General features: G+C 40.6%; 4 protein-coding genes and 1 non-coding gene across 7 annotated transcripts; 4 read left to right on the top strand and 1 right to left on the bottom strand.

Annotated features, from left to right (window-relative positions):
* Window positions 1–3,367: 3,367 nt before the first annotated feature.
* Window positions 3,368–23,133, top strand: si:ch211-89o9.6 (zinc finger and BTB domain-containing protein 49). The gene is made up of 9 exons (XM_047342789.1): window positions 3,368–3,882; window positions 4,575–4,678; window positions 4,795–4,909; window positions 9,226–9,353; window positions 13,758–13,851; window positions 14,779–14,894; window positions 19,701–20,100; window positions 21,502–22,150; window positions 22,879–23,133. Exons 1-9 carry the CDS (start codon window positions 3,588–3,590, stop codon window positions 22,919–22,921), a joined length of 1,944 nt encoding a protein of 647 aa, XP_047198745.1. The 5' UTR covers window positions 3,368–3,587; the 3' UTR covers window positions 22,922–23,133.
* An 11,747-nt stretch (window positions 23,134–34,880) lies between these two features.
* patl1 (PAT1 homolog 1, processing body mRNA decay factor) lies at window positions 34,881–62,474 on the top strand. 2 transcript variants are annotated; one of them, XM_035172362.2, is made up of 20 exons: window positions 34,881–34,995; window positions 41,028–41,133; window positions 42,559–42,786; window positions 42,924–43,184; window positions 44,211–44,299; window positions 50,098–50,178; window positions 51,007–51,207; window positions 51,560–51,661; window positions 52,163–52,249; window positions 53,013–53,233; window positions 54,245–54,389; window positions 56,719–56,836; window positions 56,940–57,037; window positions 57,501–57,560; window positions 57,660–57,805; window positions 57,923–58,082; window positions 59,285–59,410; window positions 61,573–61,664; window positions 61,754–61,903; window positions 62,078–62,474. In XM_035172362.2, the coding sequence occupies exons 1-20, from the start codon at window positions 34,981–34,983 to the stop codon at window positions 62,097–62,099; spliced, it is 2,508 nt and encodes an 835-aa protein (XP_035028253.1). In that variant the 5' UTR covers window positions 34,881–34,980; the 3' UTR covers window positions 62,100–62,474. The 2 variants fall into 2 exon arrangements, with proteins under 2 accessions (XP_035028253.1, XP_035028271.1); XM_035172380.2 differs by lacking the exon at window positions 51,560–51,661.
* Window positions 62,475–64,551: 2,077 nt separating this feature from the next.
* Window positions 64,552–64,642, top strand: trnar-ucu. Its single transcript is given in 2 exon segments — window positions 64,552–64,588; window positions 64,607–64,642. It is a non-coding gene; the product is annotated as a tRNA-Arg (tRNA).
* A 1,968-nt stretch (window positions 64,643–66,610) lies between these two features.
* Window positions 66,611–71,075, top strand: LOC118119966 (fibrinogen-like protein 1). Its single transcript, XM_035174490.2, has 7 exons — window positions 66,611–66,856; window positions 67,728–67,896; window positions 68,866–69,025; window positions 69,132–69,229; window positions 69,305–69,393; window positions 70,358–70,563; window positions 70,656–71,075. Exons 1-7 carry the CDS (start codon window positions 66,800–66,802, stop codon window positions 70,879–70,881), a joined length of 1,005 nt encoding a protein of 334 aa, XP_035030381.1. The 5' UTR covers window positions 66,611–66,799; the 3' UTR covers window positions 70,882–71,075.
* Window positions 71,065–140,975, bottom strand: LOC118119959 (microtubule-associated tumor suppressor 1 homolog). Of its 2 annotated transcripts, none has more exons than XM_035174467.2 (18): window positions 140,708–140,975; window positions 130,372–131,857; window positions 129,839–130,282; window positions 124,548–124,776; window positions 110,913–111,134; window positions 107,942–108,163; window positions 102,906–103,073; window positions 97,655–97,773; window positions 96,996–97,316; window positions 87,286–87,352; window positions 85,587–85,710; window positions 85,367–85,457; window positions 84,230–84,335; window positions 78,767–78,840; window positions 78,066–78,164; window positions 76,358–76,474; window positions 74,797–74,894; window positions 71,065–72,447 (listed from the first exon to the last, which is right to left on the bottom strand). In XM_035174467.2, exons 2-18 carry the CDS (start codon window positions 131,524–131,526, stop codon window positions 72,234–72,236), a joined length of 3,870 nt encoding a protein of 1,289 aa, XP_035030358.1. In that variant the 5' UTR covers window positions 131,527–131,857; window positions 140,708–140,975; the 3' UTR covers window positions 71,065–72,233. The 2 variants fall into 2 exon arrangements, with proteins under 2 accessions (XP_035030358.1, XP_035030369.1); XM_035174478.2 differs by having other exon boundaries at window positions 129,839–130,279.
* Between the last annotated feature and the right edge of the window lie 910 nt (window positions 140,976–141,885).

Raw genomic sequence — 141,885 nt, 5'->3', positions numbered from 1 at the left:
TACACAGTTTGTTCCTCATAATGTATTCGTCCCATATAGTCCACTACTCATATTGCTACAGTATCGTGAATGAGTGGCCTTCTCAGAGCCACCTGCTGTTGAATGGTAAAATTCTTTGTTAAATCAACCTTGTAATTCAGACCTGCACTTTCTCATGTATGATTGTGTCCTGATTATATGTTGTGTTCTGATGATTGCGTCCGTCACACTCACTGTCAGTATACAGTATGTATGTACATGGAGGGGTACATGTAATGATACCCCTCTGCTGCTTTGTTTCCCCAACTGGGCAGTGCGATTAGAATATTTCATTTTTTAGATACAAAGCCCAGTTGAAGTTGACTTTCAATTGTTTAAACATGTTCACAGGTTGAAGCCTAAGCTGTAACTGTTTTTTTCATGTTAATTCTTGTTCTCAATGAAATATCAAGGAAGTACGTACTGTAAAATGATGCAAGGTAAAACATATATATCGAAGGGTTGTGTTTTTGTGTGTTGGTGTTTGGATGTCATTGGCACTAGCTGTAGGGAACACAGCTACAACAAATGTTTTGTCATTTATTATTCGTTCATGACCTGTTCCAGTGTTTAAAAATGTATGGGTATCATTAAACATGTAAATGGTTTGCGATGAATCTGCCTGTGCTGTCGTCATTATGTATGTGCTGCTATCTTTCAGTAATCTGGACTACTCATGGAATCTGTTTTGTTTTCAGATGTTCAGATTAAAACATGCTGGCAGGAGGGGGAGTTATTTGTCTTTCAAATGACAAAGTAACTGACGTCCAGTATGTATGCGTCTGTTTTGCCCAAGTGGTGTTTGAAAGTGATACACTAAATCAACCACAAATGTACAGGTTTTATGTAACAGCAGATGTCCTCCGCTTGTTATGCTACATTTAAAAAATGATACTAAATAAATTCTGTGCAAATAATTTACATAAGTGTCAACGCAAAGTGTGTCTGCTGTTATTTCAGACTTCATTTACACAGTTTGTAACAGCCGAGCAGATGAGTACCTTAGTCATCTTTCTCTTACACCACATACAAGAACAAAACAAGGCAAATTTTCTCTTACCACAAATACAATTATAATGACAATAAAATCTGTAGGGCAATATGATGTGAATATGCTGGATAGGTCCCTCACAATCTTGTTGAAATTAAATTGTTTTGTTTCAATCACTCCACTGCGGCTCAAAAGGAAAGACCTTGGAAAAAGAAAGTAGGAGTTTTGGAAGGCATCTACTTTGATGTGTCTTAACCCAGGTGCCATACAACTAGAAGACACAGATTAAAGGGATACTTCACCCAAAAATTTTAATTCACTCATTATCTTCTCACAACTATGTCGATGGAGGGGTGGGTGAAGAGTTCACAAAACACTTGGAGTTTCAGGGGTAAACAGCGTTGCAGCCAAATCCAATACAGTTGAAGTAAATTGTGACCAATTCTTTAAACGTGTAAAAACACCAGATAAAAACATAAAATGCCTCCATACTGCTCCTGTGGTGTCATCCAAATGTCTGAAAGCTCCGACATTCAAATTCAAATTGAAACAAGGTCATTTACACTGTGTCTTTAGCCTAAATGTCCGTTGTGATCCACATGCGAACGCGGCTCCGGAGGAGGATAACAGCGAACATTTAAAGTCAAAGTCAAAGTGAACTTTATTTTCATCCAGATCATACAACAAGAGATGCACAGCAGAACGAAATTGTGTTTCTCCCAGCTCCATGTTCAAATATGAAGGCAAGTAACAGTAATGTAAACTTGACACTGGTAATATTAAAAAGGTGCTTGAGTGGTGAACATTGAATTATTGCACAAAAAATAGCAGCATTTTAGAAGATATGAGTTTATGGGAGCTGAATATATATGTTAGCCTGAAATTCAGGCAAGTTCTGAATTTCTGACATTTCCATTCCAGTATACACACACCTTGAGTTACACTTTTTACCATGAAACTGAGCCTTAATTTATTTTCCAAAATACTTGAAACATTTTTTTTGAGGTTTTGAGATTTTGTATTCAGATGTTGATACATTTTCATAGTTAAATGAGGCTGTCAACCTGCTGACGAAGAATAAAGAAACTTTTTCAAACAATAAAACCTAGTCTAGTGTATCACTATCGTCATTCATAATTTGCGCTCCAGTAGGTGGACTGATATGATGATAAGCCATTTCAGCACTTAATCAAATCACACTCCTATTTGTAATTACAGTTCACATTACTTCTAGTCCAGAATGTTTTCTCACTTGCTAGAGTAGTAATTAAAGTTATCCACAATAATAATCTCACTTTGTACTAGTCAGCATTACATTCCAAATTTTTTAGAAATCCTTAAAAACTCAGAATGGTCATTCCTTTCATTTCTGATGTCTCCAAGTCTTACCGTGCAAATAAGACTGGTGCTCGAGAAAACTTAAGCTACACTGCTCTCAGAGGCTGCTATGGTTTCACACGCTGTTATTAAGCAACCAAAACCACTTGTCCAATTAGAAATACGCCTCACTGACTAAACTAAACCAACTAAATTCCCCAAAAAGTAAGAACAAAGATAAATGGATTTCCTTTGTAAATCTCTCTAAGTTGCTGTACTCTTGGATTTAATGCAAACCTTGTCCTGTCTGTGTGCATCCCCTCCTTGAACTATAAAAAATGAAAATTTCACAATCCAAGAGCTTAATAAAATAAAACTTTTCAGGGTGGATCAAGACCTAGGTTTACCTATTAAAAGTAAAAATGTATGAGTATTAAAAAACAGAGATTCTGTTGCCAAACCATCTCTACTTTGAAACAGCTGGGCATCTTTCAGAGGTACTCAGCAGGTATTTGACCTGTCCTGTGCTTCCTGCATTTGAAAAAAAATGTTTTTTTCATCTCTGTGCACTGCAGACACACTTGAATAGATAGGTGTATCGTAACAAATATGTGCTGTGACAGTGTTGTTGTGAGCATCTCCATTGACAATAATGAATTTGTGCATGCAAAAGACATTCCACCTGACCCTATGTTAAACTGTTTAGATAAAAAAACAAAAACATAATGGGCACCATTTAGACCATTACAGGTAACACAAGATGACATGAATACCTGCAAAGCATGATTACCTGATTTAAGGGCTAAGCCATTTCTTTATTCCTTTATTTCAGATCTTCTAACTTTATATGGTAAATTTTATATCCATAAATAATCTGTGAAAAAACACAGTTAAGCATGAGAAAATTAAACATTAAAAGCACAGACAAATTTAGGTACAAAAAAAACATGTATTTACACATTTTCTTATGGTTCTGATCTTGTTATATATTCAGTGAATGAAAGAAGCTGGAAATAAATCCTTCTCCGGCACTTTAACCTTTATTGAACCGGATATGACGCCATATGTTTTGGGGCGGGGCTTGTCGGCAGAGGAGAAGCCACCACAGCTTAGCGATCGTTACCTGCAAACATTTAGCACGTTAGTTTTCCATCACTGCTGTTATGGTTTAACCAAACATACAACTTTTCCTATCCCCACCAGAGGAGTTAAACTGTATTTCACCGACTGAGCAGCCAGCGAGCCACTGACCGCGGGAACAATGTCCAGCCGTCTGGCCTTCCAGACCCAGCTGGCCTCCATCATGGAAGTCCTGGCTAACGCTGCCGTGGCGGAGATCTGTAAGCTGGTTGACGATGATTATGCCGTGGTTAGTTTGCAGATGTCCCAATGTCATAGAGAGAACAAATCCCTGAAGAGGAAACTGCACCTACTTGAACTGAAGATGGCGAGAGGGAACGCCGAGCGGAGGCTCCGAGAAAGCTCCACGAACAGTAACCGACCGAGGGTGCAGATAAACAGCGGCGACAGGCGCCGGGAGTCCTCACCGTCCACCGGTGAGATAAGAGATACTGTTCAATACACCATTTTAGTCATTTTGATATGAAATAGTAGGTCAACACAGGTGTTACTAATGGCATTAATTAAGGTACTGCTCTATTTAGTGGGTTAGGCTTGTATTTAACTACTGTTTCATGTCAAAATGGCTGCCGTGAAAAGGGTCTATTCGATTCATTCAGTTTTAATTGTATAGCACCAGACCACAGCATACATTATCTTAAGTACAGCAATGTCTAAATCTGTAGCTGTTTTTCCAATCAAACACACTTCAAGCTGGTGTGAGTATGCCCATATGTCTTTACCCTTGTTTGTTTAGTGGTTGAAAAGTTTAAAAAAGCAAACACTGAAGATGTTTACGTTTAAAGATGGTGTGTGACCAGTTTGACCACAGTGCGTTTGAAGATGACACTGTATTGCGTTACATTTCATTTAGCTGACGCTTTTATCCAAAGCGACCCACATTCAACTATGAGCGTACAAACCCAGAACAACAAGGATCAAGAAAGTACAATTTTCTTCAAGAAAGTATCCACTATTCCCACTGTACGTGAGAGAGAGATAAAGGGAAATTGGACAGAGGAGGCCACCTCGCAATTCTCTATGCAGGGTTTTATGCTTCCACTGTCATGTCACTGACAATTTCCACTGTCATTATTTCTAAACACACATTTGTCTGGTCTTTGGTTAGGTGGAGTGTTTGAGCGGCAGATGGATATCACTCTGTGGTCTGACAGAACTGCTACACGCAACACAGTCAGCCAGGCAAACCATTCTGACAACATCCAAAGTATGGTAAGCACACCACGTGATTGTCCTGGGACGCTATTCTGACGTGTGCATATATTGTAGCTGCAGGAATATGAAACGGGCTCTTGCTGACAGACTGGTAAACCTTCTCTGTTGTGCAGTCTCCAGATGTGGAGCTGGTGGAGCCAGATGTGATGCTGGTAAAGGAGGAGAAGGTGGAAGCAAACATGTCTTGCATTGAAGAAACAGAGGACGTGCCACTTATAGGAGATGATGGTGAGTACAGACAGAATACTGATGTAGCGTGGGTTTTCTAAATTGTCGAAAAACAGAGTTGGGCACCATACAGGACTTCTGTCAATTAACTAAAATATATAACAGTTGGAGAGCTAACCCGGATAGCTTGTTATCCTAGCTACAAAAAGGGATTCAGTTCATCAATTGGTATTCAATTAAAAGTCAAATAACAATCGAATCAAAGAAGTATGAGTAATAAACAAACATCAAATACTTATATTCACCAAAATATCAATTTATCAATAGAAATTAAATTCACTTTCAGAGTCCAAATGTGAAAATTAATGTCCATTAATTAAACAAATGATAGAAGGACTCCAGATAATAAGTGATCTCTGAGTAGTCTCTGAGTTTAGGTGATAATGTGTGTGTGTGGGGAGTTTGTTCAGGGGGAATGGTTTATATATTGTATTCAGTTCCGTTGTATTCAGTTGGGTTGTGTGTGTGAGTGGAAAATGAAGGTAATGTGTGTGTAGGGGTGTGCGATATGTATCATCTACGATAATATCTTAATTGTTGTTTTAACGATGTGCAAGCTCACGTTATCGAGATAATGATGATCCATCCACCACGAATTCACGCTCTGCATGTCAACTATATTTGGCTGATCAGATGGAGCCCTGCTGCAGATGATAAATGAAAGACATTCAGATCATTGACAGATTTTTCCGTCAGTGAGCAGTTGATTATATAAAAGAATTATGAAGCTTATTTATGATCCCAGAACCTGAGGGAAGTTCTCTCACTCACTCACTCACTCTCACTCTCTCAAATTCTGACCCTACCATCTGAATGTCGCAGCTGAAATCGAGACTCATCAGACCAGGCAACGTTTTTCCAATCTTCTATTGTCCAATTTTTGTGAGCCTGTGCGAATTGCAGCCTCAGTTTCCTGTTCTTAGCTGACAGGAGTGGCACCCGGTGTGGTCTTCTGCTGCTGAAGCCCATCTGCTTCAAGGTTCGACGTGTTGTGCGTTCAGAGATGGCTGTTACGAGTAGGGGTGCAACGATTAATCGACGTAGTCGACAAAAATCGATGACAAAAATAGTCGCAGACGAATTTAATAGTCGATGATTCGTTGGTTACGTCATAGCGCGTGTTTTTCGTGCCGTGCAGCTGAACTAAACGTTGTTTTACCGGAGGTGCTGATGGAAGTAGCTGAGGAGTGAGCCATCTCGCTCCCTTCCTGTCTCTGAAAGTCGCGAATGTGCAATAGCGACAAAACATAGACCAATGGCGACGTCCGTTGCAACGGCATCGCGTACCAGAAAGTCCAAAGTATTGGAGAATTTCACCTTTAACATAGCCCGAAAAAAATACCTGCAATATTTGTAAGGCGGACCTGCTCAATGGGAGCACGTCCGTTATGCACGAGCATTTGAAGAGGAAGCACGTTTGACATCGTAACGTAGACGATGCAGACTCGTTATCTAGCTTGCTATATAAACGGAGTTGTCTTGGCAACTCCCTCAATACCTGTGTGCAGGATTGTAGAATCCATTACAAAAATATGGTTTGAATATAGATTTTTTTTTAACGAGTTTAAAAGCGTAATGTTATCCTATTGCCTGACAAAAGTATTTTTTAATCACAATTATGCAGTCCGAAGAAGACTGTTTGTTGATGTTTTTATTGCTGCTACTTTCCATGTACCTTTGTTTACATTAGCACTTTGCCTGTCCTTGGTTTTAAATGGACAAACACTTGATTTTTCTTTGTTTTTGTATCAATAGTAGCCTAATATGCAGCAAAGTTTATTAAAAGACATTTTTGAATTTAGGATCGATCTTTATAGTCTTTGTTTTCAGTCGTCACATGCCGCAATAACCTAAAGCTAAATTTAAAAGCTGATGGCTCAATAAGAGCAATTGAGAATTTGTGATTCATAATCCGATTAGTCAATTAATCGTTTCAATAATCTATAGATTAATCGACTATCAGAATAGTCGTTAGTTGCAGCTCTAGTTACGAGTGGTTATTTGAGTTACTGTTGCCTTTCTATCATCTCGAACCACTCTGCCCATTCTCCTCTGACCTCTGACATCAACAAGGCATTTTCGTCCACACAACTGCCGCTCACTGGATATTTTCTCTTTTTTGGACCATTCTCTGTAAACCCTAGAGATGGTTGTGTGAAAATCCCAGTAGATCAGCAGTTTTTGAAATACTCAGACCATCTGGCACCAACAACCATGCCACATTCAAAGTCACTTAAATCCCCTTTCTTCCCCATTCTGATGCTCTGTTTGAACTTCAGCAAGTCGTCTTCACCATGTCTAGATGCCTAAATGCATTGAGTTGCTGCCTTGTGATTGGCTGATTAGCTATTTGTGTTAACAGGCAATTGAACAGGTGTGCCTAATAATAAAGTGGCCAGTGAGTGTATACTCACAAACAAACAGTGTGATCGGGCACATGTTTAAACTCAGTCTGGGTAAAAACAACTGACAACAGTCGGTAAATTACTGACAGAGCCGCTAAAGACTGTAAAAAAATCCAGGAGAGTTCAGCATTGCGACAGACTTAACTTTTGTACTTTAACCCGGACAGAGAAGATCACGGCCCAATCCAAGCCACTTCATCAGGCTCAAGGGATCAGCTCATTTGCCCCTTGTCCAGGAAAATTGTGAGAAACCATCTGGTTTGAAACTTTCACTATTTAGTTAAATTTGTCACTTTTCTTCCTCTTTTAACACATATGTCCAAAAACTAGTTTATCTTTGCAATTATTTCATTCCTTCAGTTTCTCTCACTCCTCAGTTCTCTTCCATGCTGATTTTGTTTGATTTTCATTCTGTCTATTCAATTTTCTCCTTACTGTTACACTGTAACATGTTCATATGAGACTATTTAGACCTGATAGATAATTCATTGGTATTTAAATGCTCATTTTAAAATCAATCCATACTCGAAATGAAAATTATATTTTCTGCTTTTTAATATTACTATTGCATCTTTCACTCTTAAGTTTTCTTTGCTCTTCAATGGAGTGTCTTCCCATCTTTATTTAAGCTCATGGTCTATTCAATTCCACAGCACAATTTTTTCATTTCTTGTTTTAATTGTTTTAAAACCCCCCCAACCCTGGCCTCTCTCAAACAATTCTTGAAATCTGTCTGCACTCAGATATACTGTTGCTGGTCATTATGGAAAAAGGACAAATATTCTCTCTGCTGCTCTTGTATTGGTCTGATAGACTCTCAAAACCTGCGAGGGATGTGGGAAGTGAGCACTGAACTCTGGTGCTGTTGACCAGTGGCATCCCTTAACAGCTCAAATCAGCTGAAACAACAGTTCGCAAAATGTCACTGTGTCTGCAGTACTTAAGTGACTGGTAGTTATGGTAGGCTTTTGCTAATAAACCTGTTTGTTGGCTACAACCTTAATAATCCAAGTATAAGTGGATTAGTTGGTATGTTTTCATGCAAACTATTTTCATGTCCCTCTTCAGTGTAAAAAAAAAGACTTGGTGATAGTCATCGGGTTAAGTTGTGTGGCAAACAACCATCTTAATCATTGCCTACACTGTGTATTAATTTGGACAATCAAATTAGCACAAACTGTGGTTTGACCGTGGCCAAATGATAAATGAAGCAGAAAAACTGTAGTGTAGCTTTTAGGGGTGTAACGGTACATGTATCAAAACAGGAAAATGTCAGTACTGGCCTTTTGGTTCAGTACGCACGTGTACACATGAGGGTTCTCCACAGCGGAGACATTGTTGGTGCCAGCAGGGCCACCCTCTCTGCAAACAATGTGGACTGTGCTGCTTAGACACTGGTAAATGCCTTTATTTATTTATTTATTTATTTATTTATTTATATATATATATATATATATATATATATAAATTTAATAATGTACACTGTTGAACGGTATGAACAATCGCTCTGTAAAGGCAGATCGTAGTCATTTTATCGTTCATGATCTAATATCACCATATCACACACCCCTAAACGTCAGAAAAAGTAACAGCAGTTAAGTAAATCACTCAAACTTTCATATAAGCATCACATGTGAACAGTAATAAAGAAAATTCTGTTTCATTTTATGAAATGTTATTAAATTATTTACAGAGCTCTTTAAGAAAAGTTTATGGTGACGAGTGAAGTTGAAAGTTAACTACCTAGTTTGTCTGCAGTGAAGATTAATAGTCAATGTTCTTCATACAATGAAAAACTAATTTGCTAAATCAGTTAATCTTACAGTGGTTCTACTGACCAAAATGAGACCATCAAGAGACAGTGTATAAAACTTTTTTCTCTATCCTTTGCCCCATCTTGTCTCTTTGAAGGAGTGCTGAAATGTGTCCATCGTGGAGTTTCTGGAGAGAGACTGAGGCTTGAAGAGCAGGATACCCAGATCCAAATCAGCAGGACCAGGCCTACAGGCAGCAACTGCAACAGCAGCAGAGGAGTGGAGGTCAGTGACTCCTCTCCTCTTCTTAACTGTGAACTCAGTAACTCTGTTGAGGATAAAGACTCCCTGCAAGAAACCATAAACCCACAGCAGTATATCGATGACAGCAGGGACTCACAGTTTGACCTGTTGCGTGACAATAAAAGTGCTAACTCGTTGGTTCAGGAGTTTTTCGATGAGCCCTCAGGGGTTGGGGTGGAAGGACAAAGGCTATCTTGTTCATACTCGATGGCGGCGGCTGATTTCCCATCGACCTCGTCAAGTGTGGATGGTGGTGCTCGTTACGGCACCGGTTTCCTGCTGTCCCTGCCCTTCAGCGACAGCAGCTCAGTACATCATCGAACCAGCACCAAGGAAAGACTGTTCGTTTGCAGTTACTGTGGCAAAGCTTTTAACCGGCCAAAGAAGGTAGAGATCCACCAGCGTATCCACACGGGGGAGAAGCCTTTCAGCTGCTCAACATGTGGGAAGATGTTCTCCGAGGCTGGGAACCTGAGGAAACATCAGCGAGTCCACACTGGGGAGAAACCGTACAGCTGTGGGATGTGTGGCAGAGGATTTGCCTGGATTAGAAACCTAAAAACACACCAGCAAAAGAGCCATCCTGAAATTTGTACTGAAGAAGAGACCCGGTAACGAATCTGAACTGTCCTCTGAGACAGAAAAACGCTCTGCTCAACAGATTGAATATAAACACTTTAAAGTTTCACATTGTAGTTAACTTTATAATTCTTTAAATGTGTCTTTATTTAGAGAATTTGATGAATTAGAATTATAAAGTCTGTTGCTAGTCTTCAACTGAATCCGCTAGGGATGCAACCTCTGGACAGAAACTTTGAACTTATGTTTAGTTTATGGTGACTTAGCAGTCCCTCTCCTCAGTGTCCTGGTCCAGTGAAGGTTTCAAATTGAAAGTTAGCGATACATTTTTACTTGTGTATATGGGCGTATACTGTCTTGTTTCATTCACCTTTTACTATATAAATGCTTTGGTGGTACACAGCTGGAGCCATGAGGATCTTCTCTGCTGGAGTTTATACTGTACTTGTACTGGATCCCAACCAACACAGAGTTTGTCTGTCTCGCAGCACTTTCTGATTTCCTCACTGTATCTGTGGCTCTCAGCTGCAATCTTATTGGCTCCCACTGAAAAGTAAATTATTAGAAATGGTTCACATATAGCAGGAGACAGTTAGCTTGGATCTGTACATTGATTTGTTGACCGCAAGAAATATATTGTTTCACCACACATAGATGATATGATGATGTTCATAGAATGAAAGTGGGAATAAAATTGTCTTAATTGTCTCTGCTTTGGAAAACGGTCCTTGTTTATTGAATGACCGCACAACAAATGAACGGTTAAAGGTGGGGAAATTTATCAATTCTAAAATGCATTGTGATGTAGACAGTTCTCCATTGCATTGACAAAAATGTTAAATTAAAAGTTTTATGCTACGTTCATTTTGTAGCTCCGGTCGCCTTTTGCGTGCTGGAGTATTGAGCGCCGGAGTGTCCTCCCTCCCTACTCCCCCTCTGGTCTACACTCACTTTGCACTTAAACAATAAACACCAACACTAATCAGAAGTGATTAGGCCCTGCACTGTACTTGAAGTTTACTTTGTGTTTGTTTGATTTGCTGTATGAGGTACACATTGAATAAAAGTCCAAGATTTTGTGCGCACGTAGTTCAGCTTCACCACGCGAAGCCAGGACATCTGGGTTTAAGTGACCAGAGCGATTGGGATTCATCTTCCGACACATCAATTAATAACTAAATACACTGCTCAAAAACATTAAGGGAACACTTAAATCACATCAGATCCTGATGAATGAATTGTTCAAGTTGAAAATCTTTACTGATGTACATTCTGTAATTTGTTAAGAACAAAATGATGTAACAATCAGTGGAAACCAAAATCATTTACCCATTGAGAGCTATATACAAAATCATACTGAAAATCAAAGAAAAAAACTGAAATCTCAGGGTGATCCAACTTGGGTGATTTCTATCACAGCAACTCATAATGTTACTCAGTAATGTGTATGGCCCCCACGTGCCTGTATGCACACTCGACAACGTCTGGGCATGCTCCTGATGAGTTGGCGGATGGTGTCCTGGGGAATCTCCTCCCAGACCTGGATCAGGGCATCAGTGAGCTCCTGAACAGTCTGTGGTGGTACTTGGAGGCGTCGGATGGACCGATAAATAATTTCCCATAGATGCTCAATTAATTTAGGTGAGGGGAACGAGAGGGCCAGTCAATGGTATCAATGCCTTCTTCATCAAGGAACTGCCTACACACTCAGGCCGCATGTGGCCAGGCACCGCCAAACCGGTCATGCTGGATGATGTTACAGTAAGCATAACGTTCACCACAGCTTCTCCAGACTCTTTCACGCCTGTCACGTGCTCAGTCTGAACCGGCTCTCATCTGTGAAGAGAACGTGGTGCCAATGGCGGACCTTCCAATTCTGGTGTTCTCTGGCAAATGCCAATCAAGCTGGACGGTGCTTGGCTGGGAGCACAGGTCCCACTAGAGGTCGTCGGGCACTCATGCCACCCTCATGGAGTCTGTTTCTGACAATTTGGTCAGAAACATGCACACCTGTAGCCTGCTGGAGGTCACTTTGTAGGGCTCTGGCAGTGCTCCTCCTGTCCGTCATCGCACAGAGGAGCAGATACTGGTCCTGCTGCTGGGTTGATGGCCTTCTACGGCCCTGTCCAGCTGTAACTTCCGGTCTTCTGGTATCTCCTCCATGCTCTTGAGACTGTGCTGGGAGACACAGCAAACCTTCTTTCAACGGAACGTATGGATGTGCCTTCCTGGAGGAGCTGGACTACCTGTGCCCCCTTATTGGGCAGCAGATAATGCCTCATGCTACCAGTAGTGACAAGGACACTAGCCGAACACAAAACTAGAGAAGAATCAGTCAGGAAGGATAAAGAGACAGCAGCTGTCTGTGGCCAGCACATGCAAAACCATTCCCTTTTTGGGGGTTGCCTTGATTTTGCTTCTCGATTGCACATTTTGTCAATTTCATTAGGATTTTGAGTTGTCCATCCGTACGCGATACCAGGTACAAACATTAACTTGGACTCAAGGGTTGTACGTTCACTTGAGCTTTGATTTCATTTCAGTAGCCATGGGTACAAGGTCATGGTGGCCTCAAGAAGTATGTATTTCTTTCTTGTACATGATATCTCAAGATCAGCTTCAAATTTGGTACAAGTGTTAATTTGGACTCATGTGAAATCCAAGTGAAAGTCAAGACGGCCTGTCACTACATCTGGCACAATTCACTTGGACTCACTGATTTCGGAGGCCAAAGGTCAAGGTCACAGTGGCCTGAAAAATAATGTTTTTGGCCTCTTAAATGTGATATCTAAAGACCAGTGGTGTATTAAGTACTTGAAAGCCGTACTTGAGTAAAAGTACAGATATCTTACCTGAAAGTGACTCCGGTAAAAGTAAAAGTCACCCGTAAGAAAATGACTTGAGTCAAAGTCTTAAAGTAGCTCATACTAAGTGTACTTAAGTATCAAAAGTATCTGGTGTTGAAATGTACCTAAGTATCAAAAGTAAAAGTACAAGTACCAAAATCAAGTGCTTTTTATAGTAGGCCTACACAGAAACAAAACAACCGAAAATTGTTCTCTTCAGGCTTTATTTCAAGTGACTGAATTAAATTATTATTTATAAAATAATATAGAACTCATACATGATGAACAAGAGACATTGGAAGTGATGAAACTAAGAATGTAGTAGTCAAAATTGTTACTGGAAAACTATCAAATTGAAGCTGAATTACTCTTTTCTGATTAGATAACATTTTCTCACCCACCTGAAAATGTTTTTTTCTGTTTACTAAAGAGCTGGCGAGACGGGGAAACCCCTGTTACTGAACAAACACTCTATGGCAATGTTTACTGTCAAAATCTAGAGCTTTAACCTGTTAACAAAGTACTTTAACCACTTTTTTAAAAAAAGTTTGGGTTTTATTGTTACCTTGCCATGACAACCATGCCATATAACAGGTCTTAAAGTCACACTTGTAGCACATGAACTGACAATGCACAAAATTACAAAACCCAACAGCGTTTTTTTTCTTTTCGTTTATATTTACAGTGATTGATAAAGTCTGATTTAGAGACCCGTTTCACCGTGCAACTACACAAGCCAAACCTCTACCAAAGTTTACAATTTTCTTTTGAAATAAGCAGATCTAAAAAAAATTATAACAAAAATATACATATACTGTATAATTTTACAAATTTTTAACCCCAGATGCTGAGGTTGGCTGCCACTCAGGCGTTTAGTCTCATGGACATTGTGTGTCATGTGCAGTCATGTTGTGTGTTGTGTTGTTTTTAACATCACATGGTCTCTCTTTGTCGTGTGCAGAAGGATGATGAGCCAGATGTGGTGCTGGTTAAGGTAGAGGAAGTGGAGCCACTGTCGGAATCTCAGAACCGAACAGACCTCAGCATACAGGAGGGTGAGTGGACTCATGCATTGTGAAATTCAACTGACATTACCCTATTGGATCTTAATACATGAAATACATGCGCCTGCCAAATCCTCTTTTGACTGCTATGGCTATGGCAGTTTATCTATTTCAAAACAAAATGCACACTTCCTGTACGTTGGCAAAGGAGATCAATCATTGAAAGATCAACTTGAACAAAACATGTTCATCATTTATCATAATCATATGTAAATGCCCCTTCTCATGTCATGGCAGCAGATTAAAAACAACATCAAGTCACTATCAGTTTGTATTGGTCAGCCATTGATTTACACACACTGTAGCAGCATGGAGAATAAACCACATAGTACAGCAGATCATTTGAAAATGTCAGGTTGCGCAAAATGGCAAATGAGAACCCAAAAGCACGACACTTGAGCAGTTTTAGGAGTAGCAAGAGTTCAGGTTTAATGGACGAGCAGGGGTCAAAACCAGGCAGACAGTCAGAGATAGCAAACAAATCCAATAGGGAGCAGGCAAAAGGGAATCCAGGGTCCAAGAAGGCAGGTCAGAGCGGAGATCAGGCAGAGCAGTGAAACAAGAGATAACGCTGGAAAGCTAGGAAAAACACACTAGACAATCTGGCACAGAACAGAGGAAATGGGCCGGTATATATACTGGGTGACTGATGACTGATGGAAAGCAGGTGAGTCTGGGGGTGGGGCAGGTCAGGTAATGGGATCCGTGGGAAGAGGTGATGCAGAGCAGGGGGGAGTGGCTGAGTTCTGAAATGACATGAGAATTAGTATATGGAAAACAAGATAGCAGAAAAGAAAAATACTATGAGCTGACTGAAGTTGTGACAGAAAAGCCTGAAGAAGCTACATTTAATCGTGTGTAGTTGATTGATTGAGTGTGACAAAGAAAGTCACTCAGTATCCTTCTCTGTTTATCCAGGGTTGGTAGAGTCGAGCACAGATGACTACAGAGGAGGGCTGCCATTTGATGACACCACGCAAGCTTCCACCAATCAGCTTTTAGACCTGCAGGAGTCTGGGGGGGGCTTCTCAGAGGTCAGCTATGGCCGTTCTTCACTGTGGACGAATGGGGGTAGTAAATATTTTCATGACAACAGCCTCCCAGGGCCATCCTCACACTGCTCCCCCCTGCCATACCTGCAAGGCACACTCATTAGCGCAGAGGCTGGCAGCTCTGGGAGGGGATTGGCTGTTGAGAATTCATCAGGAATGTTATTGGCTGTTGAAAGCTCCAGAAGCTTCCACGCCTCCTTTGAGCCTCAGGGTCCTGTTATAGATCTGTCAGAGGAGTCTAGCCCTATTCAGGCTCTAGGTCACACACAGGGGGCGCAGCTGTCTGTTCAGGCGTCCCAACCATGCCCAGGCCCAGGTCCAAGTAAGGGTCAGGGCAGTTACTGCAGCACTAATATGCATCAGAAAATCCCCAGGAAGAGGGGATGCATATGTAGGTTCTGTGGGAAAGGGTTCAGCTCACAGGCAAACTTACACTCTCACCTGAGGACTCACACTGGAGAGAGGCCATATGGCTGCACAATCTGTGGCAAAAAATTCTCCCAGTTCTGGAACCTGAAGATCCACAGGAACATCCACACGGGGGAGAGACCGTACCAGTGCCCTCTCTGCCCAGAGAGGTTCTCTGACCCCAGCAACCTGAAAAAGCACCAGAAAAGACACCAGCCAAAGACATAGACCTGCAGTCAGCAGCATCTGACATCTAGAACTAAGCATTCATAAATACTAATGAAGTTTATTGATAATATAATAATAATTATAACAAGACCACATGTAGCTCACTGGAGCCAAAATATTCACAGGAAATTAACCTTAAAGCATCACCTGTTCACTTCCAAACAACATGAATGTCTCGATATTTCTCTAAATTGCTTTTCATATAAAATGTTTCAAACAATATCCAACATAAATGAGTAATGGTTGTTCCGCCTTGTAGACTTGTAGTACATTGGCCCACATAATAAATAGTATAATGTCCATTTCCACTGCATGAATTAATTAGTTCAACAGCAGAATCGCGTCATCATCACCACTCTGCTGAGGACACTTTCTCCAAAGGACAGAAATGTATAAGTCTTTGGGGTCTGTGTCCATAAGCAGCTGTTTCTGTGCTGTAACTGTCCATGTCCTCCATACAGGTAAAATGTCTGTATTTACATAGCACTTTTCCAGTCTTGATGGCTCCATTGGCCTCATTCACCAACTGATCTTAAAGGGCCCATATTGTGTCAAATACATTTTCTAGGCTTTTACTATCCGTAATTACTTGAAGGGGGTCAGTAGGGACCCTCAAAGTATGAAAACCGTCAGTCCATGGACTTTTGCACTCAGCCCATTCTAAGAAATATGTCTTTGAAACGGCTCGTTTCAAACTTCGGAGGTAGGATGACGTCAGCTACTCCTCTCTCTTCTGTGTCCCAGCCGGTACCAGTCCAGCCTCCGAATCCACCACCCCCACTCCCCACCACCACCCCTCTTCCCCTCCACACGGAACGCGACACCAAGCAGACATGTTGCTCAGCCAGCAGCTTGTTAGCTACCACAGGCTAACCACAACAAACAACACTGAATAAACACTGCAGTGTGGAGGGATGCAAGGAAGAGAATGTGCCTGTGCACATTCCTCCTAAGAACGATACTATTCAAGACTAGCGGTTACGCTTTATTTTATCTGACGCACTAGATCATTTCAGGAAGAGAGTCTGTCTGTGTGTGCTCGGCTCATTTCACCACACTGGGGTTAGGGTTAACCCTAACCCACACTGCTCACCGCATGCTCTACATGCAGCAGTAGACGTTACTAACTCCGTACTGTAACTCGGGACTGAAACTCTGTACTGAAACACTGGTCGCGTGTCACTCAAAGTGCAGTCAGCCAATCAGAGGAGGGGCTCATAAATAATTAAAGAGGCAGGCAAAAACAGCCTGTTCTGTCTGGTGCGCCAGAGAGAGGCAGAAGAGGGGGCATGTAAATACACATTTTTTTACTTTAAACCACTGATATATCATCTTAGGGGTACCAATACCTCAAATAAATCCCAGAAAGGTGTAAAATATGGACCCTTTCTTAAAACCCACTTTCAGCAGTATCAGTGCATTTTCTTTATTGATGACATCACTGCTGTCCCATAAAATCGCTCTTCACCTCCACCTCACTAACAAACACCGCAATGTCAGTGTCAGAGAGTTTCGCTTCTTCTTTTCATCGCTTAATGCCGTGACTCACCGTGAAACCCATTGGTCAGCAGGATAATTTTATATTCATGAGGTGCTTTGCATTCACCATTTATTGTTGAATGTGGGCATGTAGAGGGCAGAATATGAGGCTGATCCACGTACGAACATTTCAAGGTGGACTGTGATTTATAAAGGGAACATTGCGTTCAGCTGTGCGTGTGCACGGTTTTATACATCAGATATTTGGTTTTTTGCGTACGCCATTTTCCGATTTTGTGCACACGTACACTTGAATCCTGAATCCTATCCACTGTTTTATAAAAACAGGCCATAGTGAAATAACTGATCCCTTTTCTAAAACACTCTTTTTGAGTGCTGTTAAGTTCCTGTCAATACAAATAAAACAACCTGAAAAAAACAAACATTTAAATTACAAACAGACACACTGACCCTGATCTAACCCCATAAAGAAACATACACACACAAACTTTGCTCGCTGACGGTGCTGACATTGTGTAAGTTTTCAGTACATATTGACATTTTTCACTTTTTTAAGAATGTTTGCAAACGAAAATTTTTTCAAACCAAATAATCGATCAGAAGAGAAAATTATAGTGAAAATAGTCATTAACTGCTGTTGGATACAAAACATTTGAAAAGAGCTGAACCATAACCACCTAACAGTAACATCTTACTTTTACATTAATAAATAAGTGATGATAAACTGATTATATAATATTTAACAGTATAACAGTCACAGGGCTCATTAAATGCTTTTATTACTTTTGTTTTCTTGATAATACAGATGTACTTTTACTTAAGATTTTCAAGTACTTTGAGGTGTAACAGAGTAACTAACAGTGTGGTATTAGTACTTTTACTAAACTGAAGGATGTAATTATTTCTCTATCACTGATGCTACCACGTAAACAAACATACATTTTTTGAAAACACATCAATGCTTTAAATGTGACAAATCTGTGCAGGAAGTGTTGGCTTTCACGCAAAGTATCTTAACATTGAAGAAAATTGTCAGAGTTGATTTGCAGTCAGTGTTTGTGTTGTGGTGAGTGTGTGTGATTCTTCCTGGACAGATGATTCACATTAAAAGCCTGCCAGGAACAGTAGCATTATTATGCCCTTTGTGCAACAAGTACTCTTTTCATGTGAAACATCTGTGCAAAACATGTTTGGAAACAATTAGTGAATAAGAGTGTTTGGGTCTGTTTGTGTTAAAAAGAGAAAGTGAGAGCTGCAGAGTGTGAGGATGGATTACTCATTCATTGCACCTGATCAAATATGCTAATAAAACATGGGAAGATAGAAATAATAGTCCATCTCTGATATGAGCCTGTTTCAGATACTGAATCTTTGCATTGCAGCCCGAGATGCAGACGTATCAATCACACAGATACAAAACAAGAAAAACTCAGCCACTGAGATTATGAGATATTTTAGACATTCCAGGCCAGAATTCAACAACTGTTTAGAGAATCATTCACTTGGTAATCTTGTCTGCATTTTATTACAATATATTTAAGTTGTTGTCTTCCAGTGGAAATGCATTCAATTGCTCATACTAATACAGGGTCTGTGAAATCTGTCTCTTTGTTTTATCTACAAGAAACTCTCTTCTGGAGGAGTGTGTTTTTTAAAGTATTACTGTAGCACAAATGTATACAGCTTTTTCTATTGTGTCACGATTTTGTAAATTCCTCCTCAGTGTCCTCAGTTTGTAATGTAAATAATTAAAACTTTATAAAAAAACATCAACATGAATTTGTCTTTTTATTATACATTACAAAATTGTGACACAATATTTTTGTTAGATTTTAAACTCGCACAGTAAATCATTGTAATTCGTAATGAACATTCCTTTGTTTGCAAGTAGAATCAGATCTCAGTGAATTTGTGATGCACATTGGTCCCTTGGGGTCTCCATTGGTATTTTGTATCGTGCCAGCCCCCAGTGTGAACCTACTGCCAGTGCTGTAATGTGTTTTACAGTTCAATCCTGTCATCAGCAGCAGTTCACAAGTTAAGGCAGACCCACACTGGCAGAGGGGTATCATAATCCTCTTCAGGGCTCATGGTTATCAGGAGTCCCCTCTCACAGTCAGCGGAGTTAGAGCACAGAAAAGGGACACTTCAACATTTTGAATAAAATGCATGAGCCCCCTTTTTTCTTGACTCAAGGAAGTCATTGCTGCAGGAAAACTAATTCCAGTACATTACTCTATGTAAAAGAAGTTTGTCAAGATTTCATTAACTTCTGTGTATGGATTGAACAAACAAGATTCATGGTCATTAAAAAATCTGCAGACCTAAGCTGATAGGTGAAGGGCTCAGTTGGCACAGTGCTACATGAATGCTGACTGTTGATCCTCTCTCACATGGACGACCCTGCTTTTGCGCTCCCTTGCATGAATTTACAGAGTAGTGTGACTATTTCTTGACATTAGCCAGTAGTTACACTACTCCAAGTTCTCCACTTAACTCAACTTATGGAGGTCATATTAATCTTCACATCTAAAACTAAGAGAAACAAAGAGGCATATTTTCCAACCTGTGTTTTGTTGTTCATTGAGTCCCATCACCCTGGTGAGATGTAAGTCTGAATGAACCTCTCTCCTCCTCCCTTCCCCTGCCCAGTCTGCAGAGCCTCAGTCGACCCCCATGATATCAGAAGATTCCAGCAGTAAAGTGGCAGTCAAACGCCGGGTACCAGACACCAAGACGTCAGCCAACCCCAACGCACAACCACCAGCAGCGCAGAGATCCAGTAACAGCACCACACTCAGCTCCGAATACTCTCTGTTTGAGCTCGAGACCTTCTTCACCCGCTGGGCTCCTGATAATGACTCGGTGTCCACCCCCGGTGGCCCCTCATGTTCTTTCAGCGTTGATGACTCAGCAGAGTTCGACACAGATGGAGTAACTATTGTAGAGGCTGAGCCATCAGTCTCCTCAGCAGTGAGGATTAGTGGAGGGCAGAGTTTGTCCTCTGCAGCTGGATGCTCCACAGTTCACATCCAGCCCCCCGTGTCACAAGGTAACTAGCCATCTTCTTTCCTATCAGACACTGGCAACTGCAGCAACTACACATGTATATACAGGAAGTCAGGATTCTGAAGAGCAGCAGAGACATTCCTGATACCTTTTGTTTAGATAAACACATCCACAATGAGGTGGCTGCATTAGGAAATGTATCTGTTCCTCTCTGTTTTGGCTCATGACATTTCTACATCCAAGATGGATCTTTTAGAAAATATTCTCCAGGGTATAAATGTCAAGCAAGCTTTTCAAACAGGGTTAGACCACAGGTCACTTAACCGGTCTCAGTAGATGCACAAAACAGAATGTATAAATATGTGTTATGAATATTTTTAAAATGTTAAAATGCAGCATGTGAAGAAGTGTATGCAGCAGTGTCCCATCACATAATGACATGGAGGTAAGGTGAGCTCTCTATCCTTAAAGTTGGCCTAGAATGAAAGAAAGAAAGTGTGTGCATGTTGGAACAGATGGCAATGAGAAGATCAAAAAACAGGTTCAGTTTGAAGGCTTGGTTTATACCCGTGTGTAGGATGGACACAGAGACAATGCTGTGGCCTACGTGAGTTTAAAATGTATACTTCTGTCTTGAATAGACACTTGAGGTACGGTTTATGTTGGGCATAGCTTGCACTGTAGACTAACATGCACCTCGCTAGAAAGTGGAAAGTTTAGTTTTTATGTCTCAGTGGCTGGACAAGCTCACATGTCTCAACCTCCCTCTGCTTCAGTCAGTTCGGTGGGAACAGACATCACAGCTTCTGATGTCTTTTTTTCTGCTTTGCAGTGATTAGTTAGATTTAGATGTTCAATATTCATTAGCATGTCAATTACCATTGTTTTAGTTACACGGACAGTGACTTAGATGGCAGACAACATGCAGAATACACCATACTGTTCCCTTTCGAGGCAGGATGTTACACGTTTGCAAAGTTAGTCAAACTGTGGTACGATGTATAATTCATCTTGTTTTTAAGATAACTTTCTCTTTGCATCTTTTTTTATTGAGGTTTTTATTGATTCAGTTGATAGGTCTGCAACATTAGCTATGTGTGTGTGTATGTGTGTGTGCTGTGAACAGATGGTAACAGAGATTATGCTTCACTCAGCATGGCAGAGGAAAAGAATAATGCGTAACAAGGCACACATATACATCTTGATGAGCGGTATATCGCAAGTTTGGGGTGGACTGTACTTCATGTGTGGATTCTCCTCCGATGTGAAAGAATGATCGGGGCAGAATCTGCTGAGAGGCCAGTAAAAGTTGTATTACCTTTAATAAGCTACATGGTGCTCATGTTGTAGATACTGATTTGTTGTAGTGATGTGAATGTCTCGGGGAGGATGGAGTAATGACAGAGGGCTGAATCCATGTTTTTTCTGCGGCCTGCTCTGTCAGCAGGGACTTCTGTGTCTGTACCTCAGAGGATCCAGGTTCCATCTTCCCAGCATCCATGGAGCAGATCACCAGCCATGATTAAAAGTGCACAGTCAGTGAAACAGCAGCAACACAACAATCCCTCTGCACAGAGCACACTGTCCTCCAGCACAGCTGCTGCCCCTAACAGTAACAGTGGTGATAAAACAAGTGTCTCTGGTATCACCTCAACCTGCAGGACAATGAGCTCCACTGTGGCTCCACAGTCAGCTTTAGCTCTCAGGGGATCCCCAGCACTGTTGGCAAGCATTGATTTAGCAATTGCTGCACAGCAACGAGCCAGCCTCCTGAGTCACCACAGTAAAAGCCAGCCTGCCAGTATCGCCTCCGGCGAGCACCGCAGGAAAGGCTATGTATGCCAAGCCTGTGGTAAGTCCTTCTCCGGCTTGTCCAACCTGGAGGCCCACGAGAGAGTCCATACGGGGGAAAAACCTTTCCGCTGCGACACCTGCGGGAAACACTTCTCAGAGGCAGGGAACCTGAAAAAGCACCAGAGAGTTCACACCGGGGAGAAACCCTTTAGCTGCGAGCAGTGTGGGAAGGGTTTTGCCTGGATCTGCAATCTGCGGACGCACCAGCAGTCTGCCACAGGCTGCGGATCACAGCTGAGGTGAGCATAAGGGCTGATCTCACACACTCTGCTGATTTTAGTAGTATTTCACTCACACACACACACTAACACACACCTTGTACATCTATCTTAGTGAGGACACTCATTGGCATAATCCATTCCCCTAAACCAATTCTTCACACCCCTTTGAAAGTGCAATGCACAATGTTTTCAATCTCTAAGGTCTCAGCTCAAAATGGTCCTCACAGAGATATCTGTACAGGTACACACCCACACACACCCACACAGATACCTGGCCTTTCTTCAGTGTGAAACAGTGGCACAGCAGCAATATGTGAAAACATCTAATGTTTTGTGTCTTGACCAAAGTAGGTTATGTTGTTTTTAGAGTCATGTTGGTTATGTTGTTTTGGAGTTGTGAGTTGTTCCAGGCACTCACTGCTTTTTTAATGCAGCTTGATTTGAAAGTCAGCACGTGGAAGAAAATGGACTGCAGACTGTGGTTGTTTTTGAAATTGACGCAAGTGTATCATTGATTCTTTTGATAAATTGGCCAAAGTGTTGCCCGGTCTTCCTCCAACCTGTTCTTGGGTTGTTCTCAGAAACACAATTCACACGTAAGTAAAACCACAGTTAATTGCAGGACATTAATGCAGAGGTGTGTGATAACATTACATTACAATACATGTCATTTAGCTGACACTTTTATCCAAAGCGACTTCTGATTAGTGCATTTAACATCTATGTGGGGCAATTCATGGGATCAGGACACTTGCCCAAGGACACGTCGGCATGGATCCGAGTCGCTGACCTACTGGTTGGAGGATGACTGCTCTATCCTGTCAGCCACAGCTGCCCCAGCTGCCCATGATAACAACCATGTTCAGCCTGTTTGACAAAGGATTGAATGGAAAGAACAAATGTTCTGCATGTGTGTTTTACACTGTATGAAGACTTTTAACGGTGCCAGCTCAAGCCAAAATCTTGTAATTGTTAATATTGAAATAAAATTGAAAATAACAGTCCAGATTTCACCGTAATACATTTTGTTTCTCAAGTGCAACAACCAGTCCTTGTGCATACATAAGAATAATGATTTAAAAAGTTCTGAGAGTTGGAGGCAGGACAGATGCATGAGACCAAGAAATGATCTGAGCAGTCAAGATGAATTGTGTAGCTGTTTGGCAGGCAGAACCTCACCTGTTCAGTTTTAAATCAATCAAATTTTATTTCTATAGCCCATATTCACAAATCACAATCTGTCTCATAGGGTGTAACAAGGTGTGACATCCTCTGCCGTTTACCCTAAACAAGTATAGGAAAAACTACCCAAAAAATCCTATCAATAGCGGGGGACAAAGGTTTGACCTGGAGGTCAAATATCATCCTGTTAGACTTCTTTCATCAAAAATGAATATGGACATCGTCTCAGAGCTAAGAAACAAGTATGATTATGCTCAGGATTACAACAGCATATCTCATTCTGCTCCTATAAATCTGTTTACTTGCATTTTTTTTGCGCGCTATCAAATCTATTGTCAGTGTAATTTCATAAACACAAACATAATTTTTAGACATTACAATAAACAACTTGGACCAGCCACAACGATTCAGCTCAGAAAATGTGTGCCCTTCCAATTCAAAACTAAATAAATATGTGTGATGCATCTCCACTTCCTCCCAATGTAAAAAGATTAAGCCAAAATGTCTCAGAAGCGGGCACTGCCATCTTGTGCTGGTGACATCATTTAGTGACAAGAGTCTGCTCAGTAGTAATCTTAGAGTGGAGTCTAATTTGTATAAAGACAAATTCCATATAGGGAATGTACAAATGTAAAAAAACACAGAAGCTGAAATTAACATCTACAAGCAAACTTCACATATATATCTTCCATAAAAGGATACATTGGAGAGATATATTAAACACAATAATAATTATCTTTTGTCATCTAAACAAGGCCCATTAACTGGCAGGATTTACCATTCCAAATATACAGTACTGAAGATGTGGTAGCAGGGCCCAGTAGGACTGCAGGGGTGTACTTTACTGCCCTCTATTGCTTTTGTTGTTAATTTAATTTCAAGGAATTATTTAAGTTGTTTCACATTCAATGCAGAATAGTTACTGCACATAATACATATAAACAGATGTCTGACCATTATTGATGCAAACCTAATTGAACCCTTTCCTTTTTGTTCTCGAATGTTTTTTATAAGGTTGGGCACAACTTTAACTCTTAAAATGGGTTTCAGATACTTAAATCCATCCCTGATTGTAACAGACTGGAAACAGGCAATCAGACAGTGACATACTGATGCCTTCAAGGTCGTACTATTAAATGATATATGTCATGCAAGTTAGTGACCAAATGACTACTGATGCAAATTTAAAGTTATTCTTTGATTTGCCTTACCGTGTCAGAGCTTGATGAGATAATAAAGAAAACATGCAAAATTTCTGCTATTTGACTGTAAAAATATAAAACAATCAAAGGCAAGTATATCTGTACAGGGGAGTCACCTGTCGTTTTTTCTGAGATGACTGACCTCATGCCAAATGAGAATCAAATCCAAATTGATCTATCTGAATCAAAACTGAATGAGCAGAAATTAAGGGAAGTGAACTGAGCTGTAGTGAAAATTGGATTTTGTATATTTATAATGTCATAATGCACTATACTAGTGTCTGTTCTTAATCTGTTTACCAGTGGTTGGCTGGTTTCTGGAGCGACTTTGGGTTGTGCCCGGCAATAGCCACCACCTCGTTACACCCTAACGTTGGGGTAATCGGCAGTTCGGCCGGGAGCCTGTGTCCATCGGTAAAGACAAAAGAAAAGTCTATGGTGTGGTAGCTGAGTCTATGGTGTGGTAGCTGAGTCTATGGTGTGGTAGCTGAGTCTATGGTGTGGTAGCTGAGTCTATGGTGTGGTAGCTGAACCCCACAGCCCCCAAAGGAGTCTTTGTTTTCCGGGGCGGCTTCGGGCTGCATTCAACACTTGATAACTAGAGCATATAAAGAATAATGCTCCGATATCCACAAATATCAGTGATAAATGTTCCTGATAAATGCTGATGAATTAATGTTTGAAAATTTCAAAAGAATACATGATGATTAAATGAGCAATGTTTTTTAAACATACCTACAAGATTAATGCGCTAAATAGGAAGTAAAGTTTTAATTTGTATGTGCTGACATTCCTGTTTTTTGAGGAATTTACTACTGATAGCTGAAGTAATCACTGTTTCTCTGAAACAGAGTTAGTCTCTTGACCAAATGAAGAAAATCCATCAAGGATTTCAGATACATTAGATAATGTGTGATATGCTTGAGGGAATTAAAGGAATGTGCTATGAAGTGTAACATTTTGTATTTAGATCCTTTAAATTAGTAAAAGTACATAATCATCAACAAAATATAAGTCTAAGTGTAAGTATATTCATTGTGTGAAATCTTTATCTTAGCAGCATAAGCGCTAAAATAAGTAGAATGAAAATAAAATAATGAAAATGGAAATACTGTAGAGCAACTGTACTCAACTACTTTACCACTCAGATAGTTAAGTTAAGTTTATTGTATCATAACACTATACTGCAAAAAAGATAGATGACCTTGGAGTTCAGATCCAAAGGAGAGCAGGGAGAGACAGACAGTATCTAAACTCTCCTCTTCTGTTTGGGACATACGATGAAAATAGAGGACAATAATCTCTACTGTTCAAAATCAGCAATATAGAGTAATAATCACTACTGTTCAAAATCAGCAAATTGTAAAACACATTACGACATGAAATTTAAAATGAATAAGTCCAATTTATTTAAAGTAACGCAGTGAACGAGCACTCGCTGGAGGTTGCTGTGCCTCATGTTCTGTTGTATGAAAGGTTTAAAGCCATTAACTAAGAAGTTACTCTAATTGTGTTGTGTATGAAACTGATCAAACGTAAAGAAGGGGACCACTTCCAGTGGGCGGTGCAAAAGCGAACACCCTCGTCATAGATTTTTTCTCACAAATGCAGAACAATGGTGACCGTATGGATTAAAAAAAATAATCATCAGATGTTGACATAATGTCAGAGATGAGAGGATAAATTATTGAGATGGAACAAAAAGAGAGAAAGAAGGCAATTTGCTTGCCACAAACTGTATTTATTAAAGAACAATAAAAGTTAGTGTAAGATTTGAATCTTAGAGAAAATATTTATATTACTTCACTGTTGTATCGAGCTTATGGGTGATTTGGTAAACTGAATTTGAGAGGTGGAATATTCAGACTTTAAGTCTGTCGATTGAACAATTTGAAACATAATGCAGATAACTTTGTAGAAGAAATAAATTAATAATCATTATCAAATCAATCTCACAATTTGTATGACGCAATCACTTAAGTTATCGACAACTAATCATTTAAAATAAAACAATTTATATTTTTATAAATATTTTTATAAATATTTTTAAACTTGTAGTTTCACTGTGCTGTCTACAAATAAGATACTAGTTCTGCATTTATCTTACATAACTTTCAGGAAATTGAGTATCAACACTATTTAAATTGGAAATTACCAATTCGACCTTATCTCTCTTTACACTCAATTAAAATCGTTGATTTCACTTTTAAAGTTTTGTTTACTGTTTTATCCATCACCCTAATACAAACAGTACCAGCTTGAGTGGCATTGATGTTTGCAATGAGACCTGTCTTACAGTGTTACTGCACAGGAGCATTCAATTCTACAGATAAATACAATACAATAAACTAATACAAAAAACTTGTTGAAATATGAACACATTTTGTATGTCCACATTTTGTATGGTGCACCTTGACAATTCAACAGTCAAAGTGATTTGTACAGAGTGATTTGTACAGAGTAATTTGTACAGAGTAATTGACACACATCCACATGTTGCTGAGGTTGTGACATCTGTCAAAATACATTAAAGAGATGTTGACTATATGCCAGCCAAAGAGAGGAGCTGTATGCATTCACACCCAACCAATAACAAGTCTTTTAGCTAAATCTCTACATAGTTCATCTTAATGTTGAATTTTCTTGCCTCACAAAGTGAAAGTTAAAGCTAATTCTAAGCTACCTGCAATTGGATAGTATCCCTTGCCTCCCAGAGCGATAACAGACCTGATTCGATCTCTGCTGGACTGAGGTGTGTTGGTAGAAACCACCAGTCCTTTCAATACTCCCGTCCTACAAATCCAAAACTAAACCGAACTGATGAGTGGAGATTTGTTCAGGATTTGTAAGCTATTAATGATATCCATTGTTAAGATACCAATTTCATTTTTGCTTCATTGCTGCCAGATTCAAATTATTATACAGTTGTCGATTTGAGCACAGATTTCTCTTTATTCCACTAGGCCCAGACAGGCCGTACTTGTACTTGTTCAGGGAAGGTCTGGCGGTGTATGCAGCAGAGGTAAAACGTGAACTGATGACTATCGCCTGCCTGGTGGCAGCACACTCCTGCCGTATGCTGATGACCTGTTGAAAGTCTCCCTGTCAAAGGACACTCGTCGCTCTTACTCGATTTTGCTGTTTCAAAGACTTCCTGAATGTGGTCACAGAGCATCCCTGGCTAAGCTACAGATCTGCTCGCCAGAGGTTACATATTTGGGAAACGTGCTGAGAGATGGACAGCACCTTTTGTTGCCTGAGAGAGTATAAGTCTTGAACAATGTGCCTCCACCTAAGACAAAAAAAGGCATATGCTCTCTTTCTTGGGAATGGCGACCTATTCTAGACACTGAATCTACTATTGTCCATTGTGCTGTGCCAACCACAGCACAATGGACAGAGGAGATGGACAAGGTTTTTAATAACCTCAAAAGGGCTCTCTCCAGTGCCCCCTGCCTTGGATTCCCTGACTACAGGCAGCCATTTTGCCTGTATGTTTGTGAGAAGAACAGTAATGCCACAAAACAAAGCCCTCACCTAAAATTAAAGTGCTCACCACATCTGAACCCAGATACTATTCTTCCTATGATGGATGAAAATGATGAGCATGACTGCTTGTTGCAGACACCAATACTAAATTCCGATTTGATTCTGTATGGACAGGTCAGTAAGCCGACCGTCTGACAAATGAATAAATAGAAAATATTGCTGCACTGTAATAACTGATTAAGAAGTGTTGGAAGCATGAGCGTTACCTTCTGGTACCTCTGCTCAAGCTGCGGTATTATACGCCCTTACAAGAACTTGCATTCTGACAAAGAACAGAGTTGCAACCATTTACACTGATTCTAGATATGCTTTTGGTGTTGATTTAAGTAAATTCTAAAGATAAGAGGTTGTCCAGTCTGTCAGTGTTCCCGTTGCCCACTGTCACTCACGGCCCATCACAGGTGGAAAAAGGGGGGATCAATGAGATCACAACGGTTTGCACCAGGCATCACATAAGTTTCGCACACTTTAATGCATTATTTTTCAGCAAACTTGGAGAAAATACCGCACAGTGAAACACGATCATTTGTTACCTTCGTCAGCTCCCTTTATAAATATGGAAATAGATTTTGCAAATATGCGAAGCTATTAGAGCTACAAATACTTGCTAGTACTGGTAAATCAGGTTGAAGCTTTCCAAACTTGAGACAAGAAGAGATATATGTCGTTAAGTGCCCTTAAGAGGATGCCGTTAGCTATAGATAGTTCAGGTCAGGATGAGAGAATGAAATCCACAATAAAAGAAACGCTGATCAAAACAATGATGACTACTAGTTTTAAGTGGCCACATACATTGCCTATTGTGCTTTATTCCATTCAAATCACACCTAGTGCAAGCCCACCTTTGACACCCCATAAAAAACTCTGCTTTGGACTGATGTGTATATGTGAGAGTATGTTAATAAAACTAACTAACTAAATAACTAAACCAGACCTTCTTTCATTTACAGGTATCAAGCAGACTTCTAAAACCTTCAAATTAACCTATTCATGCCTTTCATCTAGGACATTATGTACTAATCAAATCTGGAAAAGTGTCTCTATCTCATATAGGTGAAAAGGTCCGTTTCAGGTGCTGTTAACAACCAGAACAGCCCTTAGGGTCTAAGGTAAAGCAGAATGGATCCATGTTTCAAGATACATGCTAGACCTTCCCCCATGAAGAGGTAATCGTATAGAGCAGGGGTCTTCAACGTTTTTCAGGCCAAGGACCCCCAAACTGATGGAGAGATGGAGCAGGGACCCCCTACTATATACACTACCGTTCAAAGGTTTGGGGTCACTTAGAAATTTCCTTATTTTTCAAAGAAAAGCACTGTTTCTTTCAATGAAGATAACATTAAATTAATCAGAAATACACTCTATACATTGTTAATGTGGTAAATGACTATTCTAGGTGGAAACGTCTGGTTTTTAATGAAATATCTACATAGGTGTATAGAGGCCCATTTCCAGCAACTATCACTCCAGTGTTCTAATGGTACATTGTGTTTGCTAATCGCCTTAGAAGACTAATGGATGATTAGAAAACCCTTGAAAACCCTTGTGCAATTATGTTAGCACAGCTGAAAACTGTTTTGCTGGTGAGAGAAGCTATAAAACTGGCCTTCCTTTGAGCTAGTTGAGTATCTGGAGCATCACATTTGTGGGTTCGATTATACTCTCAAAATGGCCAGACAAAGAGAACTTTCATGTGAAACTCGCCAGTCTATTCTTGTTCTTAGAAATGAAGGCTATTCCAATGCGAGAAATTGCGAAGAAACTGAAAATTTCCTACAACGGTGTGTACTACTCCCTTCAGAGAACAGCACAAACGGGCTCTAACCAGAGTAGAAAGAGAAGTGGGAGGCCCCGGTGCACAACTCAGCAAGAAGACAAGTATATTAGAGTCTCTAGTTATCTGAGACTGGCCAATAAAAAGAAAAGATTGATATGGGCAAAAGAACACAGACATTGGACAGAGGAAGATTGGAAAAATGTGTTATGGACAGATGAATCAAAGTTTGAGGTGTTTGGATCACACAGAAGAACATTTGTGAGACGCAGAACAGGTGAAAAGATGCTGGAAGAGTGCCCGACGCCATCTGTCAAGCATGGTGGAGGTAATGTGATGGTCTGGGGCTGCTTTGGTGCTGGTAAAGTGGGAGATTTGTACAAGGTAAAGGATTTTAAATAAGGAAGGCTATCACTCCATTTTGCAACGCCATGCCATACCCTGTGGACAGCGCTTGATTGGAGCCAATTTCCTCCTACAACAGGACAATGACCCAAAGCACACCTCCAAATTATGCAAGAACTATTTGGGGAAGAAGCAGGCAGCTGGTATGCTGTGTGTAATGGAGTGGCCAGCGCAGTCACCAGATCTCAACCCCATTGAGCTGTTGTGGGAGCAGCTTGACCGTATGGTACGCAAGAAGTGCCCATCAAGCCAATCCAACTTGTGGGAGGTGCTTCAGGAAGCGGGGGGTGAAATTTCTACAGATTACCTCAACAAATTAACAGCTAGAATGCCAAAGGTCTGCAATGCTGTAATTGCTGCAAATGGAGCATTCTTTGAAGAAAGCAAAGTTTGAAGAACAAAATTAATATTTCAAATAAAAATCATTATTTCTAACCTTGTCAATGTCTTGACTATATTTTCTATTCATTTTGCAACTCATTTGATAAATAAAAGTGTGAGTTTTCATGGAAAACACGAAATTGTCTGGGTGACCCAGTGATTTAAAAGTTATGATTTAATGTATCACAGTGGTTTGTGGGACAATATATCGTCCAGCAGGGTTTGTTATAGAGAAAGGCCTACCATAATAATTTTCATGATGCACCAAGTTAGAAGTTCCCTTGCATAGTTACACATATAAAAACCAAAATTGGTATTGTACAATGATATATCCTTAACTAAATAGATATTGAATCAAATCAAATTGAGACCTTGTGAATCAGAATTGATGAATAATAAACAAATAGATAAATATACATTTTTATTTTGACTACCTTTGCATCTAATTTTGAATATTGGTTTAAGAGGTTGCTTCTTATATAAACAATCTGGTGGACATTACAAAATATCTAAGTCAGTGCTAGCAACAATACTGCAGACTTTGATTTTAAACACTAAGTCAGACTAAAACATTTTCAAAATAGGACATTTGACCTTTCTAATGCATTTTATCTCTTAAACAGGTAGATAAGATTATAAAATATGTGGTTGAATAAGGTATTTGTCTTTAAGTACAAATGTGTAATTCAGCTAGCCTGTAGTGGCTACACTGTAAATGTGAGACCCTGAAGTCTATCAGGATCATATTTTCATAGAAATGTTGTATCATGATTGAAAAAAAAATAGTTGTAGTTGATAATTAGTGAAAGTTGGAATGATATTCCTGCTAGGATGGAATCCATATCACAATGCATCGTATGTTCTAGTAACCTCTCCATGGTGGTGACCCCAGATGCTGATGGGTAGGAGACTCTACAATTTGTTAATCATGATGAAGGTTAATGTGATTAAGTTTTTGATTTTGATTGAAGCTGTTAAGTCTTGTATGTTTAGACACTGTCTCCTCTACTTGAGGCGCAGTGCAGTGCGAGAGCATGGCCAAGGTCAGAGGCTTCACTCCGTAGACAACATAGATATGAGAAAAGGGTCCCAACTCTGAATTAGAGGGAAGATTTGGTGCTATACAATTGAATAATAATGGTTTGAATGTAATTTTGGTTTTGAAATAACTTGTGTTTGTTGAAATGTTGATGTATGTTGATTTATATTGTGTGTTTCAATATACGTAGTAGTTCTCTTTATGTATCACTGGTCCTTAATATATAAGGAAGACTTATCAATGATGATCATTTTGGAGCTGAGAAGAAGTATATATAACGTAAAGCAGCCCTGGCGGTTTAAAAATCCACTGACTTGCTCCGACAAAAGAAGAAGACAGAAAAAATCCTGGTGTGGTGATTAACATTGAGATTTATCTAATCGGATTGTTTTGCCTGAAGAATTGTTCTATTACATTCAAGAAATATGTCCCATTTGTACATTATCTGATTGTTATATTATCATGTATTCTTTGAATAACATCTTGAAAATAAGCAGAAGGACTAATTGGTTGAGAGATGTTTGCCTGCCACAGCCCCCTTTTATAGGGGGGTTCAAATTAATGCTTGATGTGTGAGACTGTAATGGAAAATTTTACCATTATACCACACTATATATTAGCTCTGCTTATGCATACTATTTATGTTTGTGTAACTGCCATGATAACATCAGGGCCACAAATCTGAGACTGTGCTCTTCTCCCCCCACCAAGAGCTCGAAGAGGCCTTCAGCCTGTGTCTGTTTCTTATCTCCTTGGATTTTACTATTCACTCAGTTCACACACATAGTTCACATACATACACACACACATAGTTCACACACACACACACCCACACACGTAGTTCAACTCTTCACACACACACATCTCTTCACTGCATCTGCATAAAAAGCACACGCCAGCAATTGTTTCTTTGTCATTCCCTCTGCAGAATGCTCTTCGCATGCTGTATGAAGTATACTTAAAAGACTATTATTCTGAAATCTCTTTATTTCAGAAGTCTCACCAGGTCAAATTTCCATCACAAGACCTTCATGTTGAATTTACACTGTGTTTTATCCATTGCCCATATTCACAAATCACAATTTGCCTCATAGGGCTTTAACAGGGTGTGACATCCTCTGCCCTTAACCCTCAACAAGAGTAAGGAAAAACTACTAAAAACCTTTTAACATGGTAAAAAGAAGGTAGAAACCTCAGAGAGAGCCACATGTGAGGGATCCCTCTCCCAGGACGGACTGAAGTGTAATAGATGTCAAGTGTAAAGGAGAACATCAGAAAGATAAGAGTATTTGCAGCATTGATTAGAAGAAACAATTTGTAGCATAATGGAAGGTAAATGAATTGATGGATTATTGTCAGTAATGGTCGAGTATCTGAGTAGACATATTGTATATCAAGATGTCTTGTTGTAATCATATTCCACGGTCAGCAGCCACCATGATCAGGATCCACCATCACGATCGAATGCCACCATGGTAATTTCTGCTCATCCAGTTTTGATTCAGGTAGATCAATAGCTATTAGAAGGTCAGTGACTTTTGCCAAGGCTGTCTCCGTGCTGTGATTGGCTCTAAACCCCGACTGAAAGTCTTTATATACATTACTTTCCTGGAGAAACTCACACAGCTGATTGGCTGCAACTTTTTCAAGGATTTTAGACAGGAAGGGGAGGTTGGATATCGGTCTGTAGTTGGCTGAAACCTCCGGGTCCAGGGTGGATTTTTTTAGAAGGGGTTTGATTACAGCTAATTTAAAGGACTGTGGTACATATCCTGATGATAATGACAGATTGTGTTCAGTAACGTACCATTTATTAAGGGCAGAATTTCTTTAAGCAACTTTGGTAATGGGATCTAAGATACAAGTTGTGGGTTTAGATGATGAGATTATTTTGGTCAGCTGATCAAGGGTGATCAGAGAGAAGCTGTCTAAATAAATAACAGGATTCTCAGCTGTTTCTGAGAGTTCTATTCTTGATGGTGTATTAGTGTCAACTGAGGGCAGGAGATGGTAGATTTGATTTCTAATAGTTAGAATTTTATCATTAAAGAAGGTCATAAAGATATTGCTATTCAGGGCTCCCACTCTGGGTTCTCTCTTTTCTTTCTCTCTGTCTGTCTCTTTCTCTCTCTCGCTTTCTCTCTCCCAGACAACAACAATTATTATTATTATTATTATTATTATTATTATTATTATTATTATTATTATTATTATTATATGAACTGTTGCTGCTGTCATTTATATCTTTAACATTATCATTTAAATCTTTACATCCATAATTATTACTCTTATTGTGTTCATTATAACAACTAGTTTGTCTGAGCTGAAACATGATGGTTCTGCCTTTTCCTTTTCTCTCTCTCCCCCTCTCCTCCCCCTCCCCACTATCTATCTCTCTTATCTCCCCTCTTTTCGACCCATCTCTCCTCTCCTCCCCATTTTTCTCTGGTCCCCCCAACCGGTCGCCCACCTCTAGTCTGGTTCTGCCAGAGGTTTCTTCCAGTTAATAAGGGTGTTTTTTTCTCTCCACAATCGCCAAATTTCTGCTCATTGTGGGAACTGTTAGGTTTCTCTATCATTTTTAAGGTCTTGAGCTTCTATATAAAGTGACTTGAGATAATGTATATTATGATTTGGCGTTATACAAATAAAATTGAATTGAAAACACCCCCAAAGCTCATAAAGAAGCATTTGACTGCAGTGCCGTGTGCACACACAGAAATCACGGAACTGAAAACTAAATTGGGGCACAGTAAAACAAACACAGTGCAGCTACATTAGGTGCCTTTGGCTCGGGCTGGGTTCCAAAACTGAATTCCTGCCAGGTTTAGAATTGGGTTGTATCGGAGACGCTTGCATCTCCTGGGTCATCTCTAATCTCAGAATCAGAAATAAACTTGCGTTTCATAATTATCAGGATTCAATTGGACGGAACATTAGAACTAAACGCCATAGCTGTAAAACCATGGAACTATGTTTGTGAAACCTAAAGATGAGTCACTATTTTTGTGAAAGTGTTCACCTATTCAAAATGTCAATGTGTTTAAAATCTCTGAGACACTTCATTACTGTCATTACAAGATAAAAGTGATCAAATATTATGGTCATTAATATCTAGTTAGTACTGTTGTCTCTTTCAACTCTTCACCGAGGAAGCGCGAAATTAAAACTAAATAGCGACACCGCCCCGGTCTGTGCCCAGATGCGTGCCCGTTCACGTCGCTCCATGACGCACGCTCAAGTGGACGTCTCGGCTACGTCACTTGCGCGCCGCCTGGCTTCTGATGCACTTCTTTTCCCGAAAGCCTAAAGATAGATGTTTCGATTTCAGGTGAGCATCGTGTCCCAAAAAACTCACGTTCCCTTTTGTGAGTCTCGGTTGTAATGGTTCACTGAGAGCAGGCGGTCATTCTAAACCGCTGCATGTGTTTTTACAAGGTGTGTGTTGTCTATTGTTTATGCGCCTGCCATATTCAATCCGGTTGGTGGCGGCCTGAGAAGCAGCTAGACTGCCTGGCTGGTGACTTGAGCCGCAGGGAAAGGGAGCAGTTTCTCAACATTGGTGACAAGATATTGGCTTCTTGTTTCATAAATAATTATCCGGTGTTAGATAGTAGTCATAAGCTCAGCGTAGACCGTATCATATTAGTTTTTAGGGCAGCAATTTTCAAACGACGTGGGTCCTACGTGATGTAACGTCAGCATTAGCATTTTCGGCTAACGGCTTTGCCTGCTCCCTTCAGGGTATCCAAGGGTCGTGGCTAGGAGGTCCTGGATTGTATTTACTTAGAATATTTAAAATTATACCGTCATAGTGGAGCTACTAACGTGTACACACAATGTTTTATAATGTTAATACCTCGTGTTTGTTGTGCATCTGCATTGTCTGAGTGAGAAAACACGCTCGCTAACTGCAGATATGACACAACATGAATATTACGTTACTTTGCTGTTCTGTTGAAGTATGTCCAGAGGCTCTAAAGTAAACCTATAATTTACTCGTGACAAACATGAGTGTTTAAGGTAAACAGGATTCTAAACTCGGTCTAAACTCTTGGCATACTTAAGCGCTTTAGCTACATCATGCTACAGGGAAAGTTTTCATCCATCCGAGTTAGATATTAATGGAATCTAAGTAATAAATTCAATCATATATAGTGTTTTCATCGGCTCAACCCCACCCGTTGGTTATATGGTGTAATGTGACAGCGTGAAGCCCAATTCAAGCTACGCCGTAGGCACGCATGGGGCCGAGCATTCATAGTTGCGCGTAGGTGAATGTGAGCCGCGCTGCAATTACACCGCCGAAACGCTAGTGGCACTAGAGCTTTTATGCTGGTGTTGAGTGTCTTCCGTTTTCTGGTCCACTTATTTACAAATTCTCTGGCCTCTCTGTTTACTTCAAAACAATGGAGAGATTTTCTAAGCTTATCATGTTGTAGTTGAAACTGATGGAGGTTAAAGCACAATCATTTGTTCTTAAAAAACTGCAGCGGAGAAAATAAAAACGTCTGTGTTCGTTCCTTCACCTCAATTCAACTCTGCAATTCTACCAAGCGGACCAATCCCAGCTCTTGCGGTATGCGTCGCCACGCCTTCTTCAGACAATGATTCATTGAGAGAAAACCCCGCCAATGATCTGAATATCTTACATTTTCTATCTAGGGCAGCAGGGCTCCATCCGATTGTCCAAATATGTTGACATGCAGAGCGGGAATGCATGGCACATGGAGCACCATTTATCGCAGTTTTTTTAAAATCTTTTGCGATACATATAACGCGCATGTTCATATCGCGAGGAGGATACATTTTCAATATATTGTGTAGCCCTATATAACATCATCAAAATTAAAAGAATCAGGTCTTAAGACTAGTAATTATTTAATTTAGCTAATGAAATGGATTACATAGGTGCCAACTGGGGCGGACTAGGAAAATAATTCAGGCTGAGGAATTTGACTCCTTTTCACGCAAAGCACCAGTAACGCATTGTCCTCTGCCATCTTTGCAGTGATGTCATCTTTGTATATTTCCAAGGGCTTTTACTTTGAAATTCTACAACATATTGTCCTGATATTGTCTTGGTGACAATCTGAGGTGGTGTTTTGCAACTGTTTTGTTGCTTGAATTTAAAGGGATAGTTCACCTAAAGATGAAAATTCACTCATTATGTACTCACCACTATGCCGATGGCGGGGTGGGTGAAGTTTTTGAATCCCCTAAACACTTTTGGAGTTTCTGGGGTTAACAGCATTGCAGCCAAATCCAATACAATTGAAGTAAATGGCGACCCCTTCTTCAAACGTAAAAAGTGTCCGTAAGCCCCAAAATTCAAATTCGACTTGAAACAGCGTAATTTACACCATGTTTTGCAGCCTCGTAGGAAGATGTCAGCGGAAATTTTGGAGAACAACACATTGTAAATGACCTCGTTCGAGTCGTATATGAATGTCGGGGCTTGCGGACACCTGGATGACACCACATGAGTAGTATGGAGGCATTTTATATTTTTTCTGTTTTATTCAGTCTGAAGAAGAGGACACCATTGACTTCAATTGTATATTCTGCTGCCACGCTGTTTACCCCTGAAACTCCAGAATTGTTTTGTGGACTGAAACACTTCACCCACCCCTCCATCGGCATTATAATGGTGAGTAGATGGAGTGAATGTAAATCTTTCAGTGAACTATCCCTTTAAGTCATGGGAATGTGATAAATAATGAATTTGTTTTCTTGTTTGTTTATATCCATTGTTGTTATTACTAGTACTACTGTTAAAAACCTAGGGCCCTATCCTCATGCGAAGCACAGTTAAATGTCCAATGTGCAGGGAGCCTGACTGTGCATTTGGTAGTATATATCTAGGTGACAAACCAGACATTGTTTTAAACTTGAGACAGACAGACAGACAGACCCCTAAACTATCTATCTCCCTTTCCAAATAAATATTTCATTTCTGAGGATAAACTTACTTAAAGGGGAGGATAACTATGTCTTTATTGATGTTATTAATCTAGTCAGCTAATTGAGCTTTATTACCAAATTTATTTAATAATTTTCACCAGTCAAAATGTTACCAGTTATAGTACTCAAAGAATTGTATTTCTTTTACAAAAAACTTTGAATTTATAACTGTAGTTAACAAACCATTAGAATATTAGTGTTTCTTGAGAATAATTTACAAATGTGTCATTTACACTGGTTGTGTTTATACTCCTGTCCGTTTGTTGGTTGGTTTGTATGTTTTTTTTTTTTAATGTGCTAATTTTTATTGCAAAAAATTAACTCGACAGATTACCACAAAACCGGGTGGAAGGATGTGGTATGGGTCAAGGAAGAACTCTTAAGATTTTGGTGCAAATCTTAAACAGGGGCAGATCCAGATTTTTTTTTAAACCTTCATATTCAGGTAACTGATATCTATGGGTGTGTGAAATTTGGTGCAGCTTGATGGAATTTAAGAAGACTGGTGGGCCTTGGTGGAGGTATGCCCTCTACTGAATGCCATTCTAGTTTACTTATGTTTTTAGATGTAGCCACACTTGAGTACTACCATCAATTGTATCTTATACACTGTCCATTTATATGATGCTTGTGTAACGCAAAAGTAAATCAAAATGTCCCAACTCTTCAACATTGGAAATGTGTCTGCAGCAATATAGGGCTGCAGCTATTGATTAATTTAGTAATCAAGTATTCTATCGATTAATTGAGTAATCTCATAAGAAATACTTTTGCAGGTGTCTGAGTGTGTGTGTAATTGAGTTGAGTCAACATCTTGATGCCCCCCCCCCCTCTTGTTAGACACTGACAGACAGCTGACTGTAATTTCAGTTTTTACTAAAACATATAAAAATATGTTTATTACTTATTTGCAGGGATTTCCCCAGAAGCATTACTTCCCTCTCCACCGATCAACACTTACTAGCGGCGGAGCTAGAGCCACCAGACGTTCTTACTTCTTGTTAAAGCCCTATGAGACAAATTGTGATTTGTGAATATGGGCTATACAAATATAATTTGATTGATTGATTGACTTTCTGGTACCTATGTTCTGCATTTGGGCTGCACGAAAACATGCAATATGCGGTAACGTTGTTTAATATTGCGATGGCGATATGATATGCGTTAAATATACAAACAGTCCCTGGCTAAGGACGCAGATACCACAGACGACTCCACAGCCTGGAGAAGGCGCACAGCCCGGCCACAGCACCACCAAGTCCTGGGCAGACACCAGGGAGCCATGCACAGCTCCACTAAGCCCACTTACAGTGTTAATTTGGGGTCTTTTCATACATGTTTGGACTGTGAAAAGCTATTTTTTTTACAGTTATTATTGGCTCAGTCAGCCATTTACTGCTCCTCTGTGCTCTATCATTCACTCTGTGCGCTGCGCCAACCACGTCAGACCAATCAACTGCTCATAGTGATGAATTTATCTCGGGACAAACATGATCACTAGACGTTTTCACAGTAAAATGTATTCAGAAGAGGCGGAGCGAGATTTGACCGAGACTTGCTCAGTCAAATCTCTGTTTTCAACTTCTGTTTTCTCTTTATTCTCTTCTTCCGAAAATGATTCATTGACGAAAAACCTGTCAATGATCTGAATGTCTTAAATTTATTATCCAGGGCAGCAGGGCTTCATCTTATTGGCCAAATATATTGACATTAGAGGTGTGGAAATTTCATGATTCTTAGATGCACCGCGATGCGGACTTGGAGGACCATGCATCGATGCAGTGACTGAACATAATCGTTTCATGTTTTCCGCTTCGTTCATTGTTTTAGCGATGTCCTGCCGCTGCACAATTATAACCAGCACTGCTTCAGGATCAGGACAGACGCTCATTAAAGCTCCGGTCATCCTGTGTCTGAGTCTCTGTCAGAGTCTGTTTCCTCCTCACTCCCCCTCTGACCTGCGCTCACTTTACACTTAATAACAATAAACACCATCACTGATCTTAGGTTATTAGGACACATACAGGACTGACGTTTACTTTGTGTTTGTTTGAGTTGCTCTAGAGCAGTGGTCGCCAACCCATCGATCGCGATCTACCGGTCGATCTCGCAGTCTTCACTGTCGATCCCGAACTCTCTGGACTCACTGGCTGCGGTGGTGCCGCAGATCAGCTGTGTGTTGGTTGTCTGTTGTTCACACGGCAGCGTGTCCGCTACTGGCGGCGGAGCTGCTGGTTTATCTACTGCATTGCCTTAAAAACAAGTCGGTTTATGTACTAAACTAAACACCAGGACACTACGGTATGAAGACGCGCATCTTCCAGTCTGTCGATAAAAATCAAAGCCCTGTTAGAACAAATTAATGGATTCAGAAAGTGAAACGCTAGAGGGCTTTTACTTTGAAAGGGGTTCGGGAAGTGTTGTAAATACGTTTGTGTCATATACAGATAAACATTGTGTTTCACTGAAGAATAACAGATAAAATGATCTTTCACTTGAGTTTTAATCCTTATCTGTTTTTTGAAAATGTTAAAACCACTTTCTGTATGCGTTTCAAAATAAAAGCACTCCAGTGTTTCTATTGACAGAATCCATTCTTTTGTTTAAAAAGGTTTTTTTATTGTGAAATATTTGCAGGAGTGGAAGATTCACGGCTTCATACTGTATAGTACTTGTATTTATTTGAGTACAAGGGACTACTTTCATACAAGGAAAAGGTCATATTTATGGCCATATTCAAGGCAAAGCCTATGTAAAAACATTGTGCTGCAGTAGTCTGCAGAATATATTGTTGAACTGAAGCTAAATATTGTGCACTGAACAGATGCTGTAAATATGAATTGATATTAATGTGTATATTGTGCATTGAATACATAAAGTTGCACAACCGCCTTTCTTTGTGTATATTTTTGCTCGTACATTCAGCTTTTAACAGAAATTGCAAAAACTAATAAACATGACTCTGTGGGTCAAGTGGGTTTTTTGGAAGATAGCAGGGTGGTAGATCTCAGCATACGTTTGGAATTAAAAAGTGATCTTGCGCTCGAAAAGGTTGGTGACCACTGCTCTAGAGTTTGAGACACATGTAACGTAACATGACGCGCACGCGCAACAGAGTTCATGTTTGCATTGTATTAACTGATGAAAAAGCAGCCACGTGCAGTAATATAGAAAATTGTGGATGTGAAGATGCACACCTTTAATTGACATACAGAGTGTGAGTGTGTGGCGTAAGGAACACCAAATACAGAGTTTTTGCCTTTTTTTGCGATACGTCTATCGCGCACGTTGATATTGCGCTGACTGGATTTTCGATATATCGTGCAGCCCTATTCTGCATCCCTACCACCTTTATCTGACCCCGTTTCTTCTTCCCCATCTTCCCTGCTGTCTTTGCAGTCCCTGGATGAAGACTGTACGCTGGAGGAGGAAGATGTGGGGTTGGCAGCAGAGGAAGATGAAATCGACCAGTTCAATGACGACACCTTCGGAGCTGGGGCCATCGGTAAGTCTCACATAATTAAATTGGAAATGTGTTTACATTAAGTTACTGTTCTTAAAATTCAAGTGAGGATTCCTTGTGCCTCAAAGACCTTAATTTGTGTCTGCTCTTCCATTTTTGAATTGACCTTTTGTTGATAAAAGAAAAAAATGTTTGTTTATTCTGTTAACACAAAAAGGTTTAAGAAAAACAGAGGCATTATGTTTTCCGGTCATCCGTCTGTCTGTCCAATTCTTCTAAGCACAATATCTCATGAATGCCTTGAGGGAATTTCTTCACATTTGTTACAAATATTCACTTGGATTCAAGGATGAACTGATTAGACGGGAGGAGGGGATGGGGCGCGCTCTCCGTTTGACTTAACACTGTTTACGGAGTGCACAGCGCGAATAATGGTGACAAAGAGGAATGATAAATTACTAACAGAGCCGCTAAAAGCTATCGCATATCTGCCTAATATCATGCAGCCCTACTGTTTACCCCTGAAACTTCCATAGTGTGTTGTGGACTCAAACACTTCAACCACCCCTCCATCGGCATAGTGTCACGGTGATATCTAAAGATCAGCTTGAGGGAATATCTTAAAATTTGGCACAAACATACACTTGAAATTGGATTTAATTTTAATAGCCAAAGGTTAAGGTCACTGTGGCCTCACAAATTATGTTTACGTTTTTTCATGAACATGATATCTGATCATCAGCTCAAGGGAATGTCTTCAAATTTTGTACATGGACTCAAAGATGAACTCAAAGGTCAAGTTCACAGTGACCTCACGTCCCTGTGAATGTGATATATTAGGACTGCCCATAGGGAATTTCATAAAATCATCTAACAATTCACTTAGACTCACTGATTAACTAATTTGATTTCGGTGGTTAAAGGTCAAAGTCGCGTTGACATCAAAAACATGTTTTTGGACTCTTTGGAAATCTCTTCATCTCTTGATCAGTTGTCACTTGGACTGAAAGATAGTGATTATGTTTCAGTGGTAGAAGGTCAAAGATTCATATAAGGTCACAGTGACCTTATATGAATCTGGAAAAAAAGTCTGTAGAAGTATGCACACGGAAACTGCACTGTTTGGCGGAGGCTTACAACCGCAGTGGGGTTGTAAGCCTCTAGTTTTTTCCATGCTTTAATTTCAGATTACACTGAGACATCATAGTATTTAAATTTCAGTTACAACAGATGAAATTAAGGTGTTTGAAAAGTTTAGAGAAGTTGTTTTCAGCTTTGTTCGGTGACTGTCGTTAACTACAAGATCACACTCATTTGTGAATTTGCCTTTGAGACACAATTTATGAACAAAAAGGCTAATCTGCCTTTAAATAGCACAAGTTTGTATATAAATAATATAAATATAATATAATATAAATAAAAGTCTCTGTCAACCAATCACACTTTCTGCGTCTTCTCCTTTTACAGATGATGACTGGCAGGAGGAACACAAACGCCTCTCAAACCTTGATGACCGGGATGGGCAAGGAGCCGGTGCAGGAGGAGGAGGAAGAGGGATGGAGAGAGAATCAGATTTAGGAGGAACAGATGACTCATCCTCTTCCCATCTCTCTACCTATGCAGGCCATCATCCCCTTCCATCTTCTCTTCCATCACTCAACTTCTCCTCGTCTTCCTCTGGACTGCCTCCACCAGGTCAGTCATGTGATTAAAGGAGATTAACCATCAGTGCTAAATTGATTGGATCACGACAGAATTGCTGGCCAAATAATGTGTTTTTTGCTCTGACATGGAGCACAATAATTCAGACTTTGGAAAATCTATAATTTCAGATGTAGAGGATCGAGGAGGGGAAGGTGACTTGGCTGAGTCCCTGGCCAGACTCATCCTGGAGGCAGACCCAGCCATCGCTGGGGTCGGAGCCACTGAGAGGCCCTGTCCATCCCTGAGCTCCACAGCATCCACCCTTACCACTTTCCACAGGTTGGATCAACCCAGAGTCCTTCCGCAGCACTCCATCCCAAATCCCACCCACTCACATCAGCCTCCACAACACCCTCAGCACCAGCTGCCTCCTGGGCCCTCCACCTCAGGTGAGAATGAATGCAGTACTTTACTTAAAATTGCCTTTGTGCTGTCAAAAGTTACTGCAGGACACATTATGTTTTGTCTGTTTATCACGTTCTCAACCCAGTATCACAAGAACACCTTGTGGGATTTTTTGCAAATTTGGCATAAATATTCACTTGGATTTAAAGATGAACTGATTCAGTCTGTAAAGATTCTCAGTAATCCAGGTCATGGTATATCCAAGTGCTAAGCACTTGGATATTAACTGATTCAGTGTTATTGGTCAAAGGTCACTGTTACCTCACAGAATAAGCCTTTAGTCATATCCCAAGAATTAGGCCCAATCCCCTTTCACCCCTTCTCTCTACCCCTTGTTTTCAAGGGGTATCTTGCCCTTTGAAACGGAGTCACAAGGGGTAGTGGTTGAAATATTCCGCTACGAATGTGGACAGCACTTCAAGAAGCCGTTACATCTTCAGTAGTCGTTGCGAAAACCCGACACGTCATCAGTAGTCGCCGATGTAAACAGACGCAACAAAAGTCATTATAATAACATTGTTGAGATCTTAAATAAACCAATGCTATTGTTTGCAGTTACTAAAGATATTACAATTGTTATCATAATTTTTAAATTATTAATTTTTAAGGGGGAAAATACTACATTTGTGGGTCTCTCTCCCAACTTGCTGGTGAATCGCAAGGCATTCTGGGAAATTCTCATAGCCCTCTGTTTGAAGTGTGGGTCTGAAAAATCTCAGTTTCGAGGGCTGTACTGCCCTAACACTTGGCCCTCCACCTCTGTCCCAGCAAGTTTTGGGACAGCCTACCCCTACACGTGAACGTGCAAATCCCCCATCTAAAACCACACACATAGGTAATCCAATAATTCACTGCATTTTGTTCAGTCTAAATTGTGCAGTGGTGTTATTGTTTATCCCGGATTATATCTTCTGTTTTGTCTACATATGGTTCTTGGTATTACATTGCTATGGAGTGCTTTTGGCTTTACCAAAATCTTCTGCATTCTAATGAACCCTGTACTACTCCAGGCATCCCCCTTGGTCCTCCTTCAACATCAATGCTCAGCTACCAACAGCAGCAGCACATGCTGCGCAGAGGGTCTGCTCCAATCGCCCAGGTAAGCTTTCGTAGGCCCTCTTCAGACCTGGTATTAACATCCATCCTGAGAGATCTGATCACAAGTGAACAGCACTATTCACTAGGGTTGCAAAATTCCGGGAATATTCAAAGTTGGAAACTTTCCATGGGAATTAACAGGAATATACGGGAATTAACGGGAATAAACTGGAAATTTTGTGGTTAATTTATACTAACTGTATTTACCTTGTCATATACAGACATACATATAAACATTTTGTTTTGTCATAAGCTGATTTGAGCCCTGAGGAAACTTTGGGCACTTGACTATATGCTTCTGCATCTTTGTGGCATTCTTAACATAGGTCTTTGCACAGTATTTGCAAATGTACACAGCCTTTCCTTCTATATTGGCTGGGATGAAATGTCTCCACACATGAGATAGTGCACGTGGCATTGTTCTGTAGAATAAGATGAGAAAAAAGCTTGTAAAAAACACTAATGCAATGCCAGAGATATAAATAGTTAGCTAAACAATTGGAAGCGTCTTTAAAAATATTTTGCAATTGATGGATAAATGAATAGAAATAGGCTAGATGAACAGATGAACAATCCTCAATCAGCATGCTAATATATTTTCCCCAGTAATATCATCAAAACTTACCTGACTAGTCCTTGGGCTAATGCAACAGTGTGGCCTCAATAGCTGTAGTGTGCAGGATGCTGGGAATTATCTGTGCATGTGATGGAAGAATGCACTGCACATGTGATGGAGAAATGCACAGTGCAGGGTTGAAATACAATGTGCAGCGTGTGCTGCATTCCATACATCTTTAAAATAGAGTTTTGAATGGTGTTTTTATTGCTCAGCGTTTAATTTGCGATTAAAAAAATTTTTTTTTAATTCCCAAGCTTAACTTCCCATGGAAAGTTTCCGGAAATTTACTGGAAATTTTCCTCCCCTTTGCAACCCTACTATTCACACATACAAATTTGTCCTGAATGTCTCTCCTGTGACCACTTGTGATCGCATCTCACTTCCCTTCTTTATATGCAAATAATCATGTATGTTATTTGTGTTTGTGAAAACCAAATGGGGTTTTTACCCAGTTGGAGAGGCTTCAAATATGGCCAATGACGGTGCATTTGTGTGTGACAGTGTGGGTGTGTCGACATGAGCGAGAGAGAAAGAGTGAGTGGAATCAGAAAGGGGCTGAATCATATCACTCATAATGTGTTGGTCAGTGTTGATATTGTTGCGGCGGCCACAAACAAATCCGTGTTTGAACTGGCCACAATGCATTTGCATTTTAACAGCAAAAAGAATGTGGCCACTTGCTTTCTCGAACACCTTCAAATGTGGTCTGAGTGATCAGATCACAGGATGCATTGAAGACACAAATGGGTGCGTTCAGACTTGTACTTAGAGCTGACCGGTTGTGTTTCGATCACTCGGGACATGTCAATACCAGGTCTGAACAGGGTTAACCGACTGTCATTAGCTGCTTTCAGACATGCAATGAACTCTGGAGGAGGTGTATGTGTGAACTAGTGTTGCACGGTATACAGATACTAGAGAGGTATCACGCTACCCAGCCGTTAAAAAACGTTACCATACCTTATTTATTAGTATCGGTACTTTATGAATGACGCCCAGAGCACAGCGGCAGGGGAACAGCTGCGCCGCGAATGGCTGCATAAATATCGGTACTATACAGTCAGTGTTGTGCAAGTTCACTACTCTCATGAACTTGTTCAAAGTTCAGTTCATACAAGTAAACATGAATAGTTCACGTTCATAGTTCACCATTTAAATTCTGAACTAGTTCATAGTTCATTTCATAGTTTTAAGGTGGAAAGTGAGAATGAAAGACTTAACTTGTTTTTTAAAGAAAATTTTATCCATTACTACCCCTTGCCTTAAACTGTACTTCATATGTATCAATTCCTAAAAGAAATGTTTTTTTTAATTTTTTTTAATTATTGCTAATTTTGCCCGTTTTATTTATTCATACCCTGCAAACAAAAGGCACAACAAATCATAGTGCTATGCCTTGCTATGAAACCAATTATTAGGCTAGACCTTAAATTCTATCATTTAAATTTATAAAATAAATGTGTGGACAGAGGACAAAAAGTCTTTTGGGGGGTTTGTTTTATTTGTCTGTTGCACCTACCTTTACAAAATGGCTTCAGTTAAATTATGTAGGCTATGTAATATTGTAAAAAAAAACATGAAATGAAAATGAAATGAAATGAAACATGAAAATCAAGATGGCCATTTTTATCAAACAGCTCAAGAGAGGTAGGTTGTTAACTTTTCAGACAAAGTCCTGAAATACTACTTGGACAGCTTAACAAGTACTGATGACATGCATTTGAACATCAAAAATTCCTTTTTAACTCTTTATACTGTAAACTGCACCCCTGTAGAACTCAGGTGCCCCTCTGTTATGGAACTGACACTCAAAACTCTGCGTAAACAAACATGTAAACAATGTTCTTATCAAAGAATCACACAAGCTTGCTTAGTCCACAGACTAGACTACTGCTTTTTGTTAGCAAAGTTGGCATCTCCCAAACTGTTTCTGCTGGGGCTAAAGATCTGGCCACCAATGCTGAATAGCCTCTCTACTGGAGCGCTCGAAGGGAGTGCTGTGTTGTATTTGACAAACAGCTTTGTCACTTTTGGTAAGACTATGTACTCCGTGAAGTCATCATTGGTCTGTGCATCCAGGTAGATGTCCACCTCAGACTTTTTGACACTTGATGGGCGGTTAAATTTGAAAAAGGATGACCTTTTGCTCTCAGAGCCACCAGATGACTGGGCTTGATTAGAGTCATTAGCTATGTCAACAGATTGAAATTCTTGCTTCAACATCATGCGATATTGCAAGCGCTTAATCTCATCCTCCACCCAGTCCATCTTGAATGCTGGCAGTAGTATAGCTGCCAGTATGTTTTCTCTCTTTTCGAGCATGCCGTCCACTCTTGTAGAGAGTGACTGTATCATGTTCTGGATGAGGGGACAACATGCAATTAAACCTTGCGTAGCCGTAGGCTCGAAACTCTCATCCAATAGGCCATTCAAATCATTCTTCAGCTGGACAATAGTGGGAGCCAGGAACCCAAGGAATGTGTTTTTCTCCCCCTGAAGGATGTTCAGGGCAGAGGCTGGGGGCTCATCACATTCACAAACTTGTGTATGAAGTCGATTTCTTCTGGAGTAAAGCGTAGGCCAAACTCATCACAGACAGTGTGCAGGAGGAGTCTGTCATATTCAGGATCCGTAGACAGACTGGCCTGGGGAATCATAGTTGCTATTTTAGACAGTCGCTGCATGGAGAGGAACATAGAGTTCCAACGTGTATCATTTGGTGTTACAAAGCCAATCCCAAGCTTTTCCTCAACAAAATCGGAGGCTTTTGGACTTCTTTTCACTCTGTTCCATAGAGCAGATGCCTTTGAAAAGACGGGCCTCGCTCGCGTTTCAGTTGCTTCATCAGCTGCATCAGTAATGGCAACACTCTCTCCAAAACAGTTGAATGCTTTAACAAAATTTGAAGCGTTGTCCGTCACAGTGCACACAATTTAGTTTTGAATTTTAAACTCCTTATACACATCTGCCAACACTTTTGCCAGCACATCATATGTGTGTGCTCCTCTGACACGGCGGCATGCAAGGACTGCTGACCTTCTCTGTGATATATCATTTTTGTCCAGCCAATGAATGGTAATGCCCATAAATCCTTTGTTGACAGCTGACCAACAATCTGCTGTTGTGCAAACATGGTCAATATCAGCAAGTTCAGCTTTAAGGTTACTGATAACCTCACTGAATTCTTTATTTAACAGTCCCTGAACCTGCCTTCTTGAAGGCACACGTCTGCCTGGTTGCAAACCATTCACTAGTCTGATGAAGGAGGGCTTTTCCACTTTACAAAGTTTGTCTACCTGTTGCTGGGAAATCATACCCTTGAAGGCTGCAGACAATGTGGTTTGGGTCATTTGGCAGGGGGTCTTGGTCTTTTTTTGACTTTCAATTACTTGGAGATAACTTTTTAGGCTAGCTGGATGCTTCAGCTCCACATGCCGTTTTAAATTAGATGCGGATGAGGCTGACGTCCGGACTTGCTTTTTCAGCGCAGGAGGACACAATTTGCACAGAAAGGTGAGATTTTTACTGTCGGAATCTTTATCAGTGTGTAAAAATCCCGCAAATAATAATAAGGTGCATCGGATGTAGTCGCTGAGTCGGCGTCTCTGCTTTCACTTGCCATTTTTATATGAGACCGAGAGCTGTTGTCTTGGAATACGTTGCTTGTTTGGACTACATGTGTGTGCGATGAATCATGGGTAACGTAGTGCGAAGTCGAGTTAGTTGGTTTAGGTAAGGCTACATCGCGGAAATTTTACGGGCACTGAGCAACGACATGGTGCAAGCATTCGATTTAGACAGCATCTCTCCTCAGGAGAAGGAAAACATTCCGTAACGTTTTAGCTAGACCTCAGATAATATGAACGTGTTCACCGTTCAAATTCATTATTTGTCATTAAGTTGCGTTCAGTTCATCGTTCTCATAAAAATGAACGTGTTCAATGAACGCCGCGGTTCTGCTGTGAAAAAAAAAACGGAGCCGGTGGGCTCCGGGTGTGAATTTTTAAATATGAGCTGTGTATTTCCTGTGTGTGCAATGCTTTGCTTTCACTCCATGCAGGCGAATCTGCAGTGCCTCCCTGTAGCCCAATGCTATAAAATGAAGGCTATTGTCACAAACCCACCTACATGCATCAATACAAACAAACAAGAAAACACTTGACATGTGTAAATAATTAACATACAGTAAATTACATTGTAAGTCTGGCATTTCAGCTAAAACCCAGGATTAGCCTACACACTACTGGTAGCCTCACAAACTAATTAGGCCCTCTGCCAAGCTGCGAAAGCAACCCAGGATTTTTTCAAGGCAAAGAAGTGGAATATTCTACAATGGCCGAGTCAATCACCTGATCTCAATTCGATCGAGCTTGCATTCCACTTGCTTAAACAACTTAAGGCAGAAAGACCTGCAAACAAACAACAACTGAAGACAGCTGCAGTCAAGGCCTGGCAAAGCATCACAAAGGAGGAAACCCAGCGTCTGGTGATGTCCATGGCTTCAAGACTTCAGGCAGTCATCGCCTGCAAAGGATTCTCAATAAAGTATTAAGAATGAACATTTTATTTAGGATTATATTCATTTGTCCAATTACTTTAGTTCCCTTGAAAGGAGGGGATTATGTATGAAAATTGTTGCGATTCCTAAACCCTTCCTCCAATCTTGATGTAAATACCCTCAACTTAAAGCTGAAAGTCTGCACTTCAATAGAATCTCGATTATTTAATTTCAAATCCATTGTGGTAGAATACAGGGCCAAAAATATGAAAATTGTGTCGCTGTCCAAATATTTCCGGACCTAACTGTAATCTCTTGATAAATAATTTAACACTGTCTGTCACTCACTTGTGTTAACACTGTTCTCTCACTGGTCCCACTGCATGAATTGACATATCGTTTATACAAAGTGTTTTGGTATGTTTTTTTTTCAAATCAGATGTTTGCAGTGTTTTCTACAATGTCGAACTCCACTTTGTATTACTACTTTTTTGAAAAACAAGTTTATATTAAGATTAAAATCATTTCGTGGACTTGACATCATACTATCAGATATATTGTATTTAATATAACTGTTGTGCCAAATAAAAAAACATCACTGCATTAACAATGATTTAAACTTAATTTGTGTAAAATCCTTTTGTTTGACTTGAATTTGGCTTGAATTCTTTCTCACCCTCAGATGAACTCTCACAGTATCTGGGAGAACAATATGGGGTTCGGGCCGGTCAGTGTCACCCCAGGACTTGTCACGCACATGGAGGTGAGGGTCACTCACTCCTCTATTTCTTCTTCATCACTGTCTTGTTGAATGTCTTTTCATCAGCTTGTGTTTCAAGGCTTGACATGTGAATTTTCTATATTGTATTTTTCCTTGAGAAAACATGTTAGAGGAGACATTATAGAAATACATACTAGAAAAAGTTAGGTTTTTAATTGTCTGCCTCAAGCTTTTTTTTTTTGTTCCTCGTCAAGCTTTTTTAGGCCCTGATCCTCATCTCAGTCCTGTTAATTAGATTCTTGTGACGCCTTGTATTAGATCAGCAAGGCTTAAATATGCATTTAACTTTAGAGGACAAATCCCAGGACCAGCTTCCAAGAACAATCATCTCTGTCGTGATTTCTTGTTCAGGTTGGGGAATTTATGTTTTGTTTTTTTAATCTGAGGAGAATCCTTCAGGTCCTGGAGAGAAAGCTACAGTGTCTTCCTGCATGATGGCTAACTCAAGATCAGCTTGCTAATCATTGGGAAGTGAAAGGACTTTAAGGCGATTAAATATGTTTTTCATTACACTGCTGTTTGCTGCAGTGTTTTGAACAGCAAATAAAAGCCTTATGAAATTGTTGATACATTTCTAGCATACGGTTATTTTAAGGTTAATTGCCATTTGATTTTTGCATTCAAGACTTGTTTTGCTTTTTATTTTTGATTTGATTTACAACCCAAATTCAAATGAGAAACAATAGTACAACAGTTTTTCTCTTGCATTGTGTTTAAAATATGATGTGCACTACTGTATTTACAGTATGAATATCTCATCCCATTTTATATTTTTCTCATGTTAAATTTACCACCTTCTTCCTCTTGCAGGATAGTCCACTAATGTCTATCATCAAAGAGGTGGGCCTTCCTAAATTACCTCCTCGGGGTAGGAATGATGAAGGACTGGATTTGTCAGAGAGGGTACCACCACCTCGGTCTTCTTCCCCTGTGATTGGTTCCCCTCCGGTGAGGGCCGTGCCTATTGGGACCCCGCCCAAACAGCCAATGAGCCACAGTCTAAATCATCAGGTATGAAGACAACTGTTACCCTAATACTGGAATTTTTCTCTGTCACCCCTTCCTTTTCATTAAGGACAAAAAACACAAAATCTCATGTCCTTTTGCAAAGTATGAAATATAGTATCGAGTTGGTGTAGTCCCTTAGCCCCATCATAATTTGTCTCAGTCTCATTATTTAGTCAACCCCAATGTATTAGTATTATATACTTTCATGGAGTTGTCATGTTAATCATCTTTATATACAGTCAATGGTTGTAGTAGTAACTTGGCTGCAGTATTGTTTTACACTATGTTAGCACTATCTAAGTTAACCTCGTCCTCTTAACTATACATGTGTGCACATCTCTATCTGTATGTGTAGGCGCATCATCCCACAGCAGTTCATGTGAGAGCCCCGGTCCAGCACAGATACCCTCCTCCTTTTCCTGAGCGTCTGTCACCCAACACCCTCCTCAACTTAGCTGTAAGTTTTCCCTTTATCCTCTGTCCATCCTTTCCTCAGTTATTCAGCTCTGTGTGTACATGAAATCCTATAATGTGCTCAAAGTTTCCTTGAAGTTTTAATGGCACAACACGAGTCAATTTGTAATGATAAACTGTGCTTATTGCATCACAGAGCTTTTCATAGTGTTCATGTTGTGTTTTTCTTATATATTATCGGCTGCTGTTTTACAGAGAGATATAAGCAGAACTTCCTGGCGCCTCTGCTGGTAGTCATGGGCATTGCTCTCTACACATATCCCTCTGTAAAATGAAAAATCGTTTATTTTTTATTTTTACACTTTGTTTTTTTTGCTTTTTATTTAAGAAGAATTTTGTGTAATGTAAAAAACTAATTTCCCAAGATTTCACCCTTTTTCTTTTCTAAATAAAGAGAAAAAATGAGGGTAACAAACTTTCCATCTTATTTATTCCAAGTTATCATGAGCTATATGTAAAGTTTATATCTACTGATTATGCCCAGAACTCTCCGCTGTGTCGCAGTCCCTTCCCTCCTGGAGTTGTTCCAGTTCTGTCTCAGATTCAACGGGCCAAGCTGCTCAACTCTCAAGTAAGTATCACACACACACTCACACGGGCTTTCCAGACTGGTGATGTGCTACTGACTCACTACTTAGATTTACATGACAACTCTGGAAACAGAATAGCAGAGAGCTTGTAATGATTCTTCCTGAGAAATGTGATGAAATGCAGAAGTAATGGAATACTGAAGACTGAAATAATTGTGCAAGAGAAAAACTAATAAATGACATTCTACGAAAGCACCACAAGAAGGAAGGTGGACTTTATTTTTCTAAAATACACATGGAATGACTGCTCTTACATTTTTAGAGAACTGAAAGAGTAGACAAAAGGAAAAACCCATTCACCTCAAATTCAAAATGAAAAATCGAAACAAATCCAGCCCAAATGGTGTCTTATTAGCTGTTTACTGGCTAGGGTTTGTACAAACTCACTAAATTATGTAAAGCTGATAACCCCACATGAAAGGCAGAACTTGGCAGATTAAGAAACTGCTTCTCAATCAGGAAAGACACAAATTTGCTGTAGACAAGTCAATTTAAGAGATGTCTAGGGTCTATGAATAGCAGCCATTCTTGACATTGAAGGTGGTAAAGAGCGTAGTTGTGAATGTCATAGACTGCGGCCTCAACTTAATACCCAGGTAAGGCTAGCTGAAGGTCGTCCCCTTCTTGAACTTGTACTGTAAGCTTTATAACTGACACAGGATCCCCAGTAGTTAATTAGTTCATCTCTGAATCACAAGTCCCCCTCTCACACTCTTCATCGTCTTGGTATGTGTCTCTCTCCAGGTGGCTGGTTTTGCCCATGGCGGGCCACCTCCTCCTTTGTTACCAGGTGGTGGAGTTTTCAGGCCATTCTTCGGGGGCCCTCCTCCTCCACATGGTCACCGAATGGGCCCACTGCCCCCTCATGGTCCCCCTAACCACACGCCACCCATCCGCCACAACACCACCCACCTCCACCCTCAGCACAGACGCATGCTCACCCAGCGCATGCAGAGCCGAGGAGGGTAAGTGTGTTTGTGTACCTAGAGCTGCAGTGTCACACAGCACTGTGGTCCTGTATCACCATCAAAAAGCAAATGTGATTCTCAACACGCCCCTGAGCAGGTGAAACATGTAACACTCAACTTGAAAACTTGCCAGTCACCTTTAAGTACAATAGGGCGCACAGCCTGGCCACAGCACCACCAAGTCTGGGTCAGGCACCCAGGGAGCCATGCACAGCTCCACTAAGTCCACTTACCATGTGAAAAGTTTTTTTTTTACAGTTTTTAGCAGCTCTGTCAGTAATTTACTGCTCCCCTCTGTGTCTCTATCATTCCTGCTGCGCACTGTGCGAACCGCATCAAGCCAAACCAAGCGCACTCCATCTCCTCCAGCTCTATACATCGTCTAAAAGAATGAGAGTGCTCTGAAGAAAGATTTCACTCATTTAGAAAAATATGGATCATTATTTGATGATCACTGTTGATATTTAGGCATCATTTAAACGTGTGTGTGTGTGCGTGTGTGTGTGTGTGTGTGTGTGTGTGTGTGTGTGTGTGTGTGTGTGTGTGTGTGTGTGTGTGTGTGTGTGTGTGTGTGTGTGTGTGTGTGTGTGTGTGTGCGTGCGTGCGTGCGTCAGGTTCTGAGACTATCATAAATAAGCTACGCAATTCCTTTATATAATCAAACGCTCGCAGTGATGAATTTGACTCCGGACAAATGTGAACTAAACTCCACAGAAGCATTTTGTCTTGAGGAGGTGGCACAAGATTTGCAATTCTCTTCTTCCGACAATGATACATTGACGGAAAAACCTGCCAATGATCAGAATATCTTTAATATATTATCACTGGCAGTAGGGCTTCATCTGATTGGCCAAATGTATTGACATGCAGAGCGTGAATGCATGGCACATGGAGCACCATTTATTGTAGTTCAAGCAGTCTTTTGCGATATGTATATATCGCGCATGTTATTGCGATGATAATACATTTTCGATATATTGTGCAGCCCTAATCTCTGCCTCCTTGCAGGGATCGTGGCAGGACTGGAGGGGACCGGCACAGCAGGGACCCCTACAGTAATCTGATGACTCAGAAGGAGAAAGAATGGGTAACAAAGATTCAGATGATGCAGCTGCAGAGTACTGACCCTTACCTTGATGACTACTACTATCAGGTTAGTTACTCACTTAGGTGCCCTTTTAATGGTTTTAATGATTTGTATATAACCTCAGTTGAGTTAAGTGCAAATAATATTAAGGGCTTCAACTAACCGTTATCACCCCCAAAGAGGTTATGTTTTCTGTTCGAGTTTGTTTGTCTGTTAGTTAGCAGGATTACACAAACTTTACTGGACATATTACCACAAAGTTTAGTGGAAAGATTTGGTATGGGTCAGAAAAGAACCCAATATTATTTGTTGCAGATTCAGGAATATTCTTTCACGTCAACATTTTCTTTGTGTGTTCCCCCTGCATTATGTGCAACTTTTTTTTTGATCAGATCAATAATAGGAAAGGGAAAAAAGGCTCAAATCCGTGTATCATTCGTTCTTTTCATATTCAATTCGAAAACCAAAATTGGAAAATTAACAAGCAAGTGATTATTTTGTTATTCATTTATGAATCTGAAACAAAAAAAAAAAACAATGGTTTGTTTTCCGTAGTTTGGATTTTTTGCTCTGATCAAAAATAGGGAATGAAAAAACGGGTCACGGGCCGACCTTGATTTTAATATTTAATTTTTATGATTTGTTTGACCTGGAAGTCAGTGTCTTCTTGTGCTGCACGAGATAAACTAACAACAAGTGATTGAATCACTCTCTAATTGGTCTCGACACCATGGCTGGAACCATACGCTAATTTAATTAAAGACTTGTTTGAAACTGGCAAGATGCATGCAGAGATTTCCACCACGCTGCAGCAGATGGGTATCCAGCGATGCTCTGAAATGAGTGTTAAAAGATTCTGGGCCTGATCTACTAAGATCCTAAATAAAGAGTGCTAAAATGTGTGTGCATTATAACAGATTGCACGATTGGTTGGTAGGCGTTTTGCAGGTGATCTACTTAAAATAATTGCGCAAATGATAAGTGCAAACATGGTATTTATGTATTTAAAGTGTGTTTTGCGTGCGTTACTGGTTTCCGCCATGGAGCATTACGGAGAGCAGAGTGATCGCAAGCGCAAAGCGAATTTAATACCATGGATTTGGAGGTGTTAGTGGAAGAGGCAAACAAACATGTTGTTTAGATACAGCAAAGAAATATCAATACAACTCAAAGAAACGCAATATGGGAGAGTATCTGCGAGAAAGTTAATGCTGTCGGTAAAACAAAAAGAACAACCAATGAAATTAAGAGAAGATGGCAGGACATAAGAAGAAGAACAAAAGAAAAAATAGCTCATAATAGAACCTTGGCAAATAAAACAGGTGGGGGGCAGGTGGAAGAGATGCCTCTGACCAATACTGAGCAGCAGGTGCAGTTCACTCTGTATGGCACAAGCGCTCAGGTGCGACATTCAGGCCATTGTAGCGCACACGGAGTGCACACCAAGCAGCTGGTTAGCACTGTATCTGGTGTGATGATGGCCATCAGTGCCCTGGCAAGAGAGGGATTATTTTTGCTTCTGTCAATCCAAACATGCTAACACGAGAAAAAAAATGTCTCTCCGTCGTCTTCCATGCTGTCTCCCCCTTACCACAATAACTTCAGCCATCTGTGCGTAACGCTGCGCCGATGAGCACCTACATGTATCATACAAATAAAATATCAAAATCAAGTTTGGGCCGTGACTCGTTTTTTAGTTTCCTGTTTTTGATCTGAGCAAAAAATCGAAACTACGAAAAACAAACCATTATTTGGTTTTGGTACCCGATTCCTAAATGAATAACGAAATAATGACTTGTTTTTTAAATTTCCGATTTTGGTTTTCTAATTGAATATGAATAGAATGAATGATACACATTTACACAGATTTGACCCGTTGACTTATTTTCTTTGATGAACTTATAAATGGAAAAACCGTAACACTAGTTGGTGGTTGTGGTTAATTCTGTGATGTTTCATGGATTCATGGATCTTGATCAAAAAAGTCAGGCCTGTTTTTCCCTGAGCCTTATGGGACATTTTCAGATTGCTTGTTTTTTCAGACCAACCATATGCATGGGTGTTATTTTACATAAGTGCCTGTATGGATGGTGTGATCATTTCTCCCACTTCAGTTTGGCCTTACTCATTTATGATGTTTTTACTGATACTGCTCTGTTGTTGATCTGAAATTAACCTTCTCAGAATTCTCAGATTTGAGGATTTGTTGAAAAAGACATCACCTGTTTGACATTTTAATGAACTAGATGGTAGTTTAATTAAACGATTACTGTTATAAATCCATTATAAATGAGTTTTAACAATAATGTAAACAATCATACCTTGCGCAGAGTCCTGTACTCAGTTTTAACATTGGAAGAGAATGTTGAGTGTGTTTGTGTGTGTGTGACATTAGAATTACTATGAAAAGATGGAGAAACGTCAGGAAAGAGAGAGAGACAGCAGCAAGAAGGAATACACCACCAAACTCATCACACCACAGGTTGCCAAGGTTGAACACACCTACAGACCAGGTAAATGACAACAGAGCACACCAGAATATCTTCTCTCCATATAACATCACCCACATGGACACTTGAGACCTGTATTGAATCTTGCCTGGTATTGTGTCAAAAGTTCAGTTTGCAGGATCTTTGGGTAAACTGACTGTCTCTAGTGTCAACAACCCCCGCAAGATGATTGATGCTGTGGTGACCACTCGCACAGACGACGAGGTCAGTTTGCATATGAACCGGTTTTCTTTTATTTTGAAGTAATTTAGTCAGTGTTCTACAGTGTTTCCTGTGGAGGTTTGGGGCAGGGGCATTTGCTGTACATGTAAACAAATATATATGCACATTGATTCAGTTAAGGATAACTGCAGCAACTAAGGATATGTCATTGTACAATCCCAATTTCGCTTGGATATTATGGGTGGGAATATGTAGGCTTTCAATTCGATTTCCATACAGAGGGCTACGATTCGATTTTTTTTTTTTATCACTGACTACTTGAGGTGTACATCTTTACTTGGCTCATGATTTGTGCTTTAAAAAAGTATTGTAAACGGCTGTAATTTACAAAATTAAGTTTAATAAGGTGTTCCCCCTTGGCAGCATTGAGGTAGTACTGTGGCCCTAATTTAAAAACTTAAAAGTTCTGCTGCTCACTCCTGACTTCCTGTCTGTCTGCCTTTAGGAGAAAAGAGAGAAGCAGGTTTGGAATAAGAGGCGACAGATCCTGTACACTGTGGAGAAGGTATGAGAATGGCTGTGCATGTGGAGACAGATACAACCCTGGATCCTAAATACACCTCTGTGACCCATTTCTGTCCTTCCATCCAACCCTGTCCTCCAGATGTACAGTTTGCTGCTGGAGGTTCAAGACTTTGAGAAACGTTTTGTCCAGGCCCCAGAGGAGGACAGGGAGGCTCTGCTGGAGCAGCATAAAACCAACACAGTGCAGCTGTGCAACTCTCTGCGAGAGAAGGAGTGGGATGATAGGTAGGATGGAGGGATAGATTAAACATAAGTATGAGAACACCTGACTACAAGAGCTGCACATAGAAGTTCTTATATGTGAATCTACACACTAACTCTTTTTCTATTCCTCTTGATAAGAGTAAGTGATGAGCAATGTGTGATGATCATGTCAGTGAGGAAGGGCAAGCGGCTCATATCCAGGCTCCTCCCCTTCCTGCCCTCACCCCAGGCCACCGCCATTGTCATGGCGATTGCACGCAACCTTCCTGCCCTGGCCAAGAAGGACAAGCAGGACCAGGTAATGATTTCAAGATGTTCATCAAGAGATGCTCCTCAAAAACAACAACATTCCTTAAATATGATTGGTTATGGTGGAAAAGTGTCTCTGCTATACCCTAAATGTTCATGTTTCATCTCACAACAGTGTATACATTTTAATGACTCTGTGCCAGTGACAGCCAGCCCGTACCCATAGACCCTGACGGAATTTCTTAATATTTGGTACTTGCACTAAAAGTTGAAATGATTAGATCTTGGTGGTCAAAGGTCAGTCACTTCCTGTTTTTGTGAATGAATGAATTTCATTGCATTTGGCACAAACACTCATTTGGACTCTTGGATGAACTGTTTAAAATATGAAGGTCAGCGAAGTCAACGATTTGAATGTACAACGATGCATCAATGCATTTCAATTGATCACATCCTCAATTTTCTATATTACTGCAAGGGGCTTGCTTTTTTATCAATTAATACAATCAGTAATATGATGTCCCTTTTTATTTAGAAAGTGCTTTAAAAATATTATTGACTGTTACTGCTATTAAGTGTGCTGTAATTTACTAAATGAATAAATTAAAAAAATCAGGCTCCAACAGTAAGTCTATGACTGTGGTCTGATTTGACATTCAATCAGTTTAGACTTGTGTGCCCCCCCCCATCATAATCTGCGGGAAGAACTTCTCTTCTGTCCCCAGCCTGTATGTTTGTGTGTGTCTGCTCGTCCCTGTTGCTATTCACACAAACTGATAATCATGTGTATTAAGTTATTAATCAAGGATGTTGGATCATGAATCTGTATCGTTCCGGTCACTTTAACACTGATGTCCTGGCTGTGCGTGTCATGTTATAAACTCTAGAGCGAATCAAATAAACGTCAAGTACTGTACGTGTCCTAGTAACTTCTGATTAGTGTTGGTTTTTATTGTTAGTGTAAAGTGAGCGCAGGTCAGCGGGGGAGTGAGGAAGAAGCAGACTCCGATACAGTACAGGATGACTGGACCTTTTAATGTGCGTCTGTCTTGATCCTGAAGCAGCTGTGGTTATAATTATTCAGCAACGGGACGCTAAAACAATGTACGTAGCAGAAAACATGAATCGATTATGTTCTCTCGCTGCATTGATGCACAGTTGTCCATGTCCGCATCGCGATGCATCTAAAAATCCAGAAATGCTCAGAACACATTGTTAACCTCTTCCACTCTCGGTGTGTGTCCGTTCCAGGTGCTTTGCTGGTTAGTGGAGCCCCTTTCTGCTGTGATCCAATCACTCTCCAGCTCCGCCATCACAGACCTGCTCCAGGAGCTTCAAGGCAGCGAGGGCCAACTGGCCACAGTACTGCACAACAAGGTACACACACAGCAACTCAATAACTTGAGAGCAAAGAAGAAAGAACAATGACCCTCTGGTCAGACTGATAAATAAACCTCTTTCCACATGTTGTCCAGTGATAAAGCCTAACTATTGGTTTAAATGTTGCAATGCAACCCCTGCAGCCAACCTCCACAGGGCAAACCCTTGCCCTCCAGTCATGTTATTTTGCCTCAGACGCCATGTCTGTATAGGCTTCATCAACATTACCCAGGGTACTGTCAATTGTACGAAGTAGACGACATGCAATTTGTGGGGGGGGGCTATAAGCTAAATATTTCCCAGTCTCGGGGTTGCTCCAGCTGACCAATCCTGGTCAGCGGAGGAGACCCTCTCTGTCCCTGTTCCTCTTCTCGGACAAATGTTGTCGGTGGAACTACACTCGGTGTTTTGGATGGCAAGGCATTGGTAGCAGTTGTCTTTGTTTCAATTGTTGCTGGCAGGCATCTGAGTACTTAGTTGTGTCTCCACGTTTACCTACCTTGGGAGAGACCTACTTTACAACCAGTGAGGATGGGTCTGAGGGTAGCTGGAGTTGAGCATAGTAGGATGGATCTTCATTTAGCCACCACTGTAGGTTTTTGGGTGAGGGAAGGACGTCATAGGTTGCTTTAAGCAGGAAGCCGATCCTCCTTGCTTCCATTTCCCACAGACTGAGCCTGGGTCGGCAGAAATGTTGCCTGTCTGAATCTTTTTAATTATTTTCTTCGCTGTATTAGTCAGTGAAACTCTGCTTGAATAATGCCCCCCTTGATTAGATTGTCAGTCATTGTCTGAAATGCAGCATTAATACTTTTTTGCAGGCTAAGGGCGCTGAAAAAACAAACTACATTTCCCATAATGCATTTTGCGTTTATCAGAGAATCGCAATGAATTTCACATGTCACATGTCTTGAAAACTATGACACATAAAACGTGCCCAAATCTCATCCGGCTCCAAAGTACGCTGCCTGCAAATGTCCCACACTGGCTTAGGGGTATATACACACATGTCATATCCGGTCTAAATGGAGATGGAATTTGTCCACCAACACTGCCTGCGTTGTTAAAGATGCCATGAAAGTGATGACAGAACTTTTCATCAGTATAATTTGACAATTTATTAATCATAAAAAAGACTGAATACTTGGAAACAACAGTGATCATGTGTCATGTTGACTGCCTCACGAGTCACATGACAGCTGTCCCTCAGAAGACAGAATAAGAAGGGAAAAAAAGATTTGCAAGGGCAATCGTGTTTATTGTTTATTTTGTTTTTCTGAGAAAAAAAGAGGAACAGAAATCACATTTTTTTGGTGTTGCTAGAAATCCAGCTGAAAATGTTTTATAACAAAAAACTGACATGCACTGAGGGCTTCACATTAAAAAGAGAGATATAATGTAAAAATCGACTCGCTGCAATAATTTCAGTAAAATTTTAACAGCATTACAAATTGGATACCGCCCAACCTCGCACTGCAAACCAATGAGACCTGATTACAGTCCATTCTCAAGACTACAGAATGACTCAACACCTGTTTTGCGTGAGAAATAAAGACACACTTGAGGCATTTTGTTGTCTTGTTCACTTGATTTTGAGGTAGCTAGTAACTAATGTTTTGTGTGGTCAGAGCCATGGAGAGAGTGTTGCAACCAGAGTTAAGTGTAATGTTAACTAGGCACAGTTAAGAATGACTTTATTTGTGAGCTGGGGTTGTACTGGGAGGGAGAGGAAATCTTAAGTATTAAGAGATGAACAGCCAGTCAACGCTTCCTGCGTGAGACTCTAAGGTATGAAGCTTTGCATCTTCTGGTCCTGTAATAACAATAAGAACCTTGTTAGAACAAATAAATGGAGTCAGTCAACAGAAATGCAAGATTGTTTTTACTTGTGTTGCAACACTTTTGTTGTGACAGATAAACATTAAAACTGTGGTGAATCATAATTTTCCCTGTGAACTGTACATGTAGAAATAGGTGAGATCTTGAATTTCTAGTAGAGCAGCTGAACCACACTGCTCACGCAGGCAGTGTGGACACACACACACACACACACACACACACACACACACACACACACACACACACACACACACACACACACACACACACACACAAACAGACATCCATTACACACACCTCTCGCTCTTGTTTCTGTCTAGTTTGGTGTGACACTTCTGTATCTGATCCTGAGTGAGGGAGAGAAGATGCAAAGTTCAGACCCCAACTGTCAACTCATGGATGACAATCGATGGTAAGTAATTAGTGCTATGACATCAGTGTTAATTAAAAATGTCCCTATTCTCTCTCTTACACACACACTGAACCTCTCTCTCTGTCCAGGACTGAGTTGGTATTTGCTGTGACAAGGGAGCTGCTCAGTGTTCCCTCCTCGTCCCTCTCTCCTCCCCTCGTTACTCCTGCCAACCTGCTCTCCCTCTTCTCCCGCTATGTCGATCGGCAGAGGCTGGAGCTGTTACAGAACAAGTTACAGTGAGTTACATCAACACACAAGCATACAAGGGGACATACAAAGGTTAAGAAGCTGGTTGTACTGAATAATTCATTGTTTTAGCTTTGAAAGGATTCTGAATCTTATATGGTATTAATGTTACTTGGGTGATGTCATGAATAGTAAACTAATAGTGTGTTCTTTGCCTTTCACAGGATCTCTTCATTGTCCAGGTAGAAGTTACTGCAGACATCAACACGAGATCTTCCCCTCCCGATGCAGACCTTTCTTTTTGTGTGTAAGAGGGAATGGTGTGAGTGAGTTATGAGGTGAATCCATTGTGGGTAATTTTAATCCAGCAGAATCTCGTGTGTGTGTGTGTGTGTGTGTGTGTGTGTGTGTGTGTGTGTGTGTGTGTGTGTGTGTGTGTGTGTGTGTGTGTGTGTGTGTGTGTGTGTGTGTGTGTGTGTGTGTGTGTGTGTGTGTGTGTGTGTGTGTGTGTGATGAGATGGCTGAAAGACGATTAAAAATTAAATCTGCATTTTAAAATATCTTGTTTGAATTATGCCTGTGATGAACCTTCAAATTAAAAATATTTCTATTATATAAGAATGTGGACTCCGGTCTTTCCTATACATCATAATTTTTAATGTCTTGGTCTAGTGTACTAGGGCTGGGCGATATGACTTCAAATCAATATCCTGATTATTTCAAACTGTAACCTTACAATTAATGAATGATTTTTTTTACAACACCCCAATAGTACGCGTCATTCGGCGCATTACTCAGTGTCGGTCTCTCCTGAGTGACTCTCCTCCTCTCCTCACTCACACGTAGAACTGATCTTTATAATAACCTGCTGAATTAATCATTTTGTTCCTGGATAAACTAAGCCGGGGCGTCGCTTCTTTTGCAACAATGAAGTGAAAATACTGCGTTGCATCACAATCTGCGGAAAGAACTTCTCTCCTGTCTGCAGAAGTGTGTGGGACAGGAGGGACACACTCCTGCACGTGTGTGTCTCCTCTTCCCTGTTGCGCTTCACACAAACTGATGAACACATTTATTTAATTATTCATCGATGTCGGATCATGAATCCGTATCATTCCGGCCACTTTAACCCTGATGTCCTGGCTGTGTTCGTGACGTTACCCCTCGTGTTGTATGCGAACCGTGCAAGCAAAATGTTGGCCTTTTTTCCAATGTGTTTGAATACTTGTCTCCTAAACTTTAGTTTAGTTATTTTATACTTTGTATCTTACAAATATTGAATTAATAGTGTAAATAGTGAATATCCGCCAATCCTCTTGTCTGTGAACACCAGATCTTCAAAGCGTAAACTGCACATACGTGACGTGATGGATGAGGTCCTGTTGTTTTCACGTTGCCATCATCAACCATTGCTACAGCCTGACCTTTCAGCTCTGTCAGACTGGTTGTTATAATTAGAATAATAACTGACAATTATACATGTAGAGATGTTTTAAATGATAGCAGCACCAGTTAATATAATAATAACGATGATGATAAATAATTGTCATCTGGCTCCTGCAGCTCTGGAGTCAGATACCTGCACAATATGAGAGAGAGAGACACAGACTATGGGAGGCGAAAAACAAAGTTAGTGACTAGTTTGACCTTTATGAAAATGAAAACATTCAAAGTACAACACAAAGATAAATAATGAAACAAAACCAACATACAGTAAAAGGAGAAGGGAGGGGACTTCTTTCAGTGCTGTAAAAAGTGCCACACCTAGATATTAATATTATGCCCCTTCCAAAACACTGGCTTTTTGAAGAGAGCCAAAGGAAAGCCTCTGTAAATAATTGTCACATATTGTTGTTCAAATCCTGCAGTCTAAAAACATACAAAAATGTTTAAAGAGAGGGGGATGGAAAGCTTATCCAAACTGTTTAGCTAACCCTAATACATGTATACATACAACATATAATAATAAAGTGCCCTTTCATGTGATATTGGTTTATGTCATTTGTAAATCCACCAATGAACATGCATAGCTATAAACAAACATTGAATGAAAATAAATGTTTGCAACTCGAGCATTTCCTTATCTACACTCAAACCAATAAACTACTTGAAACGGAATTAATACAAGCTTATGAAGTTCATGTGTCCTGCAACGCCCTGCAACTAAGAGAAGGAAACTGAACATGTAGTATTCATATTAATATCATCTAGGCTGAAAATTAATTTCAGAACTCTATAGAGTTCACACTGGTGGCATAACAGTGGCATAACAGTGAACAGCTTTAAGCAGCACTCTATGTCTCCACTCAGATTTCCATGGCTGTGTGCCCAAACGAAGGCTTTTGTTTGAGATACAGTTCAGTGGACTGGTCTAAGGCATAAAAGGCCGGCCAGTGGAGCTGTCCCTGGGTCCTTGGGTCTGGTCTGACGGCAGGGTACCACCGTCGCATAATTCTCGGCCAGGATAACACACTCGCAGAGTTTACTTGAAGAACGTAACGTACGTTATTTATTTATCTTTTCATACCCGATTGCGTCAACCTATTTGACCAGATTTGCCTATTAAGTCAATGCGCCCTATGCTTGGCTGGGACATTAAATCCGCATGGTTTTATTTTGTCAAAATTCTTGTCAAACTTGGTAGCATCACAAGCGTCAGAGAAAGTTTATATTGTATAATGATAACTCTGATGCCAATGGCTCCGTGGCGCAATGGATAGCGCATTGGACTTCTAGTCGAACATTGAGATGTCATTCAAAGGTTGTGGGTTCGAGTCCCACCGGAGTCGCATTTCTTTTTTGGATTTTCATTCGGACACAAAGTTAATATAAATGCAGCGCCAAGCACTCCAATTATTAATGTGGTGTGGCCATCTGATCAGTAGTGCTAACTAATATTAGTTCCACCTAGCTCAGACACTTTTATCTGTTTATTTTGTATCCAATGTTTATGTACTTCAATTAATCAATCAATCAAATTGTATTTGTATAGCCCATATTCACAAATCACAATTTGTCTCATAGGGCTTTAACAAGGTGTGACATCCTCTGCCCTTAAGAGTGAGGAAATTCTAGGAGAATCTATGATGACCCTCTGGTCTTTTTGAGTATTCACTTGGTTCATCACAAGAGCAGCAACAACAAAAGAAACTATGCCACAATGTGCACATTTTCGAGTATATATTTAGAATAAAAGACTGCACATGGAGAGGAAAATAGTGAAGTAAGAATTTTCAAAAATTGCACTATTGCACAATTTGTTTATTTTTGCACATGACAATAAATCATTTGAATTCTTTTGGTGGTATAAAAATAAATAGCACTTCGAAATACACAAAAATCTTCACACAAAACTGAAAAGGGCTGTTCTAAAAAAAAAAACCTGAATACATTAATGATCTTATACATTATTATTATTATTATTATTACTATTATACTTACCAAACACACACACACAATAACTGATGGTGACTTCAGTGCACCTACAACCCTCCTTTCACATTTGAGGGAGGGCTGTCTGTATCATGTATTGATAAAGATCTATCAGCGTAGAACAAACTAGTAGAATGAATAGTACATTAAAGGGGACATAGCATGCAAATTCCACTTTGTTAGTGCTTCTACAGGTTAATGTGGGTATCTGGCATGTCTACCAACCCAAAAACTTTGGGAAAAAAACACTCGCGCGTTTTGTTATAGTTCCTCTAAGTCAGAAACGTCATGCTTGAGCGACTCGATTGGGCTTCCTGGGTTTTGTGTCGTAACAAGGCACTGGAAGTCTCCCTACATGGTCTTGGCAGGGTAAAAAGGGTGCTGTTTTAAATGATCCTTGTGGTATTTTGACCAAAGTATGTTACAGACATTTCATTAAGACCCCAAGGAACCATATCAACTTGTGGTAAAATGGGCATGCTATGTCCCCTTTAACAAGACACAATGTTTGTTTTTGTCTTTTGGCTAATTAGCTGTAAACTCGAGGCCCTGGTAGGTTAGTCCTTTGTTCATCACCACTCACCTCCACACAAGACAAGAAAAACCACCACAGCTGGGACAGGAGATGGCAGGTGGGAGGTGGGAGGTGGGAGGTGCTGCTTGTCTGATGTGACTGTGATGACTGTGTGCTCACCACTGTGCAGGAGACCTGGAGCGAGGGCAGGGAGGGATATTTCCATTTTTTAGACAATCAATATATTTGTTTGACAGGGAAGCTGTGTGCAAAGAGGAGTTATTATATTAATTTATTTAAAAAGCACCCCTGAAAAAGGGCACTTTCACAGGCTCAAGCACCCTTTGATGTCAATGTGTGCACGTGTTAGTTCTGGTAACATATAAACGTGAAAGATCCTGCTTAGAGCCAGTATTTGGTTTTGTCCATTCTGCATGGTATAAATATGTAGATGCAACATGGTGGACTCTGTGGCAAAAGACCCACCGGTGAAGTAGATATAAAGGTCTCATTGTAAGGTAACAAAAATACAAGGATATTAGTTTCAGATGATTATGAACTAATTACATATTCTTCATTACAAATTCTACCCACTGGACCTTTAAACTATTTATTTATGTATTGATATCAGCGTATGTTTATTTATGTATTTATAAAAACAGTAATGAATAAGTCATGTTGATGAACAAATATGTCATTGGTATCAGAGTTGTCGTTTCTGAGGATTCAGACAGTTTGAAGGTTCAAAATGAAGCAATATGAAATGATGTCTATTAACTCCAACCACTAGATGGAGGCTACTTCACAAAAAGTCAGACTATGTGCAGTCTAATAATCTCCAGCTATACAGAGTCATGGTGAGAACGAGCAGTGAAGTGATATTGCAACATCCAACAGCCAAACAGGACATATAAGAGAGGAGGGGTGTCAGTGAGACGATACAGAAACAGTGACACAAGAGTGTGGCAGTTTGATTCAGTTACTGATTGGATCGTTGATTATGGGAACTCCGAGGACATCAGTGGCCTTTCTTCTTCAGCTGGCTGCATGCATGGCCGTAAGAAAATCAAAATTCTCAGTATATCATCATACATTCTGTGATTTCTAAGCATTTCTAAGAATAGTTTTTGTTAATTGTGAAGATTTTGAGATATTTGTCTGGAAGAGAGGTGACTGGAATTTATTTTGTGGTGGTCACATCACTTGAGTGAGTAATCCACAGATTTCAGAGACTATTTTTTGGTAGAGAGTAGTTATGCTCTTTATTTTTCAACATTAAGACAGCTTAAGACAAGCCATACATGGGAGGACCATGTGGTGTGCATTGGGTCCACTGTAGCTTTTTGGATTCAGGGTGATGGCTCTGTCGCTATAATCACTGCTCTTAATAGTTCAGCTGCTTGAGCTGAGTGTTACCTGGCTGCCTCCTGTCCTAACAATGCATACATGATGAAAACATGTTCAGTAGCTCTAATCTGGTGCAGATTTGGGTATGCTACCAAATTGAATATTGACATGTCTCTAGAACAGTGGAAGAATAGATTACTTGAGGATGTGATATAAACCTTTAAAAAAAACGTCATCTTTGCTATGCCTTCATTTCAATTTACGTTCACCTGCAAAACATTGTTTTGTTTTTTTATATTGATTGTAGATTCTCTTCTATTTGAAAAGCAATCCTTCAAATAAAAATATGAGTATCATTTAATCACCCCCTTTTCCTGACTCGCTGAGAGTGTATATGATAATATAAAGCTGTATTTACAGTAATGCACATCCACAATATGCCAAGCAAGTAAAACATGTAGTATTTATTCTTAAAATAAGGGGTGAAGGATTTATCCAGTTGTAACTTGTTTGTAGTTTCTCGACTGGTTCTAACTCTAAGTTTAAATTCGCACTCGACTTGTCTTTCTGTCTCTATCCAGGCCCCTGTGCCGTGTGAGGACAAGGTGGCCAGTTTGGAAGTGGAGATCCAGGGTCTGGTGAACGTCATCAATGACCAGCACCGCTACATCCAGGAGCTTCACAACAGCCAGGCCCAGCAGCTGGAGAACATACCCAACTTACACCTGGGTCCCGAGAACCAGTACAGAGGTAGGGTTAGATTTCTATGAGAGATACATACGTTTGTGTCTGCGCATCATTAGCTACTTTCAGACATGCACTGAATTTCGGATAATCTCTGGACCTTCTCCAGAGGGGCTGCACTTTGCTCAGGAGGTAGAGTGGTTCATCCATTAGCCAGAAGATCGGCAGTTCCATCCCCATCTCCCCCATTCCGTGTACTGAAGTGTCCTTGGGCAAGATACTAAACCCCCAAATTGCCCCTGTAGGTTTGATCTGTGAAAGTGCTGCACATTGATGCACTGTACTTATGTGTGAGTAAGTGAATGGTAAAACTGTACTATAAAGCGCTTTGAGTGGTCATCAAGACTAGAAAAGCGCTATACAAATACAGAAGAAATACAGACGAAAAAACTCAAATGTTCGAGTGAGAGCTTCTGGACTTTCTCAGCCCCTGGTAAAAGGGACAGATGCAAATATGAAAAAATACACATGAATGCCCCTTTTCCACTGGGCAAAAACCTCACTAAGACCCACAAACAAATTATTTGCAGCACTGCAGTTCATCTCAACTCTAAAGAGCTTTTTAGCCTTTTCCCCCAATTTAGCTCATTGTTTTATTTTAACAGCTCTTATTAACCAGCCAGTTGGTGAACACAGTGGAGCATTTTGCATTATTTAGCAACACAGGTATTTTCCACTGCAGTTGGTGGATACCAAAAGGGAGAGAATATGACTTATGTAGGGAATCCACACGAAAGCTTATCTTGCTCTGTGCCTACTGTATGTTAATAAGCTGCTGTAAGTTAGCTGAAAAACTTTAAAAGGAAATAACTCATGTGTCCAAGAAAAACTGAATGAAAAAAAACGATATTTGCAAATCATAATGGAGCAAACATTTATCAAGCAGCAAATCAGTAGTTTGTGGTAATGACCCTGCAGTTTTTACCTGTGTTGAATATTTCACCTTGTAAAGATTACGTTTGTGTGTATGCAAAGACTGTTCTGAGGTGTTTGCAGACGGTAACGTGGCCAGTGGGCTCTATGTGATCCTCCCTGACGGCTCTCCAACTGCTCTGAGTGTTTACTGTGACATGAGCAATGGAGGAGGATGGACCGTCTTTCAGAGGAGGAGAGATGGCAAAGAGAGCTTTGACAGGTGTGTTTGTGTGTCAGCTTTACAAATATAGGAATTCATATGTTGTACGTGTCAAGAAATCTGACATTGCAAATGAATGTGTGATCCATGTGTCCACTGTGTGCAGAGAATGGGTGGAGTATAAGCACGGATTTGGAGACCTCTACTCCCCCGATGGAGAATTCTGGCTGGGAAATGAACCTCTACACTATCTCACCTCCCAAGGTGTGTACACATTAGTGTTTGGACGATATATCAAGCCTAATCCGATGGTTACCCATGAAACTCTGTGTCTTCTAGGAAACTACGACCTACACATTGACATGGAGGACTTTGAGGGAAATCAACGCTTTGCAGAGTACAAGAACTTCAAAGTGGAAAATGAAAAGGTAACACTGAGAAAGGAAATGGCTTTCCTTATGTGTTATGGGTGAGGGTTTTCACTGCAAAATAAACCTGATAAGATGCAAGGTTTTAAAGCAAGCTTTCATTTTCAACAAGCTTTCTCACTCTCTTAAGTAGAATTTAACTTTTTTAGTAAATTCTGCATAATGGATTAATTCTGTACAATTAATCGTATCCTGTCCTTTTGTAATCCACTGCACGCTTCTCCTGTCCTGTACAGCCTGTAACAGCTGTGTCTTTAACCTTGTCATCTCTTCTTTTCCCATAACAGCACATGTGTTATTTAGACTAGTGTCTTTGTATTTTATGTCCTTTGCTATGGAGACAGCAGCAATGATGTCTGGCTCTAGGTCTGCCAGCTGTGTTCCATCTCTTTTATTCTCCACTCAGCCTTTTCGGTATCTCCTTATTTATTTATACGTCTACATTTCACTGCTCCTTCATTTTCCTCTCAACACTTATCCTATTATCGCTATCATGCTCAGTCCCCATCTCTTCTTTTCTCTTCATCAATCTCACCCCCCTTGTTTGTATATTTTTATGTCATTTATAATCACACTATCAATCCATCAATCAATTAAATTGTATTTGTATAGCCCATATTCACAAATCACAATTTGTCTCATAGGGCTTTAACAAGGTGTGACATCCTCTGCCCTTAACCCTCAACAAGAATTAGGAAAAACTACAAAAAATAACTTTTAACAGGGGAAAAAAACTTAGAAACCTCAGAGAGAGCCACATGTGAGGGATCCCTCTCTCAGGGCGGACAGAGGTGCAATAGATGCCACATGCTACATATTACTCTACTCAAAACAATCCTTATAATGCTTTCTATGAAGAAATGAAAAATTTGACTTTCACTCCAGATAAAAGTGTCAGTGTAAATACACTCGTACCGAAGATTATTTCAGAGCATTTAGGTTTTTCTCCTCTTTCCACTCAAAGGACCAGTACCAGATACATTTGGGAGAGTACACTGGGAATGCAGGGGACGCGCTGGTTGATGTTCACACTCCCCCCTCTGCTGGGCAGAAATGGACAGGACCAAGTGGGGTCAAATTCAGTACCTTTGATCAGATGAACAACAGCGATCAGGAAAACAGCGACGCCCAGTGTATCAGACACAGCAAGTCAGGCTGGTGGTTTAGCAGGTAATGGACACACTCTTCAGTTTTACTCACACTTTGTCAGTTCTCAAATTAACATGTATTCCACTTGTGTTTCTCTTTTTTTATCATTACAGGTGTGATTCAGGGAATCTGAACGGCCATTACTACAAAGGGCCATACCAAGCCATGGCTGAGGACGGGGTGGTGTGGTATACATGGCACGGTTGGTGGTACTCCATCAAATCTGTAGTGATGATGGTGCGAGCCGCTGACCTGAAGCATCCACTGCCAGTCATCGCTCCATTACTTGGGCAACTTGACAGCATAGGCAGTGATGATGATGCTGCTCGTGGCCAATAGGCTGAAAACAAGTGAGGAAGCAGCATGGGTCCACTCACTTGAGCTGAGAAACTCTCTTGTTTTTTTTATCTTTTCACGTTTGTTACAGGTGACAAACTGGGTGAAGACAGTGACATGTTCACTTATGACTGCTGTTTGACTTTTACCAGTGTATTAATGTTATCATTTGAAATAAAACGTTGATTTTTAACTCATATTGTATTTATTCTGTGTACAAAGTACAATATAACATATTCCACTGAGGCATTTTGGTAACAAACAAACAACAAAACAAAGGGACATTTCTTTTTAAATTGTTGTTAAACAGAAGCCAGTGTCAGTCAGCTAAGGAATGTCTGGGAGTTTTCACTGTGGAAATGATCCCTGGAGGGGGTTTTATGGTGAGAGAGATACTAACTGATCAGTCAGTAGTTAGGCTTTGCCTTGTTTCTATTTTGGGCACATGGTTGTTTTAGGTGTTTGATCTGCTTTATCCCTTTGTCAGAGAGAGGTTCAAGGGAAAGAGTAAATGGGGGGTTGATACCCTTCTTATTAAACAAACTGCATATTTGGCTCTGAGACTGTATGTGTGTCTGAACTGGCCTGCTCAGACTTAACATCCAAGGGTGAATACATTCCACATAGTAGCTTAAGTTAGAGGTTGTGAAAAGCTTACATGGAGAGACATTCATTCAAAGGTTCAATGAGGTCCCTTCCTCCGGTTTGCCCACAGAAGGACAAGTACCAGGACAAGTTCATCCACTTCGTCTAGAGGTCCAGAGCTGTCAGTGATTGAGCTACACTCTTTGGCGGAGGGAAAAACTCTTTAAATGTGGGGAAAATGACTAAAGTGTCCATCCAAATCCACCAAGAAGTACCTGTTAATTTCTGATTGGCCAAACCCAGACAACTTTGAGACCTTTTCCACAAAACTACATACATACATACGATTTTTTCCCCCAACCATCTCTCAAACAGAAGGAGTATAAAAGAACAGGATGAGCTGTACAACACTGGAAAGACAACAAAAAGGTACGGATAGTCGTAACGAGAGTGAGGCGCTATTTACAGACCCTGAGGTTTGCCTGATATCTATCTATCTTTTTTCAGAAAGATTTGTTGATGAACCAGGCGTTTGGTCGAGACTGATAGAGAGCAAGGCCAGTCCCCTGCTCAGACTCAAGTGCATCAGTTCCACTGCAGTCTTCTTGCTTACAAAATAAGCATCTTTGAATGTAATTCATTTAAAATGTACAACTTAACTAGGTGATTAATATCCAACAACACTGTTGAGTTTCTCTTCCATCCTTCCAAGGCTTAAAAAGGTGATAGGGGGCCAAACAAGAGAAGGGGGGTCGCTGTTTGCTATGGGGCTATCTAGGCGATAATGGTGTAGTCGTGGGGAAGGAGGCAGAGTTCCTCGGTGAGTTGGAGGAAGAGGTGGGTGAGACGCGGCGGGGACTTGCCAGCAGGTCGCCATTGTGCAACTTCCACAGCAGCTCCTCTTTCTCCATGGACAGACGCTTGTTGACCTTGGACTCTTTCTGCAACGTCTGCTGGAGTACGGCCTGTTCATTGGACAGCTGCCTGCAGGGGGAGACAGAGAGCTGTGACGCTGCAGGGAGACACAGTGATAGAAACAGAGCTGAGGGGATCTGGAGAACCAGGATGTAATAACTGTGTCATACTGGTCAGTTCTCCACAATCGAAGGGTCAACGAGGTCAGCTAACAAAATAAACTCATATCACATATCCACGTTTTCACAGGTCAGATGACACACTAATCGCTAAACAGTATATTTAATTCACGAGCAAGCACTAGATAGTATAGAAGCTTTTATGCAGACTCATGTGATTCTTTTCACCGGTGTATTATGGTTTATTTATATATATCCATATTTATATTTACATAGAGCTTTTCTAGTCTTGATGACCAAGATTCAAGACTTTATTTATCATGTGCAAAACAATTACATACAGCAGTCGCGGGCAATGAAATGCTTGGGCCACAGGCTCCCTTCTAGCCTTGCTCAAAGTATTTAAAAAACCACACAAGCAAAAAAATGTATATTAAAAAATAGAATATAAAAAATAAAATAAAATATACACTCACCGGCCACTTTATTAGGTACACCTTGCTAGTACCGGGTTGGACCCCCTTTTGCCCTCAGAACTGCCTTAATTATTCGTAGCATAGATTCAACAAGGCGTGGCGTTTAAACAATGCTCAATTTGTACTAAGGGGCCCGAAGTGTGCCAAGAAAATATCCCCCACACCATTACACCACCCCCACCAGCCTGAACCGTTGATACAAGGCAGAATGAATACAAGGCAGGATGGATCCATGCTTTCATGTTGTTTACGCCAAATTCTGACCCTACCATCTGAATGTCGCAGCTGAAAATCGAGACTCATCAGACCAGGCAACGTTTTTCCAATCTTCTATTGTCCAATTTTTGTGAGCCTGTGCGAATTGCAGCCTCAGTTTCCTGTTCTTAGCTGACAGGAGTGGCACCCGGTGTGGTCTTCTGCTGCTGAAGCCCATCTGCTTCAAGGTTCGACGTGTTGTGCATTCAGAGATGGTATTCTGCATACCTTGGTTGTTACGAGTGGTTATTTGAGTTACTGTTGCCTTTCTATAATCTCGAACCACTCTGCCCATTCTCCTCTGACCTCTGACATCAACAAGGCATTTTCGTCCACACAGCTGCCGCTCACTGGATATTTTCTCTTTTTCATTCTCTGTAAACCCTAGAGATGGTTGTGCGTGAAAATCCCAGTAGATCAGCAGTTTTTGAAATACTCAGACCATCTGGCACCAACAACCATGTTCCACGTTCAAAGTCACTTAAATCCCCTTTCTTCCCCATTCTGATGCTCGGTTTGAACTTCAGCAAGTCGTCTTCACCATGTCTAGATGCCTAAATGCATTGAGTTGCTGCCTTGTGATTGGCTGATTAGCTATTTGTTTTAACAAGCAATTGAACAGGTGTGCCTAATAAAGTGGTCGGTGAGTGTATATTATGAACTAAAATAAAGTATATTACTACTGAGTAGACTGAATCAATGTAAGTAATACTGATTGGATGTGCAAATATTGCAAGGTGCGAGGTTTAGAAGAATGACAGCCCTGATGCTGCGGTATTGTTGGCCAGATGGCGGCAGGCACAACAGTTTATGGCTGGGGTGATAAGTGTCTTTAATGATCCTGTTGGCCTTCTTCCTACACCGTCTTCCTGTAGAGGTCCTGGTAATGCGCTGGGCAGACTTCCCCACCCTCTGTAGAGCCTTACAGTTCAGGGCAGTGCAGCTGCCGTACCAGGCGGTGATGCAGCCAGTCAGGATACTCTCTATGGTGCACCTGTAGAAGTTGCAGAGAATCCCGGAATCCATGTTGAGCCTGCGGAGGGAGAAGAGCCGTTGTCTGGCCTTCTTTGTGATGTTAAAACCAGAACCTGCTAACTCTCTCCACCGTAGTCCCGTTGATGGTGAGGCAGGACAGTTATTCTCCCTGTCTCTTCCTTTGTCCACGATCAGCTTCTTCGTTTTACTGACGTTGAGATGAAGGTTGTTATCCTGGATGTCAGGGTTTTGACCTCCTCTCTGTACATACAGTGATCTATGGGCAATTCAGGGTTCATTGACCATCTGGTTAGAGGACGGTCGCTCTACTCCTTCAGCCACAGCCTAGTTATTGTTAGTGTTGAATCCTCGGGCCTAAAAGTGAAGACACCTCCCTCCTTACTTCAAAGTCAGTGAGCTGAAACTCCACAAACATTACAGAGAGGTCGTTACCACTGAAATGTGTCTCAAAAGAAAATACACTGACTCCAGATGGTCACAGAGTGTAAAGCCTGAGAGGTTTGATTAAGACAGATAGAGTCACTGGACAACTAACTGGAGTGGCAAAACACACACACAGCAAGGGCACATACTTGGAGAGAGCAGCATGTTTGTCATTTCTGGCCTTGTAGTCCTCGTTCTCTTGCTGAACCTTCTTCAGGCACTCCTCCAGTTTCACATTAGTCTCCAGCTGCAACACACACGTAATCTGATGTGATGGGGGTTCCTATGTGTTTCATATGTAAATAGAAACAGTACTCAAGTAAAAGTATTGTTACTTTATAATTATAATTTCAAGTAGAAGTAAAAGTACTCATAAGTACTTGAGTAAGAGTAAAAAAGGATCTCATAAAAAACTACTCAAGTAAAATGTATTGCGTTTTAACAGGATATTAAGAGGTAATAACATAGTTAAGTGCACATTGATTGTAATGAATAAAGTGACACATTGAAAACTAGGCAAATGCCGAAATATATGCTGTTAAGCACTGTTTGCTTTCAAACATCAAGAAAAAAACGTCACTGAATCCTCATAGGAAAGGCTTGGATGCAGCCTGCATTGTGTGTGCACATGCATTCAGTTTCCAAACCAAACTGAAATTTTACTTTAAAATGTTAACCTAATTAACATAAGATAGGAAGATGCAGACATCCAGAAAATGAAAATAATATTCCAATAAATGTAACAAAAAAATTCTATGACATATAATATACATCTTTCAAATTAGGTCGTAAGATAAACAGGTGAAGAGCACAAATATATGCACAGTTGGTTCAGTGCCATAGAACAAGATAAAAGCAAATATATATAAAAACTATCAATCCCTGCAGGAGTGGCTTAGATGCAGTCATTCAAAACAATGTATTCCACTAAATAAAGTAAATCTTTACAATTTAAATAATGTAACATAAATTAAGACCATAAATATTCACTAGAATATCAGTAATAGACACATTGCTCTCTTTTTTCCACTTGTTTTAAAAACATCCATCTTTTGAATCAAGGTCTCGCCTATCTTCTTCACATACTGCACTGTTCACAGCTGAATAGATAATCAAAATGATCTTTCACCGGTTTTAATGTTTATATGATGAATATGTCACAAACATAAATATTTGCAACACTTCCTATACCCCCTTTCAAAGTAAAAGCACTCAAGTGTTTCTGCTGTTTTAACAAGGTTTTGTTTGAACAAGTTTTTTTGTGTTTTTGCAGGATCGGAAGATGCACAGTTTCATAGCGTAGTTTCCAGACAAGTAGTGTATAGCTGTACTTTTATTCAAGGAAAAACAGTGATCACACCTAAAACCTCAGATGGACACGCCGTGTCCACTCATGTGAGTGTAAAAATTAATAAATCATAGACATAGAAAAGTAGCGAGAAGTGTGTGACCCAATGTAACGGACTAGAAGTATTTTTTTTTCATCATAAATGTAACTGAGTAGGAGTGAAAAGTATTCAGCAATACAACTACTTTCAGAAGTACAATTTACTGAAAACTCAAGTACATATAAAGAAGTAAATGTAATGCGTTATTACCCACCTCTGCTCATAGGTAATATTTAAAATTTCATCAAATCTCAAATTGAATGAAAAAGTGTTTTTTACGTTATTGTGGGCTTCTTATTATATAAGAAAGATTGATCCTTACCAGTTTGTCCATCTCAATGAGCTTCTTCTCCTTCTGGTGCAGCTGGTTGTTCTTGATCTCCAGTACCACCTTCAGACTTTCAAGCTCCTGCTCCAGGTACAGTGTGTGTGAGTCCTTCTGCACACACAAAACAGCAAACACACAAGTTAGAGCAGGTTATGTGAATCTGTGATGCTCTACAAAGAAGTAGATGAAATGTCTTGTAAACAAATGAACACTGGTGGGCCAGAGGATGTGACTTGATGCCTAAAGCAATTGTGGGATTCTTCCTAACCAACAGAGAGAGGTGGTGTTTAGCATAGTGCCTTCTCTCCAGCTCACTCACTGCTGGTTGTACTTCACTGAATACATTGCATCTACAATGTAATGATGCACGATTGATTATTTTGGGTTTAATGACTCCAATTAAGCTTGTCTATAATGACTCATGTCTCCCCAGGGCTTAAGGAAACTTGTTTCAAGGGAGGAATGTATGGAGCGAAATCTATACCATAACTTAACAAACAAACAAACAACTGCAGGTGCTGCTGAGAACCAAATTGCAGGCACCAGGAAGTCAAGAAGATGCCACTGTCACACACAATTCAATTCAACTTCATTATATTTGTATAGCGCCAAATCATAATATACATTATCTTAAGGCACTTTATATAGAAGGTCAAGACCTTAAAAATGTATAGAGAAACCCAACAGTTCCCACAACGAGCAGCACTTTGGCTGACTGTGGAGAGAAAAAAAAATCCCTCATTAACAGGAAGAAACCTCTAGCAGAACCAAACTGGATGTGGGCGGACATCTGCCTCGACTGGTTGTGGTGAGCAGAGAAAAATGGGGATGAGAGGGGAGATCGGTGGAAAAGACAGGAGAGAAGAGAGAGAGATAGATAGGAGGGGGAGGAGAGGGGGAGAGAGGAGAGAGAGACCAGGAACACTTGTGCACCATCATGTTTCAGCTCTGACAGACTAGTTGTTATAATAATAATAATAACAACAGTCACGATCAGACTGACATTATGGGCGAGAGAATGAACCATAAATGTCTGAGTAAGGGCGCACTCCAAATTTAGAGGCAGCTGGTTTGACTACAGAGATACAAACGACAGCTGGTTTGACCACACTCCTGACTACTGCACCTCTATTCTCTTGATTCTTGGTACCTGCAAATTGGCTCACAGCGCCATGTGCAGTTGTGACGTGGAGGGGACATTTGTGAGAAAATCCTCAGCATGATAAATGGCAGAGTATTTGTGACAAAAGTCACATTGATATTTTTTGTGTCTTACTTGTAGAATATCTTTTATTAACAATATTCTTTATCTTGGGATATTTTCTTTTGCACTTGCAGAAAATACATTTTTGTTCATGTAACATATATTTTGTTGTACTTGTATGAAATGTGGAAAGCTATTTGTTTCTGAGGCATCATCTATTAGAAACAAGTAGTGTATTTGTTTGTCAGATGTGTTTTTATCTTTGCAAAACCGAAATGCATTAGTTTGTTAATGGTGCTTTGTATTTGCAAACCACACTGTGTTTGCAAATGAATGGTGGGGAATTTGTGAATACATTTTTATTTGTTTGTGAAGTTATGGCATAGATTTAGCTCCATAGAACTGTAACTGGACAGAATCTTATTTATATGACTGCATGTATTACACTAGGCTGACAGTCCCTCATTAATTTCCCCTCCAGCAATACGGCCGTCTTACCAGATTCTTGTCTGTGAGTATTCGCCTCCTCCTCTCCTCCTCTGCCTGAAGCTTCTCATTCAGAGCCTCCTTCTCAGCCGACAGCTCAGATATTTTCTCCTGGTAAGAGAAGGACACAGACATGCATCATTCACCAGTGGACATTGAGTTAAGATTAATCTAAAACTATAAATCATGGGGATTTTGTTTCATATGAAACAATAAATTCATCTTACATATCTCGTTTCCCATCAGGAATCTCTGTCTTCCTTTTGTCACAGATTTGTTGTGTGAATGGTTCGCTCCCAACATTAATTGTTAAATTGCAAGAGGTTTGGCATGGCAGCGCACACCTTCTTACTACATTCAAATTTTTCTATAATAAATTCTCAGCATGCCTCCCAATTTTTTTTAAAAATATAGAATATTTGTGGTTAGCAAGATTTTTTGCATGTTTTCCTGACCAATCTGGAAACATCTGTGGTCTGATTGGTGCTGCAGCTGTGTGCAAAGCACTCGACCTCTAAACAGCCTGCACTGTAATTCATATCAGCTACATACATTCAGTGTGTGCATGCACATTGTTCACATTGGTCCACATTTTACACACACTGTTATCAAGTACAGCATGTTTCTATTTCCAGTAATGTTAACCAAAAGAATTCAGTATGACAACTCCAACTTTTGGGGGGTAAAAATTTAAATAGGAATGAAACATATACAGAGAGAGAAGTTTCAGTCTGTGTCAGTGTTTTCTCCAGGTTCTCCAGATCTGTCAGCTGGATCCTCTTCAACTCTGAAACACACACAACAGCATCAATTAATCATACAAATGTACATCAATGAATAACTAATCTTGAAAATATTAATTTAATCTATGAAAACAATTATTGCACAAGCAGTACATTTATCTATGAGAGGCCCTTTGAGAGATAATAAATACTTGGTCTCACACAGACCATCATACTCTCTCAGACACACTATTATAGTCTCTCACATCTACCATCATACTCTCTCACATCTACCATCATACTCTCACATGTACCATCATACTCTCACATGTACCATCATACTCTCTCACACACACTACTATACTCTCTCACATGTACCATCATACTCTCTCACATCTACCATCATACTCTCTCACATCTACCATCATACTCTCTCACATGTACCATCATACTCTCACATGTACCATCATACTCTCTCACATCTACCATCATACTCTCACATCTACCATCATACTACATGTACCATCATACTCTCACATGTACCATCATACTCTCTCACATGTACCATCATACTCTCACATGTACCATCATACTCACATGTACCATCATACTCTATGTACCATCATACTTCACATCTACCATCATACTCTCACATCTACCATCATACTCTCACATGTACCATCATACTCTCACATGTACCATCATACTCTCACATCTACCATCATACTCCATGTACATCTCTTCACACACACTACTATACTCTTCACATGTACCATCATACTCTCACATCTACCATCATACTCTCTCACATGTACCATCATACTCTCTCACATCTACCATCATACTCTCTCACATCTACCATCATACTCTCTCACATGTACCATCATACTCTCTCACATCTACCATCATACTCTCACATCTACCATCATACTCCTCACATGTACCATCATACTCTCTCACATCTACCATCATACTCTCACATGTACCATCATACTCTCTCACACACACTACTATACTCTCTCACATCTACCATCATACTCTCACATCTACCATCATACTCTCACATGTACCATCATACTCTCACACACACTATTCTCACATCTACCATCATACTCCCACTACTTACCATCATACTTCTCTCACATCTACCATCATACTCTCTCACATGTACCATCATACTCTCCATTACTTCACATGTACCATCATACTCTCTCATGTACCATCATACTCTCACATCTACCATCATACTCTTCTCACATCTACCATCATACTCTCTCATCTACCATCATACTCTCTCACATCTACCATCATACTCTCTCACATCTACCATCATACTCACATCTACCATCATACTCTCACATGTACCATCATACTCTCACTTGTACTATCATACTCTCTCACACACATCTACCATCATACTCTCACATCTACCATCATACTCTCACATGTACCATCATACTCTCACATGTACCATCATACTCTCACATGTACCATCATACTCTCACATGTACTATCATACTCTCTCACATGTACTATCATACTCTCTCACACGTACTATCATACTCTCTCACACACACTACTATACTCTCTCACATCTACCATCATACTCTCACATGTACCATCATACTCTCACATGTACTATCATACTCCACATGTACTATCATACTCTCTCACATGTACCATCATACTCTCACATGTACCATCATACTCTCACATGTACTATCATACTCTCTCACATGTACTATCATACTCTCTCACATCTACCATCATACTCTCTCACATCTACCATCATACTCTCACATGTACCATCATACTCTCACATGTACTATCATACTCCACATACTCACATCTACCATCATACTCTCACATGTACCATCATACTCTCACATGTACTATCATACTCTCTCACACACACTACTATACTCTCTCACATGTACTATTATACTCTCTCACACAAACTACTATACTCTCTCACATGTACTATCATACTCTCACACATACACTACTATACTCTCTCACATGTACTATCATACTCTCTCACATGTACTATCATACTCTCTCACATGTACTATCATACTCTCTCACATGTACTACTATACTCTCTCACACAAACTACTATACTCTCTCACATGTACTATCATACTCTCACACACACACTACTATACTCTCTCACATGTACTATCATACTCTCTCACATGTACTATCATACTCTCACACACACACTACTATACTTTCTCACATGTACTATCATACTCTCTCACACACACTACTATAGTCTCTCACATGTACTATCATACTCTCTCACACACACACACTACTATACTCTCTCACATGTACTATCATACTCTCTCACACACACACACACTACTATACTCTCTCAGATGTACTATCATACTCTCTCACACACACACACTACTATACTCTCTCACATGTACCATCATACTCTCACACACACACACACAGTACTAGTGTTGTCTGCCTCAGGACAACCAGTGTGTCCCCAGGCATAACGCCCTGCTATATTTTTATGTGTGTGTCTTTATATACAGTCTAGGGCAGTGGTTCTCAACCTTTTTTCAGTGATGTACCCCCTGTGAAATATTTGTTCAGCCAAGTACCCCCTAACCAGCGCAAAGTATTTTTGGTTGAAAAAAATATGTAATACACAGCGCTGTGCCATCATTATGTGCCATTATTAAAGGGGACATAGCATGCCCATTTTACCACAAGTAGATATGGTTCCTTGGGGTCGTAATGAAATGTCTGTAACATACTTTGGTCAAAATACCACAAGGATCATTTAAAACAGCACCCTTTTTACCCTGTCTAAAACAGCCCTCCACAGTGTGACCTGTTTTGAGTGCCTGTTCCTTTAAATGCGAATGAGCCAGCTCCCCCCTCCCCCCTCATGATTTTAAATGATATAAATTACATATTTTATATGATATGGTGAGGTGGGGGGTGGGCCAAGACCATGTAGGGAGACTTCCAGTGCCTTGTTACGACACAAAACCCAGGAAGCTCAATCGAGTCACTCAAGCATGACGTTTCTGACTTAGAGGAACTATAACAAAACGCGCAAGTGTTTTTTTCCCAGAGTTTTTGGGTTGGTAGACATGCCAGATACCCACATTAACCTGTAGAAGCACTAACAAAGTGGAATCTGCATGCTATGTCCCCTTTAAACACTTAAATTTTATTGAATATTTATTAAATAAAATTTTTTAAAGGATTTTTGAATGGATGCTAATTTTAAATACATCTTTAAAAAATCTCACGTACCCCCTGGAGTACCTTCACGTACCCGCAGTACCGAGTACTAGTACCCCCATTTGAGAACCACTGGTCTAGGGTGTGTATGTATATTTATATTAACATAATATTATATTTATTACAATATAGTATTAATATATTAATATTAATACATATTGTATTTTAAAGTGGCCATAAATATAACTTTTATGATGATGGCATTACACATCACCATTTGTCTCTTTACCTGCATCATTCAGGTGGGAGGGACAGACAGACAGACAGACCATCACCCGAAGTTCTTCAAGTTAACTTTTAATGTAACTACAGCCTTTCTAAAGTTTCTGCTGTGACAACTATTTTTCCTTGTATAAAACTAGTCCTACGGTATGAAGCAGTACATCTCCTGCTCCTGCAAATATTTCACAATTAAAAGCATTTAAAAACAAATGAATAGATTTGGTCTACAGAAACGCTGGTGTGCTTATATTTTGAAATGTGCACAGGCAGTATTGCAATCATTTATATTTGTGACAATTTAAAAGATAAACATTGAAACTGTGTTGAAAGTGAATTTTCTCTGTATATTCTGCCTGCGAACCACGCGAAGAAAACCGGCGAGACCTGAACCGCGGCTCGTCAGGCGAGGAAGTGCCCCTGGTGCACCTGACGAACCAGGTCTGAATAACCAACGCGTGTCCTCCTCAGACGCAGGCCCCTGTGTGTGGCTGTATTAGAGGAGATCTCTGTGGATCCAGCATTTCTGACATTGTTGTATTAGTGGGAGAGTTTAAAACATTCCCCAGGAAGTGCAGTGCGGCTCCGGGTCCAACATGTTCCCTTATGGATCTGTTGATTTGGAAGGCGGGACATGTCAGTGAAACCAGGCCTCATCAGAGATAACCAATCAGGAACTGAAAATTCAATGTAACTTCCGTTTCAATCACTCTCTCTCACACAAACCATCACTCTCTCTCGTACACACTACTATTCTCATTCACATATCAAATCATTCACTGTCATTTTGTTCCTCACACATGGTTATTTGCATTCACGTGTACAATTGATTTCTCTTACATGTGCTATTATTCTTTCAAATATAATATATCTGTGCAAGAGAGATCAGTGTTGTGTGTATGAGGTATGATAGTACAAAAAAGAGAGTATGATGGTACATGTAAGAGACTATAGTAGTGTGTGAGAGAGAATGATGGTATATGTAAGAGAGTTTAGTAGTGTGTGTGTGTGTGAGAGAGAATGATGGTATATGTAAGAGAGTTTAGTAGTGTGTGTGTGTGTGAGAGAGAATGATGGTATATGTAAGAGAGTTTAGTAGTGTGTGTGTGTGTGAGAGAGTATACTGGTCTGTGTGAGACCAAGTAGTAATTATCTCTCAAAGGGCCTTTCATATTTATCACTACAGTCAGTTTAGTATGTACGGTTGTGTGTCATGACAAAGTTAAAAAGCTGGGCTGTCATTTGTCATTTTGTCACTTGAGCGGCAAATGAGGAGCAGCACCAGACGTTTCATCATGAAAACATTTTACTCTTACATCGCACCATGCACACTACATTTGTCCAACACTTGCCTTATATAAGGGTGGCTGTTATCATACCATCATACCATTTACAACACTGAACATTCATGCTCATTGTGTTAAGAAAATACATTAAACCATTTTTAAAAAGTACAATCTTAATTTATATTTACACACACCTAAATAGATATAAATCACTCAACCAGCACAAACAAACTCCCCTTATTTATTTATATTGCTGTTGTACAAGAGAGGAGGTGTCCATTATATGAATCTGTGGATTCCAAATCTCTGCTAACAAACTTTCTTATTTTTCCTTACTTTATATGTATGCAAATGAAAAAAACAACAACAACTGTGATTGTGTATTACTGCTTGTAGATACCCTCCTGGAACTAATGACAGGTGTGTGGGGTAGAGGTAGGTTATGATAGATAATGTTTTTTTACTATTGGCATTCACTTAATGTCAGTCTCCAATTTTACTTCTAAAAGATCAAATATTCTGCTGATATTTAGTCATAAACCACTGCATATTTTCCAGCTTAACAGTGAGATGGAACAGCCCAAGTACTTAATTTAGTCATATGTTTATCACTTTATGTAGTAATAATATCCAAAAATTAACCAGACATCTCGTAATGCTGCCTCGCCATTACACGCACCTTGTATTGAGGTGTCATACTGCTTTTTGACAGACTCCATCCTCTGGCTTTGACTCACTTCCAGGTTCTTCCTCTCTGTTTCCTGCTGGCTCCTCAGCTCCTCGACCTGAAGACAGCAGACACCGGTTATCAAAAAAAATGTTTGTGTCTGTGGGACAGTGGAGATGCTACTACAACAAACACAGATATAGCAAAACAAAGGTACATATATCAAAGTAAACAAGGTTAAACACAGATTCTTACATGGATGAAAAGTATGAAAAATCCCATCTCTGATCATGTTGTGCTGTATGACGTTACTTGAGCCTCATATTCATAGTCATGCTAAGATGCATCGTGGATGTCACCATGGCAACAGTCTAACCAGAAGGTCAGCGGTTCAATCCCAGTCTTCCCTAGTCTGCATGCCGAAGTGACCTTTGACAAGATACTGAACCCCAAATTGTCCATTCTCATAGAGAGACTGCTGCACATAGATGCACTGTATGAATGTGTGTGTGAATGGGTGAATGTAAAAGTGTATTGTAAAGTGCTTTGATTGGTCAAGACTAGAAAAGCACTATATAAATACAGAATATTTACCATTCACTCAAAGCACTTTACAGTGCAGTTTGTGCGATTCACACACACAGTGCATCAATATGCAACAATTTCTCTATCACACATCACTCACACACTGTAGGATTGGGGTGCAGTATCTTCGCCCATGGACATTTCGGCCCACGAAATGGGGAAGACTGCGATTGAACTGCCAAACTTCTGGTTAGAGGATGACCTGCTCTACCTAAAACCCAGCTGCCTCCAAGAGTCAAACCAATGTCCAGTGAACCAATCAGAGTGGAGACAGGTGTTGCCATCGTCTTATAATAATGGTCAAGTTTCACACACATAGACCACATGTCAAACTGCTTCCAAAGGACAGCAGTTACAGTTCTCAGTAAATGGTCTGAGGGACTGATTCTCTATGTGTCAGGTTGCTTTATGAGGGGTAGTGTCCCTGTTACCTGACATCTTTAACTCTGTCATTATTTCAGAAGAAAACCAGATTTTTACAGGACTAACAGATAACCACTTGTTACTGTTTATGCCTAACATGAGTGACAGCAACAATAATATTTTAAATGTGTGTGTTCTCACCTGCTGCTTCATCAACATGCGGCACTTGTCAGCTTCCTCCTGGTACGTCTGGTGGACATTGTCCCACTCTGTTTGGTAAAAACTTCTCAGTCTGTCACGCACACAGAAAAACACAATTAGAAACATCTTCAAAACAGTAACATCTGCAGGCTTTAACTTTCAGTAATAACAGTGTGGTAACACTGCAGAGTTATAGCTTTCAGCAGAGGTGAATGCGTACCTGTCTTCCAGCTGCGCCAGCTCCTCCTTGTGCTGCTCCTCTAGCCTTTTCAAAGCCTCTTCCAAGCAGAGGCGCAACTCCTCCCTCTCATTCTCCAGACGTTCACAGCACTGTGATGATGTGACTAGAAGGAGACAACGAGAGAGTGCTGGATGTTAGTTTGTACCTTTGAAGGAGCATCAAGGGTCTATAGTTTAGATTTGTTGCCTGAGAAAATTGTGTTGAACCTTTTTAATCACATCAAACCTACATCCATATTTCACTCAAAAGGGAAAATCACAGATGATCTCATACAAATAGTCCTAATGGTTCAGAGTTCAGTTGATGGGAATTAATGGAAAATAAGAAAAGACTGAACTGATCACCTGTTTACTCCACAGGATATAAGCTAAGGTAGAAATCTCTGTGAGTGAATGTGAAGCGTGTGGAGACAAGATGTGCTTTGCTACTATTTTGACTTTTTACTGTTTCACCATAAATCATATTCATATCCACAGTACACACCAGTACAGTCATCATATTACAGCATGCAATTCTAGAGAGGACTGAGATGGGACAGGCCCAGAACAGTCAGCGTCTCCACATGTGACAGTCTTCCTCTGTGTGTGTGTCTTGCTCAACATTCCAATACAACCACATTCCAATTTAATTACTCTTACGACAGACATAGCATCCAACCCCCTGAAACATCTGCAAGTCAGCTCAGAAGTGTGCAGCAGGACTCATTACTCTCATGACTAATTTAAACACTCAACAAGCCCATGCACGCTTCCCTCCATCTCTACCAATCACCATTCTGATTCCAGTTTGTTCTTAGTCTGAAATATTTATCAGAATATCAAGATAGACTGATAAAGATCTCTGAATCTCTCTGTTTTTGACTTGGGATTTCTTTCTCTCACTTTCAGCTGTCAGATCAAAGCACCTTACATGAAGAGCTTTAATCTCAAGAGCCACATCACATTCTGCATTATTTCCATGTTGCTCATCTTAATTTTACTCACCATCTTTCTGTAACTTTCACTATTTTTTAAAATTATTTAATTATATAGTCTTTTAAAAATTTCTTTCCAAGTTCCTTTTTTTATTGTCTCAAGTCTCAATTTGACATGATTATGTTTAATATTAAATTTTTCTTACTGTTCAAATTTGCTGTACAAATACTTAATTAGCTCATCTGATGCACTTAAAGGTTCTTGAATAAATGATTAAATCATTATTAGAAGTATTTCAACCTAGAAAACTGAGCCTCTCCTAGCTATTTCAGTTTGTACTCCGGATTTTAGTCCAAAGCCAAAGCAGGTGGCAGAGATTCTGCCAAATGAAAGAGTCAGTTTTTCTGGTTGTTCTACCTCACATTGACCCTAATGTCTCAAAATGTACCTCGTTGATGTTAATGTACAATCTCTTCATCCTTGTGTACACATTAAAAAAGTCATAAAAACCAATGTAGTCAGCTCACAACATGTGCAGAGGCTTCTCCTGCTCTGGGTCTTTCCCAGCCCTGAGGAGCAGCTGCATCAGTGTTAAACCACAAATAACACTTTGTTTTTAATGGCTGTTGACCTGCCCTTCATAAGCTTTGTGTACAAGTGTCGTATGCAACGAACAAGAGAGAGAATGTGCAGGGGTAGAAGCAAGCAGCTGGCTGCACGGGAGTATGTGCAGTAATGTGCGTGCAGTAATGTGTGTCTCTTACCCAGCTCATCTCGGAGCTTTGCCAGCTCCAGTGATAGCTCCTTCTTCTGCTTCAAGGCCTCTTCACACTGCAGAAAACAAGATACTGCATTTAAACAGACTTACTTAATATACAAGCAGAGGCGCTGAAGCTGTAGTTAGATTTCATTCATACATTTTTCTTCCTCCCTCACAATAATAATCAGCTCTCAGCCGCTGTAGTGTCAGTGCACTGTATAAAGTTGTATATTTCTAACTAAAGGCTTGGACAACAGAAAGTCAAATACTCTATCAAGTGGACTATACTGTAAGTAAATTATTATTTTGGAAACAGCCTCATGCTCTCAGAAAGCAAGTGTAGACTTTGCACTCATCAAAGGTGAGTGATTGTAATCATAGACTTCACACTTAACGACAGGGGAGTTGTTTTAGAGCAACACAGGGGAAACATGGGTGGAACCAATCCTATAAGACAATTAACAAAACAGTATCCAGCATCTTACATCAGCGACTGAACTTCTAAAAATAAAAAAGTATAACTCTAATCAAGGATGAACAGATGTCTAAAAAAACCTAACACACACACATGTGCAAACAAGTGGACAGCCACACACAGTTGAGATGAGCATATCAAAGTGCACCCATGAGCTCTAAAAGAGAACATTATGATTCTATAGAACCATGTCTTACCCATGAATTACCGAAATATTTACTCTCTCTGGTAAACACATCAACACTAAACAACTGAAACTTAGCATCAGGAGGAGTGCAGTCTGTAAATCTGAGCGTTTGTGCTCCTGCCTTCTAGCTTTCACACACACACACACACACACACACACACACACACACACACACACACACACACACACACACACACACACACACACACACACACACACACACACACACACACACACACACACAGTCATAAAGTCCATCTGGGAAAGGTCAGTTAAGTGAAAGAGCAGATAAAAGACCAGAGACAGCAAGTAAAGAAAATAAGCTGCTGAGAGAGCACGACAGTGAGAAGAGGTGTCATAACAATATGAGATAAGGAGAGTTCAGTGCACATTGTTACCTCGGTACAATGTTTCAAAGCTTATTCGAAACATTTGTGATCCAGATGAGGCAGGGTCAGATTGTTTGGACTGATCAGCAGCACCCAAGACAGTGAATGTGTCAAAGTCGAAAAAAATACATGACGACCCCTGAATTCCTGTGACCCACTGATACAATTCCTTCTGAATCCCTGACCCTCTGAGAAGAGCCATGGCCATGAGAAGACAAAACAGCAAAGAAGTAGATATAGAGCAGCACACAGAAACACATCTGGGCGAAATGCACACACACCTTGCGTCGATGGGGGGGGGGCTTCCTGGGCTTTGCAAGGGATTTGCCGGCCGTGGAGCCCATGACTTGATGAAGAGAGACACACTTAAGAACACAGACACAAACCCTCTCTCTCACACACACACACACACACACACACACTAATTCTGTCCCATCAAAAGTGGAAAGTGACATTCTCTCTCTCTTTATTACACTGCTCACTCTGCCCCTTCCACTCCTCCCTCCAACAGTTTCTACTCCTCCTGTCTACACACTGTATGATAGAGGAATGCAAGTTATTTCTGCACCAGATTTACATATGAAACTGGTGCAACTGCATTCATCTACATTTAACTAATGCCTCTCTTCTTTTTTGGTCAAAGTTTTGTCCCAATAATTTTGGTCAACTTTGGTCAAATTAACTCAGTCATTTCTAACTGGTATTAACGTATGTCTTAACTTGTCCTAAACTTTTTATTTGTCCAGTTTGGTTTTCAAATTTAGTGCTAAATTTAACAAAAAGAAGTGGAAATGAACAGCAAAACAAACCAAAAAGTGGCAGCCATTAAAACCCAAGTTTGTTTTGTAGTAATTCTAATAAGGCCGACTCTCCTTTACAGATTTTGATGCTATTGTTTATTACAGGTCTTGCTGCCATTTCTTCTTCTTCTTAATGGTGGTTGGCATCCAGCTTACAAGACCCCTGTGACTCTTAGGAAAGATAAAAGAACCCTGACCTGTTCTCTCTCACCCTCACCTTCCCCTCCCTAATATGTTACACCTGTGTCTAGTTAACCTCACTTCAGTTAGTATACTGTATACGGTCTGCGTTTACCCCTGTCCTGTGCCAATTCGTCTCGTCTTGTACGTAGAGTTCCAGCGTTATACCCACGTCTTGTCTTGTGCTTTTCACCACGTTTTCGTATTTAGTGACCTAGCCTTAGCCTCACGTTTTTTGGATACCTCTGCCTTGCCTTTTTGCCCTGGAAAAAAAACGACCACTGTTTTTTAAACTGGACACTGTTTCAGAGTTGTGCTTTTGGGTCTTCCGTTCACATACTCAGTCATTACAGCACTATTTGTATAGATCTGTAAAAAAATTACTATACTCATTCATTACATTCTTAATTCACCTATCAGATCCACTTTATCTAGGAGTAAAGACAGGGACAGGTTTAAATAGTCCAAGTACAATTCTAGCAGGGCGGTGAGAGATGCTAAATGTTACATTAGCATCTGACAATACTCAGAGAAACTCCAACACCAGTTCTCAGCTAATGACTCTGCTTCTGTCTGGAAAAGGCTCAGACAGATCAGAAACTACAAACCTTCAGCCCCCCACTTCTTTAATGACCTGCGCCTGTCCAACCAGCTGAACGAGTTCTACATTCGTTTTGAAAGACAATTGGACAGACCTGACCCCATCCCCCACGATGACCAGCCCCCATCCAAGAGCATCACCAACACCAGCTCCGCAGGGGTATGTGACTCTCCACACCTGCCCACCACAGTGCCCCCTTCCCCCTCTACCAAAGTGTCACACCTTTCCATCCTGGAGAAGGACGTTAACAAGCTCATCAGGAGACAGATCCCCCGCAAAGCAGCCGGACCTGACTCTGTCTCACCATCCATGCTGAAGAACTGTGCCGCTCAGCTGTCTACAGTGTTCACAGACATTTTTAATACCTTACTGGAGACATGTCAGGTGCCAGCCTGCTTCAAATCCTCCACCATCATCCCCATCCCCCAAAAACCAAGGACCACAGGTCTTAATGACTACAGACTCGTTTCCCTGATTTCTGTGGTAATGAAGTCTTTTGAACGCCTTGTCCTGTCCCACCTCAAGGACAACACCAACCCCACCTCCTAGACCCTCTATAGTTAGCCTACAGAGCCAACAGATCTGTACACGATGCGGTAAACATGGCTCTCCACTTCATCCTCCAGCACCTGGACTCCTCAGGAACCTATGCTAGGATCATGTTTGTGGACTTCAGCTCTGCATTCAACACCATTATCCCTGCTCTGCTCCAGGACAAGCTCTCACAGCTTAGCTTGCCTGACTCAATCTGCAGGTGGATCACAGACTTCCTGTCTGATAGTAGGCAGTGTGTGAAGCTGGGGAAACATGTCTCTGACCCCCGGACCATCAGCACCGGAGGCTGTGGTCTTTCTCCTCTGATCTTCTCCCTGTACACGTACAGCTGCACCTCGAGTCACCAGTCCGTCAAGCTCTTGAAGTTCGCGAGCGACACCAACCTCATCGGACTCATCTCTGGAGGGGACGAGTCTGCTTACAGGTGGGAGATTAACCACCTGGTGACCTGTTGCAGTGACAACAACTTGGAGTGGAGATGACTGTAGACTTCAGGTAGAGCCATGTCCTGCTGGCCCCCACCACCCTGTGTGACTGTCCAGTGGACACGGTGGAGTCATTCCGCTTCCTGGGCACCTTCATCACCCAGGACTTGAAGTGGGAGCTGAACATCGGCTCCCTCACGAAAAAAGTCCAGCATTGGATGTACTTCCTGCAGCAGCTGAAGAAATTTAATCTGCCAAAGAAGATGATGGTGAACTTCTCCACTGCCATCACTGAGTCCATCCTCACCTCATCCATCACCATATGGTATGCTGCTGCTACTGCCAGACTACAGCGCATCATTCGCTACGCCGAGAAGGTGATCGGCTGCAACCTGCCCTCTCTCCAGGACCTGTACGTCTCCAGGACTCTAAGGCGTGCAGGTAAGATTGTGGCCGAGCCCTCCCACCCCGGACATGGACTCTTTAAGCCACTTCCCAGGAGGCTGCGGGCCATCAGGACCATTTAACTGAACTGCACTGATGTCCCTGGCTGTGACACTTGATACTTTACAAATAACAATAACTTTACATTTTGCACAATCCATCCTGCTCATAGTATTTTTTATTTAGCTTATAGTATTTTTGTTATTTTTATTTACAGTATATACAATTTTTCTATTTTTGTTATTTATAATTGCACAAACACACCACAAAAAATGTCTTGTATGTGTAACCCAGCTTGGCAATAAAACCCAATTCTGATTCTAATCTTTTTCCTCGCTCTTTACCTCTAACAAATACCTTCAGGCCACACAAGCATCCACGGAGCCACCCCTGCATAGACTACTGATGGACTAATTCTAAGACCGAACACACCAAGTTTCAATCAAATTTTATTTGTTTAGCCCATATTATTCCCTACCTGACCAAAGTTATGCCTCTGACATTTTCTATTCTCCCAGCATTCCTCCAGCACTACTTTGGTAGGATTAGAATCACTGTGTCCGTGCAAATTAGTCCCGTAATTAGCCATTAGTTGCATCCTTCTTAACTCCAGTGGCATCTCTCCCATCTCCACTTGCAATGCAGGTATGGGTGAAGTTATAAACTGCATATCCTCAATGCTTATGCCTTAATGACATCTACTTTCCTCAGAAGAAGATTTAGCTGCAGACCCATACTAGCATAATCCAAACCAGACCTAATCAATGCCATATATATTCTTTTCAATGAGGCACAATTGTCTCCCCAATTCCTGCCAATTAAACAACTCATCATATTGATTACTTTTTTGTATTTATCCTCCATCTTTTTAATAAGATTTGCCCATGTTAACCATGAATCAAAAATGACTCACAAAAATTTGAACGATTCAACCCTCACTAATTCTATATCATACATCCTTAGTTTAACCCCATTGTGGCAAGAGACGTTGCCACTGGGGTCTCCCAAACACAGCCAGACAACAAGCAGTCACCACTTAACATTAGTTATTAACATAAATCCACTAAATCAACATAAATTGTCCCACACATAACCTTTTCAGGTTGCTCGGCTCAGCTCTGTCTCTGTGTTTTCTCCAGTCTCCTCCGTGTGCCTCTCTCTCTCCCTGTGGCAGCTGCTGCCTTTTAAATCGGCTAAGAGCCATCAGCTGCGCTGATTACTCCCCTGGTACAGCTGGAGGTTCTCTCTGAGCCACCTCCACGGCCACATCCATCTTCAATTCTTTCCCTAGTGAAAACGACTTGGTGTTTTTTACACTGAGAACGTACACCGCCAATCATAACCCCACTCCACCACCTCATCAATTGCTTCTTGCACCTTCCTAATTGCATGATCGATGTTCCTCCCTTATTTCCAAAAGGCTCCATCATCCGCAAACAGTGATCTTCCTATATCTACTGGTAGTTTAGAAAAGACGTAATTTATCATTAAGATGAAAAGTAGATGAAAACCACACTGATGACTTGAGGAGAGGAATGCTCCTCTCCTCTCAAGATCATATGATGGCCTTTTTGTTACCATCCTCTCCATTTTTTTGTATACATTTGATGTTAGTGCCAAAAAAATTTGATTGATTGAGGTTCTCTCTCACGTCTTCCCATGTCAATCACATTAATCCTAAATAATTCAATGCTGCTTTGACAACTAGTTGTATTTTATAATTTATTTCACCTTACTTCAGCCGTGCCATTGATCACTCGTGCTATGAATGTTACTAGAGCCTTTTTTTCCACATAACTCCTGTCATTACTCCTTGACCCTTTGTGGCAGTGTTCTATTCTCTGGACACTCGTACAGCGTCTGCATATGTGATCCCTCGTTCCACCCTTACTTTTTGGATTTTATTCTCTAGTCTCATCACCTCACACCCACCATAATCAACACTATGGGCTCCTCTACAGGTGCAGCATTTTGACTGCACCTGGTCCACATTTTCCATACTCATGGTCACCCCTACACCTATCACACCTCCTCTTCACTTTAGAGTCTTTGGCTGTGTGTCCAAACCTTTGGTCGTTAAAGCATCTCAATGGCATTGGCATATACATCCTCACTGGAAAACTTACAAAACCTAGAAATATCCTCTCAGGTATAGCCTCTCCCCCAAAGTCAATCAAGACTGTTTGTCTTTTTTCCCTCCAATTATTGTTGTTTCAGTCTCTGTGCATTCACTATCTTTCCCGCGTTGATATTCTTCTTTAATTCCTCCATACCCACACTCAATGGTACATCCCACCAGTAAGTTGCTATCATTGAGGACCTTGACAAATAGGATCCCTCCTATCTTGTTTGCCAGAGATGTTGTCCACATAAACAGGGTTGATTTTCTTCATGCTTTCTTGAGCCTTTTCAATAAACTTTGTAATTGTTGAGGAATTTTTGACCATCCTCACACATTACTGTATACGCCACTATATATTATGTATATTGTATATTACACTATATCTGTAGAGAATAGTGCCTGTCTAATTCCACAGATACTCTGTTCTCTCTTTAAGCAGTACCAAAGGTCAGGTTATAGATAAAGGGCCAACAAACAGTACATTGTAGTGTCTACGTTCAGGGACTTTCATATCTAACTCAGATGTGCTAGACAGAGAGACACCAACTTCAACTCTCACCAACTTCAACTCTTTTGCGTATTTCATTAGTGGTAAGACGTAAGGACACAATGTGAAATAGGTATGCATATTTAGGATGCAAACACCTACATGTAACATAGAGAGTGACAGCAGTTCTAGCCTTCCATGGATGTGCTGTTTGAATGGGTGACACAAGTAGAGGAAGATATACTGGGGTAGATATCTTCAGACTTGGGGGTGACAATTGCTCATGTTACTCTGGTGGCTTTTGTATATTGTTTCACCTTCTGGTCTCCTTGATGAAGTCTACATTAAAATCTTCTGCATAAGACATCAGCTGCTGCCTGAGTTGTCCTTTCACCAGCTTCCAGAAAACTTCCATAACAGTAATGACACAATGTTTATCAGGTCTATCACCCTTCTCCCTCACTCTCAGACCTATCATCATTGTCACTTCTAATTCTTTTTTTCCAAGCTTGTTTTCATTCATCCGTGCCCTCACAGACCCCTCATTCTCTTCATCACTTTCTCCAAAATAATAAATTTCTCCCCGGCTGCCTACTTCTGATACATTCACGGAGCAGTCGTGCTTAACCATCACCAAAGAATTTTCAACTAGATTTGAATTTCCCGCAATATTCCGATTCTTTCCTTGTTAGCATCCTCTTCCATCTTCCGCCATATGACATACATATGAAACTCTCACAAAGTGCATAAAACAGAAGAAGTTGTACTTAAAGCGTCATAACTGTGGGGTTTACATGTAGAGTATTCATATAACCCTTACACAACCAAACAAAAAAAAATTATAAACCGTGCTGTGAAGAAAGATTTTACTAAATTAAGAAGTGTTGATATTGTGGTGGTGGTTACAAAAAATCAAACAGAAATGAAAAAAAACATTTGAATTTGTATTGAAACTGCAGCGCATCAGAGGAGTTCAGCTGAGAAGGAGGTCCTTCATATCCATATATGAAGGACCTGTTTAAGCACAGAAACCACAACTTTCACATCTTTTTTTAAACAGGGACATTCACGGTTCTGTGTTTCTAATAAAAGGACGTAACAACTGAAGAACATGAAATACACATATATCCGGGACAGATTTGCGTTCACTCTGTTAAAAGAATGTGGACACATGTGGCCCAGACCACTTCTGAATTACCACATCATTATTGTCCAAAATAACAATAATGATGGTGATAAATAATATTTATATAATAATCGTTGCCAGCTCTGGAGTCAGAGATACCTGCAGAATATGAGGGGAATTTAGAAGTAAAAAGTTCTTGGTCATCTAGGCCTTAATGTTCTTGAGACATTCCTGAAGTTTAACTAAGTGATTATATTAATCAGGCTTCATAGATAAGTACAGCTGGGTGTCATCTGCATATAAATGGAAGTGTATGTGGTGCTTCCTGATGATGTTGCCTAAAGGAAGCATTTACAAAGTGAAAAGTATCAGTCCAAGTACAGAACCTTGTGGAACGCCATGACTAACTTTTGTGTGTATGGAAGAGTCATTGTTGACATTAACAAATTGCAATCTATCTGATAAATATGACTTAAACCAGCCTAATGCTGTTCCTTAATCCCTACATGTTTCTGTAACAGAATCTTGTGATCTATGGTATCAAATGCAGCACTAACATCCAGCAGGACGAAGGACAGAGGGAGGTCCATTATCTGATGCCATGAAAGGTCATTAGTAACTTTTAACAGTGCTGTTTCTGTGATGTGATGAATTCTAAACCCTGACTGAATGTATTCCAACATACCATTACTATCTAAGTAATCATATAGCTGGTTAGCAACAGCTTTTTCAAGGATTTTGAAAACATTTGCATCATGTGTTGAAAATGGCAGCTGGGTGTAGATTCGGATCATGAGTCTATCCCTGCTGCCTTCTCCCTAAAAACAGCCATTACTCCGGTCTTGCTATACAAGCATCTCACACACAGTACTTTAAATAACAACTCTGCCATATCACCGGCAACCACTCAGTGATGTTCTAATAATAGACTGTGGGTGCTCTGCTCTATTTTGCCAAATGGAAAGGATAGTGTGCAGATAACTGTCCATTAACATGTTCTATTTACATGTACAAACACATCCACCATGGCTTTAAATTGACGTGGTGCGACAGTAGAAGAAAGGAATGAATCAAACACTGTAGTCACACGATTTATACCTAATAATTCACTCGAATAATTGGTTAGAGTCACTACAAAGAGTCAGTATAAGTCTGACAGAGAGTCACTACAGAGTCACTTTAGAGAATCACTATAAAGAGTGACTACAGAGAGTCGCTACAGAGTCACTACAGAGAGTCACTATAGAGAAACACTATAAAGAGTCACTACAGACTAACTTCAGAGATTCACTACGAGTCTGATAGAGAGTAACTACGAGTCTGATAGAGAGTCACTACAGATAGTCACTATAGAGAATCACTATAAAGAGTGACTACAGAGAGTCGCTACAGAGTCACTACAGAGAGCAGAGACCTGCAGCATTTGCACCTACGGAGAAAGTTCATTAATTTCAATTCAATTAAATTTCTATTTAAACCAACTATTAAAATGTCAGTGACAAGTGACAAAGTAAATGGTTAACTCATATAGAAAAGCATAACAGCCACTGTTTCACTCTTATCCCTTCACCCAACTTACTTCTTGTTGCCACCAATAAAAAAATCACAAAGAAATCCACTTGGTTTATTGAAAGACTGAATAAAATCACTGCCTGGTCCCATTTGTTTTAAATATGCAAATTGAGCAGCTTGGAGTGATTTCTTCATTATCGTTCTTTCAGCAACTTCTGAATCATTATCACCAACAGAAGCACTCTAATAACTCTCACACAGATCCATGTCTATGTTTTAGTAGTATTTTACACTGATGCCAACATACTGTAATAATGTACAAATAATGTGTTCCCTTGCAGTTAATAAATAAGATAGCTTTTGTTCCACAGCAGGCGGTATGAGTATTTTCACTATTTGTAAAAGGAGTACCTCGGTGAAGAGATGTTGGATGACTGTAGCCAGAGCTTCTACTCTCTTATTCCCCTGGACAAGAAGCTTCCTCAGCTGGTTGATGGCCTGGTTCCTCTTCTCTGCCTGCTGTTTGCTCTGGTTTTGTTTAGCTGTAATCGCCGTTCCCTCCGCCGCAGCCACCCGGGCCACACCAGGTTTGGATGCATTCTGTATGCGGCATCCAGTTTTGGGGCTGGACCGAGACCCGGTTCTCGCTTTGAATCCAAGCCTTTTGACTTCAGTGACAAGCATTGGGAGGACAGCCGTTACTGGCAAATTTGTATTCACCAAGTTTGGTACCTGGCAAGACACAACATAATGCCAATATAGACAATTATCAGAAGACCTGGTTTTTAGAGAAAGATAATTGTTCAATAAGCAAAAAAGAATTAAACTATTCACTTTGGAGATTAAGAAAAACTATTGGCAACACCAGGATTGAGAGTATGTCGACTATAGATTGAGGACAAACATGAACAGAGAGAATGAGGATGTTGTGGATAGATACATCCATATGCCTCCTTTTACTGATTAAATCCTACAGTGTAATACTCACTGTTTTTTCTAATGATTTTGATTTAGTGTCTTTCTTTTGACTGAGCTGAATTTGGATCTAACAAAAAAAGAAGAATGCGTACCAGTTCAGGTGGAGGCTGCAGCTGGTTCTGGCTGTTTACTTTGGCTGGCGCTGCTGCCTGCGAGCTGCTGTTGGTGTTTGTGGGCCTCGCTGGAGCCTCCCGGGGTTTGTTTTTGTCCACTGCAAGAGAACGATGACGTTTAATATGGACAGCCGGCACAGCGTTCAATATGACGTCTTCACTCAGCCCATTAAAAAATCGTGACAGTAAATTATGAAAACACAAACACACACGTTTCATCCATATTGAGTCTGTATGTATTTTTACATAAATCTTGAAATTAACCCCTTATGCAGTGACACATTAAACCCGTCAGATGTGCATTTTTTTTGTTTAAAATTCATTTTAAAAGTCTTTAATTGATTTAAATGTAAAATCTAATTCAATTAAATTCCATCTGTGAACCCTCAGGTCCCAACAAGGCCCTGAAGCTGCTGACGGCTGCCTTACACTGCCACCTGCTGGAAGCCATAGAACTCTCTGATCAGTCATTCAGAATGAGGAAAATGTGTATGGGTGTGAAACCGTGATGGAGACTAGGATGTGGGAACATGTTATACAAATGCACTGGGTACTCTTCTCTTCTTCAGAAACAGAGTTTCTAATACTTGGCCCTAAACACCTTAGAGATACATTATCTAATGATATAGCTGCAGTGGACTACATTGCCCTTGCTTCCAATGAAACCTGATTTGTCCTTTAATTCTCACTTAAAACAAATTTCTAGGACCGCCTTCTTTCACTTGCATAATATCTCATGAATCAGACATGTCCTTTCTCAAAAAGATGCAGAAAAACTAGTCCACACCTTTGTTACATCCAGACTTGATTATTGTTATTCCTTATTATCAGGCTCCAGCAGTAAGTCGTTAAAGACTCTGCAGCTTGTCCAAAATGCTGCAGCACGTGTCCTGACAAGAACCAAGAAAAGAGACCACATTTCTCCTGCATTAGCTTTGCTACACTGGCTTCAGGTTAAATCTAGAATAGAATTTAAAATTCTCCTCCTCACCTTCAAGGCCCTTAATAATATGGCACCATTATACCTCAAAGAGCAGAATTCAGGCTTACTTGTCGTCCCTAAAGTCTCAAGAAGTAGAGTAGGAGTCAGAGCTTTCAGCTATCAAGCTCCTCTCCTGTGGAATCATCTCCCACTTTCAGTTCGGGAGGCAGACACCATCTGTACGTTTAAGAGTAGGCTTAAAACCTTCCTTTACGATAAAGCTTATAGTTAGAGCTGGTCCAGGACCTTGCCTTGGACCTGCTCTTAGTTATGCTGCTATAGGTCTAGAATGTCAGGGGACACACGACACATGGAGCTTCTCTTTCCAGCTTCTCCTTCCTTATCACATCAAAGAAATTAATGTCTCATCAATACATGTTACTGACTTGACTTCTTCCCCGGAGTCCCTATGCCTTATCGTTCGCAGATCCAGGGCCGCAGCTGCGGCCACATCATGGATTATGATCAGAGATCGTGATCGTAATGGCGGATCCTGTATCGTGTTGGCATGTGATAATAGTGGTTGACCACGATCAAGGGGGCAGGTGATGGTGGATCCTGATCGTGGTGGCTGCTGACCATGGACTATGATTACAACAAGACTGCTTGATATACAATATGTCTACTCAGATACTCTATCATTACTGACAATAATCCATCAATTAATTTACCTTCCATTATGCTACAAAGTGTTTATTCTAAGGGGAGAGGATGTTACAACTTGTTAAAGCCCTATGAGACAAATTGTGATTTGTGAATATGGGCTATACAAATAAAATTTGATTGATTGATTGATTGATTGATTGATTGATTGATTGATTGATTTTATCACCATATGGCAGCGTCTCGAAGTAGGCATCATGGCTGGCTGCACTATCCCCCCTCTACTGTTCACCATGGCAATGGAAGTGATAATTAGAGCTTCAAAATGGGTAGTAGGTGGCGAAGAGCAAAATTCGGGATCTGATTAACACCAATCAGGGCCTACATGGACGACATGAGAAACCCTGACCACAACAGTACCATGCAGCAGACGGTTGCAAGGGAAACTTGAAGAAAACATCACATGGACCAGAATGAGGATCAATCCAAATCAATAAGCATTTCAATAAGCAAAGACAAGAGGTCAGATCACAGGTTCTAAATGAATGGAGAATCCATTCCAACAGTGTCTGAGAAACCTTGGACGATGCTATGATGCAATCCTCAAAGAACGAAGGCAGGTCCAGCAACTGAAGCAGGATGTAAACAGTGACCTGAAGAACATCGACAAGTCCATGCTTCCTGGCAAGCTTAAGGTTTGGCTTGCTACCCTGACTGATGTGGCCACTTAAAGTAGTTGATGTTCCAAGGTAGGTATATGTGGAGACACAACCAGGTACTCAAATGCCTTGCAGCAATAATAGATACAAAATGAACTGCTACCAATGCCTTGCAATCAAAAACATCAAACGTAGTTAAAAGGACAACATTTGTCCATGAGGAGAAACAGGGACAGAAAAGGCCTCCTCCAATGACCAGGAGCGGTCAGTTGGAGCAAGTCCAAGACTGGAACATGTCTGTGAACGTGGCCTGACCTGATACTCTGGTCCAAAACCCTGCGCGTCGTCTACTTCGTAGAATTGACAGTACCCTGGGAGGATAATGTTGATGAAGCGAATGAGAGGAAAAGGCTGCGGTATGCAGACATGGCATTTGAGGCAGAGCAACGAGGCTGGAGAGCAATAGGTTGCCCTGTGGAGGTTGGCTGCAGGGGTGTCCTTGCAACATCCACCATCAGGTTGCTCAAAGATCTGGGGATCCATGGACAGGTCCTGTGCCAGACCATAACAGAAACATCACACACTGTAGAACACTGCAGCCAATGGCTCTGGATCAGGAAGAAAGATCCCAACTGGGCCCCAAGATGCTCGGGACATGCACCCAGGTTTGATCAACCTGCGGTGGGCCTGCCTTAGAAGAGGGTGTCTTGTGATTTAAAGGCTGAAACACCTGATATCCCTAAGGTACACAACTGAAGATATGTCCCTAACATCCGCTGGTGGTCACTAACATCCGACAACATCAACTATGCATTAATTAGTGCGGCAGAATGTAACTTGTCCTATGTTCTAAAATGGGAAAGCGTTTAGTTTAAAAAGGCATAGAGGTAATGATGTCTGATCTACTGAGTGGGCCACATGGCTTTCATAGTATTGCCATACAAGCCAGTAGCCAGTCAGATTTACCTTGAGCCTCAGCGTACCCTCAAGTTCGGCCTGTATCATTGATTAAAAGGCAAAAACACCTGATGACGCTAAGGTGCAAAGGGAATTTATGTCCCTAACATCTGCTGGTGGCCACTTACACCTGCTTACATCTACTGGTCTTGGTAACCTAAATTGTGCAGAAGACCTTCAAACGTACAAGGGATATTCAACAACTTGTCCTATATTCTAAATTTATGGCAATATTCAAGGCAAAGCCTATGCAAAACCTATTGTTGAACTGAAAAGCTAAATATTGTGCATTGAACAGAAATAGCTAAAATAGTAAATATGAACCTCCTAAGTGGTTTTTTTGGAAGATACCGGGGTGGTAGATCTCGACTTAAGTTTGAAATTAAAAAGTGACCTTAGGCTTGAAAAGGTTGGTGACCACTGCAGTAGAAAATGGAAGTTGCTCTTGTTTTGTTACTCTAAAGGTCTGAATATGGGCTTACTCTAAATTTAGAGGCGGCTGGTTGGACTACGGTGGTAACAACGATGGCTGGCTTGACCACAGTCCTGACTCCGGACTACGGGAGGTTGAAATACTGTAGGGTGAATTACTGCAAACACTCATATTTAAAGAAGTTTTATCAGCACCAACTACTACTACTTTTAAAGACCAACATCATCAATACCCTACAAGCAAAATATTAAATCTTTTCATGCAAGAAAACATCCAAAATACGCATTTAAATGTTTATTTTACTAAACTTTGTGCAGGTAGATTTCAATCACAATCCATATCTTTAAAGGCTTGTTTTTTCAAAATGAGTTCTTTTCTCAAACTCTAAACCACGAATCTCCTCCGCAGCAGTACTTAGATAAATTAACTTTGCAGTTTCAGTCCTGTCAATATACTAAAGGTATTTAAAAAGGGGTTTACTCATATATCATTCACAGCTTTATAGATTTTTTTTTTTACCTGACATGGCAGATTGATTTCTTTATGGCTGTTGACAGTGTTTTCTGATTTATAAAATAATAAAACCAGATCTCCAAAATCTGTTTAGTAAAAGCTATGGCTCTGATATGTCATCACAATGAAACAAGAATCTTGAACCTAGCTTTATCCAATGTTCAGATTTCTGTTCTGCAAATTTATATAACACACATTTAAGTAGATAATGCATCATTTGAGTATTTAAACATAGAATTTCCGAAAACTGATAATTCAAAGAAATATTGTCTAAATATAAGCAAATTAACTGGGGAAGTTGCATTAGTGACGCCTGTCAGAATCTTTTACTGGTTCACCTGTCATGCCTTCACCTAAGCAGTTTTACTGAGTCTCGATTTGAGATTTAACACAAGCTTTTGAATGTTTCTCAAGCTTTGCATACGCATTTTTAAAGAAGTTTTATCAGCAACAAGTACTGACACCAGCTTTTAAAGAGCTGCATCATGTGAACTCCGTTATAAAATAACAGAACAAAAGGCAAAGGCATCATCCTGGTTTGGCGCTAAGCAGAAAGCTGTTCTGACAACACCTTCAGTGTTATATAGTGTGTCAGCTGTAACAATGCAGGATGGTTGTCAGTGTCATGGTTACACTCTCACACACACCATACCCTGTTGCATGTTCTATGTCACTTCCTGTTGTTCCACTTGTCTTTGTTTACTCTAGGTAGCCAGTTCGTATTCCACGCAGCGTTCCAGCGATCTCACCAAGTCTTGTCTTATGTTTTCTCGACCACGTTTGCCTGGATATTTTGACCTAGTTTTTGCCTCACGTTTCGGATACCTTTGCCTGGTGATCTTGACTCCCTGTGTACCGAACGCTCCCTGGTAATAAAGACCACTTCTTTTTGAAAACTGAACTCTGTCAGCAAGTTGTGCTATTGGGTCCCAGTTCTAGTACGGAACCTTACAGTCAGTGAGACTAATGTTGTCTTGAGACGCTGACACACAGCCTTTTACACACTAACTTCTAAATTTACACAATAACATCAACACTCACACACACACACTAACACTTAAACAGCCTCTCTCACATACTCACCTATACTGTTCAGCCGACTCAGTCTTGCTAGGCCACTTCTTTGCAAGGGATACTGGGAGTCCTGTTTCGTCAAGCCCTGATTCGCAGAGGGAGCAGCCTTTGCTGCTGTCTGACTGGCAGCTGTCGTCTTGCCTGTGTTGCTGTTAGTGGCTGCTGGTGCCTTCAGACCTGCAGGGAAGATGCAGAAGAAGTCAAAGCCCATTGCAAAACCAAGGTGTTTTTTTGTCCGTCTCTCCACTAGGGATGTCACAATATGAAATATTGGTGCCACGATTATTGTCAGAGGAAATATCATGGTTTCACGGTTTTCACGATTATCGATACTTTAGAAGGAAAAATACACACAAAAATATGGCTAATAAATAGCTAATAATATAGCTAATGAACTAAAATATGTATTATTATCATCAACTATATCCAGTTAGTTTTTATAGTGTCTCGTTTGGCTATTTAAAAGTAATTTATGTAAGCTATTTTATTTAGTTGCCTTATTGTGGAAGGTTGGTCAGTGAATTTGTGTTTCCTGTCATCATAAGCAGTGTATCTGTTTGGGACTTTTATTGTGAAGGGTCATCGACGAAAGTTGTTCTGTTTTGGGAGCGACGTGTGACTAGTTGTGAAAAACCACATTCTTCATGTCATTATACTATTACCATTGCAATTCAACATTTAACAATAGTAGAGAGAGAGAGAGAGAGAGAGAGAGAGAGAGAGAGAGAGAGAGAGCCTCTCCTTCGGAGCTGGTCAGAAACCAAAAGTAAACAAGGATTTTTCCTCTCGTTGTGAACTCAACGAGTTTTTCAGCCATCAATGGTGCAAACAAGGCTGTTAAGTCAGTTACCTCTTCTGATCTAAGTTTTCAGTGGCTCACACACACAAAAACATGAAGAGAAGCAGGACACCATAGTTAGATATAGTAGTTTTTACAATTCTTACGGTTACCGTGACGTTATGAAACCGCGGTTATCGTAAAACCGGTTAATCCCGACATCCCTACTCTCCACTTGGGGGGTGACTGTCAATCTTGTCACAGTTTAGGTGGCTACAGTTGTGAGAGTGAGTCCACCCATGGGCGGCTCTTGGCATAGGCGACATGGACGGTTGCCTACGGCGCAAAATGCAGAGAGGGCGGCACAAGAGGCTGATTTATCATGACGTGATACATGCAATGTTAACCAATGCAGTAACGTCACACCATCATCCTCTTACGCCGGGTTCACACCGGAAGCAGAAGTGCTGCAAAAAGCTGTCCGCCTCCTTTCCACGCCCATGTTAATCAATTAGGCTGTTCACACCGGCAGCGAAGCACCGGCTATTTTTTCGCTCGCTGCAAGCCAGAAACCACTCTGAAAATCGATATTAAATGATATAAACGATATAACTGATATATTATATATTATATAAATGACTAAATATGCATCCCATACATATTTTCTTGCTGTTCTCCTGGAGTTTCAATTTCCCAGACTTTTGCCCCCACATGATGAAGTTTCCCATCTTTAATTATGTACTTATTCCACACATTTGTCAGTTGTGTCTAAACAGACAGACACACAAAAGCACACAATCGCTTGTGGGGGGGTGGCGGCTATAGGCTTGCGTAGGTCAGTCACCTGGGAAGATCATCATCATTTACCCCGAACCAGCGCAGAGAAATGCTTCCTGTGTGAACAGCCAGGGGGCTGCTCGCACGAGAATTGACACTTCCACCTCCGGTGTGTGTCTGCGGGGTTAGACTGCGGTTACAGTCAAAGATGAGTCAAAAAAGGATTAAATTATCGGATTTTTTTGAGCATGCAGTATCTTTGAGGGTATTCTGGAGAATATTCTAGACAGTATTTGTCTTTGTTTTGGATTGTCGCAAAAATAATAAACATACATTTTGTATAAAGCAAGCATATTTATCCACTCCCATGTTGATAAGAGTATTAAAAACATGAAAAATATCACTTTAAGGTACATTTAGAACAGATAAATGTGCAATTAATTTGCGATTAATCGCGATCAAATATATTAATCGATTGACAGCCCTAATACAAATACATGTAGGCCAAGTCTGTGTATTCAGATTAGACTGGAATTATGTCCGTATTTGGTAATATATAATCATATATATAATATAATCTAATAATAATATACAGTATAATCATCAACATTGGTTCCTTGTCTCACACACCTCCATGTCACCTGCACAGTGAATATGAATGAAATATTATAATAATAATCATAATCATAATCATAAACTTTATTTATAAATGTTTATACACTTGCTTTACATAAAATAGAGAAAAAATTATAATATAATCGGCAACAGAATAAAAACACAATAAATCATATATGAAATGTAAAATGCAGTGAAAATCAAATACAATATAAAAGTTTTAAATTATGGAAAGGCCTTTCGATAAAGGTACGTTTTAAGAAGTGTTTTAAAAGAAGACACTGATTTATGAAGCTCCTCAGGCAGGTCGTTCCAGAGTCGAGGAGCCCTGACAGCAAACACACGGTCACCCCTTGTCCTCATCCTTGACTCAGGAACAACCAGCAGGTTCCTGCCTGAGGAACTCAGGCTGCGCACAGGCTCGTGAGGGGTTAATAATTCTAAAATGTAGTTAGGGGCCAGGCCATGAAGTGCCCTAAAAGTAATCAATAAAATCTTAAAATCAATCCTAAAACTGACAGGCAACCAGTGTAGGGAAGCTAAAATAGGAGTGATATGCTCTCTTCTCCTGGATTTAGTTAAAAGCCTTGCAGCAGCATTCTGTACAATTTGGAGCCTATTGAGTGTTTTTTGCTTATGATATGTTAAAACACCATTACAATATTCAAGCCGTGAAGAAATAAAAGCATGTATGATGATTTCAGTGTCTTTAAAACTCAAGATCAATCTGATCCTTGATATATTCCTGAGATTGTAAAAACATGTCTGAACAAGTTTGAACATGGCTCTCAAGCTGCAGGCTGGGATCAAATATGACACCAATGTTTGAGGTGACAGACCTAACATTGTTGGATAGAGGACCCAGAGATGACTGAATTTGGGAATGTAAGTGATTTGGGCCAATAATGAGAATTTCAGTTTTGTCAGAGTTCAATTGAAGGAAATTATTTGACATCCAGTCCTTAATATCTGCTAGACAGTTAACTAAACAGGACAGGTTTGTAGGGTTGTTGGTCTTCACTGGAAGATATCATTGTGTATCGGCTGTTATTAGCAAACTACTGACTACAAAAGATATTGAGATACAAAGACATGTAGGCTAAGTCTGTACATTCGGATTAGACTGGTATGATGTCCTTATTTGGTTATAATCATCAACATGAACCTTTTCTCACTCACCTCAATGTCACCTGCTCTCCCTGCCCTGATAGAATCCTCATTCTCTCCTTCTCTCTCTCTCTCTCTCTTTACTCTGAATGCAGCACAGTGAACATGAAAGAAATATTATATCACTACGGGCAGCTAAAGTATGCTGGACCAGTTGTGTTTGGATGTCTGTGTATGCACAAAAACAGGAAAGCAAAGGCACAAGCAACACTCATTAAAATACGATGTATCTACCACTATTTTTGTTGTTGTGCTTAAAGTTAGCGCTAGCATTAGCTGGGAGAGCGGAGCCGTATACAGAAGTATACAGTGATGTCATGACGTGGCTCTTTGAAAGGCACTGGCCTGTGGTAAAGCAACTGAAAACCAGCACTAGCACCAGCCCGGACTGGAACCTGGTTTGCGTTGGTGGAAAAGTGATATTGGACAAACCGCATGCAGAGCTGCCAGAAACAGTATATGAGCTGCACGACACCGTAATTCCTTAATCGTTCAAAGTTTCATCGTAACTATTTCAGACTGCGGTGCTTTTTTGCTTGTCGTCATAGTATAACAGTTTTATAATTATTATTCATCGGCCAGTTTACAATTCAGTTTATTGGGGAGGACAATTTGACCATATTTAAACTACTAAAATATTTGACTATTATGACTACTGTCCTGCGTTTAACACAAAGTATGACTGTCTGTCTCATAACTTTCAGACATATACTGAACTCTGGAGAATCAGAGGCAAAAATGAAAAAAAAATCTCCCAGTCAAAAAGCAGTGTCATACATGTAGTCGACACCGACGAAGATGTCTTAAGTTTGTGGTGATAGGTGTCTGTGTATCACATCATCTCTGCCTGCTCTACCACCTGTTGCCTGAATAATGTGGAGGATTTGTTACTGTTGTGAACGCGTCTGTGCAGAGAACTGGGTTGTGCATGTGTAAAAAGCAAACTGCAGGTAAAGTCTGGACCCAATTCTTCTGACTTTATCTGCAGGTCATATGTGAAAACGGCTATACACCAAAGATGATAAGGTATCTCATGTCTACAATGGTACCTACTTTATGAAAATGAAAACATGAGCTGGGGCATTAAATACAAATGCTTACATAAATTTACATAACGTGTAAGCAACTTCTTTTAAATGCAGGATTTTAAGAAGTCACAGAAAAAAGTTCTTCACAGTTTTCACTGATATTTTCTGCAATTCATAACTGCATTCATTAAAATCATTACAAAAGATTTTTAGTGTTCAGCTGTTTATTCTTGGAGGGGTACAGCTGGAGCTTGAGGTGTCTAATTTTGGTAAATTAAACTTTTCCTTTTGCCCACTGTTCCTTTAGCCTTTAACAACAAACAGCAGTCTTGTGGAATCAACAGAATGGCAGACAGTAAATTCATCTTACAGGTTCATGTGCAAAACAAGAAACAGCATTTAGGTCACTGGTCCTACTCACATTTTCTCACTTAGACTTACACTGAGTCTAACAATGAACATTAAATATAATCTGCATCAACAAACCATTAAAGAAACACCACCAACTGTCAGAGCAGCCATCTAATGGTCCCTGAAAATACACAGGATGAACAGCTCTGTTAAGAGCGATCACTGCTGATAAACAGCCTGCTAATTAAACTGAAACTCACAAACACAATCAGCCTCTGAAATGCACGTCATCAATTTTTGGGCGTGAAGGAATGAGATTACACACTAACCTGTAGCCATGGTCCTTGCCTGCAGAGACAGTGTTCTGGTCCTAATGACAGGAGCCTTTGGAGCAGCAGTGTTAGCACTGATGACTGTGTCACTGGGAGTACAGGTGCCTTGGGTTGCTGTTGTGCTGGAGCTGGGGGGCTTTGCAACACTCTGGCTGCCCATGGGACACATGCTTCTACTGGGCTGCTCATCTGGCCTTGTCCCTGTTGGTGCTGGAGAAGCTAAAAGATAGAAGATACATTGGAAGAGGTTAAAATGCTTTGTGTAGTTTGAAGAATGTAACTTTATAATGTGGCCATTGAAATAGTTGGCATTCTTATCTAAATGTTGTAAATCCTATTTATAATAATAAACATCTAATAAAAGTGGAATCAAATCAAAGAACAGACTGTAACCATGGACACACCTTATCATCCAAACCAGACTGAACAATAGTTCCCCAAACATCAGCAAATTATTGTTTAACCCTATCTGGGTTTTTTCTTTAATATTTTCTTTTTAATATGTCCCTACTTGGGTATTTCACTCCAAAACATGCTAAATGTGGTAGGAAGTGACTTGGAAGATGAGTGGAGGTGCACTACACCGACTCTGATACATCTAAATACAGAGCCTGAATATTACCATGGGAACTAGGAATATCAAACGTAATCAGGTTGCCATAACAACCTTGTGATGTGTGTTACTGTATGAGTGAGGAGTAGGAGAAAACATGTGGAGCCATTTCCTCAACTCCAAGTTTTGACTGCATCTTATTTTAGAGCAGTGGTCCTCAAACCTTTGCTGTCATGCCCCACTTTGGAGGAGGAATATTCTAAATGTATTATGTACTTTTTCAAAAAAAGACGAAAAATTAATTAAATTTACAATCACTTTGTTACAAAGTTCAATCTGTAACTGAAAAGAACACATGCAGACACTTGGCAAGAAAGATGGGCATGTCACTTTATGACAATTCAAGATTCATCACTGCATTAGTGGCTGCAATGAGATTGTTTTGCACTGAACATCATTTTCGAAATGGGGTTGCAGGCTTGATAATGCCACTCTTAAGTCATGTTCAATGTTGAGCCTAGATTTGTACTTTTTTTTTCAGTGACAGCAGAAAAGCCAATCTCACAGAGATAGGATGTGGCAAAGGGAAGCACTATTCCACACAGCCCTCGGCCCAATGAGTGGATGCTCCTGCTCCACACCAAGCCAGAATTCACTCAGTGTCTGTGCTGTAAACCTCAGCCTCAGGGTCGAGTCAGATGTCATCTCAATGAACTGGTCCTCTTCAGTAGAGCTGAAATCAGCAGGTGGAGCTGCATTGAATGGATCTCTCACCCAGTCCTACTGAGCAGTGTTGTTTGGAAAGTACTTTTCACAGAATCCTCCAAAGGGAAGAGATGTGCTCCTTAAGATGTGGAGTTACTGTAGTGGCTCCAATATAACTGGTTTCAGCAAACTTACTCAGATTCTCAAAGGTATCAGTTTTTCCTTGATCAAGTCGCCTGCCCCACATCTCAAGCTTTCGGGTGAATGCACTGATCTTCTCAGCCAGGTGTGGAAGGTGCTTGTCTCTGCCTTGAAGCTGAAGATTTAATTCATTCAGCTTTCCAAATACATCGCTGTGGTAGGCCAGTTTAATCAGAAATAGTTCATCACTTAACTTGTTTGCAAGTTCATGCATCCTCTCCTCCAACAAAAACACCAGAATTTCCTATCTGAGCTCAAAGACTTGCGACAACACTTTACATCGCGAGAGCCAGTTCGCTTCGCTGTGAAACAACACTGCTGAATTTTGAGCTCCCATCTTCTCAGAAAGTGCACAGAACAGCCATGCTTTCAGGGGTCTTGTTTTGATGAAATTGACCACGTTAACATCAGCCAAAACCTTGTTTAGTTCAGGGCTAAGCTGCTTTGACACTAACGCTTCTCTGTGTATAACACTCTGGGTCCATTGTGCATTTGGCGAGACCCGCTTGATCAGTGCCTGCAACCCCCTCCCTTTCCCTGCATGGTCTGTGCTCCATCCGTGCAAAAACCTACACAGTTCTCCCACTTCTGTCCATCTTGGTTGGGTAAAAGTCAAGAAGCTTAAAGACGTCGAAAGTAGAGCTCAGGCTCTACTTTGGTAATTCTTGCAAAACAGCAAATCCTCACACAGTGACTCTGATGTGACGAAGCAAACATAAGCAATAAATAAGCAGTCTTTATTGCTATCAGTAGCCTCGTCCATTTGTAGGGCGTCATTGAGAGGGGAATAACCTTCAGTTTTGAGGTCCTGGTCTCATCAAGCATCGACACCATTGACACCATATCTAAAGCTGTGTAGAGTATAAGATCCTCTGCTATCGTGTGTGGTTTCCTGCACTGGGCAATTCTGTATGCGACTTTGAATGATGCCATGGTTTACCGAAGTAGCGTTCACAAAGCTTTGTTCCTGCTGACGATATTCATCAAGTTTTCTCTGAAAAAACTTGAGTGGCTTATTAATGTGACTGGGGTGTAATGTTTCTAAGGCACATCCCATTTCACCCCTTCTCCCTACCCCTACCCCTTGTTTTCGAGGGTTATCTTGCATGGTTAGTGGTTGAAATTTTCCCCTAAGAATTGGGACACCACTTCAAGAAGCTGTTACGTCATCATTAGTCGTCGTGGGAACCCGACACATCATCAGTAGTCGCCGATGTAAATATATGCAACAAAAAGTTCTGCGGGGATGTCATTGTAATAACCTTGTTGAGATATTGTCCCCATATCTGAAAATATGATGTTTAAAAAACGTTGCAGGGACCAGCCGTGTGTGTGTGTGTGTGTGTGTGTGCGTGCGTGCGTGCGTGCGTGCGTGCGTGCGTGCGTGCGTGCGCGTGCGTGCGTGTGTGTGTGTGTGTGTGTGTACAATGGAGACAGAATCTTCACAAGCAGCGGAAAAGAGAGGGAAGTTAAGCCAGCAGTAAATGGAAACCACACCAAAGATCACACCTTTGCTTGTGGCTCCATTGTTTTCGTTGCTTCCCAGTGACAGAGAACTCAGGCTTGTGGGTAATCCCTTAACAGGTAGTTTTGACAATGTGGGTACAACAGGTCGTCCAGCCGACCCCAGTGCTGGCTGCTGATGGGCTGTTGGTTTGAAGAATGGGCTTGCTGGACTCCCTGCAGTCAATGCAGATGCTTGTTCTGCGGTGCTGCGAGGTTTGGGAATACCTGGAAAAGAGAGAATATACAAAACAATAATTGTGTTATTTTTAAATTGAAATATTGGATGTCACGCTCAATTAATAACAGGTCAGATGGACTCCATTGGAAATAGAAGCTCTATGTATAACCTATCAATCACATGTATAGGTGAGTACACATATGACCACTGCTAAAAACTTCAATTACCAGGGTGAAATCAGTTTCTGACAACTCTAAATAAAAAATCATACAAAGTTGAACCTTTAACAGCATTTGACACTGTCCATAGGTCTTTATGTGAGCCAATGTAAAAGAGGTGGTTAATCATGTGACATATTGTAGGCAGTTAGCACCTACACAAAGATACAGTAACCAAACCCTGCACTGGAAAACTTCTCTATCTTTGACCAGAGATTAAGTAACTCAAGTGAATTCTAGATGCAACATGTATACTGATAGTTTACTGGCTCAGGGCCTTAAACCTTCCCAGTCATTCAAACTCTCAATCTTAGTTAATCTACCTTTTTGTGATGGAGAAAATAACTTTTTGAACCACCAAAGCTACGCAGCATAGGCATCCACCCAACCAATCATCACAGTCAGCAAGGTTCTTTCTTAAAACTAACAGAAGGATTCTCCTGAAAATCGTTGCTTTTGTAAGTCAATGATTTAACAACTTATACCAATTTAGCATCTGTCAGAGCTCAGTGTCAGAAAATGAAACACTTGTTGTTCCGCATTAATGCCAGCAGCACAGGTTGTCACAGATCTGGATCGATGTCTGTTTAATAAGTACACTGTCGTGTTACACTTCACATCTCTGATTCCAGAATGCCGACATGCTATCTAAAAATCTTACACTTTGTTTTGTTCAGTGTAAACAGGCACAGGCAATGTAACGACAGGTGTTCATATCAGTGATATACCAGGATCTCTATGGCTACTGGTTTTAAACCAAAATTGCACCAGCAACAGAGGTGGACTGGCCGTCTGGACCTTTCTGGAGAATTACAGCATTTGCTTGCACGCCAAGTAAACACCCAAGAAGAAGTAAGACCGCAAACACAGAGCATGACAGTACACGAGAGAAACAATATGGATAAAAATCCAAGAAAATGGAAAGAAAAGGATGGGGCTGAAAATGTTAAAGAGAAAAGGCTTAAATCCCTGGAGAGTGATGACTAAAAATGTATGCAAATTGTCAGCAAGCGTTGCATTTCCAGCAGCAACAGCACATCAAATAATTGGAGACTTTTTCAAGACTTGTTGAATCAACTTTAAAGTGGCCCATTTAAAAAAGATTCTGTATAAATGAGAGGGTACCGAATGCAAAATTCTCAGCTTAAAATGTTGTATGCACCCTTAAAGAGTATCAGTTGACTTTTCAAATACATTTCTAAAATAAAATGTTTATTTGTTGATAAATTTGTAAGTTACTCTTGGGTTAAACCCACGCAAGAGTATTCGTGCTGCTTCACGGAGGACAATATGACAGAAGACCAACTTTAGCTGCTAGGATCGCATTATTTCCTGTCAATACAGAGATGTCTATTGCGCATGTGCTCGGGTAGGACAAAGGTCCGCCATCTTGTCTGCAACCAGGTCCCTTTCGCAGCAGTAGTAGTAGTAGTAGCATACATAAAGTCCAATAGCCCCATTTGAGTGAAGAAGTGAATGTTGAGGGCGCGGGCCAGAGTGCAGCTGCACAAGATGCGCAGCCTCAGCCTGGTATGGCCACCTTTCATGATGATGAAGGACTGAGCTGGTGGAAGTTCCACAGGTAAGTACAGTGCAAGTGGTAAGTACTGTATGAAACACAAGTATATCCAGGTTGCTCCCTTTCAACCTAGTGTAACGGTGTGGCTGGTGTTACCTATAAACTTAATTTGTACTGTACTGTGTGGCAGTTGACCAAAGACATGAACAAAGATAATGATGTGTACCTTGGAAAAGTGTCCATAGGCTGTGGAGGTTGTTGGTTCACTGACACTAAAAATTAACCAATAAGGCTTTAGACAATCATAGTGAATAACTTTATACCCAGTTTGAGGATCAAGTTTATTTTTCTGTGTAGTTGGGTCATCTAGATCTCCACACTAATAAGGTTTGAACTTCACATGTTTGTTTAAAGGGGACATAGCATGCCCATTTTACCACAAGTTGATATGGTTCCTTGGGGTCTTAATGAAACAGCACCCTTTTTACCCTGTCTAAAACAGCCCTCCACAGAGTGACCTGTTTTGAGTGCCTGTTCCTTTAAATGCTAATGAGCCAGCTCCCCCCTCCCCCCTCTCCCCCCATGATTTTAAACGATATAAATTACATATTTTATATGATATAAATTATCAAATATGCATCCCATACTTTGTATTCCCCTGTTGTCCTGGAGTTTTAATTTTCCCAATCACATAATTAAATGTCCCCCTCTGCCCATCCACTACAAGCACACAAGCAGACAGACAGAGAGAGAAAGAGAGGTGGGGGGGGGGCTATGAAGACCATCATTTACCCCCCAAAACCCGACATTCAACGGGTACAACAACAAGCGGAGAAAGCAGAATCGCGGGCTGACCTTATATATACAGTCTATGGGGCTGACCAGCGGAGAAATGCTCGTCCCGTGTGAGCTGCCTCGCAGCCTCGCTGCGTCCGGTGTAAACCCGGCGTAACGAGTGTGGGGGGGCGGGGGGGATGAGGGGGGGGTGGGCCAAGGCCATGTAGGGAGACTTCCAGTGTATTGTTACGACACAAAACACAGGAAGCTCATTCGAGTCACTCAAGCATGACGTTTCTGACTTAGAGGAACCATAACAAAACAGAGTTTTTGGGTTGGTAGACATGCCAGATACCCACATTAACGTGTAGAAGCACTAACAAAGTGGAATTTGCATGCTATGTCCCCTTTAAATGGTACTCTCGCTATTTTAAAATATGGGTTTGAAATACCAGGTAGTACAGGTGACAGGTGATATCACAGGCGTCTGAATGTTAAGATTACATACAGATCCTTCAATCACAGTATCCTCGTCTTTGTTTCTGTGCTGGTGCACCTAAATAAAAAAGTTAGGCAAACCAGTGCAACCAATGTTAAAAGTTAATCTGCAGCCCTGATACAAAAGGTATGAATTACTTATAATTTATAAAATCAGTAAATTCTTTACTTCTTTAAAACCTTCGGAAACCAAATTTCCCTGTTGGTGCAGTTGTCAGATGGTGGGAATTATCAAGTGTGTGACACATTGAAGACCTTGATTGAAAGCCAGTGTGAAGGAGAATGGTAAAAATGGATGATAACAAGGGTTTTGCATGAATAAGAATACAGGTGTGCCCTTCGATTTTGGCTTGCCCTTCGGTGTGCCTTGGGCAGAAAAGGTTAGAAAACCACTGAAATAGATGATAAGGTGCTGTAAACACAACAGCCAATCAACATCAGTTCTATTGTGTGTTGGGACCTGGTATTTGTGAACTATAGTTCGGCCTACATGTTTAGCCAAACCCTGACCACATGTTTCTTTGTTCTGGAGACAAAACAAAGCCTCCAGAACTCAGTCTCCCAGGGTGCTTCAACTTCACACCGAGGTGTTAAAACTGCCCCTGAACACAACTTTCAACCACTATTGGTCACTCTGGGCCCCATGACCCATGAGGTCACCAGGCCAATATAAGCCCAGTTCCCTCTCTCCTCTTCCTCTTTCTACTCAACTAATAATTATACTAGGCTAAGCAAAGAATGTTTATTCTATTCCGTGTAATGTTTCTGAGTTTGATTTGTGTTGCTGTGATATTTTGGTTATTTGAAAATTAATGTTAGTTATGTTATGCTCTTCACAGTCTTTCTTTGCATGCAACTAGCTACTTTCTCTAACCTGGCACCAACACACACACACACACACACACACACACACACACACACACACACACACACACACACACACACACACACACACACACACACACACGTGACCTCAGCCACATGGTGTAAACACCAGGGGGTCTTTGTCTTCATAGTGGCCAGCCACCATTTTGAAAGCACACTCACTCACTCACTCACACTCACACACACACACACACACACACACACACACACACACACACACACACACACACTCACACACTCACTCACTCACTCACTCACTCACACACACACACACACACACACATCTGTATTTAGTAAGTACACCTTTAGTAGTTTGTGTTTTTATACTTTTATTATCTTCATAGTAAATGTTTTTCTTCAACAAATGTTTTGATGTCTTCATTAATGTCTTCATTAATGTTGCATAAGTGTGAATTTTGCCAACCTCTACACTGTCAAGAACTCTATATCCTTCAACTTTGCTAACTATCTATATGGTAATTTTGGTTATAGTTATTAATTTAATTATTAATCAGAGTTCCAAATTTGTAGCTATCTTTTCCCTTCCTTTGAAGGGTGGTGTCCCGAGGTAAATTTAAACAAAATAAAGTTATTATTTAATATTAATAATTTAATATTAATATTCAATATTTTTTCTGATAACCACATTTATTGAATGCCCAAAGGCACACCATTTAAGGGTCTCACGCTTAAGGTATCATATGCACAACATGTGATACCCTGGATAATATCATGAATTAAGATTAAGGCAGCGCTGCCGGGGGCTGGGCTCGGTCAGAGTCCAGGGTTGTTTTTTAGTCACAGTCCGTCCCTGATCAGCAATGTTTTAGCAGAGTTTTAGCGTTTTGAAAACTCCAGTAGTGTGGAAACCAGGTAAACTAAACTAAACTTAAATATATTAGTATTAACTCAGCCTGTATTGATGGGGCTACTGAGACAGAGGAACTGTGGAAAGTTCTCCAAGATGCTTGGAACAACCAACTGTGCACAAGTGTACCGACTGAGGTGAACTAGTGCGGTTTTAAAGGCAAATAGTAGTCGCATTACATACAATTTATATACACGTTTTTTTCTGTTCACTGCAATTTTTATTGAATTGACTTATGTTGTCCTCACAAGTGGCTCTCTTCCTGGTATCTAGTGGATGAAGAGAAGTTTTCAGGATTCTATAGTTATGGAAATGTGAAATACAATGTCTATCATCATTTTTGTGGCCTGAATTATAACGTTCTTTCCTCAGACCAAAGCAAAATGAATTATCCTCCCTCCATTAAATGTGTGTGTGTGTGTGTGTGTGTGTGTGTGTGTGTGTGTGTGTGTGTGTGTGTGTGTGTGTGTGTGTGTGTGTGTGTGTGTGTGTGTGTGTTTGTTCTCACAACTTTAAAAGGCTGTTTTAGGGTTATGGTTAGAATTTGGTTAGTAGGCATTTAGCTGTAATGGTTAAGGTTAGGGTAAGAGGCTAGGGATTGCATTATGTCATTGAAATTATGAGAACTTGTCTTCCTTATGTTGATAAAAAACAAGGCATAATGTAAATGATTGTTTAGACATAAGGTTAGGTTCAGGTTAATCTAAGGTTTACTGTTACAGCCACCAAAAGTATGACATATATAATTTCACATTGTTCGGTGTCATTTTCCAGACATCACTCGTGTCATATTTAGAGTCTGTGTTGGACAAGGATGTTTTAAATGACAATGAGGATATGGAGCCTGATCTCCAGCTGAGCATGGAGGCCCCAGCAGCCCTGCTTGTCCCAACTACATCAGGACTGCTGCCATGGGTGGACAGGTTGCTACAGTGTTAATTCTGTCACCTTTAAGCCAGACATCAATTTGTGGGTGGACACTAAGGTTTTTGAAATGGCCTCTTCTACGGTGACCATGTGATCCTTTTGGACGCAATGGCTGTCAGGTATAGTCTCATATAGTTTAAAAAATAACACTGAGCCTGCTTGTAGTGGTTTTCCGGGCTGCAAGAAATCTGACATTGGTACTGTTCAAATTCTAATGTACTAGAACAATATTACAGTCTATTATTTTAGCATAATGGCTAAGTGCTTCCCAATGTATTGTTGCCTCTGCCTCCTTCTTTATGATCAGCTAAGTTAATTTATTGGTTTATCACATGCTTCATTCCTCCTTCACCTATTTGTCCCTTAAGGTAAGGACATGCGCATGAGTTATGTATAAAACTCAAGTCCATGGGTTGAGCTGTGGGTTTTCATGGAGCCTGTTCAAATCTGACTTTGAGAAACGCAAAAGCAGGAAGCTGTTTTACCATAAAACACGTTTGAATAGAAAACGGTAATCAGTGTCAACACGTTCCTCTGATACAACAATAGAATTACTTATGTAAGATTCTAATTATAAACCACACTCTTAACTGTGATGGCGCATTAACTTAAAGAAGTAAAAGAAAAAACAAAACCACAGCTGAGTTCCTGGTGTCCCCACTTCATTCAGGACAAAGGGTTAACATGAATACGCCTTGACTGAATGATACTGTGACATTACAGCTTGAGGAGCAGGCTTAACATACATGAAATACCATCAAATACAAATAGCACTTGAGCAGTCTTTGGCAGTGACAGGACCCAAAATCACTTAGGACATGTGACAGTTCCTGTCTCAGGCATGAAGACTCACTGGCACCCATTAAAACAGACAGTCCAACAAACATGTTAATAACTACACATCAAAGTTATCCTACTTCGCACTCATTTTGTCCGAATAACTGACAAAGATTGTGGACATTTGTCCACAGAAATAAATTAATTCAAACTTTCCCGTACTTTGACTTACACTTCTACAAACATGAGCCCTGTCTTGCAATGAGGAGGTGGAGAGAGAGGGAGGGAGTGGGGGGTGGGTAATAAAGACAGATACACAAACACACACACACACACACCATTGTAATACAATCTTTGTGGGTACTGGCAAATTAAATAATGCATTACTAACTATGTTAACCATTACCTAACCTAAACCTAATTCGGTCCCTAACCCTAATCAAAGTCCCATACATCATATAGTCTTTTAAACCTGTGAGGTCCAATATTTTGCTCCCTACAAAGTGGTTGGAGTCAATGGTTGGACTCCACTGGTATAGTGGGCTCTTGGTTTTTGGACCCCACAAATGTAGTAAAACAAACCCACACACACAGTGTCCCTGGTGGTGAATGTAGATCAGTAATAAAACGTGTACTATGACTGAAGCCAACAGGAAACATCTGGTTTCATTTGGCTTTGGTTCTGACATGCCAGAGGAGAGATCAGATGCATTCAGTTACAGAAAAAACTTAGGTAAGAGTTGGCTTACTGTAGATCTTCCTCGTGCTTACGATTGACACACAAAAACACACATGTAATATGTACAAAATCATCTGATTACACCAATCTGGGTATTTTAGTGACTCTATGAAGGCACATGAAAGTACGAACAGGACATGATTCTGCTTTCAACTGCATGACTCTAGAAAATTATAGTAACTGACAGTAGGAAGCTAAGTTATCCCTCTGATATGTCTGAGTTGACTTTACAGTGCACGGACATGAGGGGGAAATGATGGCTGTTTGAAGAAACTGACAGGGAATGGTCAGTAGTAATGTCAGGTATTTAAGGACATGGCCTATCACATGCCAAGCATGAGCCCTTGGTTGCTTTCATGACTGACATGACAGATTTCATGTCCCCCTCATGTTCGTGCACTTTAAAGTCAACTCAGACATATCAGAGGATAACTTAGCTTCCTACCGAAATAAGATTTTAGTCTTATATAACACTGAGTGATCAGTTCTTCTGTCATGTCTTCAGAAGGAGCCACTGATTTGTTACATTACCTGCCTATAGAATGACAAGCAGTAACACATTGTGAGTTATAATATGCAGTTTAGGAACTATGTCATCTTTCTCAGGCCTCAGTCCTCTCTGTAAGAGTTTATATGCAACATAGCAGGTATTGTGCCTTGCATTCACCACAAATGATGGATTGACATTACCAAACCCAGACTTCAACTGTGGAGTCAATGTATAAATCAGCACAGCAAACAGAATAGACAACCGTAGGCTGCAGTGTGCATTAAAATGAAGAGTAATGAGTCCGTACAAAATTCAAAATGGCATGACATTCAAAGGGCACCATTGATGGCAATCTCAGTGTGAGATAAGGGGTGCGTCTTTCTCCTGTGTATCAGCAATGAGGACAAATGAGTTTTTGTCCATCAGAATGTGACTTGTACAAGAAGCAAGATCTGGTTTCTCTCTCTCTCACACACACACACGAACACTGGCCATACTATATTTGTGAAGACCTGTCATTGACGTAATGCATTCCCTGGTCCCTCACCAAAACTGTAACCATCATAACTAATTATTTAAATTTAAAAAAGCAGGAAGAGGAGGAATTCCACATAAAATCCTAATAACATTTTATACAACAAAAAAGCAAGATGATTTAATGTAGAATCTTGAACAAAAGATCATTGTCATCCAAGGCTGTTTTAGTAAATAAAATAATTTCTAATCTTGGCTGCACCCTGAAGACAACCTAGATCAACATTCTCCCCCTAAATACTCACATTTCTCGAGACTCTGGCCGTGGAGGTTGAGTTTGTATTTGTAACTACAGTTTATGATTTAATCTCGATAATAAAACTAAACTATAACTCATTTGAAAGCCTTGTTCTAAGTCTATCACGCCCATCTCGGAAAACACAACAGCCAATTCTATTTGCTGTCGGTTACCATGCTCCTGGGGCTTATTCTGAAATTATTATTATTATTGTAGGTCATTTTAATATTCATGTGGACATTGATAATGATAGCCTTTATTTCAATATTAGACTCAATCAGTATTAGACTCAATTGGTTTAAGTCAGTGTGGACATCAACCTACTCATTGTTTTAACCACACCCATGACCTTGTTTTATCATATGGCATAAAAATTAAACATTAAATTGTGCTTCCACATAATCCTGTTCTATCAGACTATAATGTGATAACCTTTATTGTCTTGACTGGACTACATGTTATTAAAGCTGCTTTCAGACATGCACTAAACACCACAGTTCCTCTGTATTTTTTCCAGATGAGGTGCATGTATGAACACAAATACCAGAGTAAGATGCTCTGCAGTTTCTGCAGACTTAATCTGCCTGGTGTCCTTGTATAAAGTCCGTAGAAATCCAGGAGATGTCGATGTGTGAACAAAAGATTAAGGGAACACTTAATCGTCACAGTATAACACTAAATCAGTTAAACTTCAGGGATATCAATCTGTCCATTTAGGAAGCACAAGTGATTGTGAATCAATTTCACCTGCTTTGGTGCAAATGAAAGTGACAACAGGTGTAATGAAGAGTCAAAAGCAAGTCAACCCCTAAAACGGGAACGGTATTGCATGTGGTGGCCACAGACAATTGTTCTTTCCTTATCGTTCCTGACTGATTCTTCTCTAGATTTGTGTTCTGCTAGTGTCATTGTCACTACTAGAAGCATGAGGCTGTACCTGAAGCCTAATCAGGTTGCACAGGTAGTCAAGCTCCTCTAGGATGGCACATCCATACGTGCGGTCGCAAGAAAGTTTGCTGCGTCTACCAGCACAGTCTCAAGAGGATGGGGGAGATACCAGTAGACCGGCCACGACACAAGGAGAGCTGGACAGGGCTATAGAAGCAGTGGCGGAGCCAGAACATTTTCAGTGGGGTGGCCAGGATGGAACTTGTGATAATTCTGGGGTGGCTTAAAAATCACTAAATCACTACATGAACATAAAAATGTGTTTGAGTAGAAGATATGGGGCTATATAAAGGCAACGCTTACACTACACAAATGTCCAAATGTAGTGCAATATACTGTTGGTATTTGTGAACAATAGTTGGGCCTAAATGTGTAGCCAAAGCCTGTAACCACATGTTTCCTTTGTTCGAAAGACAAAGGAGAGCCTCTAGAACTCAGTCTCCCAGGGTGCTTCAACTTCACACTTCAGGTGTTAAAACTGCCCCTGAACACAACTTTCAACCACTATTGGTCACTGTGGGCCCCATGACCCATGAGGTCATCAGGCCAATATAAGCCCAGTTCCCTCTCTCTCACTTCTCCTGGAGGAGAGGTGTAGCTCTCCAGATCACCCAGCCAGGGAGAAACTCTGCCTAACCAAACTCTTCCAACCTCCAAGCAGGTTTGCCTGGAGCAGACTGCTAAAACCTTCCAAAAGGCAGCGACGCGAGAGCCTGCATAAGAGCTTCAGCACGAGAGCTGCATCGACAAATGTCTTACCAGCAGAAGAAGAATATTGCAATGACATATGACATGCGATAAATAAACATAAACAGTCCCTGGCTACGGTCGCAGAGACCGGCCGCAGCGCCACCGGGTCCAGGGCAGACACCAGGGAGCCCACTTACAGTGTTAATGTGTGATTCCAATTTATCGCTCCTCTTGTGGCTCCCTCATTCGCGCCGTACGCTGCGCCAACCGTGTCGAGCCAAACCGAGCGTGACACTAAATACATACATTTACTAAGTTTACAAAGTCTGTTGTCTTTACCCAGACTGAGTTTACACATGTGTCCGATCACACTGTTTGTTTGTGTGTGTGTGTGTGTGTGCGTTTGTGAGAGAGAGCAAGGAAGAGAGAGAGAGAGAGAGAGAGAGGAAAAGAGCGAGCGAGACGGCTGATGAATGCGCTGCTCTGAAGAAAGCTGTAACTCATGAATAAAAGTATTGATTATTGATGATGATGTGATGATCAGTGTTGATATTGTGGCGACAAACAAATCAACTTTAAACTGTAGCGAGAGGGAGACACACACACACAGAGAGAGAGAGAGAGAGCAGCAGAGTCTGTGTGTGCGCTTTTACTTTCCCCTCAGGTTCTGGGATCATAAATAAGCTTCACAATTCTTTTATATAATCAACTGCTCATAGTGATGAATTTAGCCTATAGTGATCACTCACAGGATGTGCGTGCAGGTTAAATGTCTGGCAGGGTGACTGTGCCAGTGCAGGAAGGTTCCGCACGGGGGAAACCACTGACGGCTGTGACGTGTTGCGTGGGGTGGGGTGGCCACTATATTGTGGCCAAGATTCAGCTTGAGGTGGCCACGGCCACTCTCGGCCACCCCCAAGCATAGAAGGGCATCAGCCCAGCAGCAGGAGCGATATCTGCTCCTTTGTGTGAGGAGTAACAGGAGGAGCACTGCCAGAGTGTGTTGGCGGTTCCTGGATGACGAAGGCATTGATGGCCCTCACGTTCCCCTGACCTAAATCCAATTGAGCACCTAGTTATGTATTGGAGCTCTCTGATGCCTTGATCCAGGTCTGGGGAGAGATCCCCCAGGACACCATCCGCCGACTCATCATTATGAGTTGCCTTGATAGTTGAATCAGACTGTGATTTCAATTTTTTACTTTGATTTCCGTTTGCTTGTGAATCCAGCCATCAATGGATTAATGATTCTGATTTATTTTGACCATTGTTGCATCATTTTGTTCTCAACAAATTATTGTATGTACATCAGTAAAGATTTTCAACTTGAATAATTGGTTCATCAAGATCTGATGTGTGATTTAAGTGTTTCCTTACATTTTTTGAGCAGTGTACTGTATGTAAGACTTTCAGTCATGGTTTAGAGTTCATCACAGCACAGAGACAGCTTTGGCAAAAGTCACAAATCACCTTCTTAAAGCTTCAGATAAAGGGCTCGTCTCTGTCCAGGTTTTGATAGATCTTAGTGCAGCACTTGATACTATTGATTATCACATCTTACTGTAGAGACTGGAACAGTTAATCGGCATTATAGGAACCGCCCTAAGATGGTTTCAATCTTATTTATCAAATTGATTCTAATATGTGAAAATAAATGATGAGTCACCTGTGCCAACATAAGTTAATCACAAGGTTCTTCAGGTTTCTATGCTCGGCCCATATTTATGTAACTTACTCATGCTTCTATTAGGAAACATTATCAGGAAACATTCTATACATTTTCACTGCTATGTGGACGATATCCAGTTACAGTGTATACTTATCTATGAAAACAGAGGAAAGTATCAACTAACTAAACTCCATGCATGTTTTTATTTAAACTCAGACAAAACAGAAGTTGTAATACTTGGCCTTAAACACCTCAGTAATGCATTAATGATATAGCTACTCTGGATTGCATCTGGGAGTTATCTTTGATACGTATTTGTCCTTTGATTCAAATTCAAAACATATCTCAAGGACTGTCTTTTTTTCATCTACGTAACATTGCAAAAACCAGGCACGACCTGTCTCAAAAACATGCAGAAAAATTAGTTGCCTTCGTTACCTCTAGACTTGATTATTGAAGTTCCTTAATTATAGGCTCCACCAGTAAGCTTGTCCGAAATGTTGCAGCACGTGTACTGACAAGAACTAGAAAAAGAGATCACATTTTTCTTGTATTAGCTTCACTACACTGGCTTCCTGTTAAATTTAGAATATAATTAAAAATTCTCCTCCTCACCTAGAAAGACCTTAATGATATGGTACCACGGCCACATCATGGATCGTGATGGTGGATCGTGATGGTGCATCGCCATAATAAATCATGATAATAGATCGTGATTGTAATGGTGGATCGTGATGGTTGTTCGTCTGTCCATCCGTCCATCCCATTCTCGTGAACACATTATCTCAAGAACACCTCAAGGGAACTACTTCAAATTTGTTACAAATATTCACTTGGACTCAAGGATGAACTGATTAGATTTTGTTAGTCGAAGTTCAAAAGGTCAAGGTCACAGTGACCATACGTTTTTGTGAAGGCGATATATCAGGACTGCCCGTAGGGAATAATATTACATCTGGCAAAATTCACTTGGACTCCCGGGTGACCTGATGATAAAATTTGGGATTTGTGAATATGGGCTATACAAATCAAATTTGTATTGATTGATTGATTGATTGATTGATGGACTGATGGACTGATGGATGCATGGATGCATGGATAGAATGTCGGATGGAAGAATGGATCAGACACACACACATACACACACATACACACACACACACCCATAAGGACTTCAGTCAGACCGGCCGTGGCCTCTTCCATGCAGAGGTAAACATCCTGCTCTCTGGAGATCCCGCCACCAGCAAGTCCCTGCTGCTGCAGTACGTCATCTGTACTTTCTGAACTGTTCCTCTCTTATGCAACATTACAGCTGATGCACACTTAACATAAAGAGAAAAAAATTCACCAGCTGCACACACACCAGTACTGGTGCATGCCTGTCCATCAGCGATTTGTTCACTGTCTGTGACAAAGTGTGGACAGTGTGGACCACTCGCAGCTGCGCAGTGTCAGGCCACTCATTTCCTGAGTTTTTCTTCCAAGACACACACACACACACACACACACATGCATGCATGCACCGACAGACAGACAGACAGACACGCGCACACACAGGTAGTACAGATGCACAGTCCATCTGCCGCATGCTGTTGTGTATTTACTTCAGCTTTTATTAAGTATGGTTCTGCTCTGAAAAAGTTTGAAAATCTCTACATACAGACAGAAAACATGCTAACTCACCCTGGCTCTGACTTTGGGTCTGCCTCACTTTTGTTGGAGATCCACCCCCACTGCTCTGCCGAGCTTCTTCTAACATAGAGCCGTCAAACTGGGCTTGCTTGGGCCCGGTGCTCCCCCGTCCTGGAGGTCCAGTCCCTGAGCCTGGAGGTAGAGCTGGTCCAGAGGCCTTATCCAGCCTAGGGCCTTTCCCCTGCAGCCTGGCATTGGGCACCAGTTTGGAGGAGACTTTCTGTAAAAAAAGCTGATGTTTAGTGACAGTGTCCCAGGCGAGGGGTCCCAGCTTGGAGCTGCGCACCGAGACCATGGTGTTAGCCATTCTTAGCTCAGACTCAGAAATGTGAACGGAGGGAAGGACGAAAGGCAGTGAGGGAGCAGAGGGGAGGAGTGACTAAGAGAGTGTGTGTTAAGACAGAGGGGGAGGAAAATAGAGAGAGAAAAGGAAAGATAGGGAAAAGGAAAAGCTGGAGTATGTGCTACAACCACCAGAGAGGTAAAAAAAAAGTTAGTTGCTATTGTGTTTTACATTCCCCCTGAGAATCCTGGCTCTGACCAAGACAATTTTTTCTCTCTCTCTGGGCCTCAGCCACTCCCATTCCTACCCCCCTCTGTAAACACCAGCACACATGGAGTGAGTTTGTGGATGAGGGTCTGGCATCTTTCCCAGTCTTTTCAGACTACAACTCATTGCTCAGCCCTTTGTGTAATGAAAAAAAAAATGTATACTTGGGTCAAGACATTTTAATATAAAATCCCTGATGTTTTTTCATTCAAAAAGCCTGTAGCACTGTCACATTCACCTCCTCAGCCAAAGACAAAGAACAGTAGGCAGAGATCGTTCACAGAAGATGAAGGTGCCTTTTTTCCTGCAGAGTTAAAAAGCTGAGCTCATGAATAACTGTTATACACCATGTACAGCATGTACTTGATGTGGTAGCTGTCTGCTCAGCTGGGCCGAACTGATACTCTGTTTGCTAATATGAAATGATATAGGGTGTATTAAAGCACACGTGGAACTCTTAGCAGCCAAAAAATAAATGAAGTCAGAGAAGGTCATCAGAAAATCTACTCTAACCACCCAGACAGCTTAACACATGCCACATCACGTACTGAGCCAAAATTATATCATCAAGTCATCATTGATGAAATACACAGTCTGTGCATGATCAGAGTGCACAACTGACGGAGGTAGGGGAAAGGAAACAATCTCTTGCGGATTTTAAGTTTTGACCTTGTTTGACTTGAATCACAGGCAAAACAAACACACAACATCACATATGACCAGCATCACACTAAACAGGATCCATAAATTCTCCGATTCTATCAGACCATAATTTATTAATCTTCGATTTCTCATTATCAGAATACATGCCACCTTTTCTAGATGTCTACCTAATAGTGCTGTAGCTAAATTTAAGGAAATAATTCCAATTACATTTAAACCTGTATTATCCGTCGATATAACCAACAAATTCTTTAAAAACCCTAGCTCCACTGAGATTGACCATCTTGTCGATAGCTCTGTAAACTCATTACGATTAACATTAGAATCCATAGCACCTCTAAAAAAGAAACGTGTAAAACATAGTAAATTAGCTCCCTGGTATAATTCCAACACACATGAATTAAAACAAGGGTCAAGAAAACTAGAAAGGAAGGGGCGCTCCAGCAACCATGTTGAAAATCACCTAGCCTGGACAGATAGTGTTAAAGCATATAAGAAGGCCCTCCACAAAGCAAGAGCTGCTTACCACTCCAAATTAATAGAAGAAAATAAAACCAACCCCAGGTTTCTCTTCAGCACTGTAGCCAGGCTGACAGAGAGTCACACCTCCACCGGACCCAGTATTCCTCGATCCCTAAATAGCAATATCTTTATGATCTTCTTTAATGATAACATTTTAACTATTAGAAATAAAATCAACCATCTCCTGCCCTCAGTTGACACTAATACATCAATAACAGAAATCTCAGAAACAGCTGAGAATCTTGTTATTTATTTAGGAAGCTTCTCTCTGATCACCCTTGATCAGCTGACCAAAATAATCTCATGTTCAAACCCACAACTTGTATCTTAGATCCCATTCGTACAAAATTACTTCAAGAAATCCTGCCCCTAATAAATAGTACGTTACTGAACACAATCAATCTGTCATTATCATCAGGATATGTACCACAGTCCTTTAAATTAGCTGTAATCAAACCCCTTCTCCAAAAATCCACCCTGGACCCGGAGGCTTCAGTCAACTACAGACCGATATCCAACCTCCCCTTCCTGTCTAAAATCCTAGAGAAGGTTGTAGCCAATCAGCTGTGTGAGTTTCTCCAGGAAAGTAATGTATATGAAGACTTTCAGTCGGGGTTTAGAGCCAATCACAGCACGGAGACAGCCTTGGCAAAAGTCACCTATGACCTTCTAATAGCTTCAGATCAGGGATTTGTGTCTGTCCTCATTCTGTTAGATCTTAGTGCAGCATTCAACACTATTGACCATCACATTTTATTACAGAGACTAGAACAGTTAATTGGCATTAAAGAAACTGCCCTAAACTGGTTTAAATCCTATTTTTCAGATCGATTCCAATTCGTGCAAATTAATGATGAGTCATCTGTGCGCACCAAAGTTAACCACGGTGTTCCACAGGGATCTGTGCTCGGCCCAATTTTATTCTCATTATATATGCTTCCACTAGGAAACATTATCAGGACACACTCGGTAAATTTCCACTGCTATGTGGATGACACCCAGTTATACTTGTCAATAAAACCTGAACAGTGTAATCAATTAACTAAACTCCAACCATGTCTCAAGGACATAAAAACCTGGATGACCCGCAATTTTCTCTTATTATACTCAGATAAAATAGAGATTCTAATACACCTTAGCGACACATTATCTAATGATATTCCAATGAAACAGTCAGGAACTTGGGAGTGATCTTCGATCCTGATTTGTCCTTTAATTCTCACTTAAAACTAATTTCTAGGACCGCCTTCTTCCACTTGCGTAATATCTCAAAAATCAGACATGTCCTTTCTCAAAAAGATGCAGAAAATGTGTCCATGCCTTTGTTACATCCAGAATTGATTATTGTAATTCCTTATTATCAGGCTCCAGCAGTAAGTCGTTAAAGACTCTGCAGCTTGTCCAAAATGCTGCAGCACGTGTCCTGACAAGAACCAAGAAAAGAGACCACATTTCTCCTGTATTAGCTTCGCTACACTGGCTTCAGGTTAAATCTAGAATATAATTTAAAATTCTCCTCCTCACCTTCAAGGCCCTTAATAATATGGCACCATTATACCTCAAAGAGCTGATAGTACCTTATCAACCCACTAGAGCACTGACCTCCCAGAATTCAGGCTTACTTGTCGTCCCTAAAGTCTCTAAAAGTAGAGTAGGAGTCAGAGCTTTCAGCTATCAAGCTCCTCTCCTGTGGAATCATCTCCCACTTTCAGTTCGGGAGGCAGACACCATCTGTACGTTTAAGAGTAGGCTTAAAACCTTCCTTTACGATAAAGCTTATAGTTAGAGCCGGTCCAGGCTTGTCTTGGACCTGCTCTTAGTTATGCTGCTATAGGTCGAGAAGGTCGGGGGACACATGACACACGGAGCTTCTCTTTCCAGCTTCTCCTTCCTCTTCTCACTCCTTCTTCCCCTGAGTCCCTTTGCCTTATCGTCTGCAGGTCCAGGGCCGCGGCTGCGGCCACATCATTGATTATGATGGTGGGCCAGAGAACGTGATCGTAATGGCGGAATCCTGCATCGTGCTGTCTGATCGTGATCATATTGATGGATCCTGTATGGTGGATCCTGTATCGTGTTGGCATCTGATAGTGGTGGTGGACCACGATCGAGGTGGCAGCTGATGGTGGATCCTGATGTCGGCAGTGGATCATGATTATGGACTATGGTGGCATCCGATCGTGATAGTGGATCCTGATCATGGTGGCTGCTGACCGTGGACTATGATTACAACAAGACTGCTTGATATACATTATTTCTACTCAGATACTCGACCATTACTGACAATAATCCATCAATTCATTGACCTTCCATTATGCTACAAAGTGTTTATTCTAATCAATGCTGCAAATACCCTTATCTTTCTGATGTTCTCCTTTACACGTGGCATCAATTGCACTTCTGTCCGTCCTGGGAGAGGGATCCCTCACATGTGGCTCTCTCTGAGGTTTCTACCTTCTTTTTACCATGTTAAAAGGGTTTTTAGTAGTTTTTCCTTACTCTTGTTGAGGGTTAAGGGCAGAGGATGTCACACCTTGTTAAAGCCCTATGAGACAAGTTGTGATTTCTAATTATGGGCTATACAAATAAAAGTTGATTGATTGATTGATAAAGTCAACAGAGGTTATATTACACAATGATGGAATACATGGAAAAGATATATTTTCATGTTAAGTATATTTGATTTATTTGTTAATGTGATACTATATCATTTACACAATTCAATGACAGATTCTTTGATGATTTAACTACTGTAGTTAGAGGCCGCAAATAGAACCACGACCAAACAGGTCCTTGTGATGACCAGTGACCTTTAAGTATATGCTGATGCACAGAAAACACTCATATTATAAAGGTTACTGTATGTGTAGCAGAGCTGACCTGTGACACACCCTGTGCTAAGACAAACCCTGAGGCAGCCAATTATAGAGAACGCTGGGGCAGGTTTTAAACCTGTCACTGGCTCAGTGGATCTTTAAAAACCACATACCAGAGACAGTGCACCTAGTGTTCATGAACCACTCCCTCATTTATAACACACTGCACATTTTAACCACTTACAAAGCAGCATGAAAAGTATAATATACCACAACAACACAACTTGGTATAATCAGATTCATCAGATTATCCAAGATCACTGCTCTTTGATAAATGTCAGGTTATTAGTTAGCTTTTAGATTGCATCCCTATATATTGGATGCCTCTAGCTATGTACCTATACCAACCAGCCTAAACCTACCTACCTCTAACCCGTTAATGCTCATGCAGTTCACCCTGCCTTAGTACAAACTGAGCTCATGTTAAAAATAACAATCCTGAAGATATTTTTATATATATATCACACTCCACATAGTGCAACACAAATCTATTTCACAATGACTTGCATAACTTGCATCTAAAACCAGAACAGTTTTTTTATTACTCATTGGCATTTGAAATAAAGATAACATTTCAATACTGTATGTCAGCTGTCACTGCACACATGAGCTGAGGCAGAGAGGCTTAGTTCAAATAAAACAGAATTTGCTCACATGCTCAATATGCTCACCCTGCTTTGAATCCTTGGTTTCTCCACAGCCTCTGTCATTATGACCTCCTCTGTAACCTCTGTTGGGTCATCCACAGAATCCTCACCAGCATCCTCACTTAGATATGTCTTCACACTCTCAGCTGTTCCCTGTTGATCAGGCACTTCCTGGACAACCTTCCTGGGAATGTCCACAGGTCCTTCCTCAAACACGTCAGACCCAAGAGAGCTGAACGAAGTAGAGATCTTTTGACTAACAGCTCTGCTCTTCTTTTCTGGCTCAGCAGAGTCACTGGCTGCTGTCTTAAGGATGGTTCTGAGGTTACTGCTCTTTCCGTTGATGGGTTTCAGCACTGTAGACACTGGATCTGCAGATGACCTTTGACTATTACCCATAACCCCAGTCTGTGGTTCCTCCCTCCTGGGAACAGCTTTCCTTCCATTAGCTGGAGCTGAATTTTTCTGCTGAGTAGAAGAGAGATATCAAATGTTAGGCACATTGATTGAGTGTACAAATCCTGATATATGGACATTTTCCAGTAACCCTACACAACCTGGCTGGGTGTTTTAGGTGGGGATGGGATGGGCCATGACCGGACTTTAGCCTTCACAGTTTTTAGTTTGGAAACTCTCTTTGCCTCCACACTGGATGGTTTGATGACTGTGGAGGCAGTGGTCCAGGGAGCAGGGGTTGGTTTGGTCCTTGTTGCTCTGGCAGCCTGACTGGTGTTGGGGCGGGTGGGTTTGGAGCCCACTGCACTTTCAGTGTCTTCGGGAAATGTGTCTTCCTTCGAATCATGTGTAGGATTGGTAGACGGATAAGATGTTGATATCTGGATGTTTTCACTACGGTCCTCAGTAGTAGGAGGTTCTGTTTGGCTGTCCATTGGTAGGTCAACAGGACAGGTGGCCACAGGCTCTTCTAACACCAGTTCTAGCCTCTCACCGTCATCGATAACCATAGACACGGTGACCTCTGTCTGGAGCTCCGTCACTGGAGCACAGCCACCTGGGATCAGGAGGCCAGTGCTGAGCTGACTTGTTGAGCATGTGAGGGCCGTGCTGTTCCTCTGTTCACAGGTGTCAGAACTCACAGACAGAAACAAAGCCTCCTCTTCATCTTCATCATCATCAGGAGCTTCTGTTGCATCTGAATCTAGAGTTGAGCAGTCATGCCTTCTTTCACTGCCACTGCTGAGGTCATCATTATCACCACAACTACAGTTGTTTGTTGTAAGCGACAGGGCCAGAGTCAGGTTGTCATTATTGTTCCAGGTGTCTTGACAGTACTCGCCACTGTTGGCTTCCAGGTAAACAGACATAGAGTTGGCATTTGATTCTTCTAGTGCTGTTTTTTCCTTTCCCACTGAGATGTCATTATTATCATCAGCTTCACTATTTTCCTTTGGAACCAATTTCGAAATTACGTCAGTAGTCTTGTCCTTTTGGGTCATCTTTGTCATTGTCAGGATGACCTCAAACATGTCATAGTCCAGGGGACTGTCAGTCCAACCCCCACTGAGGCTGCTCAAACTCTGCACAGTCTGAGGAGAGATCTCCTCCAGAAAGGAGGAGGAAGAGGAGGAGGAGATAGGGGAAACAGAGAAAGCGTTCCCCTTTTGGTCTCCTGCACTGTGAAGAGGGAGCCTCATGCAGGATCCAACTTTCCCCCCAACAGGCAAACTCTCACTGGGCTCTGAAACACTCATCTCTGGGCCAGGAAGGCAGAGGACCAGTTGGTTGTGAAAGAACAAAGGATAGAACTTTTTCCAGCTTAAATCCTCCTTTTAATAATGTCTGATATAATGTCCTCTTCATTCTGCATAAAGCTTTGGATTTCCACACATGTTTTCTGATAATATTTTTAGTATGTCATGGAGTTGCAGTTGCACTAATATGCTGCATTACCTCCAAAAGTCATCATGTGGAGTTCAGTGCAGAAATAATTTGGAAAAATTCCCTTTCAAGAGCTCAGAGACTGATCCTCACATCTTATATGAAAAGGAGATTCCACATTTCCAGGAATGATGCCAAAAGAATCTGAAAAAGAGAAAGAAGAAAAGAAATGAAAAGCTTGAACTAAAACATTTGAAATCAGTCAAATCACATTCAAGCCTAGACAATGAGCCTGTTTCCTCTCAATAATGGTAAAAAACAACAATACTGACAGAAATGGTCACATTGAATAAGCAGCTGAAAAACCTGAAACGCATCAGACTATGGGCAGTATATGTGGAAAATGGCTACACCTTTTCCACATATACTGTAAATTGTTGATAGATATTTGGGAACTGACGCCTGTAACTGATGAAAAACATAATAATTATTGTCACAATGAATGTTTAAATAATTATTACTTTTATGTTCATCATATTTTACCATTTTGAGGCCCCACTCTGTTATCTGTTTAAGCAGCCCAGTGTTTGCACACTGATGGCAATTGTTGAGAAATGGTAAAATGGTAAATGGTCTGTATGTATGTAGCACTTTTCTAGGCTCTGACTACTCAAAGCGCTTTACACTAGCTTTTGCCATTCATCCATTTACACATCCATTCATACAGAAATGCTGCCCTCTGCAGGCTGTAATCAGCAACTTACAGAATTAATTGCATTGCTGATCACGGCAACAAGTATGAACAATTACAAGCTCTTGAAATATTTTGTGATGAACAGGCATGTTAATTGAGTGTTAGGACAAGTCACAGCAAGTTACACTCTTTTTGGAAGTGAAAGGTCATTGAAGGTTATATTATTGTTGCTGTTTGTCTGTCTGTCTGTTAGCAGGATTACACAAAAACTACTCAACCGATGTTATTGAAATTGGGTGGGAGGGTGGAGTAATGGCCAAGGAAGAATCTCTTTGATTTTGGGGTAGATCTGGACAAAGGGGTGGATCAGGAACTTGTTATAATTTCCTTAACACTGTGAGATGGGCATTTTTTGACATTATCATAAATTTCTCATGTAATAATGCATAGATCTTAATAAAAAAAAATCGGACATATAAAGGGAACTGATATCTATGAGTGTGTGGATAATTTGGTGCAACTTGTTTGAATAAAATGTTACTGTTGGGCCTCTACTATGTGCCAGTTTCAGTCTAAAGTCTATACAACGTTCAGTTGAAACCTATTTTAACACACCAAACTCAAACTCCACTGTGTGTGTATGTGGGTCAGAGACAAAAAGAAAAGAGAGGAGCAGCTATATAAAGCCGATCAGATCGAGGACACTGCTCCACGGCTACTTTCCAGTAATGACAGCAGTCCCTGGGCGACACAGAAATGAGACTCACTTCTAGGTAGACACACACAACACTAAGCTGCTTAAAGGTCAAGTGTGTAAGATTTAGGTGAAAGGGATCTATTGACAGAAATTTAATATAAAATAATCCTAGTGATGTTTTCATTAGTGTGTTTCATCTAAATTATACAAATTGTTGTTTTATTTACCCAAGAATGGGCAAATGGGCCAAAAAAAAAATCTAAATTGCATACACCACCAAAGTGTTGGATCCCTTTAGTTTTCATTCTTCCTTAGTTACTATTTATTTTAAAGTCATCTGTCCAGTCCAGTCTCCCTTAAAAATGTTAATAACAGTTTCTTTCCTTACTGACGATCTCTATGTTTTAATGTACTTTTTCTTCCCTTTCTCTTGTAGATTTCCTGCATGATATGAGGATGTGTTCTACTGTTTCTGGTTCTTGACATTGGTCGCAAATATCCATTGGATGTTTGACCATCATATGAAGTGTACTGTTGAGGTTACTATCTCCAATTCTCAGCCTGCTTAATATTACAGTTCTTTCTGTCTTGTGCCCCTACTTCTTGATATACTAACCCTATTCTGGATTGAAATGTAGATGTCTTCCTTTAGTTAAACTGTCCCAGGGTTGTTGCCACTGTTGAATTGTTTTCTTCTACACACTGCTGCCCTCTGATATTGCTAATTTTACGTTGACCTCCACAGTTCCTTTTTTGACTGCTGCTTTTGCAAGTTTATCTGCTGCTTAATTTCCCCTGATACCCAACTGTGCTGAAACCCACATGGATATGATATTTTTCCCTTATTTAACCAATCTTGTTTTAGAAAATAAGATTTCATCCAGCAGATCCTGCTGTCCCCACTTATATGCTTACAAGCATAGACACAGAATCAAGACAGCCATTTCAGTTGCATAATAATTTGATGTTCTCTTACTTATTTACACTAGACGGCTTGGTACAGAAACTGCAGACCCTATTGCATCTCTTCCTGGATCCTTTGACCCGTCTGTGAAAACTTGTATGCTGCATTTATACTTACTATCTATGTGATATAATACTCCCTTATTTCTGTGCTTAATCTTAAGCAGTTTTAATTCTACACAGGCATTCTCTAATATCCAGAAAGGTCTGACATGCCACATCACTGTTTTACATAACTCTCTATTATATACTCCCATATCTTTAGCTGTTTGATCTTCCGTCCAGCCAAAACTTCCTTTTTGGCCTTCTCCTTCTCCAACATGTCCAACATCCTTTTTGTAGGATATCTATCTCCGTACCCCCTTAAGTTGATTCAATAGTTAGCCCGCAGCTGTTTCCGCCATAATCACAGTGGCATCTAATTTGCCTCTACTTGGAGTGCACTTACTGGGGAAGTTCACAGCCTTAGAGCCCAAGCCTGTATCACATCCAAGTCTGCTAGCACAGTTTTTTTTTTTTTGCAAATACAGAAACGCGCTGCAAATACAGAAACGCGTTGCAATTACAGAAACGCGTTGCAATTACAGAAAACGACAACGGAAGTGTTTCCAGAGGACACCTAAAAGTGATGGAGACGTCCGGTTGTTGTTGCTGCTACAGTTTGGAGTTGTTAAAGTCGGTGTCCGTCAGTGATATTGGAAAATTAGCTAAACTGTAAACATTTTTGGGTTATTTTAATAAATAATAAACTTTATTACTGCAGATGTCTACTGTTAACCCTCTGAGACCCACTGGGCCATCTCAAATATCATGTTGTCTTTAGAGCGTCATGACTCCTCAATGGTTTGAGCTAGAGACGTGCCGTTTTTTCCTGTTAAACTGAATAAACAGCGCTAACAAGCAAGCCCCTGTTTGTGAGTAATTAACAGCACTTAGCATTCACATTCTTCCTTTTCTCCAGGCAATGTATTGTCCATTTTGTGGAACTGAATTTGTTGGATGTATTGGATGTATTTGTGGCTCCTGTGGCTCCTGTGTCGCTTTCTGTATTTGCACCGCGTTTCTGTATTTGCATCGCGTTTCTGTAATTGTAGTGCGTTTCTGTAATGTGTTGTGTTGTCAAATTGATGAAGATGTTTTCTTAATTTGCTTGTGTTTTGTCCACTTGCATGTGTTTTCTTAAGTTGCAGTGCGTTGAGCTCTCAGGGCCACCGTATGTGGGAGTTGACCCAGCCGATACAAAGTAAATTAAGACATTAGAAATAGTAAGAATATAAAAAAATTGGAGAATAGCTATGGGACAACAAGTCCACTGAGTTTACCAAAGCAGATGCAATGCATATTGTTTTACTAACTGCAATATGTCAGCAGATGCGCAGCACAAAGAAATCTGATCATGCACAATGAAAAGATTAATACAGTATGGTAAATATTCTATAGATGACTATTTAGACATTGACATTGATTATGTTATATATTTTTTTTACTTATTAAAGAGAATATACTGTAGGTTCAATATGAACCTACAGTATATTCTCACAGGGTTAATATATGGGTAAAATATATTTTCATATCTCCTGTTTAACCAAGGGAATTTATTATGATCCATAAAAGCCAGCATTATTAAACGGCAAACAACAACACACAGTATTATTTAGTTATAGGTACAGATTTTCAGAATCAAAATTCTGTAAATAACAAGGTGGTTTTTCACTGACAGCATAGCACAGTGTTTATGATTTCAAACTATGGTCTACTGATTCATTAGAGCTGCCAAAATTACATAAAATACAATTTTTAAAAGAGACAATCTGAACATGACCATGTAGTGTGAGAAAGAGGTCGTTTCAGTATGGTTAGACTATATTCAGTGAACATTTCAGCAGCTGCATCTGGGATGCTGTATTTCTTCATGACTGTCTGTCTGTTACATTTAAGTTGTTTCTTTGTACTGTGAGCACACAACTAAGAGCAATTACTATTAAATATTAACAAGAGATGAAAGGTCCAGGAAAACATCTCCTTCAAGCTATCTCATGCTATGCAATCACCCCCTGCATTTGCCAGATGCTTCACACCTGAAGAAAACAAAACAATTTAATATTACTATTGTTTCATTACATTATTATTATTATTATTATTATTATTATGTATTTGTATGAATTTCTTTATTTTTATTATGACATTATTAGATTGTTTTGAGTTCACACAGTTGACACTTCTCTACTTCTCTATGTATGGCAGCTAACATCCAACACAGAATATCCCTCTTGCAGGATGCAGCAAACAGTGAATGTTTAACAGGTAGAAAGCTAAAGAGTGCCAGAGTGCACTTTGATCGGTTAATATTTAAATATTGTGCAGCAGGACACTGTTGACTGTACAACAATGATTGTTGTCATCCAAGTAGGATGTTGTTTCTGTTGTTTTCTTTGGTTCTTTGTTTGAGAAAAACGTCACAAGATATTTTTTTCCCACAGAGAGAAACTCTACTGTATTTTACTTCAGAATTTATTCTACTTTACTACACCACAGTTTACACATATATATTGTGCTACAATGTAACACAATGTTCAAAATTAAGCCAGTCAGAGAGGCACGGTTTGGGTGCAAATCAAGTTCATTTAAAAAAAATCCACACTCATACGCACTTGAAATGGGAACGCTGTTGATAACAACAAATAGCTCCTTTGGTTTATCAGGGATGTCTTTTCCATTGGAGTCTCTGCACACTCTGTAGGCCCAAATGACTGCGCAGAGACTGTCAATGTATAAGCGCTGACACAGCAATTCAACTTCAGTCTCTCCACACATCGCACTTGCATTCTTGGGCCAGTACTGTGCGTAAATCACCTTCATCTCCTTAATGAATGTTTAGCTGCACACTACTTTCTGATCCTAGACAGTTACTGGATCTGTGTAAATAGGTACTGGAACGCAGCCGATCAAAAAACGAGAGGTTCCGGAATTGATTCTGGCACTCACTTAAGTGTTTTCCATCATTGAAATACAGGAGCAGATCTGCCCATATATGGTCAGAAATGTTCACACTGAGTCAGAGCTCTACAGTGGCTACACTGTGTAAGTGGCAACTTGTAGAGTTTCCAATCATCATTAAAATATTGAAAACAGCTCCTACGAGGCCTCAAGGTAGACCCTGTGTGGCCCGTTGGATGTACCACTGCTCTCCAAACCACTGTGTGATCCTGTTTATACAGACTGAGCCTCCTCTGGGAACAGTGACACCTCACCTCCAGCCACTAAACTTAAATCATGAGCAGGTTATGTCATTAATCTATCAGTCTTTACAGTCACTCTCACCTGGGACCTGAAACAACTTATAGATGGTAGACTGTGCAAAGCATTTTGTTACTCTGTCTTGTAACATTACTACAGTACCTCATGACTGCTTACTATGTTTCATAAAATCACATGAACATTTTAATTCAATCATACTGGTCTACTGGTTACTTTAAATAAAAATTCTGGAATGACTTCAACATTAAATATCCTTAATCAAAAAAACATATTTGACAGTTTATCCATGAACCAACAATAGTAATATCAGGCATCCAAAATAAGTATAGTAATAAACATCATTCACACAAAAGACGACCACAATTCTGCCACATTCAGGTTAGACGATACGTACATAATGTACATACATGTGCAATCATCTCAACAAAGAATCTGGAAACCATCACACCCACTTGCTTCAAGATAACAGGGGAAGAACTATGTCACCAGTTTATGTGTTCAGTTTTGCCACAGTGCCATCAACCTGACCTCACCTCTTGTTCCCTCAACCAGCATCCAAACTACTTTTATATGGAAGTCTGCGGGGGTGGGGGTGCTGAATGCGCTGCAGCAACCCCTGGTGGTGCTGAGATGTTAATTTTCTATAACATTGACATGACCAGCTCTACTCTGCCTTGGAATGACTCATTCTACTCCTCCTGCCTAAACCTAACAAATCCAATCAACAAAGTCAACAATCACTAGCCAATCACAGGCAGAGGAGGGTGGGTAATGTCAACTTTATGTTAGGATTTGTAAATTTGCATCTTACTACTGTAGCAGTGATAGCTAGCTAAATGTAACATAATAATGGCACAAAAACTTAAGTAAAATAGCACAACTGAAGTCAAGCCTGCCCAGAAGAGCAGCTCAATGTGCTCCCTATTACTTTCGTTTGGATGTAGAGAATGTTGCCACTGCTACCAGCTGTCAAGCTCGGCATTTGAGGAGCCTTTCCAGCCATCCAGCTTCAACTTTCCTGCCAGACGTTTTGGGTAAGTAACTTTCAGTCGTGCATTTACACCAAGGGTTTGTTACATGGAAGTGGCTTCATTAGAGAGAGAGAGAGAGTGATCAGGTTGTGTGTTTTGCTTGATGGAAGATGGTTTAAGGGCAGACAATCCAACTGTGCCAAATGCCAAACAGAAGGTCCATCAGGTTCCTGGGAAGCAGGGGAATCGCTTTAAGGGGTGATGTCATACGTGATGGAATACTTTAGGAAGTGATGATGGACTGCACTTGTGATCTTCCAAAAGATCAGGAGTAGATGAGGAGAACAGACAATTGGATGTCTGATACTGTACAAGACTAAATCATCAACAGTTTGCTCATGCTATCCAAGGAGGATATTGTAGCCAATTCATCTGAATCCAGATTTAATGGATTAACTGATGACACAACTAATAAAATGATTAATTACTTATGGAACAACTAATACTACTACTAATACACTTCAGAGCAGTTTTCATCCAACTTGCAATTTGTTGACAGCAGCCATATGCCTCATTGTATATTTTCAGGCCCATGAACTTTGTTGAGTGTTTCCTTTATAATTAGAGAATCAGCAATTTAAGGTGGCTCCCAGGAGACACTGGGAAAGGCAGGCAGGTGATCAGAAAGTTAAGTAAAAGGAATCTCTGGGGGTTTGGGCTCAAACAGAGGACTCGAGCTGAACGAGTCGACACAGGGATCAGGTGAGGAGTGAGCGGAGCAGGAGCACAGCTCGGTGCGGGAATTCACACCGTTGGAGATAGCAGGCAGATGATCAGAGAAAGTCACACAGATGTGTCTGTGATCTTTACCACAGGCGAGTGCAGGTTGAGGAGTAGAAACACTCATAGTGGAGTGTCTCCAAGTGAAAACACACAGGCAGAAACAAGAATCGCTGAAGCAGATCTCGTTGTCAGGGACAGAAGGCTGAGTTGTTTTTCAGGATTTAGGCAAGGCAGGTATAGGCAGGGTCGCCAATGGGTGATCACTCCGAGAAGAAACACTGGAGAGTCCTGCATGGCAAAGAACAATCTGGCAATGACTGTGTGTGTGAGTGACTGGGGCTTAAATAGTGGCTTGATTACTGATGAGGAGCAGGTATGTGCGCAGGTGAATGTAGTTGGAGTGATGAGATGTGCGGGACTGACAGGCTGAGTGACTGGCAGGTGGGGTGAGTGACAGGTGAACTGAATGATGAATGAAGCTGAATGAGCTGAATTGTGACACTAGCAATTTTTTAGCCCTGCGAATCAGTTGCCAAGAGCCTGCAGAGATCCAAATCAAGTACCCTTGGTTCGCTCGCTTGAATACGTAAGTGTGCTCACAGAATGCATAGCCAAACTCCGGGATGATGCAGGCTGTGGATGAGATGATCTGCCAGGTTGAAACCTGTGCCTTGCAAACAGGTTTGAAAATGCCCAGCACCGCTCCAAATGTGAGGAGAACCCGGCTCGCTTTTGCCAAACCATGGAGCCAGAGTCAGTGGCGCACAATGCAGCAATAGTGATTTGGCGACGAGAGAAGAGACTCCTAATTTCCACAACCCCTGAGCGTAAGGCCACATTTGAACTGTTATAACTACTGGAGCACCTGCCTTGCAACTCAAGGTAAACATATTTGGTTTGTTATAAGCTACCACCCAGCAGTTTAATGATCAACTGTCAATACCTGATAATCATCACAAAAAACTTTGCATATTTGGATATTAGTCGCTGCTGAGCAGTTAAGATTCCACTTTCAAGGTTTTTATATTGGCATCATACTCAGTTACAATGAAATTGTAAGAGGCTCCTCTCTCCATTATATATATCTATATACAGGTGCAAAAAATAGCTATTATTGTTCAATAGCATTTGTTTTACTGAGTTTCTGTTGTATGGACATTGCTACTGCTTTTTGGTATTTGTTGTGTTTTTGGCATTGCTGTGGGCCTATGTTGTATTCGTATGGAGAGACACCCATTATGATTTTTTTCATTGAAATAAGCGCTGACACACGCAAAAATGCTCCTCCCACTTCAGCATCCCCAACTTAAAACCTCTTCTCATGGCCAAAAATGTGTGGGAATTTGTCTTGGACTGTACAGTAACAGTAAAAGTAAAAAAAAAGAAACAGGAAATGACTTCCAAATGAAGAGACACTGACAAAATAAGCATTTACTACAAGATAATAGTTATAACTATACTATTTACTGTACAGAAAATTTGCTAAGTAGAGTCATTGAAGTCAATTGGCTGGAAAAGATCAACCATTACACAATTTAGTTTGTAATGACTGACTTGTTTGGCAAAGAAGTCAAACATCTCAAAGGGCAGAGACCATTTACTTTACAGAAGAAATAATGTATGTTCCAGAATGCTCACTCATGAATGTGCTGATCTGGTATAAATCTGGTGCCATAGATAAATCTTACTTGTCTGTTTCCCTCTTTCTGGAATGCACTGCTGCAAAACACGTCCAGCAAAAAATCCTGGAAGCCTGTTCAGCTCGAATGGACTCCTCACTTCAAACAGACATACATTCAGCTGTCAGTCCTGACACACAATCCTCCTCCTCCTCACACACACATGCACGGACAAACAAACATCCCTAGCTGCACTACATAACACTCCTTGCCTCTTATTTTATTCCATCACGGCTGTGTCTAAGTGTGTGTGAGCACACAGGCAAGGAAAGACTGCGCATGCAGTGACGGTGGCTGAAAGGAGGGAGGAGACAGGAGAGGGAGGGAGAGAAAAAGGAGGGATACACCTCCCTTTTTGGTTCTGAAACATGAACATGCTGCTCAGTGCTTCAGTAAGAAAGAATAGTGTGTGTGTTTGTGTATGTGTGTGTGTGTCTGTGTGTGTCTGTGTGTGTAACATTATACACTGCTGTTTCTGACTTTGAGAAAAGAGAAAAGACATTCCTCAATGGACACACACACGTACATTTTCCTTCACAGCTCCTCTGTGAGTGTGTGAACAATCCCCTCCCGCACTTGTCGTTGAGGAAGGTGTGTGTGTGTGTGTGTGTGTGTGTGTGTGTGTGTGTGTGTGTGTGTGTGTGTGTGTGTGTGTGTGTGTGTGTGTGTGTGTGTGTGTGTGTGTGTGTGTGTGTGTGTGTGTGTGTGTGTGTGTGTTTGCACGCTGAGGCTGCCAGGTAATCTTACCCTCAGGGTCACCCTCCACCTCCAAAAAAGTAGGAGTAGCCTGAACTGACCGGCCCAACTAACTGGATTGGCTATTGCTAGGCAGCGCGTGTCCCCCTCCCTGTTATTGGCTGCAAGAGTCTAGGGGGAACCAGAGAAGGAGGTTTTCGACTAAAAAAGAAAGGGGCAAAGATACCAGTGTAATTTGATAATGAAGCCGAAGACAGGAGTTGAAGCCGAGAAAGGCAACGGTGAACAAATGAAATAAACAATCTGTAGCTGGGTATTCTTATTAACACCATTAGAGGGCACTGTCTGAATTTGAGTCACCCCTGTAGTTGACGAGGAAACGGGAATGTTTATGTTGAAGAAACCAGAAGAAAAGAAGCCATCTTGCTCACAGTAATGTGGACATGCTAGGTTTTCCTGTGAATTTTAATATGCTTCTGATTGTAAATATC

Source organism: Hippoglossus stenolepis, chromosome 2 (genome assembly GCF_022539355.2).
Source record: "Hippoglossus stenolepis isolate QCI-W04-F060 chromosome 2, HSTE1.2, whole genome shotgun sequence".
NCBI classification, from domain to species: domain Eukaryota; kingdom Metazoa; phylum Chordata; class Actinopteri; order Pleuronectiformes; family Pleuronectidae; genus Hippoglossus; species Hippoglossus stenolepis.
This window is presented reverse-complemented; position numbering and strand designations above follow the sequence as displayed.

Bases quoted from the DNA above. Each gene is read 5' to 3' on its own strand.
- si:ch211-89o9.6 (XM_047342789.1), top strand. From the start codon at position 3,588: ATGTCCAGCCGTCTGGCCTTCCAGACCCAGCTGGCCTCCATCATGGAA. The intron at 4,679-4,794 runs GTAAGCACACCA...TCTGTTGTGCAG, and splicing joins CTGACAACATCCAAAGTATG to TCTCCAGATGTGGAGCTGGT. The intron at 22,151-22,878 runs GTGAGCATAAGG...TCATGGGATCAG, and splicing joins GGCTGCGGATCACAGCTGAG to GACACTTGCCCAAGGACACG.
- patl1 (XM_035172362.2), top strand. The intron at 57,806-57,922 runs GTAGGATGGAGG...CCTCTTGATAAG, and splicing joins GAGAAGGAGTGGGATGATAG to AGTAAGTGATGAGCAATGTG. The intron at 61,665-61,753 runs GTAAGTAATTAG...CTCTCTGTCCAG, and splicing joins CTCATGGATGACAATCGATG to GACTGAGTTGGTATTTGCTG.
- LOC118119966 (XM_035174490.2), top strand. From the start codon at position 66,800: ATGGGAACTCCGAGGACATCAGTGGCCTTTCTTCTTCAGCTGGCTGCA. The intron at 66,857-67,727 runs GTAAGAAAATCA...GTCTCTATCCAG, and splicing joins AGCTGGCTGCATGCATGGCC to GCCCCTGTGCCGTGTGAGGA. The intron at 69,230-69,304 runs GTGTGTACACAT...TGTGTCTTCTAG, and splicing joins ACACTATCTCACCTCCCAAG to GAAACTACGACCTACACATT.
- LOC118119959 (XM_035174467.2), bottom strand. From the start codon at position 131,526: ATGAGTGTTTCAGAGCCCAGTGAGAGTTTGCCTGTTGGGGGGAAAGTT. The intron at 97,317-97,654 runs GTACGCATTCTT...GTGTCTTGCCAG, and splicing joins TGCAGCCTCCACCTGAACTG to GTACCAAACTTGGTGAATAC. The intron at 78,165-78,766 runs GTATATGTTTCA...TTCTCTTACCAG, and splicing joins AGACTGAAACTTCTCTCTCT to GAGAAAATATCTGAGCTGTC.